Source organism: Canis lupus, chromosome 18 (genome assembly GCF_003254725.2).
Source record: "Canis lupus dingo isolate Sandy chromosome 18, ASM325472v2, whole genome shotgun sequence".
Lineage (NCBI taxonomy): Eukaryota > Metazoa > Chordata > Mammalia > Carnivora > Canidae > Canis > Canis lupus.
This window is the reverse complement of record NC_064260.1, coordinates 26,729,748-26,873,926: the sequence shown is the minus strand read 5'-3', so window position 1 is coordinate 26,873,926 and position 144,179 is coordinate 26,729,748. Positions and strand designations below refer to the sequence as shown.

General features: G+C 42.5%; 1 long non-coding RNA gene across 2 annotated transcripts; it reads right to left on the bottom strand.

Moving 5' to 3' along the window:
• Window positions 1–25,955: 25,955 nt before the first annotated feature.
• LOC112663508 (uncharacterized) lies at window positions 25,956–101,484 on the bottom strand. 2 transcript variants are annotated; one of them, XR_003139301.3, is made up of 5 exons: window positions 101,185–101,484; window positions 100,329–100,417; window positions 32,972–33,135; window positions 32,589–32,771; window positions 25,956–29,221 (listed from the first exon to the last, which is right to left on the bottom strand). It is a non-coding gene; the product is annotated as an uncharacterized LOC112663508 (long non-coding RNA). The 2 variants fall into 2 exon arrangements; XR_003139302.3 differs by having other exon boundaries at window positions 32,976–33,135.
• Between the last annotated feature and the right edge of the window lie 42,695 nt (window positions 101,485–144,179).

Sequence of the window (144,179 nt, the reverse complement as noted above, 5' to 3'; positions counted from 1 at the left end):
AAAAAAAGCTGAACAAAGGAACAGGAATCAAGAGTCAGACGTGTAGAGTGAGAGAAGGTCCAAATTTAAATAAGGTGTTGAGAGTGGATCTCGTTGAGAAGGTGGCATCTGAGGGACGTTCTGAACGAAGTGAATGAATGAGCCATGCAGGTATCTAAGGGGGAGTAGTTCCAGGGAGTATGTGTCCTGAGGTTGGGTTGTCCTTGGAGATTTGACATACAGGGGAATAAATGACCAGAAGAAGAATGATAGGTAAGGTCACAGATGGGCAGAGACCAAGGCCAAGCACCTCATCCTCGGCGCCAGCTGAAATGGAGAGGCAATGCAGGACTTTGGAGCAGAGGAGGGACAAGATTTCACTTAGTTATTGTATTTTTTTATTTTTAATTTTTTAAATTATTTTTTAAAGATTTATTTATTTATTCATGAAAGACACAGAGTGAGAGACAGAGGCAGAGACACAGGCAGAGGGAGAAGCAGGCTCCATGCAGGGAGCCCGGTGTGGGACTCGATCCTGGATCCTGAGATCCCAGGATCACGACCTGAACCAAAGACAGACACCCAACTGCTGAGCCATGCAGGCGTCCCTTCACTTAGGTTTTTTAAAAGAAGATCTCTTTGGCTGTGATGGGAATAGACTGCAGGTGACACAGCAAAGATGTAATGATACTATTTATACGCAACATCGAGAGAATAATCTCAGAGCATGCTGGAAGCAGAGGAGACAGAGACACGGAGAAAGAGACACACGTCTAGACTTTGGAAGACAGCTCTTGGGGAAATACACAAATTTGGGAATCACGAGCGTAGAGTTATTGCTGTCGGCATAAATGAAACCACCAAAAAGAGAGAAAAGGGAGAAAGAAGAAGGAGGAGGATGAGGAGGAAGAGGAAAATAGTGGAAGAAGTGAGGAACAATGTTTCGTTCGGTGCCGGAAGATGAAAATGCACCAAGAAGAGATTTTAGAAATCAAGGCTTTTGCCGATGATAGACAACAATTTCAGAAGGCGGAGGAGAAAGGTTCAGCAGTTAGGGAGGGAGGAGAGAAGAGAACGGAGGATGTGCAGAGCCTTCCGGTGTAAAGAACAGGTAATAGGAGTAACCACGTAGTCTGTGGCTTCTTTTTATTGCTGACATAACAAGGGATACGGTGAATAATGAAATGAGGTGCTGGTCAGCTGAAAGCAGATGGTGGTGGGAAGGTTGAGAACACCAAGAGGGGGATCCCTGGGTGGCGCAGCAGTTTGGCGCCTGCCTTTGGCCCAGGGCGCGATCCTGGAGACCCGGGATCGAGTCCCACGTCGGGCTCCCGGTGCATGGAGCCTGCTTCTCTCTCTGCCTGTGTCTCTGCCTCTCTCTCTATGTCTATAATGAATAAATAAAACCTTTAAAAAAAAAAAAACAAAACAAACAAACAAACAAAAAAAAAGAACACCAAGAGGGTGCAAGTTGTGGTTGTCACAATCCCTTCCATGAGGAAGAGGAGGTCTGGGCTTAGTCTCAGACTGGGCTCCCTCCTCCGTGATCTCTGATGAGAGATCACGGAGGAGGGAGCATGAATCCAGCAAGGACATAATCCGGGAGTGTACGCGTAGAGGAGCTAAAGTACCAAGGTGAAGCAGTATGACTGGATTCGGGCCACCTGACATGTCCTCAAACTGTGCTCCATTAAGAGACTGTACCAGCATTTTATTAGACTCCTTCCGTGGAGATAATGAACACACATCCGTCTGTGTATCAGTTTCCCCATTCGGAAAGCGTTACTTAAGAGGGCACCTACCGATAAGGGCAGCTGGAAGGATTATGGGTCGGTTTTTACAGAGAAAGTAGCACAGGGCCAGAAAACTAAAAGACATAGAGGTCAGTATCATTGATATTGCATATGCCACCAAAATAATTTCAAAAAAAATTAAATCAATAAATCAATAAATCAAAAACAATTCTGTATGTTAGTAAATTGAACACCAATAAAAAATAAATTAAAAAAACAAAACAAAAAAACAACAACAACAAAAAAAACAAAAACAAAATAATTTTCAAATCTGCTACTTTTCCAATTCTACCTATTTGTGTGCGACCCTACTCCCGGCCGCCACTCGCACTCATCTGAGTTGCTCTGTCTCTGAACTGGCTCTCTGTACATGCACTCTTGTCTTTCCAAACATACCCACGAAGCATATAAAGTAGCACTTTTTTAGAAGACCTTTGAGATATAATCCAAATAACATAAAATCCACTGTTTTAGATCACACAATTCACCGACTTTTGGTATATTCACTAAAATGCAACTATCACCATTATATAATTATAGGGCATTTTCGTCACCCCAAAAAAGAAACCCCACACCAGTTAGCAGCCACTCCCACTACTCTTCCAGGCAGCCCCTCGCAACCAATAATCCACTTTTATCTCTACAGGTTTGCTTATTCCAGGCCGAATGGGATCAAACAATATGGGTGCTTTGCTGACCGGCTTCTTAAAATACTATTTTCAAGGTTCATCTATGTCTTCGTGGGTATTAGTACTGCAGTCCTTTTTATTGCTGGAATAATATTCTCTTACAGGGATAAATAACATTTGTTTGTCGATTACTCATCAATTGAGAAATGTGTAGGTTGTTCCTACCTTTTTGGCTCGTATGTGTAATGATGCTACATCATCTCTAGGTTTCTGTGTGGGCATATGTTTTGGTTTGTCTTAGGTATACAGTTAAAAGTAGAATTTCACAATGATACAATTCTGTTTAACATCTTGGGGAACCGTCAAACTGGCTTGCAACGTGGCCCACTATTTTCCAATCCCATCAAAAATATATGACGGTTCCAATTTACCCACATTTTTGTCGATACTGGTAATAACTCACTTTTTGATGTTAGCCATCTCCGTGGGTGTGACGTGGTATTTCACTGTGGATTTGAGTTCTAGTTCCATTATAACTAGTGATATTGGCAACCATCTTTTATCAATTTATTAGCCATATATGTATCTTCTTCAGAGAAATGTCTATATTCAAATCATTGCCCGTTTTTTGTAATTAGGTTAGCTGTCTTCATTGTTGAGTTGTAAATATACTGTATATATTCTAGATCAGTGTTCCTTACCAGATACATTATTTGTAAATATTTTCTACCATTCTATGAGTTGTCTTTTCACCTTCTTAATGGTGACTGGAAAATGTGGGTTATTGATTTGAGATCCTTTTTTTTTCTATCATTATTTACAAGTATATGTTTTCCTCTACGCACTGCGATAGCTGCATCCTGTGAATTTTCGTATGTTGTATCTTCATTTTCACTTATCCTGAGATGCTAATTTTCCTTGCGTGTTCTTCTCTCATTGATTATTTATAGAAGTACATTTTAAAACTTCCACATATGTTGAATTTTCCAAATTTCTGTTTGCATTTGATTTCAACCCTTTGTGGTTTTACAACATACTTTGTATACGTTTTGGTCCTTTTAAATTTACTAATAATTATATTATGTTCGAACATAATGTAATGTACCCTGGGGAATTTTGCTTATGCACTTGAGAAGAATATATATTCTACTGTTCCTGGGTGGAATGCTTTATAATCTGTCAGGCATAGCCAGGTCACAGTGTTTTACAAGTCTATTTCCTTGCTGGTCTTTGACTTATTTGTTATATTGATTATCAAGAGTGTGGTATTTAAGTCTCCAATTATCACATCCTCACTTTTTTCCTGGTCAGTTTAGCTAAAGTTTTGTCAGCTTCATTGATTTTATAAAAACCAACTTTTATCTTTCAATGTTATTTTGCTTAATGTATTTTAGGGCTCTGTTTTTAAAAACATACAAGTTTGTCATATTTATGTTTTTCTTATGGACTGACCCTTTTACCAGTATAAAATGTCCTTCTTTGTCTCTAGTGTAAACATTTGTCTATTTTGTCTAATATGATTACTGCACTTAGCTCTCCTGGTCACTGCAATGATGTGCTTTTTTCATCATTTTATATCCGAACTATGTGTCTTCAAATTAAAAATGTGTCTCTTGTAGAAACCATAGAGCTGGATGATTTCTTCTTTTTTTTTTTTTTAATTTTATTTATATGACAGAGAGGGAGAGCATGAGCTGGGAAGGAGAGGTAGAGGGAGACAGAGAAGCAGATGCCCCACTGTGCAGGGAGCCGGACTCGGGAACTCAGTCCCAGGGCCCTGAGATGATGACCTGAACCAAGAGCAGACGCTTAGCTGACTGAGCCGCTCAGGATCCCCTGATTTCTTTAATCTATCCTTCAATCTCCGGTTTTTGGTTGGAGTATCTACTCTATTTCCATCTAATGTAATTACTGATGATTTAAAACTTATGTCTGCCATTTAGATAATTATTTTCCATACATTGTATGATTTTTTTTATTTTTAAATTTCTTTACTGCCTTCTTCTGTATTTAATCTATATTGTTAGAGTATCAATTATTGCTTTATGATATTATCATTTAAGTTGAATATGAAAAGAATATTTTAACACAAAAATACTTCTACCATCATTTATATTTACCACTATAGTCACCATTATGAGTGCATATTTCTTTATGTGGATTTGAATTATCGCTTAATATCTTTCATTGTGGCCTGAGGATTCTTTTGTATTTCTTCTAAGGCAGAACTGCTGACATCAGATTCTCCCACTTTTTGTTTATCTGGGGCTTTCTTCACCTCTCATCTCACTTTCATTTTGAAGCATACTTTTCCTGGATGTGGAATTTTTGGTTGACCATCTTTTTCTTTCGGCACTTTGAGTATATCATTCTACTGCTTTTTGGCCTTGGTAGTTTCTGATGAGAAGCCAATTATTAATGTTATTGAGGATCCTTTGTACATGACAAGTTATTTTTCTGTTTGCTGCTTCAAGATTCTCTACTTGTCTTTAGCTTTTAACAATTTTTTTAATTTTTAATTTTATTTTATTTTATTTTATTTTTTAAGCTTTTAACGTTTTGAATCTAAAGTGTATAGGTGTGGAACTCTTTGGGTGTATCCTACTTGGAGAGCATTGAATTTCTTGGATGGGCAAATTGAGTTTTTCATCAAATTTAGAAAGTTTTTGCCCATTATTTCTTCAAATATTCTTAGCACCCACCCCTTTGTCTCTCTTCTCTCCTTCCACTACTACTATGTGTGCTTCTTTGTTTGACTGTCTCACAGGTCTCTGAGGTTCTATTTGTCTTTCTCCAATCTTTTTTCTCTCTGATCTTCAGAATACTTAATCTCAATTAACCTTAAGTTAATGATCCTTTTTCCTACCGGGTCAAATCTGCTATTAAAACCATTCAATGATTTTTTTTTTTTCCCCTTCAGTTATTGCACTTTTCAACTCCAGAATTTCTAGTCAATACTTTTTTGTTGTTGTTTTTAATCATTTTATTGATATTCTCTATTTAGAAAGGCATAGTTCTTACACTTTTCTAACTCCTTAGACATGGTTTCCTTTGGTTCTTTGAACATCTATTGATTGTTTTTTTCCTAGGTGTAGCCACATTTTCCTGTTTCCTTGTATGTCTCTTAAGTTTAGTTTTTTAACCTGGACACTATAAATCATATACTGTGGCAACCCTGTAAATCAGAATCCCACCCCACCACAGGGCTTTTGTTGTTCTTGTTGCTCCTGTTGCTGTTTGCTTAGTGAATTTCTTGGTTCTCATTCTGTAGAGTGAGCACTGGGTGTTATATCAGACTGATGAATCACTGACCTCTACCTCTGAAACTAATAATACATCATATGTTAATTAATTGAATTTAAATTAAACACACACACACACAGCTGAACAAAGGCTTTAGTACAAATCTAGAACTTAAATTGCCTTTTTTTTTATTATTAAAGTTGTCTTGCTAACATGTCCCCCTAAAAAAATAATAATAATTCTGGAAAGTCTATATTCTTTGTTATCTCTAACTACTGATTGGAATATCTGCTTGCGTTGCCCAGTGGTCAGCTAACGATTGGACAGGTTTTCTTAAATACCTTAAACTAATGAGTCTCCCATCCTTTCCTGTAGAGCTCTGCGTGTGTAGTAGGGCCCAGCTTCAGCACTCCCAATGTTTACACATGTGCCTTAGCTTTTATTTCCTGCTTGCACAGACCCTGAAGGTCAGCCAGAGATGAAAAAATAGGGCCTTCTTAGGTCTTTTCTGAGTACATGAACAGCTCTGCCCATGTGCAGGGACTTCTAAATCCCCATAGTTCTTCAAAGCCCACTAGATAATATCTTATTCCCCAGATTTTCCTTGACGTTTTTTGGCCCATCTCTTGTTTGAGTCAACTGGTATCAGTGCCTTAGGCAGTTGTGATATTAAACAATTGCCAATGATTGTCAGTAAACACCCCGGGGAAAGGGCTTTTCCCACTGAATGATCTCGGAGTCAGATGAAATAAAAACTAGCTTTGTGGTTCGGGCTTTTCTGGGGAGCTGTCAGGCAGGTCAGAGAGTTACAACTCTCCAGGGGATAGGGCTGTTGAGAGGCTCCAAACTCTGCCTCCTCCATGGCTGGAGGCTTCTGTATTTCATAGCTAGCAAGCTTGCAAAGCCACTAGTTTTTAAGAGAGCTGGAGGGCTAGGAAGTGGAAGACTGGAATAGGGCAAGTTAAAACACGACAAACTCATGGCTCTTTCTGAGCTTTAACCATTTTTCTTAAACAATCCACAAATTTTTGCAAGCCTTTGCTTAATTTCTAGGGTTCTGAAAAGGTCAGTGTTAACAATCCTTGCCACTGTCGTTTTCGTGAAGGAGAAGAGTTTCCGAGGTCCTTTCTTAGCCATTTTTCTAGAAATTCTTCTCCTAAAGAAGTATCTTTAAAAGCACTAGGCTAAGCATTTAAATTCCCCTTCTTAAAATTATGCAAAAGCTTCCCTTTAATTTTCAGATAAAGTCCCCAAAATGACCTACAAAGCTCTACATTAACCGGTCCCTCCCTCTTAGTGTCAAACTCCACATTCTCCCCTTAGGCTTCCTTCCAATACCTACAATAAAGCACCTTCCCACTGGCCTTTTGCACGGATCATTCCTTCCCCTAAGAAGCCTTGTCCTCTCCCCATGACCCCCACCAGGCTAATTCCTCTCAACCCTCAGGTCTCCCTATAAATGTCACTTCCTGGGGGAGCCTTCTCTGACTCACATGCTCCCTTCTGTCTCTCCATCCAATGCTCCCAGGGCACCCTGCATTTTTACTTCATTGTACTTGGTGCAACTGTAATGACATGTCATTTGTGTATTTGTTGAACTTTAAGATCCATGATGGCAGAGATTTAATCCGGCTCAGAGGAAAAGGTTCAAATAGACGTTTGTTTGTTGAAACAAATGAATGAATGAACAGGAGAGAAGAAGTGCATTATGCAAATATCTGGCCTCTAAAGCTGTTCTGTCTTGGGAAAAGGTGATGAGGAAGGAGGGGGACACAGGATGTCACCAAAGCAGCCCTGAACTGTGCACAAGTGGGCGCCTGCACAGGTGCTTCAGCCAGTATGGCACCTCATGATATTTATTTTAGGATTCAAGAGGATGATGTTATTACTAGGAGCATCACTAATCTAAATCCCTCATTTTATAAAGGAGCGTACCCATTGCAGGTGAGCAAGGACCTAAGGCTGCAGCCCTTGTCAATCCAGGCTACAAATCACGAGACAATTTTAAAAAAAACCATGCCCGGCTCAGGGCTCCAGAAATTCAGCAGTGATTTGCCTTTCGGTGGCCTGGGAGCCTGGGTATTTTTGAAAAGCTCTGGAGGTAACAGTCCCATGTGGCCCGGCTTGAGAATCATCACAGGTAAAAGGGTTTGTCTCGGGTTTGCTTCCGTGGACCGTCCACTGGAGGAGCTGGGCCCGTGCAGCAGGGCGGGGTGGCCAGGTCTGCGGCAAGCCTGATAAGGGATGGCCTGGAGGCTCCGGGTCTCCGGAGGAGCAGCTGAAGCCACGGAGCAGCCGAAGAGCTGGTCCCGGGGAGGATGCAGCCTGTTTGCTGCTGACCAACTCCGAGGTGGCTTCTGGGGCTGCCCTGGTTAACTGGGGACAATGACAATGATGGAACCAGGGCTCAGGGACCCAGGGGGCCGCCCAGGGACACAGGCCTGGGGGTAAGTCTGCGGCTGGAGTCCATGGCTGGGGAGGGGGGAGAGGAGCGGAGGGGAGGGAGGAAGGGGGGAGAGGGAAGGAAGAGGAGAGGAGGGGGGAGGGCAGGAGGAGGGGAGGGGAGAGAGGGAGGAGAAGGAGGAAGGGGAGGGGAGGGGAGGGAAGGGAGGGGGGGAGAGAGGAGGGGAGGGAAGGGAGGGGGAGAGGGGAGGAAGGGAAGGTGGAAGGAGAGGAAAGGAGGAGAGGGGAGAAGGGGAGAAGGGAGGTAGGGGGAGGAGAGGAGGGAGAGAAGGAGGAACAGGAGGGGGGAGAAGAGGAGGGGAGGGGAGCAGGGGGAGGGGGGGAGAGGAGGGGAACGGAGGGAGGGAGGGGAGGGGGAGAGGGGAGGAAGGGGAGGCGGAAAGAGGAAAGGAGGGGAGGGGAGGAAGAGAGGGGAGAAGTAGAGGGAGAGGGAGGAGGGGAGCAGGGGTAGGGGAGGGGAGGGAGGAAGGGGAAGAAGGGGGAAGGGGAGGGGGAAGAGAGAGGAGAACGGAAGGGAGGGGAGGGGAGAAGGGGAGGGAGGGAGAGAAGGGGGAAGTGGGAGCGGGGAGAAGGGGAGGGGGGAGAAGAGGAGGAGAGGGGAAGAGAGGAGGGGGAGGGGGGAGGCACTTGCAGGGCCGCCGAGAGCCAGTCGCGGGTGCACCTGCTGTCGGCCCTGCGCTCCCGGAACCGGCGGGCTCCCCCCGGGGCTCGGGGCTCCGGGCTCAGGGCTCGGGGCTCGGGGCTCGGGGTGCAGGGAGCCGGCGCCCGGGGTCGCAGCCGCGGGTCCGCGCGGGGGGAAGGGGGAGGGGGGAGGGGGGAGGGGACTCGGGCTTTGGCGCCAGGAGGCTCCGGGGCTGCAGGCGCCCCCCCTCCCGCCCCGCCGGAGCCGCTCCCGGTGCAACAGCGCCACCGCCCGCCGGCCGCGAGCACTGCCGCCCGCGCCCCAGCCGGAGCCGCCGCGGGACCCGCCCGCAGGTGCAGGCTGGAGGGGGCCGCGCCCAGGACACCCCAGGGCAGCTCCCCGCCTCCCACCCACCCCCGCAGGTCCAAGCTGGAGGGGGCCTCGCCCAGGACACCCCAGGGCAGCCTCCCCGCCCCCCGCAGGTGCAGGCTGGAGGGGGCCGCGCCCAGCCGAGGAGGGAGGACCCCGGGGTTTCCAGGGCACAGGGCCGCCTTCCCGGGTCAGCCCCACAGCACGCACGACTTCCTCCAAAGGGTGACAGTGGTACCCGCGGGGACAGGCCACAGAGGCCGGGCAGGCCCGGGGGAGCAGCCCTTTCCCAGAGGGGACGAAGGCAGCCCTGGGGAGGGAGCAGCGGGGACAGGGCTGCTGCTGTGCGCTGGGCCTCGCTGGCAAAGGGTCCCAAAGAAGGCCCCTGTGAGTTGCCCTGTCACATCCCAGGGAAAGGGAAGCTGTCCTGATGGCCGCGGCCCAGACCCCGAGCTGTCCAGGGGTAACATGTGCGCATAGCGAGCGGCCACCCTGCGTGTGCACAGCCCCAAATCCGACACACGGGAGTGAAAGGGGCTGTGGGGAGCCTCGGGTATTCCTGGCGGCACAGGAATTTACAGGCACCAGCTTAGCACATGCACACCCACCAGTAGGTCCTACTGGTGTCTCATTTATGGGTCAGGGTAATTCAGGCAGAGGCTCTCACCCAGGGCCAGGGTTACCCTGCAGCCTGGGGTCTATGGACCAGAACGGCTGCGTCTTCCAGCCTCTGGCACATCTTTGCCCACCCCTACCGGATCAATGGGGCCAACTTCCTAGCGGAGCACGGTCCCAGCTGTATGTTGGCCGCCTGTCCTTGAACAGGTCACTTGGACTCTCCAAGCCCCCTTTTTTGTTGTCCTTCTCAGTGCACCGATGAGGTTAAGTCCAAGAGTCCAACCTTGGGATATGGGAACAGAAGTCGAAAATCATAAAAAAGACACTGAAGCTTGAGGCCACTGAGGTCACAAATTGGAAGTGATCCGGTTACCGGAAGGGGTTCAAGCCACCACTGGACTATTCTACTCTTTACAACAACACAAGGCCCTGGTCATCCACCGACCCCCCCCCCTTCTGTCCTGTGCTTTGGGCAGTGAGCCAATCGCTGCCAGGTGGGACGGTCCCTCCATCCCTGCCTTCCACCCAGAGAGAAGGATGGAGCCTGGGTTTTGAACTTGATGCACGGGAGTGGAGAGCCCGCGTCCCTCCTTCAGGGTACACGGCCTCCTTCTAGAAGAACCCACATCAGGATCAAGATGTGGAACTCAGAGGCTCTCTGGACATATTTAAGCAAAACCGAAGTATATTCTAGGAATCTTAAATGCAATTTTTTTTTTTTACAATGTCTTTAATAAAGCCACCTCGGACTAGGAGGACGTGGCTGGCAGCGTTTCCCCAGGGTGTCAACAGCGCCCAGGCCACAGAACTGCTTCCTGACTTGCGCTGTGCGGCTCTGCTGTCCCAGCACAGGCCTGGCCTCCTGGCGAACAACCCGAGCGAGTCTCCGTGAGGAAGCAACAGCGCGGACACGGCAAGCCCACGGGCAGGATGAGAGCTCGGGCAGGCCGGAGAGCACCCCGGAGGGGCACGCCCAGCTCCCGGGGGTGGGGTGCTACGGTGGGGGGCACATAGGGACGCCAGCGGGGGCCTCTGCGGTCACTCCCTCTCCAGCTGTGGTGAAACATCATTTTCATCACGACAGGTGACAGCCACCTGCAAGGCCCTCGGGACTACCTGTGCCTAATCATCCTCCTCACTTTGACCCGGTGTGTCCCAGCTCACCAGGCCCCTAGGCCCAGCCCCAATAGACTCTCTCAACCACCCTCTTGAGCAGGTGATGCAGGTACTCACTGCACAGGCTGCGTTTGTTCAGACAGATGCTGTCAGGTGGGCTGGACCTACTGTCCATTCTACCAGCGTGGCGGGGCGGTGGGGGGCAACTCTGTTCTAGGCGCAAGCGGGGTTCCAGGAGCACAGAGAAGGAAGGAGAGTGCAGAGGGGAGCCAAATATGGCCTCTGCATCAGGGTTTGCAAGGAATTAATGAATCTCAAGAGGAGGCAGGTGGGTAAACAGATAACTCTGATTATATCCAGACAGAGCTGAGAAGGAGGGACACGGCCTCCAGAAGAAGTACAGGGGAGCGGTGATGTGACTCAGAAGAGTTGTCTCAATTCTAAAAGGAAATTTTAAGAAAATGCTGATTCTTAGAAAAAAAAAGTTATAGAATAATTAAGAAGCAATATGCACTTGGAGTACAAAGATCAGGGCAGCCCCGGTGGGTGGCTCAGCTGTTTAGCACCTGCCTTCGGCCCAGAGCGTGACCCCGGGGTCCCGGGATCGACTCCCGCGTCGGGCTCCCTGCATGGAGCCTGCTTCTCCCTTTGCCTGTGTCTCTGCCTCCCTCTCTGTGTCTCTCACAAATAAATAAATAAAATCTTTAAAAAATAATCAGTTGACAGGCTTATGAAATATTTTATTATCGATGATGCTTGTGTGAGGCCAACAGGTCAGGGATTCGAATCTGCTAGTGAACTGTCCCGTGCTCAGTTCTAATCTGGATTCTAAACTGGTGCTTCCCAAACATAACGTGTACATCAACCACCCAGGGATCTCGTTCAGTAACCGACTCAGGTTTAGGGAGTCTGGAGTAGGGTCCGAGACTTAGCATTTCTGACAAGCTGCCGCGTCATAGCGTTTCTGCTGCTCCACAGACCTCGTTTTGTGGAGTAAAGATCCCAAGTGAGGACACTGCTCAAAAAGCACATACTAGCAACTAAGGGGGTGGGGTGCAATCAGAGCACAGGAATGCTAGCAACAGGGTGAATTAGTTTAGCAAAAACTAGAAGGAAAAAAAAAAAGTAGAAAGTCAGGGAAATTTAAGGACAGGCCCCGAATTTTGAAGACCAGATATAGCTAAAGAGACGTCAGACAAGACCAGTGGTGCCAAATCTCGAGTCCTCATGTTTCCAGGGATCTAAGAAAGCCTCAGTGGGGATCTCTGAACTCTTTAGATATTCAAAAAAATACCGATTAGAAATGGAATATTTACACAAGACAAGGCTCTACTTGCTTACGAAAACGTGGAGTCGGTAAGATTTATCGTTGCTTTGTTTCTCTTTCGTCTTCTTATTGTTGGTTTACTAGTTATTGTTTATGCTGCACGCTCATATATATATATATATATATATATATATATAAACTTTCGATTAATTAAGATAGGAAAACAAATTAAGAATCAATAAATGCAGTTCAAGTGGTAGACCGCGATTAAGAGAAGGAATACCTGGTAGTGAAAACACTGGGAACTAACTCAAACCCCTTATTTTATGGGGTATTTTTTTATCTGTTGTTCTGTCTTTGGGTTTTTTTTTTTTTTTTTTGTCTTTTCTTTTCTTTTTTTTTTTTTTGCATTGGCTTTGCATTCGACTGGCCACATAAATATTAGGTAACTAAGCAAAGGTTTAAGGGTGAGTTTTCACCTACCAAGTATTCCTTCTCCAGAAGACCTAGCCTCAGAGCCAAATGCTGTGACTCCAAGCTAATAATAACAGTTGCCATTTATGAACAACCTATCATGTGCCAAGTACCTACATTAATCATCACATTAAATCATCAAAATAACCGAGAAGAAAGGAATATCGTATCACCATTCTAGAGGCGAAGAATCGACCGAGTCTCAGAGACCTGCGGTAACCCGCCCAGGGAAACCCGGCAAATGAAACGTTTATCCAGAAATGGGGTCTACCTCCGACCCTAGCACTCATCCTTATACTCTGAATCCTAGTCTCAATTTTCTCAAGCTGCTGTTAGATTCCCGGATCTCCATTCTGTGCATGTGAGCACTGAGTAGAAATCACTGGTTTATCTGAACCTGGACTCTTCCCAAGGACGTTTGTGAGCACAGGAGAGAAGAGACGTTAAGAGAGAGCAGCCTTGGGTTCCATCCGGAGCGATGTCCACGCTCAGCAGCTTACCAGTATGCTGCATTTCTCCTAAAGACTGAGAAATGCAAAACAGATTCTCTACCTTTTGTGCAAAAGGTGCAGTAACATAAGCACAAGTGGAGGGAATCAAATAAATTCGGGTTTAAATCAGACTCCCCAGAGTACTGACTCCTAACTGTTGACAGATCACTGGCCTCTCTGAGCCACTGCCATCATCTGCTAAAAGAATAATAATGCCACGTCTTCAGTGGATGGCAGTGAGGATGACAGAGCCTTGCACAGGTAAAGGCTCAAGTACCAAAACATCCACCGGCAGCTCTCATCAGGTTAGCTGATTACCACCCTGGAAGACACACGTCTGGCTCACCTCTGCCGGATCTCGGGCTGCCCGCGGGAGGCGTCCCCTTGGCTGTAGATAATCCAGAATTAAAAAGCAAAAAACACACAAAAAACCCCCTGAGCATTTGTTTATCCAACCTTATTTCAGGCATATTCCAAAATACTGAAGCTGGGTGGCCCTAGGCTAACGACAGCGTCCGTTCTGGAAATAAACGTCCCTGGGCAAAGCCCCCCAATGTGGACAGAGCAGAATCAGGGTGCCCAGCCAGAGAAGGGGCCCACTTTTCAGAGTCAGTAATACACCGGGACTTCGTCTCTCTAGCGGAGTTGGAGGGAGAGTCTGGCGACGTCATTCTTCCCCACCTCCGGGTCTAATCATGGGTTGCTTACAACTCACTCTGAAAAAGGGGGGGGGGGGGAGAAAAAAGAAAGAAAAAAAAAAAAGAAAAGAAAAGAAAGAAAAGAAAAGAAAAGAAAAGAAAAGAAAAGAAAAGAAAAGAAAAGAAAAGAAAAGAATCCATTTCCTAGCTAGTACTTACTCCAAAGGCAGGAAGCGTGAGCCGAGGAGCCCTGTAATGCCAAACCAGGTTCTCCAACACCTGGGAGGGTAAACGGGTGGATGGTAAGACACAGCAATGCAACCCTGCCTTTCCTGCGTTTAACAACACAGAGCGATGGTTCTGGTCAGGAAACTAAAGACCCTGGGGCAGGGAGAGGGGGGAGAAAACGCAGCTTTTGGTTTTTAAACATTTTAAACATGTTTTTTAAACCACCTGGGGCAGCCAGAGCTCCCGAGCATGCTCTGTACCTCCCGAAACATGGTCCTCTCTGCCCAGAAAGGGATCTAAACCGATAGACCTCAGTAAGAAGATAATCTGGGGTTGAAGAGGATAAAGAGTCGAGAATTTAGGACTCCCTTCCCAGAGCTGTGAAAAAGTCACGAGTCTTGGATACAAAAACCATGACTTGACTGGGCTCACTTCTCCAGCCTCATGACTGCACCCCCTTAGCCTCGAAGCTCCAGCGGGACGGATTTTCCACGGCGGGGGTGGGGGGAGGGATATGTTCCAAGACCCCCAGTGGACGCCGAGAACTGCATTTCGAATAATACGGAGCTCTATATATGTTTTCGTTTCCTCTACATGCACACCTAGGATAAAGTTTAATTGATAAACTAGGCACAGAAAGAGATTAACAACGATACCTGATGATAAAACGAGAGCGACTGTCACCATTGCGAGAGCTGAAATTCACTGCAGCCGCTCACATCACGGGCCTTTAAGATAGAGCTTACCGGCGTCTGTTAAGAAGACGAGCCTGACGCACGTCCTCGCTCTTCCTCGCCAGGCGGAACCATGGACTTTTGAACTGGGCCAAATTGTAAAAATTCCAAGGATTTCGCAAGAACACCTGCAACTTGTTAGAGTCACAGACTTCTGCTTAGTGGCAGCCTTAGCAACCAGCTATGTGTAGCGGAGATGAGCTTCCTCCTGCCAACGCCGATCAAAACGCTTTGTAAACAACCTATACAAGCGTTCCCTTTTGCTTTAAAAATGCATGACTTTTGCTCCCTGGGGGGACCCTATTTGGGTGGCTGCCCAAATCTGTGTACCCTGCGCTGCAAATCCTTGATCCCAAATAGACACTTCTGCTTGACTGTGGCCTTCTGGCAATTTCGGGCTGACACAACAGTTACATGAATGTGGTCTCTCCAACTATTGTACTGTACCCACCCTCCTTCTTCCGGCCATGATCTGAGATGAGGAGATGAAGTGAGGCTTCTGTTGAGCTGATACTCCCTCCGAAGAAGAAGGACCATCTGCTTCCAGACTGCAGGTGACTACAGGCAGCTGGAACCGTAGAAAGCAGAAAGTGAAACGGCAGGTAAAGGGGAAGAGCTGTCCTCACAGTTCTCGGGCTCACCACACCTGCTCGCACACACGTCTACTCAAAATCTGCATCCGCCGAATTACACTCCCTTCGGCCCCTTAATAATAGGCCCTTGCTGATATCTCTGACCGAATGCCAAGTGCATAAATGCAAGAATGAGAAAAGGCGAGGGGCTATTTTTGGCCCCATCGCTAACAGGCCGCTGAAAACACATCGAGCCATACTGTTTAACGAGTTCCCGCTTTGTGCTAGTAACAAGCTAAGTGGTTACGCACAGTGTTCCTTTTCATCTTCACGCTGGCACTGTGAAAGGGTAAGAATTATTAGCCTCATTTCAGCAGTAAAAAAAAAATAATAATAATAATAATTAGAGGCTCAGGAAGTAGAGAAGCTTACATCAGTTCACACATCTAGGAAGTAACAGTCAAGATTTGCATCGCGATGTGCTGCCTCCCTCTGATGCTCAAGATTTGGACAAATGCTGGGGACACTCGGGATGTAGGATATTTAAATCCCTCTAGTAGAGCCATTAATTTCTTTTTTTTTTAACTCATTCATCCATCCATCAATTTTTACATCCATTCAATAATTATTTATTTAATTTATTTATTATTTTTTTAATAATGAATTTATTTTTTATTGGTGTTCAATTTGCCAACATACGGAATTTAGAACCCGTTTTAAACAGGGCTCTGTAAGGCTCCAGAGGATGCAAAAATGAACAACATTCCTTATTTTCAAAGAGCGTTGGTTTATTCGGAAAGATGATAACACAGGGAGCTGTAATAAGTTGAGTCCCTCAAGGGCTATGAGATGTATTAGAAATTAAAGGAGAAAAGAATCTCCCCTCGAGTAGTTTGTAGGCAAACTCTTGCCTTTTTCCATCCCACTCATAGTACCGCACTCCCTCCACCGGCAGGGACACCAGGAAGTAGCTCATCTCTTAATCACTTAAAAATGTGTATTTTCAAAGTTCTGTTTATTTATTTTAGAGAGAAAAAGAGCATGCACGCGGGAGTGACCGGAGGGGCAGAGGGAGAGAGAGAGAGGGAGAGAGAATCTCAAACAGACTCCCTGCTGAGTACGGGGCCCGGCAGGGGGCTCGATCTTGTGACCCTGGGATCATGACCCAGGCCAAAACCAAGAGTCAGGATGCGTAACCAACTGAGGCACCCGGATGTTCCTTAAAAACATATATTTTTTTAAGAACACTATTCACAAGAGACACAGAGAGAGAGGCAGAGACCCAGGCAGAGGGAGAAGCATGCTCCATGCAGGGAGCTCAATGCAGGACTCGATCCCAGGGCCCCAGGGTCACGACGTGAGCAGAAGGCAGATGCCCAACTGCTAAGCCACCAGGTGTCCCTTAAAAACGTATTTTCATCAAGGCATTGCCCGTCCAAAAACACTCAGCGACCTCTCATGATGGAGCAAGAAACCCTGACCTTATTAGTGTCTCCTAACCCGGGCCCGGCCACAACTCCAGGTGTGTCTTCTCACCTGTCAGGATTTCCCGACTGGGCGTCAGCATTTCCTACGTCTCCGTATGGTGCAGCTTCGTCCAGCTACTTGCAACTGGGATTGATCAGGTTCATCCTTTCTGTGTAGGCCTCTCTGCCAACTATACCCCTCTCTTCCCGGGATTCTTCTAAAACAGTTTGCTGCGCCTTCAGGTCTCTCCTTTTTTATATGGCTTCACCAGAAAACGATCCTGGGTTGGAATCAACTGTTTGTGGGTCGGCGTCCTGTTCTGCGCAATGCACATCGTAGTAACCGCAAGGCTTCCTCGTTGGTCTTTACGTCCTCGGCGTCCAAGACACTGTCACGTGCAGGGTGCTCGGGGCACGTCTCTAGGACGAAGGCACTGACTCATCTGGCGTCACATTTACTTGTTCAAACATCCTCGTTCCCATTTAGCGACCCACGCATCTTTGCATCCTCCGCCTTCGCCTCGCCGCAGCTCCCGTTACAGTCCGTGCGGAGCAGGTGCCCGGTCAATACCTGCTGGGGAAGGGGAGACTGTCGGTCTCGTAACAGGAGTGGGCCTGATTCATTCATCACTGCCCTTTGTGTCTGCAGACTTGCTAGGCATCCAGCACCTGGGTGCCACTTCCCATATATCTAGCCGGGGCTGTGCTGGACACGCTGCTTTGCCCGACCTGCTCCTGCGTTTCTGCCGTTGCTCTACCTCCCACATGGCGACTGCAGAAATGACCACCTCACTGGGGTATGTGACCTGCTCCTAACTGGAGCTGACGGGACGTCCGAGGAAAAAGGGACCATAATCAAACTGCTAATCATAGCTCCTTCCTAGGATGTTTGGGCTTGGGACACAGGGTAGCAAGCTGATTAGCTTACAACGGTTTGATGAAGAAAATAAGGTAAAGGGATAGTCACGAGGACCCCGAAGTGCTCGAGCGCAGTCGTCTCTTAGGTTAGGTTGCAAACCTGTCCCTGGCCTTTCTACGATGCATCTTGTGCTGTGGGACATCTGGGTGAAAAACTAACACCTTTTTTGTTTTGTTTTGTTTTGTTTTGCTTAAACTTGTTCCAGATGGGTCTTTGTCACACCCAAAAGAGCCTTGGTGATTGCAGAGACCATCCTGGTAAAAGACACAGGAGATGCTAGAGGCCGGAGGACGAGGAGGTACACGAAACACTAACATAACGGAACCAGAGATAACATAGCAACATACCTGGGGCCTTTCCGAATGCAAGACAGGGGGACTCAAACAAGAGACAGAGCCAGCGAGGGGCGGTCTGGCCAAATAAGATGCTGCATAATCATGTCCTGAGAAGTTAGGAGACCGCAGAGGAAGGGAGCTGGGCCAGGTCCCATCAGTGGTACTCAACGAGCAGAGCACCAGCCCAGCCGGAGCCGGTGCGAGAGAGCGCAGGGGAACGCCGAGACCGCGTAAGGGCAAAGAAATGCTCCTCCTCCCTGACCCCCCCCCCCCCCCCCGCTCCTTCCCTCCCACGTACTTGTGTACAGAATCCTTCCTGTCTCGGCACACGGCTCCAAGCTGGAGTTACGGGGAATGGAAACCCTGTGTGCTTCAGGGATGCTCCCCGTATGAAGGAGGCGGCGGGCTGATGGCAGAGGTGGAGGGCACTGCGCTGTAGGGGAGCAGGGCAGGGGACCGGGCTACTGGGAAGGTCACCCGGGAGCCTCCCTGGAGAGGCAACGCTGCAGGGGCCCTAGGATGAGCGACATTCCCCTGTGCCCAGGAGGGTGCTGCCCGTAGGGGCAAGCGTCCCAGGAAGAAGAAACCGCGTATGCAGGGTCAGGGTGGACGGGACGTGTACAGAAGGGGGGACGACTCCTCCAAGTTCATGGTTCGGTGGGACAGGTAAACAGGTAAATCGGCAACTGCCAGGGTAAGTCCTTCGACAGAAAAGAGCATATGGGGGCAGCGCGGGTGGCTCAAGCGGTTTAGCGCCCGCCTTCAGCCCAGAGCGTGACCCCGGAGTCCCGGGATCGAGTCCCATGTTGGGCTCCCTGCGTGGAGCCTGCTTCTCCCTCTGCCTGTGTCTCTGCCTCTCTCTCTCCCTGTGTGTCTCTCATGAATAAATAAATCTTTAAAAAATTTAAAAAAAAAAAGAAATAAGCATATGATGCTACGTGAAAATATGTAAGGCAAAACCAAGCCAGCCTGGTAAGGTGCTGAGGTCGTGGAAGGCTCCTGGAGGAGGTGACACCAAGGGTGAGTATGAGTGACGAACACCGGACGCTCGAGCGGGAAGGGATGCTGAGGGAGGACCTGCACGCAGAAGGCACGGGCCGGAGCAGTCCCCGGCCCGCTGGGCTCAGGAACCAGCCCGAGGAACATCCTCCCTCGGTGCAGGAGCAACGGGAGGGGACAGTACTGATCCCGGTTCCTCCTGGACTGTCCTCCCGGAGCAGCCGTCTTCTGGGTCCGAGGTAGCATTCGCTGCAGGGAGCGGGAAATCCGGGCACAGGCCACAACTGGGTCAGATGCAGGTGCTCAGCGGGGTGCCCCTTGGCTCCCTGTGTCGCGGGACAGGCCCACCCAGACGCGCGGCACTCTGCTCTTCCCAACAGTCGCCATGCAGACACGTCGCCTCAAAATTTCCAGATCTTTCTGACGGTCAAGCAGACACAGCTGTGAGGGCCGAAGGGGTCCCCTGAGGCCAATTCGACGCTCCTGTGAACGTTGCTTTCTGGATCCAGCAAGACACGCCTGCAAGCCCAGCAGAGTGACCACAGCCCTGCAGCTCGTGACCTTGCAAGTCAACCTTAGATGACAGACATGCTAAAAGCTAAAAGCGTGCCTCCATCGTCTGCTCTTCCCCTCTCAGTCTGAGCCAGACTTGAGACTCAGCTGGCGGAGGGCACAATCAGCTCTTTCCAAAGGAAGAGCCGTAAAACCTTCCGTCCCCCAACTCTATGTCCCCAGGTCGGCTCTGGGCTGAGATCCGCATCAGAGCTGAACATCAAGTAGCACATGTCACGATGATTTTCTATCTTTTCTTTAAAAGAAAACCCACAAAAGCAGATTTTTGCCTCCACCCCCGCCCCCCAGATCCTGAGGCCCGGCCTTCCTTCCCTGAGTATTGTGTAAGCCACCTGACAGATGGCGAGGTCCCCGAGGGTCACTTAGGTCACCACCCCAAGAGGGGAAGAGGTGCCTAATAACGGTGCGGAGGAGCTACTCTGTTGGAGGGGAGAGAGGGGAGGGGAACCCGGGAGGAGAGGGTCTGGGGGCGCTTCTTCCTGCTTCTCCTGCCACTGGTTCCCGAGCTCCCCGCCCTGACGCTTCCTCCCAGTGACGGCCATTCGCGGGGTGGGAATGTCACAGCGCGAGTGTCACCTGCCTTCCCCGGGACACCCCAGTGCTGCCTGTCACTGCGTTTGCCTTAGCGACTACGCACAGTGACTGTCGTGACCCCAAGACCTGGGGGGCATACGGATGACGCCACCTAGCCCACCAGGCACCCCTCTCTAGCTGAACTCACGTGACCCCGGTGACAACATTTTGGGTACACGGGGCGGACGGTCCCGTCCGCATGAGGCAGAGGCACTGACCACTCGAGGCCGGCCGCCACGCTCCGGGATGCCCGCACGCACGGGACTCGGGAGGCTGCCATCCTGAAGGCCACCAGACGGCTGGTGGCGGCCCAGCCTTGTCTCCATGTAAAAGCTCCCCAGGGTCAGCCCTTCCTGCCACCACTATGACGAGGGCTTAGCACCAAGCAGGGCAGCACCGGCCTCGGGGGGTCCACCTGGGAGGGGGCAGGGAGTCGGGAAGGGCTTGGCTCCATGGAGGACGCAGGGCCTTGCCTCAGCCTCTAGGGCTCTGGGGTCCCCGGAAGGAGTCCCCGGCCCCGGCCCCCACATGAGGACAGGATGGACGGGCCCGGAGCTGGCTTTCATGCCGTCCACCCTCATCCCATTAGCCAGGCCCCAGGCACCCGGCTGAGCCAGCGCAAGGAGCTGGGGAGCAGGCCCAGGTGTGGGGCCACCAGGGGGCTTTGTCCAGGCCTCCAGCAGGCAGCAGGGACCGCGGGGGCTGTAAAGTGAGTAGAGTCCTGCCTGCAGGTCCGACCCTCCCTCCCCAACAGCCCGAGGTCCTGCACGGAAGCAGGAAGCAGGAGTCCTGATCTTAGCTCCAGCATCCTGCCTCCCACCTGGCAGGGGGGTGAAGGCACGTCCAAGAGGTACGTGGGGGTGGCTCCTTCCTGCAGGTGCCCCAAGGGCCCGTGCACTTACTAGATTAGAGCCCCAACCTTCCTCTCTTTTGACAACCGAGCCAGCAGCAAATGGTCCTAGCCGGTGACTTCTTCGCTGAAGTGTCCCCTGGGTGACAGATGGAACTGAAGGGTCCCTTCCGTTAGAGGAGAGCAGCTTCGAGCAACAGGTCCTTGCACAGGGAGCGTCTGTGTGCCCGGGTGTGTGCTGCGTGGGTGTGCACTGCGCAGGTGTGCACTGCGCAGGTGTGCACTGCGCAGGAGAGTTGGGCTAGTTTTCAAAGTCAATGGAGCATGACCTCGTTGAGAGGCCCTGGCTGCACCCAGATCCCTCTCTGCTTGCTCTGGGTGTTGCTCTTCTTTCAGCTCTGGATAAGGTCAGGCTCATTCACAGGAGCCCTTCTGGAAACCTCAGCACCCACCTCAGCACCCATCTCAGGCGCTGGCATCCACAGTGGCCAGGTGGACAGGGTCAGGGACAATCAGAGTGCGTCCGGCCTGCAGTGTCACACATGCCCTCACGTGCCTGGGAGACCCAGCTATTACTTTCCAGACACAAAGCCTCTAATTCCGGGCACGTCCCCCGGGGAAGCTGGGGTGCCGGCCTGCAGGCTCAGGGCTGTCCTCGAAGCTTGCACAGTGACAGCCACTCCCGGCAGGACAGGCCTGGGCTCCCTTCTGCCCTCAGAGCCAGTCAGGGAGACAACAGGGGTCAGAGCAAAGGGCAGCCCCGCTCCACCTGCTGTGAGCACATGGGGCCTGCCCCCCTCTGCACCCCGCGCCGCTCGGCTGCAGAGGGAACGGGCCCATTCCTGTCTACACGGGCTCCCGGCGCTGCCGCCAAGCCAGGCATCTTTCTCAGCTGGCCAGGAAGTGTCATGGGCCTTCAGTGTCGTCCCCTCTGGAGTGCAGGTGACCGTGTCCACCAGGAAAGTGCGGTGACGGAGGCCTGGGCAGGGCGTCTGCAGCATCCAGGCTGTGTCCAGGTGGGAAACATCTTCACCAGGCTCGGGTTCCCTTTCCGCTGGTTATTTTGTACCCGGGTGCGTCTGGGTGGCTGCGGTGTGGACGCTCGGGGACACCAAGTCCCACCCCACATGCAAGGGGACAGGGTGAAGGTGCATCGCTGGCCGAGCGTGGCCCAGGCCCAGCCCACGAGGGACACGAAGGACCTTCAGGTCCCGGCAGCTGAGCAGGTGGGAGGCGCCGCCCCTCCCTCGGCCACGCGGCCACGGGGCTCGTCGTTCACCCCCAGGGGACCCGGTCACCAGCTGTCGGCGGCGGAGGCGGGGCAGGGGTCCCCGAACCCCGACCTGCCCCCGGCTCTGCGGTGCAGCTCGGCATCCCGCCCTGGGGGGGGGCCTCACACGCCGGCCCCGACTCCACTCATCCCGGGGCGCTCCGGCCGGGCGGGGGCGGCTCCTGCAGTGCTGGGGGGCAGTGTCCGGGGCAGCGTCGGGGGCAGTCCTGGAACCCCTCCCGTCGGGGTGCTGCGCTGCCCGGACCCCGAGGCCGCAAACCCCCCCCAGGCCGCATCCCCCCCCCAGGCCGCATCCCCACCTCAGGCCGCATCCTCCACTGAGGCCACATGCCCCCAAGGCCGCATCCCCCCCAGGCCGCATCCCCCCCAGGCCGCATCCCCCACCAGGCCGCATCCCCCCCCCAGGCCGCATCCTACCCCGATGCCGCATCCCCCCCAGGCCGCATCCCCCCCCAGGCCTCATCCCCACCCCCCCTCCGAGGCCGCATCCCCCCCAGGCCTCCCCCCAGGCCGCATCCCTCCCCTCAGGCCCCATCCTCCCACTGAGGCCGCATGCCCCCCAGGCCACATCCCCCCCAGGCCGCATCCCGCCCCGAGGCCTCATCGCCCCCAGGCCGCATCCCCCCCAGCCGCATCCCCGCCCAGGCCACATCCCCACCCCCCGAGGCCGCAAAACCCCCCCAGGCCGCATCCCCCCCAGGCCGCATGCCCCCCCCAGGCCGCATCCCCCCCAGGCCGCATCCCCACCCCCCCGAGGCCGCATACCTCCCCTCAGGCCGCATCCTCCCACTGAGGCCGCATGCCCCCCAGGCCACATCCCCCCCAGGCCGCATCCCGCCCCGAGGCCTCATCCCCCACAGGCCGCATCCCCCCCAGCCGCATCCCCCCCAGGCCGCATCCCCCCCAGGCTGCATCCTCCCCCAGGCCGCATCCCCGCCTCAGGCCGCATCCCCCCCAGGCCGCATCCCCACCCCCCCAGGCCGCATCCCCCCCCAGGCCGCATCCCCGCCTCAGGCCGCATCCTCCCACTGAGGCCACATCCCCCCCAGGCCGCATCCCCCCCAGGCCGCATCCCCCCCCAGGCTGCATCCCCACCCCCCCAGGCCGCATCCCCCCCAGGCCGCATCCCCCCCCTCAGGCCGCATCCTCCCACTGAGGCCGCAAGCCCCCCAGGCCGCATCCCCCCCAGCCGCATCCCTCCCCAGGCCACATCCCCACCCCCCCGAGGCCGCATCCCCCCCTAGGCCTCCCCCCCATCCGAGGCCGCCGCCCCCCCCCGGAGCGGCAGCCCTCAGACTGACCCCGTAGGGCCCTGCGCTGGCGGGTCCCAAGACAGGGCCCCGAGGACCCCCGGGGTGAGACCCCCCCCCCGAGGCCACACAACCCCCCCACGTCTCGCGGTGCACGAGTGGAAGGGGAGAGAGCCCGGTGGCTGTGAGAGGCCAGGAGCGGCGGGGGCGCAGCGAGGAGCAGGTGCAGCCTGGGGGGGTGGGTGGCGAACACACGGCTGCAGGAGCTGCTGGCCGCAAAGCACCGACGAGCTCCAGCAACGCGTGTGCCTCCGTGCGTGCACGCACATGCACATGAGCACACAAGTACACACATACACACGCGTGCGCACGCACATGCAGACACACAGGCACAGACACATAAACACAGGCACACACGCACATGCAGACACACACACACATATACACACGCGTGCACACACACATAGACTCACACACACACCCGCGCAGAGACATAAACACAGGCACACCCGCACATGCACGCACAGACACGTACACGCGCACACGCAGACAGGCACACGCACACACATATATGCACACGGACAGACACACACATGCACACACATGCACACAGAGACACATGCATACAGACACACACACTCGCATGCACACACGCATGCACACACAAACGCATACACCCACACACAGACACATGCATACAGACACGCACACACACATGCACACACATATGCACGTGCACACAGACACGCACACATATACACACATGCACACCTACGCACATGCAGACACACCCAGACCCACACAGACACACGCAGACACATAAACACACAGGCATACAACGCAGACACAGGCACACATGCACACCTGCATACACACACATGCACACACATAAACACATGCGCACACACATGCATGCATGCAGAGACACACATATGTACACAGACACACGCACACACATGAACAGACCTAGGCCCAGACACACACACATGCACACGACACACAGACCCAGACACACACGTGCACACACACACGCACACAGAGACATACATACACACACATGCACACACACAGACTCACACGCACACAGAGATACGCTCCTGTGAGCAAGTGGCTGGGGAAAAAGTGACCACCGTAGGTTATGTGAGAGTCCAAGCAGCTGCGTGAAGCAGTGAAGTCACGAAGGAGGCGGGCACGGCGGCCGTTCACCAGGAGCGAGCCCGCGCCGCACACCCCGCCACGCTGCTCCCAGAGCAGAACTCACAGAGCAGCTTTGCCCCTCCAGGCACCTCACCCCCCGGCTCACAGAGCAGACGTGGCACGGAGGGCGAACACCTGTGCAAGACCACACGGCTGCTTACTTGCGAAAGTCACACATCAAATCCAGACACAAAGGTGATGCTCCTGGCTCTAGTGCTCTCCAGTCCAAAGCGACGCTCACCTTCACATCGAGCCCCTGCAGTTTTAAAAGGCAGGGCCGATGTTGGCTTCTGTCTCTACAGAAGAAGAAGCCAACGCTTAGAGAAGCGAAGCGAGTTGCCCAAGTTCACACGTCAGTGAAAAGGGTGATAGGAATCCAGGATGTTCTGACCGGGAGGCAGCTCCTCAGCTACTATTTTATGATGAGACTGGACTCCTCATGTCACACGTCTGTCGAGAGGCCCGCGTCGTATGTGCAAAGGACAGGCTGGGAGATGCGAGGCAGGAAAGGGGAAACCGTCAAGCACAGGGGCACTTGCAGGAAAAGCCCCAGCTCTGGCCTGACCCCGCACGAGAACACTAGACCCAGACGCCCCGGTTCGCCCTGCTCCCCTCCTTCTTTCCAAACACGGGAGCCAGACTGCATCATCCAGGCATTCAGGAAACTGGGGCCCGCGGTGAGGGAAGCTGGGCTGCAAAACTCACAGGACCTTGGGGCTGTCTACACACCCACGGGTAACAAGCTGGAGAACCCTACGTGGCGGGCTGGGGGTGGGCAGGTGGAAGGAGTGACCGCGCCAACAAAGGGAAGGCAATCCCAGGAAGTAGCTGCCCAACTGGCCTTCTACTGCCGGGACGATCTTTCCTGGCGTGGGAATCATGGCCTTCGTCTATGTGCTTCGTGTCCACCTCTACTAGGAAAAACCTATATATTCTTCTGGAGTCCGAGGCAGAAGTCAGGCCAAGGCCAGAAGGGGGGCAACAGGTCACAGGAAGACAGACATTCCAGATTGTGATCGAAACTGGAAGCCCTAGGCTGAAAGCTTTATTAAGCCACCTACAGCATCCATCTCAGGCGCTGATCTCCGCCAAGGGACCAGATCCCAGCCTCTGATTTATTGGCGATGAGAAGCACTGAAACAAGGCAGCAAATAGAGACTGCGAGAGTTGGCTCTTTTATCACAGTAATAAATGCACGTTCCCAGAATTATTGAAACCTTTTTATTTTTAAGTTCTCCACCCCTTACCTAATACAATTAAGGCCGAAATAAATTATACGAGGGATAAACAAAGAGACGTACTGCTTCCCAGAGACTCAAAAGGAAATCTAGATTATCTTCTTGCATTAATGCTACTTAACAAATACATCTCCAGCCCAGGCATAACTTAGTAGTAGGCTTCCCTTGGAAAAAATTAATTTGCCCCCAGATTTTTCTGGTTCCAGCCGATTTCCTTTAATAGTTCTTGTAAAAAAAATTGTTGTTTTTTGCTCATTTGTTTCTGCTTCGCATTTTTCTTTGAGCAGGACATGCTATATCCTAAAGTCATGAGAATAGATCACTGGGTAAAAAGCAAGCAGATGGACACACGCAGATTTCTCCAAAGCAAAAACTCGGAAGGCCTGGTATATCATGGGGAAGACAAATCTTACCTTGTTTCGAGAAAATAAAAGTCCATGCTTTTGATTTTTGGAGTTTTAGTCACGGCACTGGCTTATTTAAATGTGGGAAGCCTAAACTTATGACAAAGATCGCTGGTTCCGAAAGCAAAATTTTAAGATGTGTTTTAAACTGCAACGTCACCAGGAGATACCAGTGGCCAAAACTCTCTCTTGGGAAAGAAACAGTGTGCATCCTAGGCACAAGTCTAGGCTTGAATTCCAGATATGAAGTTGACTAGCTGGGTTATTTTTCACAAGTTCCCTAACTGTGAATCCCCATATCCTTGTCTGTGGAATGGGGGGAAGAGATGTCACCCATGTTTTATTGTACAGGTTAAATGGAATAACCCATGACAGATACTCCAGGAAGCAATGACTATGAAGAGCTCTCAGCAATTACGACGCATTATTAAGGTACCATTTTCCTGGCTGTATGATCCTTGGGTCCGCCTTGAAGACTTGGAGAAACCTAAAAAGGTCCCTAATGTAACAAATCACCAGAGTAGCAGAATAACTGAGTGGTTTTGTAAACCAGCGAGCAAGGATTGGTGGTGGTATGACATTAGCTGAAAACACAATTCTGGAGAAAGTGTGTGACAGATTATTTGGTTGGAATGTATATTAATTTTCTATTGCAGCACGACAAGTGATCACAAATATTGCAACTTGGAACTACATATACATTGACTGACTCACAGTTTTTATGGGTCATAAGTGTGGGCATGACTTAGCTAGGTCCTCTGCTCAGCGTCTGAAGACTGTGATCAAGCACACTTTGGGCTATGTTCTTATCCGAAGGCTTGACTGAGGAAGGATCCATGTGTACGCCCACTGAGGATGCTGGCAGAAACGGTTTCCTTGTGACCCAGGATTCAGGAACTGCCTCCTTGTTGGCTGCGGGCTGGAGGACACCATCAGACCGCAGGGGCTACCTGTGGCTCCCAGAGGCCACCAACAACTCCTTGCCACGTGGACTTCTCCAGTCTGGCCCCTTACTCATCAAGCCTCTAGATGCAACGTGCTAAAATGGCTTCGACATAGTATAATCACAGGAATGATTTTAAAGGAGGTCATCCATTACTTTTCATTCTATTTGTCATATTATTTTGGTTATAAATAAGTCACAAATCCCACCCGCACTCAGGGGGATGAGATTATGCAAGGTTGAGTCTGACTCCGTTTTTTGGCATTTGCTGACAATATTTAATCAAGCCTTCCTCTTTCCATTCTGCCCCATATCTGGGCAGGCTGATAAGAAAGCCTGGGCACCCCCTCATTTGACTCTGGAAGTTCAAACCACAGCAGCCCCAGGCCATACACAGGAGCCTTTACTCCAGGCCTCCCACCCCAAATGCCGTAAAATACCTCAAGCCACTTTGAACTTTCTCAAGATCCACCTTGGCCTCCCCAGAAAGCCTCATTTTGTGAGTAATAAGCATTTTCATACTCTCTTGGACTATGGTGTATGTGTGTCATTGGTCCTGACATCTGAACCAAATTCTGGGTAGAGTTCTTCCAATGGGGAACATTCTAAATTCAGAAATGGCCGAAGTGGTTATTGGTAATATAGACAGGGATCTAAAGCTTTTTCCAGGATGACTATTTGACTGTATCAAGTAAATATTTCAAGCACTGAGTGACCTGAACGTAGTGGTTCTAAGTGCAAAGGGTTTAACGTGAACTTTCTTAACCACTAGAGGGATTAATCTACGTAGTCTGATCACCCAGTCACGATCCCACCTATGCATTCATTCTAAAAGGATGTGTTGAGCATCTGTTGTTAGGTTCAAGGGATACGATAGTACCCATGACATACAATATCCCGACCTGTCTCATCATCTGGGGTATACAGAAAAATGCAGAGAACTGCGCATCAGCAAATGATACACGCTACCACGGGTAAAACGTGTGGAGCGATGGGATCGCCACGGAGAAATATCTGTCCCACTTCAATATGGTAACGTGAAGTGAGGAGTGAGAGATGAGCAGGGATTAGTCAAGCAGAATGTACCAACATAAATGCAGAGAAGAGGGCTATGGAGAAGCAACCAGGAGCACGGAGGTTGGTTCAAAAAGAGAAAAGCATGTGAAAAGGTCTAACAGCAAAGAAGGAATTGGGATAATCAGGAAACTAAAAGTATTTTAATAATTTAGTGCAAGGAGAGAATGTGTCCGTTACTTTAGCCCCTGGAGACCTGCTCTAAAATCACATGAAGAGCGTAAAACATCCAATGTCACGACTAACATAAACTGTGCATTCAGAAAGGTGGAGTTTTTTTTTTTTTTTCCCTACAGTTTTATGGTGTACAACAGCCAGACCTAGAGATACTGAGTTGGAAACATTCTGGAGTCTTCTCACGATCAATCGAGAGTCCTAACACATGCCTCCTGGATCTCTGATGTAACGTGTAAGATGAGCTTAATTCTCCAATCTTCTCTGGAGTCATCATAGCACGACAGGGAACGCCGCCGTGCTGGCCATCACGGCGAAGGCTCGGTCATGCTCAGCTCTGTGGTTTGATCCCACACTTAAGAGCCGTGTGGTCCTGGGCTTCTCATGCCCCAGTTTCTTCCCTTGTGAATAGACAGTCATAATATTTGCAAAGATACCACTTGTGAGAATATGGGATTTCTTTGATTATACCAACTCTCCCCGTGTCCCACACCCCAGAGCTGTCACTGTAACCCTCTGCACGGTTGGAAAGAGACAACAAAGCTCCCCGGAGAGAGAAGAGCCTCTGATCCAAACTTTGGCTTCGCAGCGAAGGTGTCTTCAGTCGGAGTCGAGCGGGGCTGCCATTGTTGATTCATTCTGTGTCGGTGCCTGAGAAACTTAGTGACTTGTGTTGATATTTATGTTGGCATTTGGAGTCTCAGGAGGTGGGATTGAGATATGAAAAAAGACAAGAGAAAAAGAGAACTTTTTAAAAGCCAGAACAAGTGCCAGAGTTTGTCTTTTCACTCTGGGTTGACTTCTAAATAACTTTCCGGGTTTCTTTCTGCATAATCTCATAGGAAGAAGGATCTTGGCTGAGAGAGATGGGGGGGGGGGGTAAGAAAAAATTTAAAGGATGTAAAGTATACTCAGAATTTCAATGAATATTGATAAAATATGTGCAAAGAGTTACTGTTTTAAACTATTATTTTATTTTTCGGAAATAGGTCAGTGCAGAGTAAAATTTATGCAGGGACAAAATTAGACGCAAAAGATTCAGGGTCTCGACACAACTAGGCTTTTATAAGAACCTAAGTGTGTACATGACCCATGTCCTCTGAGAACAGGGAGCAGCACACCAAAGCTAGAGTGATGCGTGATAGAGCCAATCAAAGTGTCATTCTCATCTTTAAAAAAAAAAAAGATTTCTCAATTTCTTGGAGAGAGAAAGGGAGAGAGTGGCAGGTGTGGGGGAGGGCGGAGGGAGGGAGAGCCTTACGCAGACTCCAAGCTAAACACGGAGCCTGGAGCCCGACGTGCGGTTCAATCCCACGACCCTGGTAGCAGGACCTGAGCCAAAACCGAGAGTCAGATGCTCAACTAAACGCACCCCCAGGCCTCTTTCAGTTCGTCTCATCTCTCACTAAAGACTCCAGATATGGCCAGCAGGACCCCCCACCACCCCCTCGCTCCGTCCTCAACCTCCATCAGATGAGCGAGCGTGCATGCCGACACCATCCTGAGCTCATCCAAAAAGGGAAGCTTAACCAATGAAACAACCTATTTGGCACTTCCAGGGCTTCTTCATTCCTGGATCAGCTTGAGGGAGGGGAGAGGGACTGCGTGGATAAGAGGTCTCCTCCGGTGGAGAAGGACCGCGGTGATGGATGCTGCGCTTCCACTTCACTACACAAGCTTCCCGTTTTGGGGGGAAAAAAGAACTATCGCTCCCTTTGTGATCTTTTCCCTTATTCCAGATGTTGCTTCTTGTTGCTCCATACGGTAACTACACACCCCACACCCATTTGCAGAATTGCTCTTGCGCACCCGTGATGGAGCTCTCCCAGAGACGGACACTAACGGCTCCCAGAACGGAGCCCATCCTGCCATTCTATGAGAGCGCAGAGCAGTGATTCCTGAAAGATGACCCAGTAGGCCCCAGAAATCAGTGTAGATGCTTTCCGAAAGTAAGCACTGTCAACAAGGTTCATTTATGGTAATGGAGTTGTAAAATCAACCAATTGTCTAAAAGCAGGGGATCTATTAAACCAAGTATGCTGTAACTTTAAAACGAAGTTCCATATACGCATTCCAGTTGAATAATAAAAGCATATTCGACGGCGCGGGGAACTGCTCCCAGGGTTAAGATGCAGAGCGCCGTGGGCAACAAGACGATCCTATTCTTGCAATATGTTAAGATGTACGTTCCTAGCAATTTCCCCCTCCCCACCTTCTCTCTGTCTCTGTGCGTCTGTAGAAGGTGCTCACTCTTTTCTTACAGATCTCACTCAAAACTCACTTTCTTGGGCATCCCAGGTGGCTCAGCAGCTTAGCGCCGCCTTCAGCCCAGGGCATGACCCTGGAGACCCGGGATTGAGTCCCGCATCGGGCTCCCTGCCTGGAGCCTGCTTCTCCCTCTGCCTGTATCTCTGCCTGTTTCTGTGTGTGTCTCTCATGAATAAATAAATTAAATATTAAAAAAAAAAACTCACTTTCTCATGGAAGCCTTCCCTGCACTCTACACTTAAAATCCCAAGCTCTTCTCAAGTACTTGAGTCCCCATTCCCTTGTTTATTTTTCCTCCTTAGTATTTATAACTCTGCAGCATACTAGGTGTACCTGTCAAGGTCCTAGAAAGAAACAGACGGCACACGGAGTATAGTCACTGCGGGGGGTGGGGGGGGGAAGGGGGATAGTGCAGGGAGTATTTGCAAGGGTGTAAGCAGCATGAAGGAAAATCAGCAAGATACTGCGAAATATCCCAAGATGGGCAACAATTGGGGTAGGGACAATGCCATCCCTGGAAATGAGGGGACACGAGGAGAGTGTAGTTATCAGAACCTGGAGAGAAAGTAGTGACCGCAGAAGAGGGCTACTGGACAGGAGCTGTGGCTGCACAACGGGGCAAAGCCCCTGCGGACCCAGGGCCTCTCTGGCCTTCCATTTCCTGACCTCTTGCCGGTGCCTCCCGTGATATGACGTATATATATAAACATACTGTGCATAAAACATGTATAGTGGAGTTCTGAACGGAGAACAGAACTTTTCCTGAGATCATTCCTTGGCTGCACGGGACCAACTTTATTTCTCAAGGGGAGGCCCGTAGAGTACACATTCTGAAGCCAACCGGAATGCAGACGACCAAAGAGCTGCTGGATGGGGTCCTTAAAGTCCATTCTCCCACAGAGCTGGGTGGAAATGCCCAGGTGGAAAGCAGTCAACAACTGCAAGGTTTACTTAGTTATTTGGATATTGACTCCCCTCATTAAAATTTAATTTCTGAGAGGATAGGGCTTTTTTTTTTTTTTTTTGGTCCGTTTTGGCCACTAATATATTCCCAGCACCTAGAAGACTGCCTGCACACAATATGTTGGCTTAGTAAATATTTGATGAATGAATGAATGGATGCAATAGATATAAAATGTTTGAATTTGGGTAGTAAGTCTATGGGTAGTTTTATTTATTTATTTATTTTCCTATGGGTGGTCTTAATTTCTTCATGTGACTTTTCATGTTTTCTAAGTTTTTTCAATAAACGTACCTGTTTATAATCAAGATATATATATATAGTGATACACACACACACACACACACACACAGACCCACACGCACGTACATACATATACTGGAGTCCAGCAAGAAAGCAGAGAGAAGGAAGCCAATTCCTCTTCTGGAATTCATCAAGTAATAAAACGGGTGCTCTGTTCCCTAGCCCTGAACCATGCAGACTCCGTCATGTCTAGGAAATGCTAATCAATATTGTCTTTCCAGGCTTTACAAACATCCCAGACCGATTGCCTATATATTATTTATGCTGTCAAGATAATATTTAGGTGATACATAATTAAACAACAGCCAACTCCAGAGACACAAGTAGAGCGCTGATCACGAAAGAATCCAGCCTCATTTTGACAAAAGGAAGGAAAGATGTCCTTCGGGGGTTTGACAACTATTTTTTAATAAAACCAGACAAGCAGCTTGGAAGTTCCTCTTCCTGGCGGAGGCCCCCAACCTTTAGCAGTAGGTGTCCCAAATGAGCGCCATTACTTTCACTTTTATCTAGCTACCTGTAAATTAGAGTTACCTGTAGCACGAGCCCAACTCGATCTCTGGTCCCTAAATACCAGGCCGGAAGTAGATTCTGGGAACACGTTCCCCATGGCAGAAATTACCCTTTCAGTAGCAGAAATGTTGATTGGATGATATGAAATTGTATTTTATCAGTCGACTCAAAACATATATGGTAAAATCCTGTTGAGAAGGCCCCCTGGAAAAAAAATTAAAATTAAAAAAAAAAAAGAATGCCCCCCCTGGTACCCAAGTTTCACCTGCCCCGGATACTAGGTGCTGCACCGTACATGTTAGGACAACGCAGAAAGCAGTAGACCAGTTACCTCCTGCATTCGCACCAGTCCTATAACAGGGGCTTCTAGCACTTTTAATGGTATGTAATAGATATTGACTTACACACCCAGGTGTGAATGGTGTGTTTTCCTTTTTCCACTTTCCAGCTTGAAAACAAATGAGCTTCTATTTCTGTTCACCATTACCCCCTTTCTTCACTCTGGATGCTGTTCCCTGCTCTTCTGTACGGTTAATTGCATGTCAAACACTTGAACACTCCCTGAATGCTGAAAATGAAAATACCAGATTGCATGGAAGGGTTCTGTCGATCACAAGAAAATAATCTTAGATGCAGTCTATAAATATTGTTAAATCAATGAAGGTTTTACGTTGACTCGCTTCATCTATGTTATGGAATTTATCAACTACGGGTGTATTTTCTCTGTATTTATCATGAAATTTCACCAAGAGCATCTTTGACTCCAAAAATGATTCCCAATCAGGTAAATGGCAATAAAAATTTAAAGCAAGACATTATGTTAAAAGGAGACGAGTAAGATATAATAGCCATTGCCATCTGATGTTTCACGGCAGAGAGTTTCTGGCTAAAGACCTCCATGAACCGATGTCCCAAGGTTCCACGGAGCCCTGGCCAGGACTTTGCTGGCTCAGGGGCAGTGGCAGTAAGGGCGGCAGCCTCAGCACCTTTGATCGGAGTAATGGACTGATTAATAAATGGTAACCTAGTTTATACAGCGTAAAGATGTCTGATTGGACACACTAATTCATCAGGGTTGTATCTTCACGCTAAATTAGCAGCGGCAGCCCCAGGAAGAGGGAAGGGGCAGTGGCAAGGAGCCTAGACAGCAGCCAAGATGACAGCAGGAAAGGCTCTGCTGCAAGTTGAGACAGAAAAGCAAAGAGGATTTGTTGGTAAATCCTTTGGTCTGTGGTTCAGCATCATTAAAAAACTAATTTTTATGTTCATCTAACTCCGTTTTATGCAATTAGCAAGGGTCACTAAGAGACCCAAAGAAATAGGGAAGAAAAACCTGAGGATGTACCGTGTCCTTTGCCGAAAGTAATGCAAATTTACCGTCTGCTGATTTCGCCACCACAGTGATGCTGGAAACGCGACTGTGTCAGGTGTACGAGGCAAGGCCCTCGCCCGGCAGCCCATCGACGACAGGGGTGGCATTTTCCTAACACCTGTTTTTAAGAGTTTGAAGCTTAAAACTGCTACTTTCCACTGACCGGACTGACGTTGTTACCAAGGTCTCCTTAGCTGAACTGGTACCTTGGCTTATTTAATCCAGAGAGCCCACAGCAAGGTCTTCAAAGTTTCGGGGGACAGTACAGACGGCAACCTCCCACCCTCCCTGGAGAAGAAGTAGGGAGCCGTCCTGCTGCAGGGAAGGCCAATTCTCAGAAGTTGGATCAAGAATTTAGTTTGCAATTTCTTTCTGTGAGTACAGGGTTTATTTAAAAAGAATAGTCTCTCAAAAAAAAATAAAATAAAAATAAAGAATAGTCTCTCTTGCTTAAAATCAGTCATCCCAGTGTTTATTTAAAAAGAAAAAAATAAAAAGTCCCAGGTCCCTCAGTGTATGTGAACAGCATATGGTACCTGGTTGGTTCACGATTAGAAAATAATTGGAACTATTGCTTTGTTCATTGTCGCACTCCTACTGATGGGTACAGAGAAATGCCATAGTACAAAGGCACCGAGCTTTGTGTGAAGCATTTAACAGACACTGTTTCATTATTTTGTTGTGAATGAAGTAGAGAATAATGGAAGCCCAATTAATGAAGCTGGCCCATTTCTAGAAGAAAAGAAGAACTAAAAGCAGGTCTTCAAATAATAAAAGGTTTTCATGTGGAATAATAACAACATTCCAGTATGATTCAGGGGGCTTGAAGAATATCTAAGGAGGTATCAGCTGTCTTCCCGCTGATGAGTTCAAGGCAATTTCAGGGAAATTTCCTCAAGTCCTCCAACAGGAAAGCCATATAGATCCAGGAAGAACCTTGGAAACTGCACTTGGCTACTGTATTAGACCAAACCTCTTTTAGTTGTCTTTTCTTTAGACAAAATGGTCCATGTCGAGGTCCTCTGATGTGTGGACTTGGCTAGGTTACGGCACCGCGTGATTCCGCCCAATAGTCACAGAGGTGTTGCTGTGAAGATACATGGTCTATGTGAGTAAAGCCCATAATCACTTGATTTTAAGCCAGAGAGACTATTACCACAGGGGAGTCTCATTCGGTCACCTGAAAGGCCTTAAGAAGGAGGCTGAACCTTCTTGGATGAAGAAATTTTGTCTCTGGGAGGAGCAGCCACAGCCTGTGCTGGGGGTGCCAGCCTGCCCTTCCTGGTTGCCCGCCCCAGGATTTGGAACCTTCCTAGCCAGGCCCCACAATGACATCAGCCAATTATCGATTGATTGATTGATTGATTGATTTTTGCAGTAAATCTCTTAACTTCTGTCTCCTGTAGCTCCTCTTTCTCTGGGTTGCACTGCCAACTGGTGCACTCAAATTCCGTTACTCTCTTGTGGTTCAATGTGATATAAAGTCAGTTGCCAAAAAAGAAGTATCGTATGTAAGACAAATGTACAGTTGACTGAAAATGAGAAAAATGATTTTAAAATGGGTATGGGAAAGCAGCTACGTTATGATTGAATATATCGTCTCTGTACATTGTGTTAACACTTTGCAGTTCCTTGTTTTTTTGCTATTTTGCTATAGAAGCCTGATCAGATATGTGTAATATAAAAGCATAATTAAAATTTCATTATTTCATTACTTACCATTCGGTGAGACTTAATCTGTCGCTATTTTCTAGTCAATTAATTTTAAGAATGGGGCCAAGGAGACATGAATTTTGACAAGAGGGTTAAGAAAAAGTTTTCAAAATTACAGAACTGCTCAGGAAAGAGAGTCACTGGCAAAGTACTTCTGTGAGAGGGATAAAGGAAACATGTTGCCTTTTTCTGTTGTTGGAGGCAATGTCTGGCTTTACCAAATACGTAGTTTTTTTGGTTTCTTTTTTTAATTATTTTATTTTATTATTATTATTTTTTACGGTGGTTTCTTTTTTTAAAAAAACGATTTACTTATTTTAGAGAGAGAGAGCATGCGGAGAAAATAGGCAGAGGGAGAGGGAAAAAGAATCCCAAACAGACTCCCCGCTGAGCACAGAGCCTGCCCTGGGGCTCCATCTCATGGCCCTGAGATCATGACCTGAGCCAAAATTAAGAGTCTGAGGCTCAACCAACTGAGCCACCCAGGGGCCCCTCCAAACACATAATTTTGATAAAAGGCCCTATTATTACCCCAGTTTCTTTATTTCTTCCCATCAGTGCTTTATCATCATAATGCTAGTGGAAGCCAGAAAATGTTAAGTATCTGCAGATCCAATATTTTTGCCTCCTTGCACAAAACTATGACTCTAGCAGTCACCTCCAAACACTCTGGAGCCAAACACAGCCATGGGGTTGAAGCCAAACGGCCGACCCTGGTTGTAATGGAGAACAGGAAACTGGAGTCATAAACGGTCTCGATGAAAATGATCAGCAGTGTGAGTGGCACAGGTAAGGAAGGCTCTTAAATGGATGTTTCAGAATCCAATGGACTCCCTTTAAATAAGAATTTATGGTTTTACTGACACAGGACAGTTTAAAATGGACCCACATGCAGGGAAGAATAATGAAGAGAAATACTAAAGGTAAGCTGGAAAGACAGCCGTGGCCCCTGCACGATTTCTCTAAAATCTAGCTCCACTGAATCACTGACATGTTCTCTATTTAATAGGAGGCTGCTCTCTGACACCATAAATCCAGCAACAGTATTTTAGTTATTTACTAAGTGATTAAACTGTAGTAATTTATTCCATTCTTACACCCATATTTTCCCCCAGGATCCTAAAAGATTTTACTGCCTTCCATAAAGCATTTTCACTCTAAATATCGATATCGATTTAACTATATCCTATTATTTTTTAGATTTACTTTCTTATTTTGCATGAAGTTCTAATCTCCACACAGTTTATGAAAAGATAAAGTAGCTCACTTCCAGAACCCCTTTCTGAGGGTCCTTCTATGCTTTTATTTTTCCCCCCCTGGCTGCCAGTTCTGGGGAAATTACCTTTGACAATAATCCTAATTGTGACTTGACTTTGGTGCTCCTTATAGACGTTTTTAAAGAGGATTGCCACATTAAAGGTAAAAACTGCATAAAAAGGGTAAAATCTCAGGCCTCTGAGTAAATACTCAAGGCGAGATTGAGCTAACCAGCCAGCACACCCGACGAACAACGTCCCCATTAACTATCCCGCACGCCCCTGGGTAGTGGTGGGGATGAGGCCGGGGAGGAATGTGCAGTAAAAGGAGCAGAAACCCCTGGATCAAGTCAACCCAACATTCTGGATAATCAGTTTTACTCACATTCTTAGAGGAAATACTTTTTAGCAAACCAGTGTGAAATCATTATTTTCAATGTTAATGTGTTATGCATTAACATTGTGATAGAGCGTCAAGTATGAAAATTTTTTTAAAAAGTATGAAACTCATACACTGTATCTTACAGTTTGGCATTTCGTAATGTGGGACAGCATGTTAAACTGCGGCAGGAATTTGTAAGACAAATTGCAACCATTACTAAAAGATCAGCCTTTGGGACTTGCCTTCAGGTGCCTTCAGATATCATCGGCATCGCCTTTTACGTTGGACTCACAATTTCTTCCATTTCCTTCCCTCATCCTACTTAAAAATATGCATTCACTCTCTTCTTTACTGAAGGGTACTTTGGTGAGAAAGTTTGAGGAGCATTATGTTAGGGGCACTGATCTCAGGGAAAGGTGTTTCACGCTGAGACCAGGATAAAGCATGGTTACTTACCATGAGTCAGGCGTGTTCTTAGCAGGTGTGAGCTAACAGCTATGGTTCAAATGCCTTAGCTTTCGTTTATAACACCTACAGAATTCTGAGGGCCGGATGAGTGGTCTGGCCGGAGACAACCTGACTTAGTTCCAGCCCTTTCTTCATCTCCTCTTGGTTGAAAAATATTATTTTCTTTCTTTTTTTTTTCAAAAGAGACAGGCTTTTCCTTCTTCTAGGAACATACTACTCAAAAAGCAATGCTGCTTGGAAACATCCTACAGGAAAAGGTGATGTTGACCGGTGCAATGGAGAGTCACTGAAAGCTGAGGGGCTCTTATCTCCTCAACTCTAAAACACTGCTTTCATCCTTTCTGTGCGCCTGTTTCCCCACTTACAAAAATAGAGGCTATGACTCAACAAAACCCCATTGAGATGAAACGCTTGGTGCCTTCCAAAAGGCTATTTAAAAATAACATTCATAGATTTATTTCATAGACATCTATATATCTCCTCCTCAAAATCAATGAAGTTGTGAATGAAACAAGTAAGGACATTTAACATGGTCACCAGAGTCAAATCAATAGCTTTACCATGCAAGTTAAAATTCTGTTACTTGAATTAATGCTTTTATTTATAAGGAGTGATTTTTAAAGAATATCGACTGAGACCAAATCACCATGTTGTGAAGCAAAATGTAAAGCTTAAGAACACCTTTGGATAGTAATATTTTAAGTTGACTTTGCTTATTGAGCTTTGCACTACTGAAAATAAGACATCTTAATCCAAATAAGCATATGATTATAATCAATTAAAAAAAGACATTCTTGTCCTTTACCTCTGATCTTTACTCTATACCTAAGACTGATGTTCATAAGCCAGACTCTAACTCCACATAAATGGTAGCAGCTCAAAGTATGTGTCATGTGTTTCCCTTTGCACCAAAAAAAAAAAAAAAAAAAAAGACGGTACCTTATGTAAGGACTTTATTGTCCACCTTCCATGGAACATTTTAGCACAGTAAACCATAAAGATATTTATTTATTTATTTATTTATTTATTTATTTATTTATTTATTTTCTTTAGCCTCACTCTAATGTCCCAAACTAAGTAAATCAGATTCTAACCTAGCAATTCTCTCCTTAGCAAGAAAATGTAACTCTTGGAGCTGAATTCCCCAGCAGTGAGATTGGAGCATTTCTTGGATTTTTGCACAATAGGCTATTGAATTCCCTAGCACTGGCACCAAAGAGTACTGTATCTCCCCACCCCAGTACTGTATTCTGAGCTTGGATAATTCACACACATGCACATGTACATGTACACGCACACACACGTGCCTCCTTCGTTGACAGTATCACTCTTAAGTAGCCGTGTGTTTGTTCACAGACAAGCCTCTTTTCTTACCCACGCTAATAATCCTATTTTGTGGGCTAAAAGCCACAAAATAAATTTAGTACTTGCGTCCTTATCTAATCCATATTTACTGCACATATGTCAGGAGTGATCAGATGGAAGAAAAAGGAGATATATTTTTCTGTATTGCAGAAGAAACGATTTAGATTCAGGATTGGATTTTCCATTTATGTATCCTTGCAATACAAATGCAATAATGCTGGCACAAAATGACCTGGCTGCCTTTTTCAATAAACAGCAAGACTGTTAGCCAGACCATTTCATAAGCTTATCTTAAAGGTGAAAAAAGAGGCATTAAAAAACACAACAACAATTATCTTACAGCAGTACTGCACCTTTCCTCTGAGACTCTTAAAACATTCTGGAAATTATGGTCCAAACTCTGCGCTCAGCACATAACCATCCTCCTCTGGTCCTCCCAGTGAGAAATACAGTACATAAGAGTGGATAAAAATGACTCTCCAATAAATACAGTTCATCTTTCTCTCATGAAATACAACTATTTTGGACAGATATACACAATTCGGAAAGCCAACGGTGTATAAAACCTAAGAGGCCCTTCCCAGGAGTTTCAGGCGTACAGGCCCCCCAGGACTGAATCCAATTCACAGATGTTGTTTGCTTGGCCTGCACATGTTTTAAAGATTAAAAAATTTCACATAAAGTCTTGAGTTTCCATCTTCTCTGGAAAGACTTGAGGGATTTGATAACGCTGAGCCCATATTCCTTAGGGCAGTTGTTGGAGCTCTGTCCTCAGGGATACTGGCTTCACCAGTGACTGCTTACCCTACGTTTGCTACACCTGCCCTATTTGCTTTAGCTGCTCACCCTTGGAGGTAATCCACCTTGAAAACTTAGTTTTAATCTGGGTAGACACACTACCTCCCTAACTAGGTTGCTTTTTTCCATGTGCTTCCTAATCACACTTTAACATTTAGTTACTGAGATAACCCTGGGATGACAACTCCTATTGCAACCTGGACTTCATTAATTATTTCAGCAAATGTTTGTTACATATGCCAAGCAGAAGACTGGGATCTGGAGGGTATATAGAAATAAGTCAGACCTGAATCCCATCCTTGGAAAGCCACTGGTCTGATGAGGAAGATGAAACTTGGATAGAAATTTCAAGGTGGAAATATACCAACGCTGTAAGAGGGCTATTTAAAAAGGGTCAAGGATTTCAAAGAAAGGAAAACCCAGGTCCACTGGGAATGGGGGAGGAAAGGCCTTGTGAAGGAGGCTTCCTAGGTCCCCTTCTCTGGGAAGCAGACTCTGAGATGGAGGTTTGCATGCAGGTAGCTTTAATGAGGATGCTCTCAGGATAATCACTTTAGGGGAGTAAAAGAAGCAGGATGGGAAAAAGGTGATGCTGAACCAACATGCAGTCCCAACAACTGGCTTCAGCAGAGCTCATGGGGAGCTTTGGAACTGGGATGGCCTTCCAGGTTGCTCCAAATAGGGCCGAGTGGCCAGGACTTTATAACCTACGCCAGCCAGCCCGTGCATGTGCTCATCAACGGGCAAACTTGCTGGCTCCCGTTAACTCCTTCTTTGTGCTTTCTGGGCTCAGGTATGGCCAACTCTGCTTTATATTCTGTTCCCAGGCAGTGAGCACATAGGGCAGCGCCTACCTTGTAATTTTTTCCGATGATGGCTCTATGGGGAATATGAGGCAGCCCCATGTCCCCGTGCGGTAGGTGGGTAGGCAGACTCAGGCTGCACTGCATGCCCGCACCCATCCGTGCTTCTTTTTCTCAGCCTCATCACCGAGTCTGTCTCACTCCATTCTTGCTCTCACTCTCTTCCTGGGAATGCCTGAATTTGCAGATCCCTAAGTGTAAATTCAAACTGAGAGATAAGCAGCCCCACGTTGGCACTGGGTCCACCATCTTGTTTTAGCCAGCTTTCCCCAGAAAGTCTCATGATGGAGTTAGATTTTTTCCCCCACTATTTTGCTATCTGGCATCCTTGTATGGATGTTCCAAAATGCTAGGGGAGTGGAGGGGTGATTGGCACACCAACCCTAAGGAACAAATGTGTTTGGGCACCATTACTAGTATCACTCCAACCTAGGCAGCCATATTATTTAAGGTATTTTGTAACACTGACTTAGAAAAATCTTCACTGGCCATGGCCAGCTTGATTAACAATAACAAAAAGTCATAGTTACCAATTACTGACCACTTTCTATAATGACAAGTACAGGAATGAGCAATTTGTGCATATTCTCTTAAATTCTTATATCAACTCTTCAAAAAACATATTATTCCCCTTTTATAGATGAGTAAGCAGAGGATATCAAAGACAAAAAAAAAAAACTTGCTCATGGTCACATAGCTGATAAGTCGAAAGCTAATGTTCAAATGGTAGTCATCTGGGTCCTCGACCTTAGTTCTTTCTCCTACATCTGCTGCCTGTAGAAATGGTAAGCGGTTATTCAGCTCCTTCCAAGTATAATGTTCTTTACATATATTACCTAACTGAATGTTTACAGAAACCCCATAACATTTATTATTGCCTGATTTTTCCACATGGAAAATAAGGCTAGGAAAACTTGACAAAAATCAGCGAGCTAAGTAGCCATGCCTAATTCATGGTCTGACTGTTCCCTGAGCCTGTATTGCCTCCACTCTGTCTCATGCTCTGTCTCCTTGGTGAGAAAACAGAAAGCTCAGAGAAGCCACATGGGAATGTTCAAACAACTCCACAATTTGCAGAAGTCATTAGATACTGTCTACGCTATCTGCTATATAGGCAGATTGATGTCAGGAGCCAAGGGCTTCCTGCTATTAGCAATAAACCAGATTTTAATGATCCCCAGCCTTGGGACACCTGGGTGGCTCAGTGGTTGAGCACCTGCCTTTGGCTCAGGTTGTGATCCCAAGTCCTGGGACTGAGTCCTGCATTAGGCTCCCCACAGGGAGCCTGCTTCTCCCTCTACCTGTGTCTCTGCTTCTGTGTCTCTTGTGAATAAATAAATAAAATCTTTAAAAAAGAATGATCCACAGCCTTTCCTCCAGCTTGAAGTCAATGTGGCAGCCTTTACAGAGACCTCTAGGTCCTTAGAAAGACTCTGGGATTCACAAGGAAGATGGTCTTCACTGCTTAGAGCCATTGTGAGACTCATAAGCATCCATGAAAGTTCTGAAGATGGCAAATGGAAGAGGGAAAGTCCAAGGCAATGTTTTTAATACTTACCGAACCTATCACCAGGTTACCAGAGTCTTTGGGACCCAAATATAACTCCTCTGAATGACGCCAAATACATATAAACCTCCACTAGCACCTGAGAAGAGACCTAGGGGAAATAATATTTGTATGTAATAGCCTCTTCCAACATTCACCAGGATGAGGCCTCAGAAAAGCGACCTCAAAAAGCAATTCAAAGTGCTGGTGAACCAAATGGAATGGAAAAATAATCATGATTCCAAGGTTTTCTTTTTTTTTTTTTTCTTTTTTTTTTAATTTTTTTTATTTATGATAGTCACAGAGAGAGAGAGAGAGAGAGAGAGAGGCAGAGACACAGGCAGAGGGAGAAGCAGGCTCCATGCACCGGAAGCCTGACGTGGGATTCGATCCCGGGTCTCCAGGATCGCGCCCTGGGCCAAAGGCAGGCGCCAAACCACTGCGCCACCCAGGGATCCCCAAGGTTTTCCACAATCAGTGTAAAGTTAAGATCTTAATAAATCTGACTTATGATAGGCTATGTAGAAGAATCCAGATACAAAAGACTACATACATATCACCCCATTTATAGGAAATGTCCAGAATAAGCAATCTGTAGATCCAGAAAGTAGATTAATGTTTGCCTAGGGCTTGGTGCAGGGATAAGGGGCACAAGGTTTCTTTTAAGGTGTCAAAATATTCATAAATAAATAGATAAATACAATTAGATTATGGTGATGGCTGCATGACTCCTTAAAAATACTCAAAACATCAAATTGTACATTTTAAATAGGTGGATTTTATGGTATATAAATTATACCCAGATAAAAGCTGGTAAAAAAAAAAGGAAGATGATTTACCCCATATCGATGAAGCATTGATAAAGGATACTTTACATAAAAAGAATAATCAAGAAACATTAAAAATAAAAATAGGTATATACAGGAGAAAAGTCAACCTAAGATTTTATCAAAGATCACCAATTAAAATTTAGGTCTAAAGTTCAGCACACATTTTGTCTAATTTGAATTGGTTTTCCTATTTCAAGTCTTTAGTTAAGGTTACTTGAGAAGAGAATCTGAAATCACAAAAGAAAATCAATACCACAGTTGACCAAGGCCAGGTTCAATAATACTGCCCGCATCTGCGTGCAGTGAGGGAAAACAGCATTCATTAGTCATATAATAACTACACGGCCTCCTGCTTAGCTTAGAAATTCCTCCGAGGAACACAACCATTTCCCACCTATTATTCCCTATTGATTTTTGCCATCTGCTAAGAGGCAGAGAAGGAAGAGGAATTACAACCAGCGAAGGTGAGACCAGAGGGGGCGAAGCTCCGTGGTGTGATCACAGGCGGGCAGGTAAGTCTTCCAGCTCAACTCCTTTTTCTGTGTTCACTTATGTGACACAGCCGTGAAACAGTGGAGGGGAAGCACGAGCCATGGCAGTCTGCTACTTAAGTGCTTGCTCGGAGGCCTCATGCAACTGCCTTCCCAGGAGGGGAAAGCTCTTTCAAAGGAGAACATTTCGTCCCGGGCTCCTATTGTTCACAGACAGCTGAGGTGCAGGAGAGGTGGGGATCCCGGTGGCCGTCATTTCCTAAGTCGTGCGATTTTCATCCCACAAGAGAGGAGATGGGGAGGAAGAAAGAGCAATGAATACTGAGAAAGGAATGGCAAGGTGGCAGAAAGGAATACTTGGTAGGAAGACCAGGATGCCCCAGAACAAACTGCTACTTAAGGAAGTGACAAGTCAAAGTGTTTGGGCAAGATCTTATCACTGAAACAATACTGTCTTGAAAAAACTATCAAATCCCTAATTTGAAAACAGAAATGAGGGTGCCTATTGGCCTGCAACATGTGTCAACCGTTGGTCCCTTAACCTGAATATAAAACACAGCACTTAGCGTCTAGAAGCATTGTGCTAAGTGCATTTTAATCAACAGGCACTCTTTGAGTCCTCTCAACTAGACTCTAAGAAAGTGCTGACTTATTAAGAATAAACATGCATATAGCGAGTCCAGGCCCATTCTAAGCACTTCATGTATTCAGGTTAATTCTCACGATAATACTTTAGGAAAGAAATTGTTCACCTTATTATTGTCATTTTACAGAGAAGGAAACTAAAGCAGTGGAAATTTAAGTAGACTGTCCAAGCTCACACAGTCAGTATGAGGGGAATCCAGGGTTTGGACCAAGCAATCAGACTCTGATCTGGGCCATCTACCACCGACCTGTATTGCTTCTGGATAGCACCCTACTAGTCATTTTCCAAATGCTATTAGTAATTATACTAAGCCGATTTTATAATTGAAGAAAATGAGCCTTGGAAGGGTTAGGATATTTCAGCAAGGTCGCCTGGATAGTGAGGGACAGGTATTTTGAACTCAGATCTCTCAGACACCAGTGCTCTTACTCTTAAATATTCAGCAAGTATCATAACCTACAAGATGCAGAGAGAGAAACCAAAGTTACAAGAAGGCCCAGAACTCAGATCGAAGCTTTCGCTAAAAGACAGCATGATCTTGTTCTCAAAAGCAAATACCAATCCCTCTTTATATCCCCTGTGGGCAAAATCCAGCATGGAACTCAGTTTTCGGCCCCGAACAATGGACACCCACTCTCCTCAGTCCAATTTCCAGCCACCTATTTTAAAGCCTCCTAGTCGTTAGGTGTGGGTCTCCACCATTCTTAGCACCTGCACCCACTTTGTTCTTGGAATGGGCTACCCTCCATTATTTAGTGATTTCCCTTTTGGACCAGTTCGGCTTTGTAATACGATATTCACTTGTAGATCATTTGTTATAAGGTGGTATTTGCTCAATAAATATCTCTTGATTAAGTATTAAATGAATACTAGAGTTGTTGAGTGGATCAAATTAGACAAAGCCTACAAACCACTTAGTTCTATATCTAAAATATAGAGCCTGCTCGATAAATCATAGCTGCTGTGCTACTATGCTCATTGCTACTATGACATTTTTGGTTTCGTTATTGCTATGTATCAGCGGACACAAAAATCATATAGATACATAGCAAAGCCCAAAAAGTAAGATGAGTAACTGGGAGGAATACATACAGGAAAAAAGGGGAATCTATTTTCCTCCCTCCTAATAGGGTGGCCAAGGGAGTTCGGAGGGGATGATCACAATTTAACATGGCGTATCTGCAACTTGGCATCTCTCAAGTGTGATCAAGACTCATTATCAGATTAAGATTGGTTTTATACATGCAAATCAATTGAGAAAAGAATGACTTACTCCAAATAATAGCTTAGTAAACTGTTATCTGACTTACTTCAACTGCATAGTTCTGAAATACCTAGTTATTATTTTAGTTATAATAGATGATTATAGAAACTAAAAAATTCAGATAAAACAAAAAAGATAAAATTAAAATTATGATGTTTTCATATATGGATGCATATAGACACACAGATGGTCCCTGACTTATAATGGTGGAACTCATGATTTTTCACCTTCACAATGGTGTAGAAGCAATATGCAGTCAGCAGAAAGCATATTTCAAATTTGGAATTTTTGATGTTTTCATGGGCTAGCAAGGAATGGTAGGATCTTCTTCTCCCACGACGCCGGGACTGGCAGCAAGTGGCAGCTCCCTGTCAGCTGTGTAATCATGAGGGTAAACAACCAATGCACTTATAACCATTTTGTACCCGACAACCATTCTGCTTTTCACTTTCAGTACAGTATTCAATATATTAAAGGAGATAGGCAGCACTTTATTACAAAATAGGCCCCGTGTTAGATGACTCTGCATGGCCGTAGGCTAATACAAATGCTCTGAGAGCACAGGTAAAGTAGGCTAGGCTAAACTCCCGTGTCTAGTAGGTTAGGTATATTAAACAGATTTTCAACTTACAAATATTTTCAATTTATGATGAATTTTTTGGGATATAATCCCATCTTTAGGTCAAGGAAGATCTGTATACAGTTTGGTATCACTATTTAGCATTTAGTATACTAAACTATTTAGCTGTCAGTTACTATTTAGTATTACTAAACCAGTATTTGAGTCATTAGGGGAAATTATATATATTATATATTATATTATATATAATATATAAATATATAAATTTATATATTATATATATTTAATATATAATATATATTTTACATATAATATTTTTATTTACTTTTTACATTTTTAAAAATATTTTAGTTATTTATTCATGAGAGAAACAGAGAGAGAGAGAGAGAGGCAGAGACATAGGCAGAGAGAGAAGCAGGCAGGGAACACGATGTGGGACTCGATCCCAGAACTCCAGGATCACACCCTGAGCTGAAGGCAGATGCTTAACTGCTGAGCCACCCAGGTATCCCATATAATATTTTTATATATATTATATATATATAAATTATATATATTATATATAATCGTTTAATATATTTATATATAATATATTTTACGTATAATATTTATATATATATTTTATATATTATATATAATTATATAATAATATTTATATATAATCTTTTAATATATTTATATATATTAAATATATAGTGTTAGTTCCTAACACAATGGCAGTTATGATGAGAGATGCTGAAAATCCAAGAACTGATGGTAATTCCTGAGCCCCTGGATCAATATCTGAGCAATTTTGAACTCAATTACATGAGCAAATAAATTCCTGCTCTTAATTTAGCTGATGTGGGCAAGGTTTTGCTTATGGGCAGCAGAAGTCATCTTAACTTCTACAAGCACAAATTGTATAAACCAAACTCAACAAGCAAATGGAAACTAAAATTTTGGTGAACATAAGAAAATCTTACAACTGGATTATAAGGGTTCCCTTGTGAAGTGGCTGCACTTGGAAAAGAGATTTGTGGTTCAACACCATAAAAAATTATTTCCCCACCTGTCCTCATCAAGCTTAATGAATACCTCACACATAAAACACCCCCCTTTTATTACTGCCTTCTTGTACTCATGGGGATCACACTCCCCCCACACATCAAAATGGCACCCCATGCCAGGCAGCATGCAATAGTATCTCCAGGCATCATTGCCATGGGCAAATATGGCAAAGCCTTCCTCAAAAGAAAAAACATCCAATCAAAGGAAGCATACGATGATCTTTGAAAACTAGGGCAAAAAAATAATAATAATAATGTAGTCAGCTATATTCAAGAGGCATACTGAACAAATATACGCTGTTTTACAGTATTTATGTTTTGAAGGGAACGCTTTGTATCTCTTTTTAAAACCTTGTTATGCCCCCTAATCTCCATAGCCTGTCGCATCCATACAATTTATCTGCACCTGTCTTGTGGCATTTATCATTTGCTACGTTTATTATCATTACATGTGTATAAGTCTTATCTTTGCTACAAGAATGCAGACTCCTTGAGGGGAGGGATCTGGTTTATCCTCGTATCTCAGACATGACATAACACAGTAGCTTAGAGATACTGGGCCTTCCATAAATATTACAAACATGAAGAAAGTATGTTTTTTTAAAAGCAGGGTAAACCTGGATGGAAACAGGAAGCTTTTTTCACTTGTTACAGGAGATTGGGTTAGAAGGAACTTGTAAAAGAATATAAGGAGTTGTAGCTAAAACTGTGGTGGAGAAAGTGGTTCTTCATAGAAACTCAATCATTCATTCATTCATTCATTCACTGAACTGTTATCTATATAAGCTACTGATAAAAAATAAGAATACTAGGAAAATTAGAGCAAATTACTTCTATGAAAAGATGGAAAGTTGCTCCATTTTCCCAGATCTCAGTATTTTATGCAGTCAGTGACATCATGGAGTTTATTTTATCACACTTCTTGCTTCATTAGGACATAAGGGAAAGGTAGGATGATAAGGATAGAGAATTTTCGAATGAAAAATGGCTTTTCCTCCAACAAGTTATAAGAAGGAAATTAAAGAGCTTCTCGTTTGTTTGCTTTTTGTGGCAGGAAAACTGAAATAGAAAAAAAAAAAAAGCATAAAAGAGGGAAAGTGGAGAAGAGAGAAAGAAGAAAGAATGATTATGTGAAACCTTCTCTAAATTTCCAAAGAACAAGAGACAGAATTATGAGTGAGTCCTGGAAAGACTTCAGACTTGGGATAAAAAGATACGATGTGGACAAAAGAAGTCTTCCTTTCAAATCTAGTAGCCTCTCCTGGATTAAGAATAGTCAGAATTAATGAGAAATGAGAAGCATGTTGTAACTTGTTCATTGGTTTCATTCAAGCCTAGATCTAAAATACATAAATAGTTTTTAATAAATTGATATCTTCAGAGTCTACACTTTTCCACTAGAAAATGTGCCAGTAGTATTATTTTGCCTTGTTTATGTTCAAAAATAAATTTTTCTATCCAGATATAATGGAATTATTCAAATAAAGTATAAAACGGGAGTCCAGGCCAGGAATGGCACTAGACAAGTCAGAGGTCTTAAAATGTTAGTCAACAAATAGTCAGTTATAAAGAACACTGGTCAATTATACCTCAAAAAAGCTGAAAAAAACAAAAACAAAAACAAAAACAATGTAAAAGTCTTAGAAGTTTCTCTAATATAATTACTTTGTTGAAAAAAAAAAAGAAAACATTTCCTTTGAGTATGCTCCCATTCATAGAAATATTATGAAATCACATATTCTCCGGGAAAATATAAAGAGTAAAGAAAAAGTATATATTGTTAAACAAGTAGAATCCTTAGTTCAATAAATGGCAGGTAAATACATCTATGTTCAAGAAAACAACTGCATTTTAATTCATCCTAATAAAAAAACAAGAAAAAACAAGCAACAAAACCCCTTCTTCCGCTTCTCTGTGGAGGTGGTGTGCCTGGACTGTGGACTGCATATAAAAGAAACCCTGTTTTTTTTCTACTTAACATAATTTATCTTTCAAGATCTGCATATATCTTGAACTCCTCAGCCAACCCAATTAACGTTTCTTCTTTTTTCTCCCTGGGGAAGCTTCCACATCCCAAGCAGGGTGTCTACAGGCCGCACGGGTCCAGGTGGGATCCCGGCCTTGGATGTCATTTCTCCATGCAGGCATTGACTGGTAAACCCATCCCCTTCTTTGTCTTTGGTCCTGGGTCCACAGACAGGCCTCACTTCCATTCACAGGAACCCTACAGGGATAGTCCTCAGGGCTCTGGTGCTTCGTGTCCGAGGAGGAACAATTGGGCTTCTGGTTCACTCTGGGGCACTCTCTGAAGCTTCGGGGAGAAGACCTCACTGGGTTCGACTCAACGAGCAGCCACTTAGGGGCACGCTGCTGCGTCCTAGAGTTCAGCGTGGTTTTTATTCCAGAAAAGTTTCTACTCTAGAAAAGATGGTCAGGGTAGTGGAAGGGATGGAACTGTAGAATGTGCAGAGTCAGCAGGGGAGCTGGAACTTCCTCTGTCTCATTATGTTTCTCCAAACATTTTTTTTCTGGGCTTGGAGCTTTCTCAATTCTCTTAAGTGCTTTAGGATGTAAACCAATGCCAAGGAGAGATTGGTAGGCTATTTTTTTTTTCTTTCTGGGTTGCTACATCCTCCTCCTGAGGCAATGGCCCAGGATGCCCTAGCTGTTTGAAGAAGAAAGTTCACAAGGATGGAATTATCAGAAGCGGTCATAAAAAATAAAAAATTAAAAAAAACACATTGTTTAATATTTCAAACTTTCCCAGGAAATAGGAAAATTTTCCATGAGGTTATAGGGAAGAAAATTAGCATAATGGTGGAGGTTAGGTGTGGGAAATTAGCATAAATTAGAATAAAGCACTCTGATTTTGCTGATCTCTTCGCCTCCAAGCAATCCTATAGAACTGAACTTTGAAACTCTTTCAAATAGAGAAACTTACAACAAAGACATTCTTTCCTATAACATATTCTTCTGCAGGCTTCACAGTACGCCCTGAAACATCTCTAGGGATAAATCTTTGTTTTCTTCAATGGATCTCACTATTCGAAATTGAACTTTTCCCTCTATTAAATATATCCAAGATCACCAACTGGTCATCCTGGCCTTGCCCTTGGATGCCTTTCTAAGTTACACAGATAAAATTCTTTTCAAACTCCTTAATATATCCCTTCTAAACCCATGTCATATATTCAGCTATTTTTCTTCACAGTTTATAAATTCCTTCACAAAGGAAGTGTCACTAAAAGTCAATGTCTACACACATGTCTTGCGTCATGCAATCTCAGAAATTTCTTATTGATTTGGTCATTTTGTCCCACATTCATTACAATAAAAATCCATATCTGCACTCACCTGGGGGGTATAAATAGCTTGATGAAGCTATGACTTATAAATTAGTGAATGTTCCCCTTTATTTGAAAATAGTTCAAACATTTCAACAGCCCAGAAGCCTCCAGTGCGTGTGCAGATCACCTACCTGGACTGCCTCCGTGCTGTGAGCGTGCATCATCTGAGCATCGACAGCATGCCTTACAAACCTTCTTCATATTTTGGTCATTTTATGCTTTTAGGAATCTTGCCATTCCAAGGTAGAGCTAGACAACTTGCATCACCAGACCTCCCTGCTCCCGGGTACATGTACGTGACCTGGGTTCTGCTGCTCACTCACACCTGAACGCACCTGGGTTTGAAGGATGTGACAGATGGATGCTTCCAAGGATGTAGGAATTGATATTCTGGCCATTGTGGTGACAGAGATACCCGGTTCCTTGCAGGGGGCAGTGGCAGAGCTTCTGGCGGCCACTCACAGAGCATCACAGGCCCCGTGGTGATAAGGTTACACTTTTCCCTGCCGGAGGTCCTTTAGTGAGACCAAGACTTGCCCCTGGACAGGCGATTCGGGAATTCAGTTCTCACCCTCCTGGAAAGTCATCAGGTACCAGCAACCTTCTAAAAATTCCTGCTCTGGTTAAACTAGATGCTGTTTGCAGTGCAAAACACTTTTATAATTACTGAACGAATAAATAATCACATCACATAACATGTATGTGTAAAAAAAATAATCTCATTCGTGTTGACATGTTAATACTGTGATTCTGAGTAGGAAAAAAGAGCAAACGCTCAAAACACTAGGCATTTGCTACACAGTCCAGACAACATGGTGACCCAATCTTCCTTGGCTAATAGATTTTTTTCACTTCTTTTTTTCATGTTTATACTTTGGTGCCTCTATTTCTGACCTATTAAAAAGGAAGGAGTTTTTACAGGTATAGTTTTTATTACTGGTGATTCATTTTAGTACAGTTCTGTGGAAGATGAGATGGGACTGCCTAATGTAATTACTCTAAATCCTAAAGGCATACATTCTGTGAGCAATTACTGCCTACTTACCATGTACGGTGGGTAGCAAAAATAAAATGCACAAAATGAATACAATGGAGATAATCCCAGTTATCAAGTAGCTCTCACTATTGAAGTTTCCTTGGGGAAAAAAATGGTATCCAAACTAGAAGTTCTCATTATATTTCCATAATTTCTATTCCATCCCTCAAATCAATTGTTCTTTCCCTGAAATTATTTATGACTGAGACGATCCAAGGAAAATGACTTGTTCTGGCCCTGAAAGCTTCACTGGAAGGATTGACAACTACTGTGTTATATGTAAAAGCACTATTATTCTGCTCTCATGGACCATACGAGTCTAACAAATGTCCTTTGGGAAAATGACCGGATGAATCACTTGTGAATGTGCAACAATGACCACGCGCCTTGTGAGAATCCTAGAGCCAGCCGCCCGTCCTACACTCATCCTAACAGAGCTCTGCTTTGTGGTATCGATAACTCATTACATTACAGCTTTGCCTCACTAACATAGATTGATGGTTTCATTATACCATTTAATTAGAACTGTTTTTAATTTATCAGGAAGAAATGGTGTAATTGGTGAAAGAACAGCTGTTGCAGGTCACATGGAAACACAATGATTGAGTAACAGAGACTGGCAAACTTTGCTGGGAAATTCAAGTAGCATAAACGTCTTCTGGAATGCATTACGTGGCAGGAAAGGGGGTCTGCCGCCTGTCATGTTTCATCTAATCAATACCTCTGGACTGGATCACTTAAGCGGCTGGTGCAGGGTGTGTGGACAACAACAAAACGTGCTTCGCAGAACCAGGGTTTACTCTGGCTCAGTAAACTCTATTTCCCCACAACATGGTACCATCTTAACTTTGAGGGATCTGAAGGAGAATGTTGATCCCTTGATGCAGCTGCTTCTTTGACAGTAAATGCTAATCTTCTTGTGTTGTCCAAACTAGTGGCAGGCATAACCATTTATTTTATTAAAGGAATTGGTATTAGACTTACCATACTCTAGCCTGATTTCCTCCTTAAAGATGGGCCCCGTTGTATTAGTCAGAGTTCTCCGGGGAAACACAACCAACAAGGTTAGGGTTTATCTCTATGTGTGTGTGTATGTAAAAGACAGTAAAAATCATTAAGGAATTGACTCTTGCAACCATGAAAACCACAAATACGGAACCTGTTGGGTAGGCCAGCAGGCTAAAAACTCAAATGAGGAGGAGTTGATGTTGTAAGTCTTGAGTCTGAAATCTTTAGGTCACAATCGTTGTTAGGTCAGGCTAGCAGGTTGGAAATTCAGGCAGGATTTTTATGTTCTGTTTTAATGCCACATTTCTTCTCTGAGAGACCCTAATTTTTGACCTTCAGGTCTTCAATTGATTGAATTAAACCTACTCACATTATTGATAGTAATCTAGTTAAAGTCAACTGATTACAGATGTTAGTGACGTCTACAAGACCACCTTCGCACCAGCATCTGGACAAGGTTTTGACCCAACAACTGGGCAACACAGTCTAGTCAAATTGACATACAATGTAACCATCATATCTATTAACCAAAAAACCTCCCAAGGTTTTTCAGACTTCTACCCTTAGCTCTCTAGGACAAGAATGGCATGTTTCTCCACAAATATTTTCCCTCTGTCTTCATGTTCACAAGGAACACATGGTTAATCAGTTACAGTAATCTTTTCCACTGATACAAAAACATTTCTCAACCCAATGCTCCAAATGCCACTTCCATTTTACTAGAGCTAGCATGCAAAATAAATGTATTGACTCTCCCTTCTTAAGCAATTTACTCACCTTGTGCTTTTAGCTTTTGTTTCTCTGCTGACTGTCACAATAGAGTTGGAAGCTGGATACTAAATATATAAGAATCATTCAAAAAGAGACCGTAGTCAGAGATGAATGCAAGAAAAGAAACAATGGAACTGTAAGACCCAACTCTGGGACAAGGACACTAGAGGATCCAAATGATAACATATCATGAGTCAAATAATGCATAGGTCAGTTAACTAAGTGTGAGCCAGTGGAAGACTCGGGGAGTTGCTCCAGTTAACGTCAAGAGTGAAGATCTAACACTTTAGGGACCACAGAGGACCAGGCTGAGTCAAAACAGGATTTCTATGGCAAATCCAAGAGGATTAGATGGTGAAGATGTTCTGCATTTGTGAAGGATCCATACTGGACTTAAAATTGTGTTATTTCCCAGTGAAGGAGCCACTAATAGCGGTTAATAGAATGGCCGCAGCCAGTGCTTTTTTTACACCATAGCTGGGAAGAATCACCAACCTCATAGAATCAAAATACCAAGTTTATCTTTGCCTCAGCATCTTCTTCATGCTCACTGTCAAAGCACCAAATCCTATAACTTCTCTCCATTCCTTTCCCTCATCCCCTATCCTCTTTGTTCATTCATCCTCTTTTCCTACACCTCTCTGTAAAGATCTCCTTGGAGACCATATTTTTGTTCCTTCTAATAGCTCAAAGGCCCTTAAAACATGATTCTGCTAACGCTTCTTTCACTAAAGGCTTTTGCTAAGCCCTATAACCTTACAGGGTAAAATCCAAATTCCCTAATTTAACATTCAGTGTCTCCCATAAACTAACCCGAGCCATCTTTCCAGGACTGTCTCCAACCAGGCTCCTATTCTGAATTATATAATCCAGAACACTGTGCTATTGGCCATTTCCTGAAAATCTTTGGCATTACTCATTTGTATGCCCTTTCACATGTGTTTTGCCTATTAGCTGGTTTCTACCTCTCTATTAGTCCATTCTTCAAAATCCAGGATAAAACTATTCCCTTTACAAAAAGTTTCCCTGTTCTCTTACTTCAATGAATTCTCTTTCTTTTCAATAAATGACTACATCACTTGTAATATATAGCATTTTATCATAGTTACCTAAAAAGGGACTTTCCTTACCATATAAACTCTTGGATGATAAGAATCATTTTTTTCACTTGCCTTTTTTTCTTTTTTTTCACCAGCAGTGCCTTTCACACATTAAATGTACACTGTATGTTTGTCAGTGGAATAATACACTGAAGAGTGAATCAATCCTTGGAGCAAGCTCATTTTCAGCCATCTCTCATAATCCATGTGAGTGAAAGATTTGTTTAAGCAGAGATGATTAAAATCTCAAAAAATCCCTCAACTTCACAGGATACACGACTCTAGCAAATCTTTTTTTCCTAAAGCAATATACAAGTAGCGAAAAATTCAGTATGAGTTACTCCCTACTCTCTATACACAGTCTCATTTATTCTTATATTCTTTCATTCAGCTAACATTTACTGTGTTTTTAATGTATGCCAGGCCTAATGCTGGATTTCAGAATCGTAGAGAACATAGTTCCTGCCTTCAAGGGCTTTCAGTGGGGATGATTGAATAGGTCAACTGTCATAATTACAGTAGAGTATGACGAGGTGTCCAACAGAGAAATACAGGTAGTCTTGGAAGGCAAAGAGGAGTACCTAAGCCCAATCAAAACTCAATGAGGATTTTGAGACAGCAGTATTCAGCCGAATTGTTAAGGAAAAACAGAAGTTATATAAATGAACAACTTTGGAGGAAGCAGCCCTCTGGAGAGAAGAACTGCATATGTATTCAAGAGCACAGAGGCATGGTGAGCAGGATGGGCTCTAGGATTTGCAAGTAGTTGACTCACAGAAAACAACACGAGAGTAGGTTAGTTTCTTACAGCTTTTGTAACAAACTACTACAAACTTGGTGCCTTAAAACAGCATACATTTATTTTCTCAACAACAATTCTGGAGGTCAGAAGTTGGAAATCAGTTCACTGAACTGAAATCAAGGTGTCAGCAGGACCATGTTCCCTTTTGAGGCTCGAGGGGAGGATCTAATCTGTTCCTTGCCTCTTCCAGATTCTGCTAGTTGTCAGCATTCCCAGTCCTGTGCCTGCATCACTCCAATTTGGCCTTAGTCTTCATATGGTGGCCTAATTTCACTCTGCTTCCTTCTTATGAGGATACATATATGAAGATATTTAAGGCCCCCCTGGATAATCCAGGATGATCTCCTCACCTCAAGATCCTCCACTTAATCACATCTACAAAGACCTTTTTTTCATCTCTAAGTGCTGTAGCATTTACAGATTCAAGAGAATAGACTGTGGACACACCTTGGGAGGCCATTTCCAACCTACTATATAAGTCTTCTGAAATGCCTTGTATGCTAATCTACAAGAATATCCATAGGCACACAAATAGAGAAAAATCATAAGGCCTGGCATGTCCCCCAAATACATGGAACCACAGGTGAAATGCTGAAGTAGAAATATTTAATGCCTATATTCCTCTAAAGAGGGAAATTAATTGAATTCTAGCAATGCTTTGGTATGAGTGTGGAGTAAAAATGGAGTCCCTGGAGGTGTGATACAACAACAACCTCTTTAGGCATAACAAAAAGAAAACATTATATTTGATGCTCCAGGCAAGGAGTGGAAGATGAGAGAGAAGTGACAGATGAGTGAGGTTAGGGGAGAGAGAAAAGCCAAGATTGGAGCAAAAGGTGTGCCTCAGTCAAGATACTCTTAAGAATACAAGAATGAAGACCTAGCACAGAAATTAGATTCTAGACAATTGTGACAGAAGCTGAGAAAGTGATTGGTGAAGTAGCTGAGCAGGAATATCAGAGAAACCTTAACACACTAGTCTGCCTGAAGTCTAGACAGGGATGGATAATGGATAAGTGGGAGCCAGGCTCGTGGGACTCCCTAGGGAGGAGCACAGAGATAGAGCTTATGTAGGGATCTGTGAATACTACCTCTTCTGGGGGAAGCTTCTGGTCCCTCAGTGGGCCCACAGAGACTGGCCTGGTGATGGGCTTGGGGCCACAGTTACCAACTGAGTCAGCAGTTAGGAAGCCAAGTTGGGATGCTCAGGGCACCCATTTATCTACCTGTCCCTGTCTGACCACAACAACCTTCTGAGAGCAATGGTTTCCACTTCCATCTTCTAAATCCCATGGAATTTTTCTTTTGACAAACTCTTACTTCCTGTTACTTTATTTTGTTTCACTGAAAAGCAAAAGAGGTGTTTTGTTTTTTCATTGAGCCAATCATGGCTAGAGTTAGGGATTCCCTGTCTTAGCCCATAGTGGACACAACAGATTCCAGTAGAGCCTACGGAGTAGGCAAAAGCAACTCCAAATCTTTGATGAAGTCCAGGTTCACAAACACTTTCTTTGAGTGAAATAAGACAGCTCAGAGTGGCATATGTGAAAGGGACAGTAGGCAGAGAAAATTCTGAAAACAGAACTCCCCCCTCCAGATTCACCAACGTCTCGAAGAGTGTTGGGCTTCTGCAAACCACGGAAGATTTAAGCTAATCCACCTTGATCTTGACAGACAAAGAGGCTCCTCTCAGACACAGTGCACAATAATTTATCAAACTCTCTAAGTCAGGGCTTTAGGGAGAGATTCAAGATGATTCTAAGCATTTACACTACTAAATCTTGGGAAAGACTCTTTTAATTCTCCCTCAATTCTTCTTTTTTTCTCTATTTTATTTATTTCTTTTAGCTTTACTTGATGCCAAAGATGTTTATTTCTTTTTTTTTTTTATTGAGTCAACCCATTAGTCTGCCTTCAAACTCTCAGAACTTTATACTAGTTCCTTTCTGGAACTCATAGGCCAATCCTGCCCCTGCCTCCTAATGGGGAAGTCTCTTTTGAGCTCAAAAAGAGCAAGGGTAGATCATTAATTCCCAGTGTCTCTCATGAATGAATAGATGGGATCTTTAAATAAAAAGAAAAAGAAAAAGTCAACATCTACCAGTCAACACAAACTCAGTCTATGAGTCTATGAACAGCGACGATCTATCCACCTTATCATTACCAGTAAAGAAAAATATATACATATATGTACTATTTTCTGAGTAACTGAGTTTACCAAGTGCTTTTTGAGACAGTGGTGTGCTCTAACAGTCCCTCAAAATAAAGGACAAAAATTGCTACTCCTTTATTAATGGCAGCTACCCTGGGGAAGGAGAAACCAAGACTCTGCCCTCATACGCATAACCAACGAGCATCAGAACAGACCCTAAAGTTTCTCCACTCTAGGTCTGAATGGACACATCTATCCTTTCAAGGGTTGAAAAAAATTCTCAGAGAATAACCACATTTCATTTTATAATATTATCAAGAGAAAAAAGGGTAAGGGGAGATATTTCTCTTCCACAATAAATAGAAAAATCAAGTCCTATACAGGTTAAGTGCTTGAAGATGCCCAACCAGTCAGATACAGGTGGGACTTCAAGACCTCATACTTGAGCTCTTTCTCAGGCTCTTACTCCTAACCACATCAGAGAAAATAACAGGGAAGTGTGGAAAGCACTAAGACATTCCTCCAAAGCAAGGAGCCCTTACACCCAGCCTCAGGGGAGTAATTCCACCATCTTAGCTTCTAATCTGTACCTTAAAAAGCCTAGTCAGCCAAATGACATTGATTTTATTGCATATTCCAAGATATCATAAGGATAATTAATCTCCTGGAAAACAATACAGTCTGTGGCATATCCAGAGAAGCAAGGGCTAAGTGTGTTCTTGGTGAATTACACCCAACGGGTGCCACTAACCTTCAAATGTGCTACTATATTATTTAACCTTTAGACAGTTTAATACAGTTCCTGATTATTAATATGATTTTAATATCTGATAGTGCAAAAGGGTAATAATGTTGTAGAGCTAAGACAGTACAAAAAGGTAAAATAATCATCACTATTGGTGATTCACTGCTGGTGGTGAGTGATGATAAAAATACACTTTTTCACTTGGTTCTAGGTTAACAATTTAGAAGAAAAAAACCTGCCAATCGGGCAGAGAGCCAGGGGAAAAGCGAGTGGCCCTGTTCTCTTATCCCCCTGCATAAGTCAATAAAATTGAGATTACAAAGGTGTTTCAATCATCCAGAGGAACATGTGTTTATATACCAAATCCCTGCTGAGCACCTACTATGTGCAGCGCCCTGGATTAGACACCCAGGCTCTAAGACTCCCTTTTCTCAAATGCTCACATTTTAACTAGGGAGTTGGATGCTATACGCTACAATGAAGGTATGTACTACGTTACCCTGGGGGTATAGGGGAAGGAACTACTTTTCTTCCTAGATAAGCCCAGGAAACCTCACAGAAAAGGTGCAAGCAGATGAAGGATATGAGTTCCTTCACCCAAGAGAAGTACACGTGTGCACCTGTGTCCCGGCCTATGGTACAACTGGCACAGAAGCAGGGATTTTGTCTACCTTGTTCACTGTCTTATCCACCACCTTGCCATATTTATTATTTCCATCACTCAATAAATATTTATTGGACAGATAGATGAACTCCGGTACAAGGAAAATGGAATGTGAGAAATTTTGTTATCTTGACCCTTATTTAACCATAACTGTCCCTTTCTAATTCAGGTTCGCCATCCATTATTAGCAATGCCAAAACACAAAAACTTCTGAAAACCAGAAGTATTTCCCTAATTCATTTGGTGTCAACATATAGCCTGACTTGACCTCATTTAGTGGAAAAACCTAACCTGGACTGACACAAGGCTATTTTTAATCTTTATTTACTCTAATTATTGTGAATATGTATCTACTCTGCCGAGAAAGTAATAGTGTGTTTGATAATGGGGTGCTGCCCCAGACCTCACTAGGGGCTCTGCATAACATGCACTACAAGTACTGGAGCACTTTTTAAAAATATGAACATTTTTAAATTCCAAAACACAGTTGTCCCCAAGAGTTTAAAATTTAAAAAAAATACAGATTTGTAGAACAATACTATTCTAATAATATAATAGGCCTGATAAAATTCAGAGGTCCTACCAACCTTTGCTTCATTCCCTCATTCTAGACTACTGTTCAAGGTCTGTCTCACGCCGACTTCAGTGCAGGTGGGTGTGTTGTCTCACTGTGACCCCAGATTATTGTCACCTCCTGTATGTGGTCGACGCCAGTCCGACCCCCTACTTGGGGCTGACCTATCCAGGTGCCCCATATTGGCTCAAAATGGACAAAGGAACCTCTCACAGTTGACCGTGATATACAGTCACTGTTTGGGTGATCATGACCTGCATAATACCTCTGTAACAGGAACGGAGGCAGGGCTCACACTCTGTGTGCCAAATGGAAAGAGACAGCAAAGTAAGAAATTACCTTCCCTTTAACCCGAATGGACTACTGCTAGCTGCCCCAAAGACCAGAAAAATTCAATACGCTGGAAGAAAAAGTGCAGGAAAGCAAGGAGATCAAGTCAAAGACAAACATGTCTATTGCAAATCTTGCCAAGGACAGACCCTAATGAGGAAACTATGGACAATCTACTTACGTTGAGCAACTAGTATGTAGTGTGAATCAGACGCCACAGCTGATGATCTGTTGTCACATTTAATCCTCACAATTACCCAGGAGGAGCTAGTTACTTTTTTTTTTTAATTTAAATTCAATGAAGTAACATATACTGTATTCAGTTTCAGACGTAGAGTTCAGGGACTCATCCGTCTTATGTAACACCTAGAGCTCATGGCATCACGTGCCCTCCTGGATAGCTTTATTTTACTGAGAAGGAGGAAAGCTATATTAATATTAGAAAACTTCCCCCCAAGCCAGAATTGGGAAGAGGCGAACCTGGGATTGGAACAGAGACAGGCTCCCCACACCTACTAGGCCACACCCCCTCACACAGCTCCGTGTTTGGGTTCACATGCAAAGGGATGCTGGCCTGAAACCAGGAGGGGCCCCCAGTTGCGCTCCTAGGTGACACATAACGCCCACTTTATCAGTGGTTAGCAGCAGCCAATTATGAAGAGCCCACAGGCCATGCTTGTGCACAGAGGCCATCTGACTTATTCCTGGTGTTATTAGGAGCAGCGGCCTGTTGAGGACCTGGTGAAGCCGGGCCTTGCACCGACACCTCGCTCGCAGTGACCTGTCTTCTCTTGCACCCTGCAAGGCAGGCATGATAACCTCTGAGATCAAGAGAAGCTGAGGGACGTTTCTAGGGTTCGGTTCCTCTGCTGGCAAGCTCTAGATCAGGTATTTAAATGTACAATTATCGGACTCTGAGACACACGCTCTTCCCACACTTTCAGATGCGGAGCTCTCGCTGACACTGGATCAGAAGGGCCATCTCTTATTCCCGGCGTTTTCCCTGGAGGCAGCAGTGATGGAGAGCACAGGACTCGCTGCGTAGCCGCAGTTGCTCGCTCTCGATGAACAGGAGACACGCAAGCACAAATGGGACTCTGGGGCCCAGAGCCATCCCCTGCGGCTCACCTAGATCCGAGGGTGCACTGTCGCTTCAGGAATATGAAACCTGAAGTATGTAAATCAGCACCTCATAATGTGCACATAGGGCGAGAAAGCAGGCCCAGGGCCTGGCAGCACTCCCGTCTGCAACGCGTGGAAGCTCTGCTGCACCAGGCCAGGGCCGGGCCGACGGCCGCGTGACCCCACACCTTGCACACCGACGCCGCGGGAAAAGGGGCGCTCCCCTCCCCCGAGGCAGGCCTGCGGCAGGAGCCCCTCTTCCAGCTGCTATCCACGGGGTGCTGAGAAGGGGAGCGGCCAGGGGCCCCAAGCTCCACACTTGCACTTGCCAGCCTTCCTGCCACAGCCACACTGGCGGTGCCCCCCACTGGGCCTCAGTGGCACCCAGGCCCGGGAATCGGCTGGCCCAGGCCTCGGCCTCGGGGAAGTGCTGCCCGGGGGACTCACACAGGCCTTGGGGGGCGTGTGGCTACTGTGCAGGAGCTGCGGTCTGTCCTTCCCGGGAAGGGACCAGAAATCCAAAGGCCCTTCAAGACCCTGTCCCCAAAGACACCAAGACGTCAGCTCCTTCACTGGCAAACTAATAGTTCTCTCATCGAGATCCATCATGTGGTCGCACACTTGGGGTCACCTCGGGCTCCGGGTTATTTCCTCGTCCCTCAATTCCTCACACCATCACACTCCTCCTCGCACACGAGAGGTGTGACAGGCAGCCGGCACCGCGTCGGGTACAGAAATAAAGCTTAGTTTGGTATTTTCTTAAGACTTAGCCATAAATAATAAATGACGAGGGTAAAGAGTAAATGAGGGAAACACTATGAGAATTCTTCGTCAAAAGTGCAGATGTCACACGTGTGGATGTTAAATATGGCTTTAAAAAAAAAATAAGGGTCAGCCCAGAAAGGAAGATCTCACAAAAAATAATACTGTTCACTATTGTCCGAGAGCTCGTGCTCTTTCTCTCTCCCTTAATTGTGCATCTGACTTCGTCCCCAGATTTAATCCTGAACAGGAACAGACAGGACACCCGCACCTGCCTGTCGGGTTCTGCACCCCCAGGGATTTTTGGCCAAGGATAAGAGCGTGCAACGTATTACAGGGCCACCACATGACGGCCTGCAGGTCACATTCAGCCATTGTTTTCAGTCCTGCTTTTTGTATGATCTGGAAGCCAGGAATGGTTTTTAGATTTTTAAGAGTTTTTTGAGAAGAATGAAGAGGAGGAAGAGGAGGAGAATGTGACAAAGTTCATAGGTGGCCTCATGGAGTCTCAAATGTTTACTATCTGGGTCTTCACAGAAAAAGTTTGCTGACACAAGAAAATGGATGTGTCAGTTATTTGTACCTTAAACATCCTTAGAACAGAGATGGTGACTCCGGTGCTGCTTACAGAGCGCCGATTACTCAGCCCCGTGCCAAACGGCCCTCTACCCCGGATGTAACTTCAGCAGTGAAGCTGGGCAGCTGCTACCCGCCCTCCCTGCGTGTGGGCTAAAAACAGTCATCAAATATGAAGCCTCGTGCTCCTTAGCAAAAGACTAAGTTCTTGCTGAGTATTTGGAAGAACGCCCTCATTCGCCTGAAGGTCATTACCGATTGCCCTCGTCTCCAGGTCTTTATTTCCATGTCAGTGATCCAGGAGCCCAAACAGCTGGCCAGAGCTCACTCTATCACTCCTTCCTCAGTTTCCATTAATTCTTTGCCATCGAGTAGCAATAAATTAGGAAAATACTGCCAAGAAGGGAATTATGAAGATCATAATTAACAAAGAAGACAGTTGGAGGATTTATAGCGAAGGCTGATCCCAGTCTAGTTTCACTGGGAAAGAGCATCATCTCGATCTCATTTGCCAGTAATTAGCTCTGCCTTTATTGCACTGTAAATACTGCTTTAATTACCAGGCTCCTTAGTTCACAAGATAGAACTCGGTATCCTTATTGGATTTCATGTCCTGGCATCCCTCTTCATCACTCCCTGAGCCTTTGCTGTGCACACGGATGTATGCAAATCCAACTGGCACTGGCAGCGGGGAGGATTACGAGGGGCAGCGATGAGCAATATGAGAGCTGCATAGTTCTCAGGAAGCAGTTGCATCCCTCTCTAATCATCATCCTGATCCCTCTTATCCTGGAGTCTCAAGAGGAATTAGCCAACATGGATGAGGCAACCCTGTTGGGACAGCTTCTGAAAAGGATAACTTCAACAAAGCCAGTGGAGACAACCGTACTCAGAACTTCAAGACCACAACAAGGAAGCGGTCATTAGGTATTAATTAGGGTCAGCTAGAAAGGAGGCCAACAGGTACAGTAGCCAGGGTTCACGGGACGTGAACCTGAGGCTCAGTTCATCCACTAACTCAGGGTGGGACTTGAACAAATCATTTCTCTTTCTGGGCCCCAGCTTCCACCACTGAAAAATGGAGTTCAATTAGGCTCTTGTATACGACTCTAGCTAAAAAATTGTATGAATTTGTACACAGTATGGGGGCGTCCGGGTGGCACAGTTGTTTAAGCGTCCGACTGTTGGTTTCAGCTCAGGTCATGATCTCAGGGTTGTGAGACAGAGCCCCTAGCAGGGCTCCACAATGAGTGTGGAGCCTGCCTAGGACTCCCCCTCTCTCTCTTTGCCCCTCCCTCAAAGGTATGTGCACATACTCTCTCTCTTATAGATATATGATAGATAGATGATAGATAGATAGATAGATAGATAGATAGATAGATAGATAGATAATAGATAGATAATAGATAGATGATAGAGATAGATGATAGATTGATAGATATGGATAGATGATGACGATAGATAGATAGATAGATAGATAGATAGATAAATGATAGATGATAGATTGTTAGATAGATATAGATGATAGATGATAGATATAGATAGATGATAGAGAGATAGATATAGATGGATAGATCATAGATAGATGATAGATATAGATGATAAATAGATGAGAGATAAAAATTTTAAAATATATAAATTATATGAGTCTATAAAGACATTTTTTTTTATAAAGACATTTTAAAGAGCATCAGTTCGAATTTTGTGTGGCAGACATCACATCTCCTAAGCCCACCAAGTGATTTTAGCTGCAGCTGTGGTGGACAGTTCTTTGAAAGTTTATGCCTCTTTAGAACTGCCAATTTCCCACCTCAAGCATATGCCCGGCCTTTCCATACCCTGCTCTGGGGTCAAGTCACAGAACATCATGCAAGGAGAGTTCCTGAATGGAGCCCTCAACAAACAGGGGACAGGAGTGGATGGATAAGTGCTCTAGTCTCCCGTCTTTCAGGTGGATGATTCTGGGCCACGTCTGGTATGCTGCTCAGGAGAACTGAATGCTGCTGCCTACACCAGTGACCTCAGTAACGTTCCCTTATGTTACGTTAACTCTTCTTCCTTCCTTGCTCCTTGACATCTGCTTCCTAAGTGCAACTAAAAAAAAAAAAAAAAAAAGTCTTCCATCCAAGTACCTGTCTCAGGTTCTGCTTTCAGGGAACATAAACTAAGATACTCTTTCGGTTGAAAGAAAAAGGAATTGAGGTGAGAAGAAAACGATGTAACTAGACCAAGGGTAGTGTCTTCCCACTGCCTTTTATAGATGGACAGTCCATATGGTTGTTGCCTAACATGCCCAGAAGAGAATGACTATGGTTCTTTCCAGCATCTCATCCAAAAAAATATAATCCAGCAATAGAGAAATATTAGTAATTCTTATTGTACAGAGTAAGAAATATCATAGGTGATGGAAACATCAGCAACAAAAATAAGAACACATGCTCTGATACTAAATACAACTGGATTTTAACCCTAATTCTACCATTTTGTAGCTGTGTGACCTTGTTGTATAAGCTTTTTATACCTTATTTTTCTCATCTTTAAGGTAGTAGGAATAGAGATCCCTGGGTGGCTCGGTGGTTTGGCGCCTGCCTTTGGCCCAGGGCGCGATCCTGGAGTCCCAGGATCGAGTCCTAAATCGGGCTCCCTGCATGGAGCCTGCTTCTCCCTCTGCCTGTGTCTCCGCCTCTCTCTCTCTCTCTGTGTCTATCATGAATAAATAAATAAATCTTAAAAAAAAAAAAAGATAGTAGGAATAATAACTAAAATACCGTAACTTCCCAATGAATTATCATTACCATTATTATCATTGTTATATTTAATAATTTTGTGATTGCCATTCAAACAAAAAAGAAAACGTTCAGTGCTGCAAGTGGTAACCTTACTCAAGACTTAAGGTTTTTTAGCTACTCGGTGCCCTTTCAAAACAACCCCCAGGGAGTGTTTTTTTCTTCTTTTCTGATTATTGTGACACCGAGACAAAGGAAAACACAACTGAAAAGGAGTACAGCAAATCGTACGCCCTCGTCCCTCGGTCTGGAACTCTGACAGAGGCCCACTGATGATCCTTGGCACTAACGCACCTCATTCCTTTGGTTTGTGGACTAACCCACCCAGGCTTGATGAAGACAGACACAGAGCTCCACCCCTCCTGGCTCTCCATTTTTCTAAACCTCTTGTGCCAAGTTGTTAGGGAACACATCCCAGATTCTGCAGAATTAACAGGCAAGCATCCAGCGGCGAATACACAGGAATGCAAAGCCATGTCAGACAATCTTCCAATCTCAAAGACGTTAAATGTCATCATATCCCTGCTGCAGCAACCTTGCCAAGTGGTCACCCTGCTTCTCCTGAACATTGCCACATTACAAGATAGTTTATTCTGTATTTAGACAGCGCTGACTTTTAGAAAGCTTTTCTTTATTTTCACCCAAAATACTTTCCCTGTGGCTTACGTTCGTCATTTGCTCTAATCCTAATCTATTAAGTCATCTACAATAGCAGTGACTCTTCTCCATGTGGCAATCCTTGAAAAAAATTGGAAGCCTCGGTCACATCTTCCCTTGGTTGCCCTTTCGTCTGACTAGACAACTCTATATCATTTCTTGGTTCTTCAGGGATCTCCCACCACTCGGGAAGATCAGAGAAATAACTTGAAAGTATCTAAATAGCTAAATGCCTTTGAAAGTACAAATAATAACAACAGGTATGACTTAATTCTTAAACGGGTAATTCAGAGTTGGCAGTAGGGTCAAATAGGGCCCAGGAACACATTAATTACTAAAAAGGAAGATGGTTGTGCAGGGAGGACATGGGTGCTAGAGCCAGACAAACTTGTTGTGCAGCTCGTTTGCTGAGTGACCCTAGGCAGATCACTTCACCTCTCTCAGCTTCAGTTTCCTTATCTGTAAATTGGTCTTAAAACACCTGTTCCAGAGGGTTATTGTGAGCATTCAATGAGTGAAATTACGTGAAGGTGCTTGATTGTACACAAGGTGCTGTAAAAAGACCATGTGCTTTGAAGCCAGGTGGAGGAGTTAGAACCCAGGCCGTCAGGGCGTGATCCTGGAGACCCGGGATCGAGGCCCACATCAGGCTCTCTGCATGGAGCCTGCTTCTCTCTCTGCCTGTGTCTCTGCCTCTCAATCTCTCTCTCTCTCTGTGTGTGTCCTTATGAATAAATAAATAAATAATCTAAAAAAATTTTTTTAAAAAGTACCCCGGCCATCCCACTGCTGCTCTGTGAGAGTTTGCATGAGCAACTCAGGTGTTCTGAGCCTCACCTTCCTCATTTGTCAAATGCCAAATAACACTGAATTTGATCATCTATTGTAAATATTAGAAGTATTATTTGTGAAGTGCATAGCACAGAACCTATTTCTTGAGTTATCTTTATTTTTACAAACTCAAAAAAAAAAAAAAAGGTTTTCTTTTCACTTCTATGGAATCTCATTAGAAGATGCAAATCTGTATAATCTGCTGGTCTAGGGCTTTTCCCAAGATGGTAGTGAGTGGGATGAGTGTTAGGAAAAGAAGATGCCTAGCATCAATTTATGAAATATTAAAAAAATCCAGAGGATTCCCCAAATTTACCAAAAAAATTGACAAAAATTGACAAATATGCCAAAACAATATTCATTCAGAGTTTTTTTTTTTTTTTCTACATGCTAATGTTCAACAAGAGACCAAAAGAGTTGTAATTACATTAAACAGGATACCGGTGACTTGATGGTTTTTGAGCTTAAAATGCTAACTGAGAAATCCACTGTGTGTGGAACATTGGGAAGAATGTCGAACATTCTGGAAGGTACAAAAAAAGAAAGAGCACATAGATTCTGTCCAAGGGCACACCTTTCAAGAAGTACGGTCTTGCTCAACAGATGTAATAGAAAGATGATTACAGTGGGCTCAGTGCCAATTCATCTCTGCCCCTGCAAAAATATGCTCAAAACACACATCCTTTCGAGAAGGACTGTCTGAGCACATGAAAGACAAATCAGAAATGACAACCTGCAGGATAAAGACACTATGGCTTCCAAGCCCAAATTTAAAAGCAACTCTGAAAACATACAGTGGAAAAAGTATCAGAAGATTTCACTTCTGACCTGTCCTACACTCTACTTTGTACCCTGAGCAAATCACTTCCCCCTCTGTCTCTATGTCTTTATCTGGTAAGATAAAGGAGGGTGCAATGGCTGGTTTCTGAGGTTCCTTTCGGCACCAACAAATGCTGTGTGTCTTTCCCGTATTAAAGGTATTTAAGCCTGATTAGCATCAAGAAGTCAGCAAATTGATGGGATGAGCACTGGGTGTTATTCTATATGTTGGCAAACTGAACACCAATAAAAAATAAATTTATTTAAAAAAAAAAGAAGTCAGCAAATTGCCAAGCAGCTCTTAGCATGGAGCCTAGGACGGTGCAAGTTGAATAAGGAAATACGCCTGGATGTGCACTGTTTCAGAGTTATAATCCATCAGTGAATGTCTAGCTAATGCTCAAAGTGGTTAGTTAACACCCAGTCAATTGAAACAGATCACCTGGAGGCCACTGGCTTTCACTTACGGGAACCAGTTCAGACTGAAACCCAGATCCAGAAACTCAACGCGTCAAAGCGTAACTTCCCCAAGAATATCAGCACCCCTTTCAATTCTTATTTTAAAAGAATTCTCTCTCCTTAAAAAGAATCTAAAGGTGGCAACAAGAGCCACTACCTCCTAAGCCAAGAGGGAAGCCCAGTCTCCTTCACACACGTTCCTACATCCTTCCTCCCCAGTCTCAGCGCCTGGCACTTCTTGATCGTGAGGCGCAGACTCAATACGTTCAAGCGTGTGTCCTGTGCAGAAAGCAGAAGTGGGTCTGAGGGAAGATGATGGTGTCTGAGGGCCCTAAGGACACGAACACAAGGCCACCCACATGCCATCTGCTCATTTGCCATCTAGATACGAGAGAAAAGAAAAATGGGCTGCAGATGCAATCCTCTTAGGCATACGTGCATCCCTTCTCCAGATGCAGCCTAAAAGTTCAATATTAATGACATAATTAGGTAGATATTACACGTAATGAAAATAATCATGTGATTATTCTGACCACCCTCGTCGAACATAAGCACCCTCATTTAGCCACATACACATATGCTGTCATTATGGAAGTTGTGTTGCTTCTTCCTGGGCTACTTCCTCATGGAAATGTAGATGCCCCAATGCTTTGTCCTCCTGCCACTTCTAGGGAAGTTAGCTGCCCCATGAGCTGATAAAGGAAGTAACCTTCAAGCCCCTCCCCCCACAGGGAGCAAAAGCAATACTCATTTTGGACCACCCACTCTCTTACTCTTTATCCCCTTTATTAAATGCCTGTGCCATTCCATCCGAGCAACAGAAGGCTGGGGTGGGCCAGCCGGACGGCGTGCTGCTGAAATCGCTCCCCATAAAAACGTGCCTGCAATGTTACAGCAGCTTTGATGCTGTTGTAATGCACCCATAAAATCAAGGAACATATGTAGAGGCAGCTGCTGGTGGCAGCGAAGGAATGTAAAAAATATGAGGCTGTTGAAAAACTTTGATAGATTTTACTGCCAGCCAAGTATATATACTTTTTATGGTCTGCTATATGAACCTACAAAAAAAAAAAATCATGGCTTTCTTTAGTGTGTTTATTCATTGCATCGTTTACAACAGATTCCCGAGACAAACTAGGAGACCAGGTGATTACTTTTCCAATCAGTGATCTCTCTTGAGCCTTAAGAAACTCAGAGAGAAAGGGGAAAGGTCTTTAATAACTGGTCCTTAGAAGGCAACAGGGAAGCCCTAGGAAGAGGTCAATGTTACTGCCCATGAACCATTTCCCTACATCGTACCCTCTGAACACATCAGGACCCTCAGAGGATGGCCACTCAGCTTCCCTCATGCGGCACTGGCCTTGCTGTAATTGGGGGAAAAATCAGATTACCTAAGCCTGAGAGTAGTATCAGGACACAGATAATATACAGGTGCACACGGTGAGTCAATAGGATGTGGGAAGAAAATACCAGAACTGCCCCTATATTTATTCATATGTAAAAGTAACAGGGACTAAAGTATGCTTTACTAATATTTAATATATGCTCAGTGAGAGTGCTCCTATCACTAGCAGATCAATGCAGCTGAGGACTCGACCCAAGATTCATATGTGGTAGATTCATAGGTTGGGATCAGTGCTCCAAAATTCCTTACTACAAATGTGGGATCAAAAAGTTTAGAGATTGCTGAGTTAATGGTCCAAAACTCTTTACCTGACACTGTTAAGAAAAAGCCTAAATATTTAAGAACTAAATTGCTCTTCTATAATAAAATGCTTTAGAGCATGGAAAAATGGCAAATTTCCAAACCGTTGTATTTGCCTGGTACATGAGTTCTGTGTTTGGTTGGTTGGCTTTTGTTTGCTCTTCCTTTACATGTAACACCTCGGTGACCCTTGTGTTTATACACATATTTTTTTTTCTGATAGTTTTTATTCCACTGGTATTTTAATGGACATCTGGAAGGGTTAAAATGCATACATGCACGATGTCCCCTCATCTTGCTCTTTCCAGTACACGAGGTGATTCTCCTTGCTGTAAGATACAGTGAAGTTCAAAAGATTAATAAAGTACTAACTGTCATGTCCACGGCTAGAGCAATAGTCATGACTATGAATTTTAATAACAGAATTTAACATATTTAAAAAAAAAAAACCTTGGTTTGATCATGGGAACAGGGTTCATATTCTGGACCTGCCATATATATGGTTGTGGGTTAAGTGTGAGAGTCAGTTATTCTTAGACACAATATAATCATCTACAAAAAAAATGGAGATACTTTATGCATATCTTCATAAGCCTAGTGGTACTTGAGAGAGGGAAACTATGGTCACAAATATGATAAGATGATATTTATTTCCTGTAGCATCTGGAAAGCATCCTGAAGAACAAATTACTCAAAAGATTCAGCATTATCATAGTGAAAATAAGGTTAGGGAAGGAGGAAGTAGTAGAGGAAAATAAGAGTAGCCTGAATGAAGAATGAGAAGGAAAGAATTTAAAATACGGCTGAATGCATCTCTAAAGTCCTGCTTAGCACTGCAAGATTAAGGGAGTTGGCACAATCCTGGAAAGAAAGGAATTGCTTTCTTTGGGCAAAGATGCTGCTTGGTTTAAATCTTTCCAATGGACTTCAATGATTTATCTCTTGGCAACACAGGAACCAATGAAACTAGCAAATTCCCATCCCTGACTTGCAGGGCTCAGGTGAAAAATCTATTAATAGGCACGAAAGGCCAGATGGACTGGCCAAGGCCTGGAGCACAAAGGTTAGTTTTCAAGAACCATCTGGGGCTTGTTCTTATGCCTTAGTGAAAAAGCAGTGAGAGCCCAGAACATAACACAGTCAATTAGGAAGGCAGTAGCTGGAGGCCTGCTGGTCCGCCAGCCTTTCATTGCTACAGAAAAATGACGTTTTGGAGAAGGGAAAACTTATCAGTTGTTTCCTTCTTCTTTTTTTTTTTAATTTTCAAGAACACCTGGATACATTTTGGTGGCTAACGAAGTAAGCAGAGATATTAGGACTCGTCCGGGTACGTGCTTCCCAGTTTCACAGAAGTTTCCAGGACACTCTCCTTCTATCTGACAGGTTGTTCCCATGGTAGGAAGGGAGACAGGCCCGGATCTGGGCATGCACTGTATTAAAATCCAAGCTACTCCGCAGAATTTACTCCACACCCTCGCAGTTTGGTGCTTATCGATACTGTCTACCTTCCCCAAGAGTTCACAGTAAACTTTCAGGTATGCCAAGTTTCTGATGTAAACATAAATACCTGCATCATCATAATGGGGCACATTGGTTTTAAATGTCATCTCTTTGCAACCGAGACTCCGGATTTCAAACAGGTTGCTTAACCATTCTGAACTGCAGTTTCTTCATGTTAGATGATGATAATAATGGTTTAGAAATAATGTTTGTAAGAAATTTATGTTTGGGGCAGCCCGGGTGGCTCAGCGGTTTAGAGCCGCCTTCGGCCCAGGGCGTGATCCTGGAGACCCGGGATCCAGTCCCACGTCGGGCTCCCTGCATGGAGCCTGCTTCTCCCTCTGCCTGTGTCTCTGCCTCTCCCTATCTCTGCATCTCTCATGAATAAATCAATAAAATCTTAAAAAAAAAAGAAATTTATGTTTGGCTCAGTGTGTTCACTGTTTGTATCCATCCATTTTTGTCAACATGTATTCACTGGGTGCAATCTCGGTGCCCTATTAATGGCAGGGAAAGATACTATACCAGTTTATAATAGGCAACTAAATTACAGCAGTTATTTTTTAAGAAAGAACTGCAGAAATTTGGGAAATAGAAAAACAGGATGTTTTCTTTAAAACCTATAGCCCTACTGGCAATGTATAACCAATTTTAATATTTTTATATAATTCCTTGCTCTGATTCACTTGAACAATAATGACTTTAGCCTAAGCTTAAAAAAGCATAAATCAACTAAAAATTATGGGGTTTTTTTGAGAATATGTAATAAACAATATTTAGCAAATATTTTTTGCTAATTTTGTATTTTTACATACATATATATATGTGCATGGCCAAATCTTTAGATTATGAGGATATTTTAATTTTGGAGTAAATGAGGCAAAAGTATTATGACTGGAAGCACACGGATCTCATTTTGAATCTAAGCTATGCCTCTAACCAGGTGTGTGATCCTGGGTGAATTTGCTCTTCCCTCTCTAAGATTCAGTTTTCTCATCTTCAAATCTAGTTAAGGGTCTGTATATGATCTAGCCATTACCAGTGTCTAAAAGAATACACATGTTTAGCTATTTTATGAAATTAAAAATGTCTGCCTCTAATTTTATGGTGTGCTTATGACAATTCTGTGGATAGAATTTTAAAGTATATGCTTTGACCTAAAAAGCCAACGAGAAAAATAGATGTATTTTAAATAACTTTGGATTGAAACAAAATGACAGCATAGATCACATGAGATTCAACTAAGGCAGAAGTTTCTCACCCTCTTCTAAAATGTATTTTCAGGTATAACAGAACTGAAACCAACCAATAATGAAGACTTAAAAAAAAAATGAGAACTTGACTATGAATTCTTCATCATGCAAAAGATCCAAGTTATAGGAATAAGAGGCAGAATTTTTATGTTTATTTTTTGTTTGGCTGGTTTTAGTATGAACTTATGTACTTTCCAGGATTTTTCCAACTTCCCTCATAGTCCGAAAATGACACATTCATTTGGTCTAAATAAAATAGAGACAGGGTTGCAGGTAACTGGGGAAGTATGCTGAATGACCCACTGAAGGACAGTGTTCAGCCACCGAGAGCCGCACCCCGTAACTGCGGGTGTCCTGGAGTGAGACTCCTCCCTCTTTTCTCTTCCTCCTGCTTGAGACAGGCATACAGATGGCACACGGAGATAACAGAGATGGGGATAATAATGCCTACCTGCTTCCTCTATCTAAATTTTCTTTTCCTCCCATTGCTGGGAGATCTGCAATTTTTAAACCTCTGACAGAAGATGTCTGCTTGAGGAGATATCAGGATATATTAGACTTCTTCCAATTCTACATTAGTAGGAATTCTAGAATTTTTAAAAGTCTGCATCATTTCCCGTTTAGACCATGAAGCAGCCCTGGAGAAATCTAACCGTGACCTCCGAGAGCCTAACATTTTGCTCCTAGAATATATTCAGTTTGACAACTGATTTTAAATCACTGTGATTTACTGCCCTCTCATCTTCCCATCTAAAGTGTTGACACCTTAAGGGTAGGGACACAACTTTTACTTGTCTTCTGAGTCCCAGAACTGAGCACCTCTGATGAATTGACAAAAGGGTTTGAGACTTCCCAAGGATGGGGAGGCCAGGTGTGCGTGGCACAGGTGCACACAACATAAAGAGAGAAACTGGATCATTCAGTTTCTGATTCTTGCTAAAACACAAAATAAAACTCATATTGACAATTTTAATGTCTTTTGGTAAGGCTGTGCTACAGAACGATAAAGTGACTCTCAAAGCGTTTACTCTTCTCCTGATGAAAGGGCCACCAACTGATCCAAACCCCCATTGCTCGCCTCAGTTCTTATAAGTGAGTATTGCACAGCCTCATAGACTTCCATTAGTCCATTAACTGCATGGCTTTTCCCAGTGAGCATCTGAATAAGGTATTAAAGAGTATGAAAATGGGTTTCAGAAGCTAAAATTAATGTTTACTCAAATTTATTGAAGAATTTAAGTAAATATTCTACAAAACAAAAGAGGAAAAAACTGTCGTCCAACTGGAAAAGCACTTACCATGGCTACACCAAGAGTAAGCAACAAACACTATTGGAATCCTGCTTAAAAATGGGATTCACTGGTCCTGAACCCTCACATGTGTCTAAAGCAGGAGAAAAGTTAAAATGAAGAAATAAAGATGGTAACACTCACGTATATCCCAGTTTATTTTTATTTATTTATTTTTTTAATTTTTATTTATTTGTGATAGTCACAGAGAGAGAGAGAATGAGGCAGAGACACAGGCAGAGGGAGAAGCAGGCTCCATGCACCGGGAGCCCGATGTGGGATTCGATCCCGGGTCTCCAGGATCGCGCCCTGGGCCAAAGGCAGGCGCCAAACCGCTGCGCCACCCAGGGATCCCTATACCCAGTTTAGATCAGAGTCTTTGTAAACATGCTCATCCCATCATTACCCACTGAAATGACTATGAACCAGACAAGGCTGGAGTCAGAATGACACAGAAAAATTGAAACCATTACATAGTGCTGGCAAAAGTGTAAAATGATGCCATCACTTTGGAAAACTGCTTGGCAGTTTCTTAAAAATGCAAATACAGAATAACCATGTGACACAAGAATTCCACTCCTAGGTATCTACCCAGAACAAATAAAAGATATGTCTACATGGAGGTCTATACACACATGTTCTAGTAGTTCACAATAGCCAAAAAGTGGAAATAACCTGAATGTCTATCACCTAGTGAATAAAGAGAATGTCTATCTACTCAATGGCATGCTATTCAGTAATAAAAAGAATGGAAATACTGATACATATTTAAAAAAAAAAAAAAAAGCAAGACCTTAAAAAACACATGCTGTAGGATCCAGGTATATAAAATGTCCAGAAAAGAACATATCTACAGAGACAGAAATGTAGTTGTCTAGGGCTGGGGATGGAAATGGGAACTGACTATAAATGAGCAAGAGGTTTCTCTTAAGTTTGATGGAAATGTTCTAAAACCAGATTTTGGTAATGTTGTAGAACTTTGTAAATTCACTAAAAGCCATTGACTTGTCTGGTTAAACCAGGTGAAGGATATATTTTATGGCATCTAAATTATGTCAGTAAAGTTGTTAAAAAAAAAAAAGAAAAAGAAGAAGAAGAAGAAGAAGAAGAAGAAGCAGCAGCAGCTTCCCAGACTTGATTTTGAGCAAAGAACAAGTAGAACAAGGCACATTCTCTGCCAGACAAGAGCAGGTGAGAAGAGAGGGTCCCGTTGCAGAGGTCTGGAAAGATCATTCAAAGTGGATTAGGCCACTACTAGACAAAACGACCTAAGACTCCTTCCTAGATGAGAAAGCAGATCTCATTTAAAACCGGCCTAAGAAAAAAAAATTTAAAAATTTAAAAATTTAAAAAAATAATAAAGCCGTCCTAAGCAGTTAGGAAAGTTCAAGCAGCTCTGTCTCCCACCTCTCTGAGCTTTCACATCCTCACCCTTTACTCTTGAGGGCTGTGGCCCCTTCGTGGACTATCTCCCCCCACTGTGGATTCTTTTACGGTGACTCTCACGTGTTATCTCATTCAATTCTCAGGACAATAGAAGATGTTGTGATTATCCCCAAACCTGGGTGGGAGAGGATACTTAACTTACTGAAAGTCACGTGGTTGCTGAATGGATGAACTGAATGATACGTCAATCAGGTAGTATGAGCCCAGGGCCTGCGAGCTTTTGCCCTTCACTATGCATGCTGTATTTTTACTACTCTCACCCAGGTGGAAAATCTGGGGAGTATTTCAGGAAAAAGCTTTATTCAAAACAAGAGGTAGCTCACAAGGAACAAGGCTCAGAAGGCAGAGAACACCAGCTTTTGGCCTATTAGAACACTGTGACCTTGACCATGGCCTCTCAGTACGTCACGACCTTGAATCAAATGCCTAATTCTCACACTGTCAACTTTCCTAATATGTAAGATGGAAATAATAACAAAATATATTTCCACGGGTTCTGGTATGAATAGTAATAGCAGTAAAGCATAAAATCTAGTGCTCGGCTTAACCATAAATGTTTATCTTTACTCCTGGCACTGTTACATGAATGTAAAGAATGGTGGCTGGTCAGTAAATGTTAGCTGAATCTAAATCTGAACGTGTTACATGACTTTACATGAGTAACTCTGTCACTCTGGGCCTCAGCTTCAAAGCAAACTCAGAGAACTGAACCACGTGAGCTCTGAGTGCTCTCCTCAGATCTAACAATTAAAGACGACAGTTTATCATTAAATTAACACTTACATTATAAGTTTACTTAGCTAAAAACTCACAAAAACCCCAAAAGACCCTGAGCGCTACCAGTTATCAAGCACCAACTATTTAGGATGTTCTTAGTAATCACCCCAATTTTCCAAGGTAAGTATTCTTATACCTTTACAGACAAGAACACTGGGATCCAGTTGTTTTCACCCTAGAGGGGAGTTAATTAGCCTCTACATTTACCTAGTTGATCGGGGAAGAAAAGGAATTCAGACCCAGGTCTTTCTGGGTCCAAAGTACCCACTACCATCTACTATATCACTTATCTCCTCGGGCTTTAGCTAATAGCCAAGATGATGCTTGTAGTTCGCTCTCTAATAGCCAGAAAAGTCCAGGTGACGGTGACTTGACATCGCTGAGATATTGTTCTCCAAAAGCCATCTCCATCTTCAAATTCCTGATGTGTACGCCTTACCCCACAGCTGGATTTACAAAGGAATAAAATGAAGGTGATGGGATTCATGGTGTCAAAAAATGTGTTAGAAGATGGTTAACTTTAAATTTCTTTCAAAAAACTATTAATACTTCATTAGATTTCTATAAGCTCAATTAGCACAGGATTTCAACGGGCCCACTCATGGTAGCTGGAGAGGCCACCTGCGCCGGCCGAGGCGCTGTTGTTGATTCACCGAGACCTCAGGGACTTGTTTTCTATTAGTTTAATCCCCAATGTGGTTTGATTTCCTGGGTGTGAGCTCAGCCCTGGAGAGGACTAACGGCACTTTTCCTGAAATTTCTACCTCCGAGACAGAGGAGGAGCAGGAAGTTTGAACTGGAGGTCGGGAAATTAAGTGGCTCGGGGCTAAGACCCCTTGGCAGACACCAAGGCCCAGGCTGGCCTAGTCAAGAACCTCACATTCTATGCCAGAACATCTTTTGTAGCAGGGTCAGTAGTCCCTCAAAGAGATGCGTCTGAGGCCAGTTTCTTCTAAGTTCTGGGCTTCTTAGGAGCTAATTCCCAAAGCCAGTTACAGTGAAACAAAGAGCTGTTCCTCTGCCACATGGCACCAACCTCACCTGAGGGTTTCTGCAGCCTGGTGACCTCTGAGTCTGAGCCCTACAACCAGAATTCATCCCTTCCCTCCCCAGTTTGTACAACCTAACCACTAGTCAAGCCTGATTATTTTAAAGTTTTTGTAACAAAATTTTAAATATAATAAAACAGTGAAGATTCACATAATAAATCTCCATGTACCTAACTTCTGGGTTTAACAATTACCCCTACTGACCAATCTTATCCCATCAACACCCCCATCCATTCTCCCTCTCTCCCTGGATGGCTGTGAAATAAATAAATCCAGACATGTGATTACCATAAAGAAATATTTCAGTATGGTATAAACCTGTTAAGGACTTTTTCTTAAAAATTAACTATGATGTCATTATCATGTCTAATACAATTTTAAATTTCTTACTACCATCAAATAGTCCATGTTCAAAGTTACTTGACTGTTTCAGAGAGTAGATCTACAATTATTTTGTTCAAATCAGGAGTCACATGAAGTCTAAATACTTCATATGTCTAAGTCACTTTTAACCTATAGTTTCCCCCAACTTCTATGTCCTTTGTGAAGAGGCTAAGTTATAGGTGCTCTAGAAATTCCATTGTCTGAATGAATCAATGTGATGTCATTTAACATGTTCCTCTTCTCCTCTATTTTCTTTCCAAATTGGCAACTGGATCTAGAGACTCAACCAGAATCAGTTGATATTTTGTCAAAAATATATTATAGACCATGTGTCTTTCTATCAGAAGATAAACACCATAGGCTGTCTTCCTTTTTATGATGTTAGCAGCACTGATGATCATTGCCACATCTATTATTTTATCTCAGATTACAAAATTGTAGTATCCTAAATCTACAATCTCTTCATTTATTAGCTAGAATGTTTTGATAAATAAAAGTAAGTATTCAGTAACTATGTGGTTACTCTCATGTATGGTCCTTAAAGAAAAATGAAGATAAATGCTTAATTCTTTTCTCTAATTTGTTTTCAAAATAGTAATTTGATTCCCTAAAATCCTCCAAGGGTGGTGAATCAGGTTTTCATTTATAGTATCACTATGAATTCATGGATTTAAATATATTTGATTTGTACAGTCTATTTCTGTAATAGTTATTAATGTTCAATCTATCCTAAATTTAGCCAGTGGGAGCTTCTCCAAGTTGATTCTTGAGTTCTTTTGATATTGTCCTAGAAGTCTTCAGTAGCTTTCTTTTTTCTATAAGACAAGATGCATTTCTTAATTTAATATTTTTTGAATTTTTTTACTGAGATATAATTGACATATTGTGAGATATGATTGACATTGTGACATATTGTGTAAGTCTAATCATTGACATATTGTACAAAATGTTGATTTGATATACTTACATACTGCAATATGATTACCACTACAGTATTAACTAACACCTCCACTGCATCGCATAATTACCATTTCTTTTTTATGGTGAGAACATTTAAGACTTAAAAAAAGACAAGAAGTAACAAGTGTTGGCAAAAATGTAGAGAAGAGGGAACCCTTGTACATTGTTAGTGAGAATGTAAATTGGTCCCACCACTATGGAAAAGTACAAAGTTTCCCCCAAAAATTCTAAAAATAGAACTACTTTGTGGTCCAGCAATCCTCTACTTCTGAGTATATATATATATCCAAAGGGAATGAAAACAAGATACTCAAAAGATATCCGCATCTCATGTTATTGCAGTATTATTCACAGCAGCCAAGATATGAAAATAATCTAAATGTCCATCCGTGGATGAATAGATGAGGAAAATGTGGTCTATATGTACAACCAAATACCATTTAGCCATGAAAAAGAAGGAAATCTTGCCATCTGTGACAACATGAATGGATAAACTACACAGAGTAGTACAAACACAGTAGACCATCACTTATTTGTAGAATCTTAAAAAAAAAAAAAAAAAAGGAAAGTCAAACTCATACACATAGAGTAGAAAACTGATTGCTAGGGACTTGGGGGTGGGAAAAATAGAGAAGTTGATGAAATAATGTAAACGTGCAGTTAGAAAATGAGTAAGTGGGGCACCTGGGTGGCTCAGTTAGTTAAGCATCTGCCTTCAGCTCAGGTCATGATACCAGGGTCCTGGGTTCGAGCCCCAAGTCAGGCTCCCTGCTGTTTGCTCACTGCAAAGAATCTGTTTCTCCTTCTTCCTCCCTTCATTCTCTCTCTCTTTCTCTCTCTCTCACTCATTCTGTCTCTCAAATAAATAAATAAATAAATCTTTAAAAAAAAGACAATGAGTAAGTTCTAGGAAGCTATGGTATGGCATTGTGATTATAATTAATAATATTGTATTATATATTTGAAAGATGCTAAGAGACAAAATGCATTTTAACAATTTAAAAATTATTTGCAAATGTTATATGTTCATTTTTGGAAAATTGAAAAACTAAAAAAAAAAAGTACAGAAAAATTAAAATGACACCTAAGTCACCACTGAGAGATTAACCATGTGTTTTTTTTTACTTTATTCTTTTTAAATGTATGCATGTATTTTACAAAATTAAAAACTTTAGTTATAGTAGTAGAAAATTGGAAACAACCTAATAGGATGTGTGATTTTTTTTTAAATTATGATATATCCAAAGAATAGACAATAATGCAACTATTAGAAACAATATTTAGCAAATAAATTGATATATGAATAATCCAACGAAAAGACAGTGAAAATAAGCAACTCTTGATCAATACTGCCAAAGTATGCTCCAAGAAAATATGAATTGATACTTATGTCAGTAAGACATGAGTGTCCATTTCCATGAAAACTCACTGGGTATTTTTTTTTTCCTCACTGGGTATTTTCAAGTATTATTTGAACTTCCAGGTTTCCCCTTGGGAGACAAGTCCTACAATCAGCATAGGTCTTCTGCTCCAAAGGATCACAGCCCTTCCTGCCCGGGCTACCACCACATTTTGTCATTTCTCAGAATCAAATCTGAATGTGGTACTCTGCATCTTGCAGTTCCTGGCTTCAGATCCAGCATAACTTCCATCACACTGTGTGGCCTTCTTTACAATCATTCCTAACTTCACTTAAGTCTTAAAGAGCAAAGTATTACCACAATAGAGTTTTCAAATACCTATTTCAAGTTGTCTTAGAAACACATTCTGTGGCTTCATTTTGGTCATTTTTTATGTTAGATGAGATCGGGAAATGTAAACCCAAGTCACTGCAAATGTAAGCACAGCAACCAATATCAGACTCAGAACATGTGCCAGAAAGACACTCATCTATGGTAAAGTTTCAGATTCTGAAACCTTTGCAGTTCCTTACAGTGAAGGACCATCAGGTGGGAGGACAAATATTAAACTTGAACATGGGAGCATATGGACCTAAGTTCTTAGATTGTGTCTACACCAAACCAAATTATAGAAAATCATCTCCAGTGTTCATATATCAACTCGAAGTTCGCCTTCAGTGATGGATTTTATGAGAGCTCGGATGAGAATTGTTTCCCTCCCCCCACCCAAGCATGACACATGATGGACCAAAACAGGAATATAAGCAAACTCCACTGGAGGATGAAAGAGTGCCATCCAAGAAAGAAGAGACTGATTTACATGTTGGATATTTTTTTTTAAGATTTTATTTATTTATTCATGATAGTCACACAGAGAGAGACAGAGAGGCAGAGACACAGGCAGAGGGAGAAGCAGGCTCCATGCAGGGAACCCGACTGTGGGATTTGATCCCGGGTCTCCAGGATCGCGCCCCGGGCCAAAGGCAGGCACCAAACCGCTGCACCACCCAGGGATCCCTACATGTTGGATATTATAAAGAAGAAACATAAGTACCATCTTCTCCTCTCTGATTGACAGGTTCAAGATGAAATATGGCCTGGTTTGAAAAGACAGATCATCACAATCCTCTCAGCTCTCCACAGTAAAACTGATTTCTTTGACTAATTCAGGTTATATCGGCTTCCCAGGCACAAGGGAGTCAAATATCTGACCTCTGGAGCCAACCGGGGTCAGGTCCCACCTTATTAGGTGGATGATCCTAGGCAAAGTACCTACTATGCTTCCATTTCATCATTTATAAAATTGGGATAATGATATCTCACAAGATATCTCATAATGTTATGAGGGATTAAATAAGATAATGTTAATCAAAACACATGAACCTTACCTACAGTTATGGAAGACAAGAGCATCAAGGGCATTTGGGATGGGTATAAAAGAAATTTTATCTTATGGGAGGAAACAGACTGAGCATGTAACTCTATCATAGGAAAGAAATGATTTATTATACCAGACTTTTACTAAAATTATCAATGTGGCTAATATTTCATTCTGAGGCACAGAAGAGAGTTGCTGATGCCCCTCTGCAACACCAAGGAGTCTAAGACATAACAGTGGGAAAGCTGATCTGAAACAAAACCAAACCTCTACTCTTGGTGCTGCTGCCACTTTATAATGCACCTCCTTATTCCACTCTTTCCCATGTTCCTGTATTGCTGAACCAAATAGGAACTAGACCTTAAAAACTGTAAAGTCCTAAGGAAGTCGGAATCATTTAAGATATTTGCCTATGTGTTTTACTGCATGTCTCTTTTTAAAGGGTTACTTGGACATGAGTTCAGCATTTGCATTCTTCTCTCTGCATCAATTTCTGACTCTTGGAACCAACTCTGCTCACTTATCCACATTACTATGCTCTGGGAGAAGAAAGTGATAATATCACAAAGATACTCTATTTATGATGCAGCCAAGATCATCAAACGGGAATTGAAAAATTATTTTCATCAAATAGAAGAAAAACACCAAGAATGTGTTTTGCTAACAGTATGTGTGTGTACGTACACAGGCATGACCACACTCATTTATCTTCCTTCCTGACAAAAAGATGAAAAATATTGAAAAATGAATATTTTTCTTCCTATTTTTCTCATCTTAAACTTTAAGCAGTCCTCAATAAGATATAAGCAAATTAAGTCTAGAAACTAATAAAAAGGATTATATAAATGACCCAGTGAGATTTATACCTAGAAGGCAAGGTTGTTTTCACATCTGAAAAAAATAAACTGTATCAATAGAATATTGGGCAAAACACACATAATAATCTCAATAAATGCAGAGAAAAGCTTTTGAAAAATCCTACACCCCTTCATGATAAAAACAAAAACAAAGACAAAAAACATTGGTAGCTAGAACTAGAGAACACTCCTACAACTAAATAAAGGTCACCTATGGAAAACTCACAACTAGCATCATATTCAATGTTGAAAAAATTTTTTCCCCTAAACATTAGGATTAAGGCAAGAATGTCTGATCTCACCACTTCTATTCAGCATGGTGCTGGAAGTTCTAGCCAGGGCAATCAAGAAAGACAATGAAAAGACATCCAGATTGGAAAGGAAAAAGTAAAACTATCTTTATTTGCAAATGGCATGATTTAATGGAAAGAGATTCCTAAGAAATCTATTAAAAATCTATTAAAACTAATAAAAAATATTCTGTGACATAGCAGGGGATAGATCAATATATAAAAATCAAAAATTAATTATACATCAGGGCACCTGAGTAGCTCAGTCAGTTGGCATCAGACTCTTGGTTTCAGCTCAGGTCATATCTCAAGGTCGTGAGATTAAGCCCTCAGTCAGGCTTGCCCCACTCAGCCTGAAGTCTGCATGTCCTTCTCCTTCTGCTCCTGCCCACCTATTCTCTCTCTGTCATAAAAAATAATAAAATAAAATAAGATAAAATAAAAAATCAATTATATATCTATGCACTAGAAACCCCAAAATGAAATAAGGAAAAAATTCCACCTAGAAATAAACTTAACAAAATAATTGAAAAACTGGGCAGCCCAGGTGGCTCAGTGGTTTAGCGCCACCTTCAGCCCAGGGCATAATCCTGGAGATCCAGGATCGAGTCCCACGTTGAGCTCCCTGCATGGAGCCTGCTTCTCCCTCTGCCTGTGTCTCTGCCTCTCTCTCTCTCTGTGTGTGTGTCTCTCATGAATACATAAATAAAATATTTTTTAAAAAAGAACTGAAAAACTTACCTTCTGAAAACTACAATACACTGTTGAAAGACATTAATGAAGACTTAAATAAATAGGAAGATGTCGGTTTTCATGAATCCAAGGACTTAATATCATTGTCAGGATTCCCCCATATGGATCTATAGATTCAACATAATCCCTAACAAATCTCAGTTGATTTTTTTTTTTTCAGAAACTGACAAGCTGATCCTAAAATTCATATGGAGATGCAAGAGATCCAGAATAGTCAAAGCAATTTTGGGGGAAAAAAGATGTTTGGGCCATGTACTTCCCAACTTCAAAACTTACTAGAAGTTGATAGTGATAAAGAAGACAAAGTGGTACTAGCATAAGGATAGACATAGATCAACAGAATAGAGTCAAGAGTCCAGATATGGATCTAAAATTATGGCCAATTTTTGACAAGGGTTCCAAGACAATTCAATGGTGCAAGAACAGTCTTTTCAAGAAATGGTGCTGGGACAACTCTGTCTATATATCTCCATATGAAGAAGCAGAGAGTTAGACCTCTACTTCATAGCATACACACAAATTAATTAAAAAATGCATCAAAGAGAACTGAATAATGTATATAATTGTTTTTTAAATAATTGTTGAATCACTATATCACTATACTGTACACCTGAAACTATTATAACACTATGTGTTAATTACACTGGCGTTAAAATCTTAAAAAGTAATAAATTTTTAAAATGCATCAAATATCTAGGTAAGTAAGAGCTTAAACTATAAAGCTCTTAGAAGACATACAGGAATAAATCTGCATGAACTTGGATTAGTCAACTTCTTTGTAGCGATGACATCAAAATCACAAGCAACAAAAGAAATAAATATGTAAATGGACTACAAAAGTAAGAAAATTCGTATGTCAAAAGACACCACCGATAAATACACAAGAGTAAAAAACTAAAAATAAGAAGCTAAAAAAAAAAAAGCTAACCCAAACTATGGGAGAAAATATTTGCAAATCACATATATACAAAAGGAATTTATATCTATAATACATAAGGAACTCTTACAACTCAACAACAAAAGACAACCTAATTTTAAAAGGAGCAAAGGATCTGAAGGGACATTTCTCCAAAGAAGATACCTAAATTGCCAATAAATACATATAAAGACAACTCAGCATTGTTAGCTATCAGGTAATGTAAATAAAAATAATGATGACATAAGCAGTCCCACTGGGGGGATAGGATGGGTATAATCAAAAAGACAAATGTAACAAATGTTGGTGAAGAAACATGAACTGTGTATAGTGGTGATGGTACCATATATAACATGGCACAACCACTTTGTAGAACGATCTAGCGGTTCTTCAAAGGATTACACACAGAGCTTCTGAATGATCCATCAGTTCAACTCCCAAGTATCTAACATAGATGAAAATACATGTCCACAGTAAAACTTGTCCATAGGAGCACTATTCACAATAGCCAAAAATTAGAAATGACCCAGCGTTCATAAACTGATTAACGGATAAATAAAATATGGTATATCCATAGGATAATACATTATTTAGCAATAAAAAGAAGTATTTGTACATACTACAACATGGATACACCTTTAAAACAGTATTAAAAGTGAAATAAGACAGTCATAAAATATCACATATGATTCCACTTATATGAAATGTACAAAACAGTCAAATATATAAAGACAGGAAGGAAGAAACGAGAAGTGGCTCTAATGAGTAAGCATTTTCATTTTAGAGTGATGAAAATATTCTAAAATTGTAGTGATGGTTGCACAATTCTGGGTATATAGTGAGAGCCACTGAACTTTATGGTATGTGAATTATATTTCAATAAAACTGTGAAACAAAAAGAATTCAGGTACGACTCTGATTTATGAACCTCCAGGACAGACAATGAGCCATTTTCCACCTTACAGAATTTCACAATGTTTGTTTCAGACATCTGAAGACACAAGTGCTATTTGCCTACAGGGAAACCTATTGCTTCCAGAAATTGTTCACCTAATATTGAAACAATATCCTTAATTTTCTTATTCTTTAGATAAGACCGAAGCTAAAGAATATGCTGAATCAAACACTTTGCAGGTAGAAAAGGGAGGAAGGATAATACCCAAGAGTTATTTTCTCTGCAGAAGTTTTTTGGTGTTTTCTTTTTTTTTTCTTTTTCCCTGTTGTGGTCACTAAATCATAGTAAACGCAGTAGGATATGAAAGTTTAACCTATTTTCTGACACGAAAATTCCAAGGTCATGCCTGTCGATGATACATTATAGGAAATCATTACATACATTCTGTTGAAGAAGGCCACCTTCTCCAGGATGAGAAGAAAATACTCCCTCTTCTCACAAAACAGAAAAGTAGTGAGGTAGTCATTGTGTTTATTTCAAAACTGACCCTGGGTAAAAAGGAAGCACTTATGCTGTGGCTGATAGTTTCAGTTTGTTGAAGATTTGAATTGAAAAACTTCCTGATTGGCTAAGAGCTACTGTGAGAGGAAAATAATATATAAGAGATTAAGAGAAGGTACAGTGTGGAGGGTTAAAAAAGATGGAATGTAGGAAGCTGAGAAGGTTTGAAGGAGGCAGGCAAGAGAGAAAAATCCCAGGAGATCAGAGCTGGAAAAGTGACCCCGAGGGGAAAATCTGATAAGCCCATGGGTGCCCACAGAAGGTCCACCCAACAGGACTGCACCTGTGTGTAGACATCACGTGGGCACATCCTTTGGGCCACACCAAGCCATCACCATGGGCAGTATGGAAGGTAACTCTGTTACCATTGGGATGTCCCTTACGGATGCCTCCCTGCCATGCTCCGGGGACCATTATAAGGACCAAACAGGATTCTAAGAAAGGGGCTATGAGGCGAGGATGGGGTTAATGGGGAAAACGTCAAGACTCATATTCGAAGGGATTGCAGTCAACAACCTTGTCCTTCAAGTGGATTCTCTACATAAATGAGTGTTACTACGGATTAGGTACTTATGGCACATATGTTGTAATATGATTGATCACTTAGGAAATCCTTTGAAAGAGGATTTTATTTTATTTTAAAGACTTTATTTATTTATTCATGAGAGACAGAGAGGAGAGAGAGAGAGAGAGAGAGAGAGAGAGAGAGAGAGAGGCAGAGACACAGGCAGAGGGAGAAGCAGGCTCCATGCAGGGAGCCCGATGTGGGACTCAATCCCGGGACTCCAGGATCACGCCCTGGGTGGAAGGCAGAGGCTCAACCTGCCCAGCCACCCAGGCATCCCAACGATTTTATTTTAGAGAAAATATTGATTATGATTTACAGTTGAGTCTGATACTTGAACTAGGGTGAAAAATAAATGAATTATTTTATGGGAGACTCCTACCATTGATTAAAACGTCTATTGAGTTCAAGGCACTATTAGTCTACATCATGGGAGGTAAATGTCGTTGTTCCTGTTTCATAAAGTAAACTGAGTGTCTGAGAGAACGAACATCTAACTCGGGGTCACACTGCTGGTAAAAATCTCAGACTTTCATCTCCAACTGGGCTTGTGCAATGTATTGTGACATCATTCTTATTTGGCTAATAAATTGCTTCTGAAGAATAAATGAGCAATAGGGTCATCGGTTTGTTTATTTGGGTTTTTTTAAGTGCATAGTGATGCCTATGTAGACAGTAAGGTAAGAATACTCTACTGTAGAGGCAAAATATGTATTTTTAATTTTTTTATTGAGATGTCATCATATTGGCTGAAGGGAGAAAAAAGGACACGGAGTTGTTTAGAAACTTGTGATGCGCCTGCATGCTATAATCAGAAGCCTTTTGCAGCCCCACTAATACCTTGGAATCCCCATTCCTTTGCTAATAATATGATTACACCCTTCTGCTTTGGTGTCTGATCCCAGCAACACCCCCACAGATAACCCAATTCCGGAGAACACCCAAGGTGAAATTCTATCGCTAGTTCCACTAATAATGAAAGCCATGCATCACAGCTGCAAATTGCCAAGGACCCTGGAGTAGGCTAAGAGGAGATATTTTAATAGCCTTAGGTAATTACTAAGCACAGACATTTGCCATAATAGGAAATGGAAGAAGCTGTATCTCAGGTATAAACTGCATAGCAAGAGGGCTGACCCTTCTTTTCCACAAGCACCTCCCAGCAATTTATTTAGACAGTATCACAGAAAGCATTTTAGGATCAAACCAGCTTTGGTGAGAAATCCCAAATTGCAAGGCTGAACAAACTTGGATATGCAGAATAAACTGAAGTTTAAGACTGCTCCAATGGAAAAAATCAAGAACTATATTTTTTCTCCACTTGCTAATTCACTTAATAAACCTAATAACCAAGATAGCAGTCTAATGCTGAGAGTACTAAGAGGAACTGCTTTGAGAAGACATTAGGGAGATATCTTAAACCCTTAAATGAGACTCAAAGGCATCCTATATAGAATTACACATATAGACCACACCTTTAAATAAAAGAATATGAATAGTTAATGTTAAAAAAAAATCTTTCAGTATCAACCAAGTGGGAAGCGAGCTTATTTTCAGCTGTCACTGCCTCTCCAGGATGTGATCGGGAATGCAATGTGAATGCTGCACTCCTCTTAGCTCTTGTTCATCAGGGAGCTCCCCTGGGCAAATTTCTCATTACTTTACCCAATATGGCTAGGCACTTTTTCTGATGTCATGTCCTGTATCTGTCTGTGGCCAAGCATTTAGCTCAATGTGTCCACCTGGAGTTCTATTACTGAACAGGGGCAAGCTCAGCTTAATTTCAAATCATACCAGCTTTTTATTCATTTAGTGTCAAGATCATCAATGACTTTCAAGTTTTAAAACCAATGGACAGTTTCTGGTCCCTAAAACACATTTTGCACTTGACATCCAAGGTCCCAAACTCTCTTGCTTTTCCTCCTACCACTCTGGCTCTCAGAATTCTTTACTGACCCCTCCTCATCAACCTGCCCTCTAAATTTTGAAATATTTTAGGTCTCTCTGTTAAGCTTCCGATCTTTTCTATAGGCATTAATGATCTCATCTCATCTCATGGTCTTAACTGTCATTTAAATACATTCACAATTGTATTTCTCTAGTTCTGACCTACTATTTCCTGAACTCCAGACTCAGCCTGCTGCCTACTCAACATCTTCATTTGTATGGCATGTGAAATTTATAAACACACACACGTATGTGTGTTAAATATATATATAGACAGTTGACCCTTAAATCACATGGGTTTGTACTGTGTGGGTTCACTTAAATGCAGATTTTTTTCAATAGATATATTAGAAAATTTTAGGAGAGTTTGTGGCAATTTGAAAGAACTCACAGATGAACTACATAGCCTAGAAATACAAAAAAAAAAAAAAAAACCCAAAAACTAAGAAAAAGTCAGGTATTGTAAGAATACAGTGTATGATACATATAACTTACAAAATATGTATTAATCAACTATTTATGTTATTGGTAAGGCTTCTGGTCAACAGCAGGTTATTAGTAGTTAAATCTGGGGGAATTCAGAAGTTACACACAGATTTTCAACTGTGTGGGGGTTGGTGCCGCTTGTTCAAAGGTCAACTGTATATCCATTCCTCTCTCTGTATCTATAAACGCGTTTCATCACTTTCTCTTACACTCCAAACCCAACCCAGCAACAAATCTCAATGGGCGGCCCCTTTAAAGTATATCCAGAAACTTATCACTTTTCGCCACACCTACCTCGGAATCCAAGCAACTAACCTGCTTACCTAGATTAGCCTAACACACCTCCCTATTTTTGGCTTTGTTCCCTTATATTCTACTCTCAGCACAAGTAGTGTGATGTCTTTTAAAAGCAAGTCATGTTAGTCTTCTATTCAACACATACTGATGGTCTTCTATCTCACTCAAAGTAAAAGCCAAAGTCCTTACAATGGCTTAGAAGGCTTTTAACAGTATGTGTCCCTCCCAACCCACCTCTCTTGACCTTATCCCCAGTGATTCTCTCACTGACTCACTCCACTCTGGCACAACGGCTTCTTCTTACTCTTCGCTGAATACAACAGTCAGGCCCCACTTCAAAGCTTTGCACTTGTTCTTCCTTTGCCTAAAATGTTCTTTCCTGTCTCCCTTACCTCCTTCAGTTCTCTGATTAAAATGTCCCCTTCTTTGTGAGACCCTCTCTGACCATCCCATTTTAAATTGTAATGTCCTCTCAGAATTACCTATTCCTCTTCTTTGCTCTTTAATTTTTCTAACACTTGTCATTATTTGGCATAACGTGTATTTTATCCTTGTTGATCTATTGTCTGTATCCTCTCATGTATGCAAGTTGCATGAAGTCAGGGATTTTTTATCTTTTTAAGTCAAGGCTGTGCCCCAGTTCCTCAAACAGTATGTGTCAGATCCAAAACAAGCACCTCATATATATTTTGAATGAATGAATGAATGAATGAATGAATGAGTAAATCCACAGTTATCTGCTTCATATTTAATAGCATGAAATATTTACTTAATGGCTAAGGATCAAAAAACTATAGGGTGCCATGATCTTCAAAATCATCAGTCCAGTGCATCTCCCTCTACAGATAACAAGGTAAAGTCTGAAGTAGACTCATATCCTCTGTTTCTCACCCTGGGTGCTGTCCATGAATGAGCCTACATGGACTGTTGCATAGTCTCCAGTTCCATTAGAGCTACAGGGCCCTTCCATTTTCTTCAAGTCAGCTTTCCTGCTGTTTTGTGTCAATAATGATGACAAAGATGTGATAGCACTAAGTTTATTGTGTTTACTATTCATTACTCATTGTACTAAGATTTTCTTGTGCATTATGTCATTTAATTCTCATAGCTGGTATTATTGACTCTTTCTTACAAATGAACACAAGACTTAGCAAGGTTAAGCAGTGTGAAAGAGCTCATACAGCTAATTAGAAACAAGAATCTGGTTATGAACTGAGATCTGCCTAAGTCCAGAACCCAAGATCTTGGCCTCTAAGGGTTGGCCTTTAAGAGGCCTCTCGCCTCCCTCAGGTCTCTGCCAAGTTGTGCTTGGCCCTATACAGAGGTGTAGACTCCCTTGGTAGTCCTGATGATGGCCACCATGAAGACAAGGCATTTAGAAGCACGCAGGCGATCCCTGTTTCAAAGACCTTTGGGGTGTAAGGGCAAGACTCCTCTCTATAAATGACAAGAACAAAAAAAAATAAAAAAAAAATAAATGACAAGAACAAAAATGACTGCCATAATTCACTTGAGGTCATCCATCTGGGTCTAAGCATAGCAAAAGTAATTGTTATGAAACATTCAACAGCACCCTCTATTTCTGTTTCCGATACTAGCTACAACATTAGAAGGGAAATTTGGATTTAATGAGACTGTTAAAGCAAATGTACATTCTCTCCTGGCTCATAAACAAGAAATAGAAACATGCAATCCTTTAAAAGCTCTTGCCAGCTAGAATTGGCTAAATTAATGATCTTAAAAAGCAATTTTGAAAAATTACATAATGAATTTAATTCTCCTTTCATTAAAAGATTTATCTCACATGGACAAAACATGTGCTCATCCCATGAAGCAAAATCTGGTAGACTGTCCAAATCCTGGTTCCAATACTTATTAGATATTAGATACAGATATTAGGAATGGTTTTTAGCCATGATAGGCCTCAATTTGTCCATTTTTAAGGGAATTAATGCCACCTATCATGTGCTTTAAAGACTGAATAATGTTATATATAAAAGTGCCTTGCACAGTAGCTGACGTATAATAGCTTCTCAATAAAGGTTAGTTTGTAAATCGGGTCCCTAAAAAATGCATTAATTGGCCAAGTGCAATGGCATGTTATCATTTGTTAAAGAAGTTTCAAAAGAATTTCTGAAAGTATTTTGTCAATCTTGTCACTTCAGAGGTAGCAAGCCTTTCCGTGGACTCCTGTAGACCTCACAGATCTGTACATATAAAGCTTAGAAGTAAAATAGTGAAGTCCTGGATAGTCACCCACATGTCATTATGAGAAACTGAAAATGATTCTCTGTGTGCGTGTGTGTGTGACATTAAGCGTGTGTGTGTGCCTGCCAAGCCCAGCAGGTGCTCTTAGAGCAAGTGATAGAGTCAAAATGTCTCACAAAGAAGAACAGTGTGCTCAGAGAAACAGAAGTACCTGTTTCTTCATAATAACAGGTATTATGTCATATTCTTCATAATAAATATATAATTATTTTTTTTAAGTTTTTTTGTTTTTTATTTATTTATGATAGTCACACAGAGAGAGAGAGAGAGAGAGAGAGAGGCAGAGACATAGGCAGAGGGAGAAGCAGGCTCCATGCACCGGGAGCCCGACGTGGGACTCGATCCCGGGTCTCCAGGATCGCGCCCCGGGCCAAAGGCAGGCGCTAAACCGCTGCGCCACCCAGGGATCCCTATATAATTATTTTTAATAGTAAATGAGCCTCTATCATAAGGATTAAGTTCACATGATGATTGAGGCTGAGAAAGCCCAAGATCTTCAGTCAGCAAGCTAGAGACCCAGGAGACCAATGTATATATATTTCTGGTCATGGTTCTGCTTCTCTGATTGAGGCCTAAGTGAGATGTGTTATTATCAACACTGAAGCCTAGACAATGAGAAACCCTGGTGACAGTCTCTTCTGTTTTTTTTCCAGAAAACCAATGAGAAAGCCTGAGGTCATATAAGACCATAAAAACTGATTTATCTGCCAATAGGATAAATCAGCTTAAATATGTCCATACATGTCAAAAGCCATAATGAGACTGAGATGTCATTAAGATGATATGATGATAATATTTCATCAGAGGAACAATGAATATTCAAATCCTACTGTTTGCCTACACACCACCTTTTCTAAGCAAGACAAAGTAACAATTGATGGATTATGGACCTTCACAGCTCTATTGAGATGATGCATAGATGGGTATACGTGTGGTACATGGTAAGAGATGTTGTAAAAGATAATTCAATCTCATCTTCCATAGTGTAAATTCAACAGACCATGCTCAAAATTTAACAAGTGCCAACATACGCACATTAATTAGAAATACAGAAGTAAATACCAAAAGGAGTAGCTATGATAATAGAAAGCAGTTGCCTCCACGGAGAGAAAACAGTGATGAGGGAGAGGGGTACAGTACAGTGTTGCCTTCTAATATGCCGTACGTATAGCTGATTAAAATTTTAAAATTAATGTAAAAAAGTATATACAAAGATTCCAATCATAGAGTTGCTTATAAAAATAAGAAAATTAACACTAAATATCCATACTCACAAAATGAATAAATTACTATATACTGTATAATGGAATGTACTATGAATGAAATAATCTTTAGAAGGAGAGTTTTAGCAGACATATGCTCATGGTTAATACAGAGCAGCAGGCTTCAAAATCGTACAATCAGCATCATCTCAAATAGGATAAAAATGAACTCAAGTAGGAAAAAGTTAACTGAAGGATGGAAATATCTGGATGTGTAAATGGTGAGGTATACACAAGTTTGTCCTCTGCTGCTTTTCACGTGTGGATTCACGTTCTCCAAAATTGTCACAATGAACATCAAAAGGAAGGGGGAGGGACAGGAAGAAGCAGAAGAGAAAGAGGAAGGAGGAAAGGGGGGGGTGGAAGAGCAGAGGGAGAGGGGGAGGTGATGGGAGCTGCAGTGACTCAAGGAGCAGGTGGAGAAGGCTGGTTGGTCCCAGTGGCACCCAACACTCTGTACCTCCTTGCCACGGGGACAGGGATGACAGACGCCTGGTGCCTTTGGAGTTGCTTTAAAGACTATCCCAGGCCATTCTGAAGGAACTGAGTGTTACTTCCTATGAAGGGGCTGCCCTACTCATGGTCTATATATACTCTTCTGCATCCCCTTTTCTAACTTTTAAAAGAAAAATTCAAATGAATTCATTTGGGGAATATGAAAAATAGTGAAAGGGAATAAAGGGGAAAGGAGAAAAATAAGTGGGAAATATCAGAAAGGGAGACAGAACATGAGAAACTCCTAACTCTGGGAAACTGAACTAGGGGTGGTGGAAGGGGAGGAGGGCGGGGGGTGGGTGTGACTGGGTGACGGGCACTGAGGAGGGCACTTGACGGGATGAGCACTGGGTGTTATTCTATATGTTGGCAAATTGAACAACAATAAAAAATAAATTTATTATTAAAAATAAATAAATAATAAATAAATAAATAAATAATAAGTAAATAAATAAATAAATCATGAACAAAGTGCACCCTTAAAAGTTAATGCTTAGATGAGTTTTGACGAGAGCATACACCTGCGTAAACATCACTGCGGTCAGGATATAGAGCATTTCCATCACCCAGGAAGTTCTTTTGTGTTCCTTGCAGGGAATACAACACTCCGCTGGGAAATCACTGCAGGTAACATCGCGTGGTTTATGCTGCTCGTTAAAGACCTTTGTATAAATGTAAGTGCACAGTACGCGTCCTTCCTTGCCTGCATTCTTTTGCTTGGCATATTTTGGGGATGTGCCCATGTTGTTGCATACATTAATAATAGTTTGTTCTTTTTTATTGCTAATTAGTGTTACATTACTCGAACATACCATAATTTGTCCATCTGTTTGGATACTTTCCGGTTTGACCCATTACAAGAAAAAAAACACTGCTATGAAGAATTGTGAACATGTCCTTTTGTGGACATATGTCTTCACTTCTTTTCAGCAAATAACTTAGAAATGAAACTGCTATGCTATAAGGGCAGATGGATGTTGAACTTTTTAAGAAATCACCAAGCTGTTTTCTGAAGAGGTTATACTTTTGTACTCCCACTAGAAATGTAGAATTATTCCAGGTTGCTCTACATTTCTGCATATATTTGGTATTGTCAGTCTTCTTTCTTTTAGCTACTATACTAGATGAAAAGGTGTATCTCATGATATGGAATATGTTTACTTTTTGGTCATTTGTGTGTCATCTTCTGTGAAACGTCCATTCAGGGTTTTTTGGTCTACTTTTAATGGGTTGTCTTTTTATTGAGACATTGTGGGGATTTTTTAATCTTCTAAATACAAACCATTTGTCAGAAATACGCATTGCAAATATTTGCTACAGACAGTGGCTTGACATTTTTTTTTGACTTGACATTTTTTAATGGTGTTTTGTAAGAAACAGTTTTTTTTTAATTTTTATTCTTATGAGATTCAGCATATTATAGTTTCTCTTTTTTAGCTAGTGCTCTTTCAGTTCTAAAATATCTTTGTCTGCCCCATCGTTGCAAATATATTATTCTATGCTTTCCTTTAGATATATTATTCATTTCAAATTAATTTTTGGTATGAGTAAGGATTGAGTCTAATGATTTATTTTGCTTTCCTATATGGGTAGCCAGTGGTGTCAGCAGATTTGTTGAAAATATTTTACTTTCTGCATTGAATTACCTTTGTACTTACAAGAAATAGATTTGCTTTTTATTAGGGTCCTACAGGCACAGCTTTCTCCCACAACAGGGGTGGTCAAGAATGTCTATGCTCACCATTTGCAAGAACAAACAAGAAAGAATAAAGTCAAAATCATTTTGAATTCCTACCCCTTTCCTGAGATGTTCCCTAATGGGTATTAAGTACTTCATCTAAGAAAGGAAGCATTTCAAAGAAGCAGCTACATAATGTACTAGAGAAATCTAAATCTTTGTGCATGTCTCAGATCCTTTCTGGTGCAAATCTTGGTGTTTCTAAAAGTTAAGCAGAGGGAACAAACATTTACGGAGGGTTTAAGTTTTGCCAGGTACTTAAGCAAGCATTTTAAGAACATTATCTCCAGTACCGCTCTTATGGATACTATGAGGTAGCTATCTGAATTCCATTATGTGGATAAGAAAACTAAGAGCTTGGTACAGTCACTTGGCCGGTTGGTGGTAGAAGCAGGATCTGGCTGTGTTTGCTTGCATCCAAATCCACAGTCCTTTAGGATATTTCATGTGACCGTTCACAGAAGAAATCTGAAGGACATCCCATTAGGGGACAAGAAAATAGATGGAGAATGTTTCTAGTATTCTTGAGCTACAGGATCATCAATCCTCTTTCAAAATCCTTAAGTTGTGAGAGGTTTCTTCTCTTTACCAAATTTACCACCTCAATTTTGGGCCTTGAGCTAAGTTTCGAATAATATAATACCCTGAAAGCCACTGGATTGGAGCAGATCCCTGAGTATTCTCAGGGGCATGTGTTGGTAGACTCAATTACAAGAGCAAGGATAGCTTTTATATATTTTCAATGGAATTTTAAAAATAAATATATTTTCCCTAAAGCAAATTTATTGGCTGACAAACTGAGAATTTACTTGTAATTACCGCCTTCCCCACTCATGTACACAGATACCTTAGACACTAATTATTACATGATTCCCTTGACAGTATCTTATTTTCCCATGTACCAAGTAATCATTGTCAGCTGTAAATAACAATAAGAAGACAACATGTGCCAGGGCCATATTGTGTAACAGAGTTTATATGGCTTGCACTCATGTAAAAGAAATAAAAAAGGCAGGCACTGGCCCTGACAATCACAGGAATTTAGGGTTTGCAAGTGAGGTTCTCTTTTGTTAACCTGACAAAATTAGTCATGCTTCCTGTATCTTTCTTGCCACATTTTTGGGCACTGTTAGATTTTATTTGGGGAGTGTTGCATGTAGCCAAACTTATTCAAATGCATTTGTTTTCAAGCAGACTGAAGCATACCACAACAAAGCTATTCGTATTTGTTACCTCCCTCCCCATGATATTTGCTGGAAATGTAAGGCAAACACACACTCTCCTTTTGAAATGATGGCTCTGAAGAAATGTAAGCTGGCTGCTGCCACTACCATGTCACAAGAACTTATCCGTGTGTCAAGTCAATGAAGAGAAAGCAGAGCTGAGAAATGAGAGAATGGATGCTGATCAAATTTAAACTTTGGCTTCGTCCACACCTACGTCAGATTAGGTTTCCATGTCCAACAACGAAACTGTCCCTGAGAAATACTCAAGGTAAGTCCATGGGGACAAAGCGCCAAGCATGTTGCCAACACGCACTGATGCACAAGCATCAGAAATGTCACACAAAGTGGGCATCTAAGAAAAGCAGCCTTGGCTCCCAAGCTGGCTTCTGCTAACAAGATGTTCTCTGAAGATGGTTTTGTTGGGGTTGGACCTAACACCAAAGGGCACACAGAGGAACAGGTTCTATCTGGCTGGCTAGCAGGAGGCATCAGGTGGAGGGGGCACAAGTACATCCTGACGCACCTGTTTGACTTACGTGGCACTTAATCATGCACTGGCTATGATGAGCCTGGTGATGCTGTTTGTAGCAAGTCTTGTATTATGTAGCCTTTTGTGTGAACGTGACTCCAATCCCCTCTTACACTTCAAGCTCCTCAAGAAAGTGCTATGTGTGATGCTTTTCAAAATTCCTCGTGGTGCCTGGCGCAGACCTTGATATACAGCAGATTCTCATAAATACTCACTGAATTAACGGAAGAATCAAACATCAAATGAATGAAATACCGTATCATTGTTAAGGTCACTGTATAAATAAAACTTTATCAAATCCAATTTACCATCTGTTTACTTGATTCTGTTTTTCCCTTCCTTGTCCTTATTTAAAATGACCCTCTCAGGGTATTATGCTGAGCAGAATAAGTCAAACAGAGGAAAACAATTATCATATGATCTCACTCACGGGTGGAATTTAAGAAACGAAACAAAGGAGTACAAAATAAAACAAGACGTAATCAGAGAGGGAGACAAACCACAGGAGACTCTTAATCATAGGAAACACTCAGGGTTTCTGGACGGGAGGGAATGGGGTAACTGGGTGATGGGATGAGCACAAGCTGTTATATCAGACTGATGAATCACTGACCTCTTCCTCTGAAACTAATAATACACTATATGTTAATTAACTGAATTTAAAGAAACCAACAAAAAACTCTAAGCCAAAACATTCAGGAATAAAATATTACACAGGCAAAAAACAAAACTAAACAAAACAAAACAAAACAAAACACCCTCTCCTACTTTTTAAGTCTCTGAACTATATACGAAGTTTGGGTTTAGTCTGAATGTTTAAAACTCAAGCAACCTTCCCCAACTTCTTTGTCTTGGCTCCTACACTTACCTTTTAAGAGTTAGGTGATTTTTCTTCACCAGTAACTTTTTTTTTCATAGGGTGCATCTCCACTATTTTTCAAAACTAGCCCATCACTATGCAGAAAGCTACCCCATTCTAAACCATGAGCCTTGTTCATGGCCAAGACAGAATGAGGACTATATCCTCCAAAATAAATCGTGTACAGGACTTCTGTTAACAGCCCAGACATACAGTCACACCAAAGTCAGATCTCTGGCAGTGGACCTTAGAAATCCCCTCTTTCTCTCTCTCTCTCTCTCCCTCTTTCTCTCCCTTTTTCCAATTATCCCCAAGAGAATTTTATGCTCGCAAAGAATGAGGATCACCGTGAATTACTTTGACTTGAGAAACGGAGGGAGGCAAAGCACCTCCTTACGTTCAAAGGACTCACTATGGTAGCAGGGATGAAGTTAGTTGTTAGTAAGTATCTGCTTCTCCTAGAACAGGAAAACTCTTCAACTCTTCAACGTGAAGAATTATTTTGGACAAGCAACAGCATTACAGAGAAACATTCCATTCTAGAGCTGAAGTTTAGAGGTGAAGCCAGAAGCTGTTTAATGTCCCACCATCAGGCCCAGGAATCTTTTCCAAAATTCTTTTCAGGGTAATAAAAGGATCTCAGTTTCAATTATAAGGCTCAGAACACAGAGGTTATTTTTGGACATCTATCTCCTCTTTGTTTAGGACAGAACCACCAGCATGGGTTTACACTTGATAATTCACTTAAATATCAGTGAGACTATCCTGTCAGAAACCTTCAAACGCTGTGTGATTGGAAACCCTTGGGAAATTTCCCTTTAGGGGGCCTGACAGCCCTGGAAATACAAAATAATGATTTTTTTTCCTTTTTCCAAGAATAGATGTGTTGAATAACTGCAGTTATTTTTTTATGTAACATATGCTATAGTCTCTGAACTCTTTCTAAAATATATGCTACATAGCTACAATACTCAGAAAAATATGTGATCTAAGAAATTCCTCCCTTAAAGTTTCCCTCCATTAAGAAGCCATGTTTGCCTCACTCATTCTCTAAAGACGAGGGAAATTTTTGCCCTATGGTATTGGGAGCCAGGGGGGGGAATATTGGGATTATACTACATAAGACCTATGATTTCTGTTTGAGGAGAGAAAATTAAAAAGGTGAGAAGACCTCCTGGCTCCCTAACAATCCCTCAGTGTGGCCCACAGAGTATCATACAAAGAGCGAGGAATGCTTGAGCCTCTAGAACCTGGGAAAGGCAAGAAAGTAGATTCTTCCCAAGAGCCTCCAAAAGGAAAATAACCCTGCTGACATCTTCATTTTAGCCCCACTGAGACCCATTTCAGACTTTCAACATCTAGAACTGCAAATAAATAAACTTATGGTGTTTAAGTCACTGAGTTTGTAGTAATGTGTTACAGCAACCATAGGAAACCAATGCATTTCATGATAAGTAATTAATTAGCGACAGGCAGAGGTGGGAACAAATTTTCGTAGAAATCAGTTGATAAAAATTACACTGACAGGTAACTTGGAATAAATATACGTGCAACAAGCAAAATGTTCTGTAAACCATAACAAGTACCCTAAAATATATGCCAGTAATTTTGATGCAGCCCATGTAAAGACAAGAATATGAGGGCTTTTTCTGGAAGTGAAAAGTGACTAATAAAACCAGAACTGCACTGAAGATCATTCACAGGTTTCACACATATTCTGAGGCATAAAACCTCATGGTTAAGAGCATGGGTGCTGAGACCAGACTATTTAGCTCTGTCAGTTGTTCATTCCGTTGACCTTGGGCATAAACACTCAAAGCTTGCATTTCCTTAGACATTTAAAAAAAGGGTAATAACATCTACTTTATGGAAGGATGAAAATTAAATGGGTTAACTCAACATAAAACACAGCACAGTGCCCATATATAATGAGTTCAAAAATGTCATCTATTTGTATGATATTTTCATTCTTACATTGATAGAGTTCTCATTCCAAACATTGGCACTTTAAGCAAATTATTTTGTTGTCTTCATTAAGACCCAATTAAACAACTGCTCCCAGGACGCTACAGTGTCAGGACTGGGTGGACCCAATGGAAGAATCACGGTTCACACTCAGGTACCACACAGTAGGAAGAGCCAGGTAAGCATCTCTGCTGGCAGGATTTTGTCTTAATGAGGGGTATTTCTGCCTGGGTGAACTTCACATTATAGCAGCATCTGGAGCTAATCTCTGCACCCAGCGGGTGTCTGTGGACACCAATGACTCCCATTCCTACCATAAGAGAGAGGAGTAAAGAGTTGAAATCAACTGAAAAGGAAGGTAGCAGAAACACCCGTAGTTCTTGGCATTACTGAGCCTAAAGAATGGCTGAATTGCTTCCTTATGAAGCAGCACAGATGCTAGAAACTTGCACCTGTTCTTAGGTGTGAAAAAGGAGAAGAGGAAAAAAAAAAAAAACAGAAGAAACAAGAACATCAAGGGAGAAAGAGACCAGTTTTCAGAAGTCACAAAGACCAAAACTCTACAGTAGGAGAATAAATAACCATTTGGGGACCTATCCTCCTCACCGAACTATGAGTTTTTCACAGAAAATACCTTCCTCACTGTTGTGAGCCACACAGTAGACACCCAACAAATATCTATTCAACTGAGTTCTAAGGGTGAAATACCATAAAATACAAAATTATGAAATGTGTGGCAGGATAATTTAATCATCTGTGAGATATTTTCCTTTCTACAGAAGGTGTGTGTGTGTGTGTGTGTGTGCGCACCATCCAAAGGGAGAAGATTCCAGGCTTTGTATCCTAAAATCCAGAGATCTCCAGCGAATTAAGCTGATTTGTTTTATTTTATTTTTTTATTTTTTATTTTATTTTATTTTTTATTTTTTTAATTTATTTTTTATTGGTGTTCAATTTACTAACATACAGAATAACCCCCAGTGCCCTGTCACCCATTCACTCCCACCCCCCGCCCTTCTCCCCTTCTACCACCCCTAGTTCGTTTTTTTTAAAAGCCAAGGTCTACAGAGACACAGACCCAAAGTCTACGCATAGGGTGCAGGATACAGCCCTGAGCTATGTGAACGGAAGACACAGCTGAAAGGGAGCGTCCTAAGGCAAATTAAGCCAGTTAGGGCTTTGGGGGAGACTTCCAGGGATGCCAGGGAGACAAGGCCTTTGACCAGGTGGCTTGCAGGTGTTGGAACCATCAACACGGAGGGCCACAGGGGTGAGCGCTGGGGTTTTGAGGCCTCAGGTAAAACTTCCTGGTTCCACGGGATAGAAAAAAAGGTTTCAAGGGCAGCCTGGGGGCTCAGCGGTTTAGCACCTGCCTTCAGCCCAGGGCGTGGCCCTGGGGTCCCAGGTTCAAGTCCCATGTTGGGCTCCCTGCATGGAGCCTGCTCCTCCCTCTGTCCTGTGTCTCTGCCTCTGTCTCTGTGTGTTTATCATGAATAAATCTATTTAAAAAATATAAAAAAAGAAAAGGGGGATCAAGATAGCCTCACCAGTGTCAGCTGGGCCTGCGATGGGTTAAAGACTCAGAGCCCTCCATTGCAGGGGGTACCATGTAAATCCTCCGATTCCTTGCAGGACTCTAAGAAAGGAGGACGATGAAAAGGATGCAAAGAGTCATTTAATTTGATTTGGAAAAATAAAAACATGTCATGCTTCTGTCCAGACAGCAGTAAGACAAAATTCATATACCTGTATACAAACGATAAGACTGCCCTGAAGCGTTAAAGCAGCTACCTCTGTTTAGTGCCACTATAATATTCATTTTTCAAACACATACATATACACACACATAAGTACGTTTCTTTTAAAAATTAAAGTATGAAGAATCCACATTCCTACCCTCTACTCTATAGATAATGGTGAAACGATTTTTTTTCCTGGGAGCGACAGATGTCGCCCTTCTTTGGAACAAAGTTAAAGTGGGCGCCTGGCCCTGGCCCCCAAGAAGTGGGGACCCCTTGGGCTTCCCCGTCCCCAGGGCCCGGGCCAGCACCTGCTGCAGCCCACGAGCCAGGCGGCCGAGGCTGGAGGTTGGGGTCTCCCTGGAGAAGACCCCCGCCAACTGCTCCTGCCTCCGCTGGCACCCAGGTCATCCAAGCTCTGACATTAGGAAGTCTCGGTGACTATGGGGGGGCGTCGGTGTGTCCCCAGCCACCTGGGGGGGCTGGGTGAGCCTTGGGGTGCAGCTCCCAGCTGCTGAGGGCCGCGGGGCCAGGGGAGGGTGAGGGCCCAGGCCGCGGGTCAGGATCCTAGGCCGCGGCCCAGGCCTAGGCCTCTCCCCGCGGCCCTGGCACAGGCCCTGGCCTTGGCCGCCCACGGGCCCCTCTGGGTGGGGGAACAGCCCACCTTGTTCCCTTTTGTTTGTGGTGACAATGGGTAGCATCCAAGGCACCGGACCGCAAAGCATCAGGAAGGAGCCCGCCGCTCCCACACCTGGAGTCTCCCTGACAGAGGGGCCGCCTTACTCCCGGTCCCTCGGCCTGACACCCGGGCCTCGCGGGCGGGGACCCAGAGGGTGGATGGCACCGACCCCCACAGGCTGGGAAGGGGCAGCCACCTGGCCCGGCTCCCTGCCCCTGCTCAGGGCCGGGGCACAGGTTAGGCCCAGACCAACTGCCACCCAGCCCAGCAAGGGAAGCCAGTCGCTGGGGCGGGGGGTGGGGGGGCAAGGAAAGGGTAGCAGCTGACATGACTCAGGGGTCAGCGGGTCTCTGACACCCCCCGGGGACAAGCACGTGCGGGGTGGCCTCCCCCTGCTACAGCCACCCGGCCGTAAGCTTCCCACGGGACCTCAGGGCTCCCCGCTGGCCCCAAGGCCAACCTGACCAGCCGGGAGCTCGGCCGTCTGTCCATCCACCCGACCGTTAACCCGAGGCCCTCTGCAGGCCCCTGTGCCTAGGACAGGGTTCGTGCTCCCCGTGAGGCATGAAGGTGTCTCCCCCTCACACGTCGGCCCGGGCTTAACGTTTTGAGCTTCATTTAATTCTGCTGTGACCTCCCAGACCGAGATCTCCTGGTGATGATCAGAGAGCCGGTCACAGTGCTCCCGTAGACTTGTTGCCTTCAGAGCACATTTGATTTTATTGATTTTCTTATAATGTTTGTAATTGTTCCAGTTTGTGGGAACTTTTTTCTTTCCTTCCTTTGTGTCCCCCTAATTGCTTTATCTTTAACAAGAAAGATGTGTTTGTGGCTTGTTGATCTCTGCCTTCATTAAGAATGTATGTGGCAAGACAGGCTTGGTAAAGAAAGGCAAAACTCTATTATCAAAAATTTCAATTATGCCTTCTATAGATGTTCCTCTTTCATTAAAACACTGCAAAATGTCTTTGTCCTTCACGTCATGAATATCATGGAGGGGGGAAATCTGTAACGCTCAGCGCTTTGATTCCAATGCCCTGTTACCAGTGTTTGGAATAAAACAGTTTAACTTGGTTATTTGATCCTCTTCGTCCTTCTTAATGCCTCTGCATTATCCTCTGTGTTTTGACAAAGGGAATGAGTAGCCATCCAAGGTCAACCCAAAAGCCCCGAGGAGGAGCAGTCCTTTCTATGCGCGCAGATACAACAAACATTTACAAACAAAATGCCAAGGAGGTTGTCAATTACTGGGAATAAAGAGAACAAAAGACAAGTTTCCCGATGCTAAAGCTGGGTGAAATTGCACAAGGGGATGAGGCCCATCAAAGCCTCCAGCTGTGAGGGTTCAGGTCATTGAGGTTTCAACCAGGGACTCTAGAATCGCACAAGTTGGAGTTCAAGTCTTGGTTTGGTTACGTGAGCAACCTCAGGCAAGTTACGTGACCTATTTGAGTTTCCCCGACCTATAAATATGGGTACCATGCAGGACCTCTCAAGATTTTTGTGACTGTTAAATTGATACTGCAGGTAAAATGCTCATCAGAGTGTCCAGTACAGAGTACGTACTCAATGAGTTTTAACTCTAAGATGGACTCGGATCCTACCTCACTGCCATTAGCCACTAGACTAAACACAGAAGGTTCCCCATTAACGCTTACTGACTGAAGTCAGTCCGGAAAATTCTACGCCCAATCAGATGATGAGACATCACACGTTAAATTGACGATTTCCACCCTATGTTGGGGAAGTTAAACGGGTATTGGGCTTAAGTGGGTGGGAGCATGAGTGTGCAACTTAGGTTTACTGCAGTCCAAATCTCTCACGTTAACGCCAGCCTCAGGTTATTTCTATTCATTTAAAGTCAAGACGATGGTCAACCAGCAGTCTGCAAATCTGTTTATACTCCACAATTCCAATTTCTGGCTAAAGCAAATATAACAGGAATGCTGAATTGGAGCATACTTCTTGGTGCATCCAATTGCATCTTCCATTAAGTCCAGCTTCGGTCCTTGTCCTTAACAATAAAATGGGCGCACAGGACTCCGTGCTAGATTCAAAGTACACCGCGCTGGTCCACCAGGTGTCGCCTCCATGGCAAAAGTAACTATAAAAATAATAACTCCGGAAGAAAGGAGAATCGTCTAAATCTATATTGAAAAGCTTTGCAAAAATTATAACATCTTAAAAATCATCAGTTGAAAAAAAATAGGCCAACAGCCTTGAGGAAGAAGAATAATAACCAGTTCCAACAAACAATCAATAGCTAATTATTGAGCACTTCCTAAGCATTCAGCATTTTCCAAAAGCTTATCTAAGAATAACCTTCGAAATTCTCTGCCCATGTGGGTAATGACCTGAACTGATATCAGGTATAAGAAATGGAGCAGACTGAACCAATAAAACGAAATCATCAAAAAATGTAGCCCATGTTACACAGCAAGAAGGTTTCAGTATATAGGACACAGAGAAGTGTTGTGGACAAAATCTCTATGGAAGTTTAGAATAAATTTGTTTAAGGCAATGTGCTTAAGGCAGATACTGTCAAAAACAGCACAGAAAAAATTTAGGAACTGACTGTGGTTTATAGAATTCTCCTTTTTTTTGAAGGTTGGTATTTACCATCATCCTGATAAATGCTCCTTTACAGTCTATTCATTCCTTGTCGGCCCATATCCCCCACCTCTAGTATTTATTGCATAAAGGAATGTTTCTCAGGCTATTCAGAGATAAATCTCTTCATTGATGGAAGGTTTTCACACTGCCTATTATGTGCCTATCTAGACTCAGCCAACAATTTATTACCACTTGAAAAAGGAGGCAATGAGGTAAAAGACTGAATTGTTTTTATGTCCGTGTCTATATTTCTTAAAGAGTAAGAAGCTTTATAAAAGAAATTCATCCTGGAACCACATGAACCACCATTCATTTGGAATAAAGTGAGCTTGTTATAAAATATTGAAAACAGAATCAAATTCTAGGAGGCTGTCACTATGTTTTACTACCAGGAGCTATTAAAATCTCCACCCAGTTGCTTTCTGCCTCTTACCAACTAACATAATACTATGAGCCTCCAAATACGAGCTCCTTGCACCACAGATAGAATCCACATATAGCACCGGAACACAGGCCCTCACATCGCTCATTGAGGGAGAGTCCCATCCACTGAATAGGATACGTGCAGTCTTATTAGCCCTGATATATATCGCGTGCTTAGTAGAAAGTACTAGGACGTAGTCCCAGGCTCATCACTAACACACTCTGTTACCTTGGACAAGTCATTTAACTTCTCTTCTCATTTTCCTAATGTAAACGATAAGACTGTAGATGAGATAGCCTCAAAGATCCTTTTTATTTAGGTCCTACATTATCTGAGTCTGTATTTCCCAACCAATGAAAACGCCCGGCCACCACATCCACTACTGACTAATGTACTTTAGTGCTGCCTGCACATGTGCTTTGGTGAGCATTTTCCAAAACAAGACAAACCAACTGAGCAACATCTATTTGAGAACATGAGGTTTTAACTACGACAAAATGTGACTTTACAAAGAGCCATATAAATTCGGTCAAGTGGACCGTTACTACTGGGTTATCCTCCAATCGCGAGATAAAATAACCAGGCCTTCGGCAAAAACAGATTTTTCTCCCTGTCCACAATGTAAGCGTTCAGAGGTAATCACCACCCTGAATCTCAAAGGACAGATTCTAATGCGGTCAGCACTGCCAAACCATGGGTAAGAGTAGTTTAAATATCAATTAGATTTTTGTGCCAAAAAAAAAAAATCATCAGAAACAATCTTATCAATCGATAAATATGCTTATCCTTGACCCAGAGAGAAAAGACAAGGAAGGGCAAGAAAAGAAAATACCTCATTTTTCAACGTATTGTCACTGTCACTATTACAGTTCTGGCCTGCAAGATCCCTGGATCCCTGTCCCTTACCCTTTTCTGAGAGATCTATTTGTAAGCACGAGATGGTTTTGTTTGACCTTAGAACACCAGAGGATTATAGTTCATTTGGATTGTATATTCCTGCCGTGAGACGTATGTGGCCCAAACGCAAGCCTTGAGGAAGAGCCAGGGTGTCCTGATAAACACTCTTTCTGGACAAGAGATGATGTGGGTGCATATATGACCATAGGAATATCTATTACCTTCATTAGGCCTCCTTCCATAGGTCTAAGAATAAAGATACCGTAGCAGCAATATTTCCTGGTACACCGAGATCTATATGAAGGCACACAAAAGATTTTGGATCCTCTGGCCCCGTGGCTGAAAGTAACTTTATCAATTTAAAAATATTATCTAGTTTTATTAAAGTGTAACAGACAAGCCGCAAAACTGGCTGATTATCAATACGCAGCAAATATTAGCAAATGTAAACCATACGGCAGCTACCGACGCAATCAACTTTGGGACATTTCCATTACCTCAAAAATTCCTTTATGTCCCTTTGCAGACAATCTTCACCCTCCAGCCCCAGAAAACCTATGACCCACTGTCACTATGGTTTTGTCCTTCCTAGAACTTCCTACAAATGGAGTCATCATTTAGTATTTAATTTTATATCCATCTTCTTTCATGTAGCATGTTTTTGAGATTGATCCATGTTATGAGTATTAATTTTTTTATCCCTTTTATCCCAACACAATTTCATACTATGACTATGCCAAAACTTATTTATCTATGTGCCAACAGACGGACATTTGCTCTATTTCCAGTTTAGAGCTCTTATCAATAATGCTGCTCTGAACAATACTGTAAAATTCTGTATGCAGACCTATGTTTCCATTTTTCATGGGAAGATATAAAAAAAAAAGAGAGAGGGAGAGAGAGGAAGAGAGAGAGAGTGGCTGGCTCATTTGGTAAGTGTGCATTTAATTTGTAAAAACTGTAAAACTGCTTTCCAAAGTGGCCACAGTGTTCTTCATTCCCACCAGCAGTGAGGATCTGAAAGTTTCACATCCTTGACAACACTCATAATTTTCAGTCTCTTAATTTCAGTTTTTCTAATGGATATCTGGTGGGATTGCGCTGCAGCTTTAGTCTGCATTTCCCTAGGACCAATAATGTCGAGCATCTTTGCATGTGCTTCTTGCTATGTGCGTTCCTTTGGAATGTGTGTGAAGTGCCTGTTCAAATCTTCTGCTCATATTTAAAATGGGCTGTAGGACTTATTATTGAGCAATAGGATTTCTCTATATATACCCTTGATACAATTTCCTGGCAGATATGTTTTCTGCAAATGTCTACTCCAAATGCGTGGCTTGCTTTTCATTTTCTTAACCATAGCTTTCAACAAGCAAGTTTTAATTTTGATGAATCTATTTCATCTTTTTTTTGCTCTTAGGATTCGTGCTCTTTGTGTCCAAACTAGGAAACCTTTGCCTAACTCAGGGTAAAAGATATTTTATCCTGTTTTCTTCTAGAATTTTTGTGGTTTCAACTTTTGTGTTTAATCTATGGCCCATTTTTAATTAATTTTTCTGTAAGGTATAATAAAAGGATGGAGGTTCATTTCTTTCCATGTGGATATATAGTTATTCCGGTTCTATTTATTTAAAAAAATATGATTCTTACAATACTAAATCACCTCTGCACCTGTAATTAAAAGTTTGACTTCATTTCTGAGGTTTAACTGTCAACAGCTGTCAAGCCCCACTTGACTCTTCCATTCTGCCCCACAGCTGGGCAGGTATCAGCAGGAAATTCAGACCTTACAAAGCCCCAGCCAGCACGCGCACACTTTTCTGGAGGGCAACCCTGAGCCGCTGTGAAGTTTCAAGCACCGTCTAGGCCTCACTCAAGCCAGCCTGCACCTGTTCGTGCCTCACCTGCTCTCCCAGGAGTCCCTTGTGTGACTAACACCTTTTCCCTCGAGTCCTCTTAGCCTGCGTGGTATCATCATCCCACCTGTTAATTGAGAGGTGGTCCACTCACCCTCTGCCATGTCAGAAAACATCTTTGTCAGAAATGAATGGACTATATGAATATAGGTCCATCTCTTAATTCTCAACTCTTGTTTCACTGATCGTGTGTCTATTCCTCTGTCAAAACCATATGACCTTGATTAGTATAGCTTTATAATTAGTCTTAAAATCACCTAGCCATTAAGTCTCCCAACTTCCTTTTTATTCAAGGTTGTCCTGTATATTCTAGGTGTTTTGAAATTTCATATAACTTTTAGGATCAACATGTCAAATTACAAAAACAATTACTGGGATTGTGATATAGATTATATTAAATCTAGAGACGAATTTTAGGGAAATTGCTATTAATAACACTGATGTTTTTCTTTTTTTAAAGAATGTTTATTTATTTATTTGACAGAGAGACAGAGAACAAGCAGGAGGAGCAGCAGGCAGAGGAAGCGGGAGAAGCAGGGAGCCCAATGCAGAGCTGGATCCCGGGACCCTGGGATCATGACCAGAGCCGAAGGCAGATGCTTCACCGACTGAGCCACCCAGATGCTCCAACACTGATGTTTTTCTGTGCAAGAACATCATGTAATTCTCCATCTGTTTAGGTTTTTAATTTATCTCAGCAAACTCTTAGTTTGAAGTGATAGGATCTGACACATCAAAATGTATTCCTAAGTACTTTTTGTTTGATGTAATTTTCAAATTTTTAGTTGCCAGAATCTACAAATAATACATTTCTGCATGTTAATTTAGTGCCTTGTGACCTTGCTAAATCCATATATCAGCTCTAATATTTTTAATGTATTTCTGAAGGTTTTCGATAGATTTGACATCGGCATCTTGAACAAAGGCATATTTATTTTTTCCTTTCCAATATGTGTGCCTCTTTTTCCCTTTTCTTTATTTCACGGGCAATGTTTTCCAGGTCAATGCTAAATAAAAGAGGTGAGAGTGAATCTCCTTCTCTTGTTCTTGATATTAGATAGGAAGCATTCAGTCTTATATCCTTAGGCAGAGTAGACTTATTGCATTCTGTGCCCCATTCTTCACCTTTCCCTCGATCTACAACCTTTCCAATATAATCTTATAGTAGCCTATCTAACTCTGGACCTAACCATGTGACTTTTCATGAATCATATTTATTTAAATCCTGTTGGCTAAAGTGAGGTTAGAAAAAGTATTTATACATTGCTACTTACTCTCTTACGCTTTCTCTTATTTCAATAAAAACATGTCTCGGTTAACCTCGTAGAAATGAAAGACATGTGGAACAGAACCAAGTTGACCCGAGCATCCTAGCCAAATCTACTGCACCTCATCATCCAGTGACCTTCAGACCTATGAGCAAGCCCCGCCAAAAACAGCCAAACCATCCAGTCAAGCTCCATTTGGCTTCAAGTTTATGAGCAAGCCCATCTGAGATTACCTGAGCCATGTCAGAGCCACTAAAGCTTGCAAATACATTTATTGTTCTGCCGTTGAAATTTCATAATTGTTTGTTATGCAGCATTACTGTGCCGCTGGTTAACTGACACAGTGGATTAGAATCAGCTTGTGCCAATCCCATTCGATTTAATCTAGGAATACCAATAGTCATCTGAAATTCTTCCATAGTCTCAAAGCATCCAACATAGCCCTGTTCTTTCTGCAAATGTTTCAGAGAAAAGGGCATAAGCTATTAACATCTCAGTTTCAATGAATTTTTCATATTCAGAGGCTTCCTGCAATAATATTTACAGTGTCCCTGAAAATAGCATGTATATGTGTTAGGGCCCAGAGAAGGGAATACATAGCATAGCTGGAGAGAACCAGGATTTGATAATATCAAATAAATTGGGCCATTGTTACATGCCAAGAGTGTTAGTCACCTGCCTACATTTCTTTCTCCAGCTCCAAAAGCAGGCCCTCTTTCTTGCGCTCCATCATGAGAGGAGTTTTGGCAATAGAAATGCAACATTCCTCTTGTGATTTCAATTTCACAGTTGAATAAGGAACAAGCATGAGCAGAGAGTAGCCTAAGAAAGGCATGACAAGCATGGCAGATGGGGGAGCCTAGTCATTTATTCTGCATCCTTCCTCCTTCCCATAACCCTTTTACTTCGTACAACAACAAAAAAATGAAAGTGGGCTTCAAGTCCGTTTGAGGTGCCAGACACAGCCTTTAACTTCCCCAAATGACTAGATTCCAATCAGGCAGAAACATAGGGTTGGTGTCCTTCCATTAATCTCTGATTGTGTTTCTGCTTTAAGGTTTATTTAAAGAATAAGCTTCTTCCCCAGGTCTGTGCCACTGGAGGAGAAGAGAAGAGAGGACAGTGAAAGTGACATCTGTCGGCTAGCAGTAATTAAGCAGAGATGTGTCGAGTTTCAGAGCTCTAAATGGTCCCGTTAAAGTGTTGATGAGCAGTGAAATGTCTGATTAAATTTTAAGCACGGATAAATGGGCCAGCCCCACCATAGGATAAGGCTAATGGAGTAGTAGACTGAACAAATTAAACGAACAATGTGTCAGTGCTAGTGAAGGGACAAGCTGGCACAAATATGCCTCCTCCAGGGTCTAAACATAGCTTCCTCTTCAGGATCACAAAGAACAGATCTTCTGCAAGAACCCCCTCAGCTTCAGAGTATTTCAGTGTAGTGGAAAATGCATCAGTTTAGATATTAATGGATGAGAGTTCCAGTTCCGGCTCTGATGTCATCTAAATGACCTAGGGCAAATTGTACCACTTCTTAGGGGCTCAATTGCTCATGTGTAAAATAGGAGGTTGGTTCATAGATAGTCTTAAAGCTCTAAGAGGGTAGGATCGAATTTCTTAAATGATTTAAGAACCAAAATTTCATTTTTGTGCCAAAGCCAGAAAAATCTGAAGTAGTGATCCACAGCCTTTGTAGTATACGTCAAAGCCTTAAATATCATGGAAATAACTGGAGGGACAAGGTGAACACATGTTTTTTTGTGGCTTCAAAACCTCATTCCATCATTGAACCACAGCAGGTTTTCTCTCTTCTATTTTAAGTTTTGAGTTCCATGCACATTTTTTTTTGTAATAGCTAAAGCTTCTGATGATAAATTAAAAATCACTGTATTATTTTTTCTGATTTTCTGCTCACACATTTTAAGGGGAACAGGCAAATCTGAAAAGGATAGAGGGATGAATATAGAACAACAGATTAGTGAATTGTGCACTGAGAGAATCTTGGAGAGTAATCCATTTCCTTTCTCACTGAGTTGGGAAGACCAAAGGCAGAGTGTCTCGTGACTTCTAATGACAAGACTTCTAATGACAGAATTTGCAAAGTCACATGAGATGTCATCACACACAAGAAATTCTGAAGAGGCTTGTTCTCACTCTTACTGATCAGAAAAGCACTCAGAAGTCCAATGGAGAAGTAAAATCATTACAGAGGCCTAGAACTCAACAGGACCCTGGAGATCACCAAATCTGGATCTTGTATTGGTATTTCTCCCACTCTCTCATTATCTGCAATTATGATCTCACATCTTCTCCTTCTCTTTACATTTTCTACCTCCTTCTATCCTCTCTTTCATATGAATGACTTTACCTTATACTTCATGAGAAAACAGAAATTATTAATCATGAATTTCCACAGGTCTCACTATCAAATCTATAAACACGTCGGCACCTTCACCTTTCTTTCTTTCTTTTTTTTTCTTTTAACAAGAGAAGTACCCAAAACCTCCTATCAGAACCCTTGGGTCCTCTTCTCCCTTGACTCTTCTAGTAATCTCAGTTCTTAAATTATTCTTTCTTAGATTTTGCTGGTCTCCCTACTGAATCATTCCCATCATCAATCAACATGCTTTACTATTTCTTATTATTTAAAAACCTATCCATTGGGTCAGTCCATATTGCCCCCAACTAGGTACTTCTATTTATGTTAATATTCTTTCTTTAAGATTTTATTTATTTATTCATGAGACACACACACACACACACACACACACAGATGCAGAGACACAGGCAGAGGGAGAAGCAAGCCCCATGCAAGGAGCCTGATGTGGGACTCGATCCCGGGTCTCCAGGATCAGGCCCTGTGCTGAAGGTGGCACTAAACTGCTGAGCCACCCGGGCTGCCCTTCTGTTAATATTCTTAAAAATATCTGTGTACATGAGTGTGCGCACACACATACATATACTAGCCACTACTTCAATTACCATTCATACAAAAGTTGGATGGATGGATGGATGGATGGATGGATGGACAGATGTACTTTACAAATTCTCTCTTACATTATGGCATTCCCTTCACTTTTTTAAAGTCAGACTTTGTTTTGGGAAAGATTCCTATAGTTAAAGCAAAAAAACCCAAAAGAAAGAAACTGCTATTTTTATCAATTTTCAAAGCTGACATTTTTAGAATATATAAACATACAATTAGTTTTGAAGGACAGGACTGGCCAAGAAAGAAATTGAATTTTCAAATTCTAGAAACTACCTCTACAGAAAATAAAGCTTATGGTCTGAAAATGAAGTCTTACCAGAAACCATGGATTAGAGAGATGGAGCATATTCTGTGAGCAAGTTTTTATCTCCCAACCTGACAGGAAGTGGAAGATGAAACCCAATCTGGTAGGTTCTAGAGAGGAGAATGATGGGAGAGTGAGGGAGCAGGTGAAATAGTAAACACACATGTTTCGGCCCTCCATTCTGGGTCAAAACCATGGATAAATAATCTTGTTTAAAATAGCCATAAAATTTGGGCACAGAGCAGATTAGCTTGTTTCCATACTTCTCTGGCCACAGACTGGGATAGTTTCAGTTTCCTTTAAAGAAGTACTGTGTTCAATAAGCTGTTATCTAAGTAAAAGGCTAACAGATAGCTGAGGAAGATTCTAGGAGAAAGAATCAAAGAGAGAGACAATAGAGTCTCCCTCTTCATCCATGGGCATGGACGATATCTAGAAATTCCTCTGTACGCTCACTGGAGGAAACCAAAGGTGGCTGAGTCAAGTGTAGCAGCCTACCACAGAACTACCTTAGGAAGTCGTGAAGCACCGGATAGTGGAAGCTGAAAGGTGGTAACTGTGTCCATGCATAAGACAGAAGGTGTTGCCCAAGTCTAGACTATCTGCTATGCCAGCCAGAGATGGGGACAAGGGGAGAAGTATGGGCCCTAACCAAAGACCTGCTGCTTCATCAGTAGCAGGCCTCAACACCAGATGCCATACGGATGCCCAAGGACCAGATGCCCAAGGACATCTCCATGGAATTTACCCAGGATCCCCAGAGCAGCGTAGTAAGTTACACATGATCTGCTGACCCTTTCCCACTTCTGGTCATGGGAATATGTGTCTGCATCTATACTAAACCAGCAATTTATCTAGAAGAAACGTAAATTCATGTTGGAGGGTTAGAAATGCAATAGGCATCTCTATTGTGCGCCATCCTCATAAAGCCAACTGTCAACTTGACATCCTTACTTGTAAATCCCAAAGGCATCTCAAACTTATCATATCCAAATACAAATTCTTGGCTTTCCCTTCCTCTTCTGCTTCTCCCTCAGATTTCATCTTCTCATTAAATGACAAATGGCATGTTGTGAACCCATCTATTCATACATTTGGGAGACATCCTTGAAACTTCTTTTATTCTTATTCTTAGAAATCCCACCAGTGAATCTCCTGCTCTCTGTCTTCTACTACCACCTCTCTGACCCAAGCCAACATCATCTCTCGCCTGGGCTTACTGTCCTCAACAATGAATTCAGGGAATTTTATTCTATTTAAATGTGGGATTTCCAGAAATGCACAGTGGAATTCAACAATATGTCCCTTGCTTCCCTCTGGTCAAGCTCATCTTAACTAAAAAATAAAGATAAAGAAATCACAAACTTCTACATGATGGAAATATGTTGGAAGAGCAAGCAGATCACAAAGGGCCAATTAGTCAGTGCCAGTTGAGAAAAATGCTGATGAGAAACCAATCAACTCAGCAGTTTTTATTATTAATACCCATAAGAAGCTCATGAATAACAAGTATCCGCAGTGACATGCTGGTAAGTATTTAGCAATTGGCTCTCCTGTAAAAACAAGCAAACAAAACCACTGACTTGTACCATTTGCTGATTTCCATGATGGGACACTACCCTGAGACAGTATTTTAATTGCAAACTTTAAGTCAGAACATCCTATTTCCATATACTTACCCCTGTTATGAGAAAAATAAATCAGGTGGCTCCTGAATGTATCCTAGGCCCTGCCCTACTTGTTATAAGTAGAAAGGCTAGAGCTATGGATTTAGTTTTTCACTGTTTTGTTGTTGTTACTGCTGTTACCTGACTTGGTGCTGCCTCTAGACTAGTGCGTCCCACCCTAAGGATTTCAATTCCTCATCTGCAAAGGACAGATAATGAATGGGTGGTTGTCCCTTTCTGCCTCACAAGAACACTGAAAGAAAGAAAGGAGTACCTTACATCAAGCAGCATAAATAGCTACAATTTTCCAAGCATTTGTTAGGAATTCAGCACTGTGCTAAATACTTCATGTATATGATCCTACTTCATTCATTCTTTGCAAAACCCTGTGAAAGAGATACTACTATCTCCAGGTCACAGAGAAGAGAACCAAGGCTCCGAGAGGGTATATAATTTCCTCAGAGACCAGCACTAGGATTCAAGCCAACCCCTCTCTGAATCCAAAAACAACTACGTGGCCCAGATGGTTAAGCGTCTGCCTTTGGCTCTGGGTCCTGGGACTGAGCCCCAAGTGGGTGGCTCCCAGCTCAACAGGGAGTCTGCTTTTCCCTGTCCCTCTGTCTCTCTCCCCTGCTCCTGCTGCTCCTTCACTCTCTCTCTTTCTCTACCTCAAATAAGTAAAATTTTTAAAAATTGACAAAACAAAAACAAAGAAAGCTACACAAATCCCACCCTCCTGGAGTCTGCAGGGGATGGAAACCACATAAACCCATCATTACTATTTTTTATCTTCCAATGTATTAAAAACACTATTCTTCTTCAGGATCTTCTGGTTCTCCTGAATCCCACTCACAAGAAAAATTTGGCCACGGGTATAACCTCTATGAAATGTTAACGTCTGACATAATTGGAAATCTTTAAATCGATTTTTTTAAATGTGTGAGATACTTAACCCCTGAAAGTTTGGAATTTTGAGATAAGAAAAATGTTTACCCAAAGACCGCTATCCTTACACAGTTACTTACGTGGGCTTTCCTTCATATGCATATGTTACACTGTCACCACACACATGTAATAACTGCTGGGTAGTCTCATTACCATTTTTAATGGCTTTATAATACTGCTTTGAACTGCCATGCCAGGGGTTATTTAGCCAACTAACTCCATAATGAAAAGTACTTTATTTCAACTGTTCACTATTATAAATAATTGTCATAAACATTATGCATTTATTCTAAATATAGTTTCAGGTATATGTTTGGCATACTAAGCATTTTCAACTTATTGTGATGCAAACGTGAATTTATAACCTACAAAGTGTTCATTTTCTCACCAATATACACAAATACTCTTTCTTTTTTAATCAGTCAGCACTTGTGTATTAATACCTATTATAGGGATCCCTGGGTGGCGCAGCGGTTTGGCGCCTGCCTTTGGCCCAGGGCGCGATCCTGGAGACGCGGGATCGAATCCCACGTCAGGCTCCTGGTGCATGGAGCCTGCTTCTCCCTCTGCCTGTGTCTCTGCCTCTCTCTCTCTCTCTCTCTCTCTCTCTCTCTCTGTGACTATCATAAATAAATAAAATCTTTAAAAAAAAAAAAAGAAAAAATACCTATTATAATAAGGTCTTGATTATATTTTCATAGTGCCAGATACTATACCATGAGCTTAGCATATATTCAATTTGGCTATAGGAAGAGCCCCATTTCACTAATACCCTATAAGCAAATGTCCTCAGGGTTCCCATAATCATGAATTATCATGAAAATTATACCAAAAAACGGGATATAAAAAGAGAAGCATGACTCTCAGGCCTGTCATCCAATATCCTTTATCTACTTAGAGTTTAATGAGCACTAGGCACAGGGGCTACCCCCAGGAACACTGAAGCATGTGCTATGAATAAACCGGTATCTTGGTCCCATCTTTACTCCTCTGTTTTCAGCTACTTGGTCAGGGATCCTGGGCAAGTATGCTAGAAACTGTGCTACCCCTATGTGATGACAAGCAGTACCCTGAGTAACAAATGAGCCTATTACTGCTTTACAGTAGAGGAGACAGGTTAATCCTTTGTCAAATCCCTGTGCATGGTGTCCTCTTCCTTGTTCCAATTACCCAGGAAGTGATGGCACTTTCTCATCCACAGCCTTTCAACACCTGCTGACATGTATTTAGGACACGTCTGGGTCTGTGAGTCTTAAGCACACTGTGTTCAGAAATTCTCATGGAAAATAAAAGTAACAAAGGCACACAAGAGACTGAGATCCAATACTTTCCAGACTCAGACATGCGACACCCATTTAAAAACCAGAGGAAGAACTAAGATAAGCAGAGATTCCTTTTCAATCAGAATATGCATTTAAATCCAGAAATAAAATAATTACTGAAACAGAACTGGTCATAGAACATGGAATACCACCATTAACCAACATCTTGACTTTACTAATGAGGAAGCTGATTTCCTAGGAATCGTAGCAACTTGCCTAAGCTAGTTTGTGGCACAGTCCCTCTGGAAGATACGCCCTGAAACATCATTTGCCTTTTTTCATTATTAGCAATTCAGATTTCCTCATTTTAAATAGCTTTTTATTCATTCAACAAATAACTTTTGAGTGTCTTCCATAAAATTACTACACTAGGCACTAGAGATTCAGCCAAGGTTGAAATGTAATGATGCTGGGAATGTAAAATCAAAAGTCATGGTTTGGCAAGGAGATAGGCTTACAGACTGGTAATTAAAATGCAGTGTGATGAGCAGAATCAAAACAAATGGAACCCAAAGAAGTGTGCTCCAATGTCTGCCTGGAGACTCAGGGGGATCTTCTCAAAAGAAGTGGCCCTTGAGCTTGACTTGAAGGATGAACAGGACTTAAAAACAAATGAAATAGGGAAAGGCATTGGAGGCAGAGGGAATATTATATAAATGGGATAAAGTATTTGAAAAGCTACATATAGTTTGACCAATTTCATCACCTCTAATAACACACTAGCTTCTTGATACCTCCTTAGCTTTGGTTTCTATGGCACATGTTGGGGTCCTCTCTCTCTCAGCTTAACCGTCAGTGCCCCTAAGTGCTCTGTCCCCAGCCTTCGTCTCTTCTCTATGCTGCCTTGGCTTTCGTTGCCTTGTATGTATCTCCCAGGTCTCTCTCCTGGTCTCCAAGTTGACAAACACAACTGTACGATGGAAGTAGTCACCTAACATAAACGCCTCAAACATTAAATGTCTGAAAATACTTCCAACATTTCTCTACACTTCCAATATTTTTATCTCACTCCTTTGTTACCTCAGGAAATGGCACCAACACCAAGATAATTACCCAAGAAAGAAACCTCAGTATCACTTCTGTTTTCTTCACTCCTCACATTCAATCTGTCACCAAATCAGCCAAAATTCTTTGTGCCATCTATCCCACTGTCCTGTCCAAAGCCAGTAGTAGAACACATATGTACTACAGCAGAAAACTTAATGACTTTTCATGTCTCTAGTTGTATCAGCATCTAAAACTATATCTACATAGTAGCTTAATTTCTGAGAAGTAGAATTAATCATGTCACCCACTCCTAAATACTTAAAACTCTTTGGTAGATTTCCAATTACCTTAGTTCCAATTCCAATTCCTATGATCTGCCCTTTAACTACGTTTCCCACGTCATCTCTTACAATTACCTCTTCAGCTCCTGTGATCCCATTTTATTCTAACCTGCTTAGTCCTTCTACTCCACCATGCCAGATTATAACTCACCTTTCTCCTACTATCTGGGACATATTTCCTTTCCTCTACTTTATATGTTTAACACATTCTTTAACATTAGGTTTCAGATTAAATGTAACTTCCCCAAGAATCCTTTCCTGACAATATCCTAACTCTCCTTCCCATATCATAGCACTCATCAGATTTTGTTAAGGTGTTTCAAATGTCAAGACTGATTTCTGCCCCACTTCCAGTCAATCAATGGCTTGATTTCTGTTGCTATGGGTTAGTTTGCATTTTCTAGAATTTTATACAGATAGAATCAAACAATAGGTACTCTTTTTAGTCTGGCTTCTTTCACGCAGAATGATTACTTTGAGACTTTTCTATGGAGTTTTCTGGCATCCACACTTTCATATCAAGAAGAAAGATCAAGAGAAATACAAACTTTCAGATGATTCCACATTGGAGCTAATCAAAAATTGCTTTTCCATTTTTTATTAATATATTTAAGAAAAGAGTGGAGAATTTTGGCAGAGAAGTGAAAATTACTTTTTAAAAATCAAATGGGTTCACAGAAGTAAAAAGTACTATAATTAAAAGTAGGAGTTCAGAATAGTTTGGCACAGTTGAAGTATGGATTAATTACATTTCTTAAAGGTCTACAGAAAATGTCCAGATTAAAACATAGAGAAAAATGAGCATAAAAGGGAAAAAGAGACATGGATATAGCAAAAAATTTTAACACACATGTAATTATAGTTTGATAAGCAGTAGACTGTAAGAGAGGACAAGAAACAATTTTTGAAGAGATAATGGTCAAGAATTTTGTGAAATCCATTAAAAACATCAGCTCATGAGGCACCTGGTTGGCACAGTCAGTCCAGCATCTGACTCTTGGTTTCAGCACAGGTCATGATCTCAGGGTCCTGGGATCGAGCCCTGAGTCAGGCTCCAGGCTCAGTGTAGAGTCTGCTTCAGATTCTCTCTCTCCCACTTTCTTTGCCCCTCCCTACCACACACCCACTCCTTCTATCTCTCTCAAATAAATAAATAAACCTTTTAAAAAAATCAACTCACAGTTTAAAAGAACCATAATGAAACCCAAACAGAATAAATGTAAATAAAACCACCACTAAGATATATCATAATTGCTGAAAAGTAGTAACAAAAAAGAAAACATTAAAAGCAATCATAGATAAAAATGCATCACTTATACAGAAGCAACACTAAGAATTACAGATGACTCCAGGAGAGAAATGGTTAGATTAAGACAATGGAATGACTTTATGAAAATACTAAAAGTGTCAACTTAGAGTTTTACATCTACTGGGATGCCTGGGTGGCTCAGTGGTTGAGCACCTGCCTTCGGCCCACGGCATCATCCAGGGGTCCTGGGATCGAGTCCCACATCGGGCCTCGCAGGGAGCCTGGTTCTCCCTCTGCCTGTGTCACTGTCTCTCTCTCTCTCTGTGTCTCTCATGAATAAATAAATAAAATATTTAAAATATTAAAGAAAAAAAGAATTCTACGTCCACAGAAAACCTTTGAAAAGTAAGAACAGAGTACAAACATTTCCAGAAAAACAAAGATTGAGTGAATTAGTTACAAGCAGTTCCTTGCTAACAGCAATACTAAGAATACAGTAATTTTTCAGGAAGAAGGAAAATTATCTCAGATATAAGTAAGGGAATACAATAAGAAATTAACATGGCATTAAGTATTAATAGGTAGCTAAACATATGTAATCTTTATAATAAGAAATTAACGTGGCATTAAGTATTAATAGGTAGCTAAACATATGTAATCTTTATAATGCACAACAATAATAGTAACAATGTCATGCTGGATTTATTCTATACATAGAAGTAAAATGCAGGATGACAGCAGCACATAAATAGAATAAATATAATTAAAGATTTGTAAGATCCAATCAGAAGAAATAATAAAAGTACTAATTTATGTTAAATAATAATGAATCAAGAATGCATGTAATAATGTCTCTAAGGCAAACATTAAAAGAAATACAAAAGAATGGATTATTAACAAACCAACAGAAGAGGATATTTAAAACAAAATAATCTATAAGTTTAACGGGAGAAAAGACAGAGCAAAGGGACCATATAAAGCATGAGATAAGTAGAAGACAAATAGTAAAATGATATTTATAAATACAAAGGCATTAATAATTATACGGCATGTAAATGGAGTAATATTCCAATTAAAATACTCATTTAAAACACCATCTGAGGGGCGCCTGGGTGGTGCAGTCAGTTAAATGTCTGCCTTTGGCTCAGATCACGACCTCAGGATCCTGGGATTGAGCCCCACATCGGGCTTCCTGCTTGGCAGAGAGTCTGCTTGTCCCTCTCCCTCTGCCCCATGCTCTCTCTCGTTCTTGCTCTCTCTCTCTGTCATATAAATAAATAAAATCTTTAAAGAAAAACCATTTGATTATAAAGTGAAACAGAAGCCCCTTTATAGAAATGTGAAATAAGGAAAAAGTATTCCGCATATCAATCATCTTATTATAGAAACTTGGAGTAAGAAAGTTCGTGACCACAGCAAACCACGCATTTGTCTATTATAGACCACAACTACTGAATAATGTAATGTGGGCTTCGAGGCTACGCATACCAGGACTAGAACCTTGACTCTTCCTATTACCAGCCATGAGACCTTGAGCCAGTCTGTTATAACATCGTATGAAAGTAGCTCAATGGGTTTAACAGGAGTTAGAGTCTGTTTAGAATAGTCTGATATATCATAGGCCCACATAAAATCACACGGGGATGGTTCAAATGGGGTAGACATTTTCTGTCCATAGTAACTAACATAAAAGCACAGAAAAATGTCGGTGTGAATGAAGAGCAGAGAAAAAAGATTAGATAGATGAGAGAAGCAAGAAAAAGAGGGAGAGATTGTCAGGGTCAGAGAAAATAAGGATTGGTTTCAAATATTAGCTCAAAGTAAAAGATAAATGCTCTAGGTTGCAGGCAGTGACTTGTGATTGAGTTACTTCTCACATACACAACCCTGTGTAGATTACTCCCTGATGAGTAGCAGCAAGAATTGATTTAAAATTATTACATTTACGACTTACTCTACAAGCTTTTATTGGTATACGCTCAGCACTAGGCACTAGGCTACACATACACATGGGTAAGAGATACATCCCTCGTTTTCAAGCATCCAAATCAAAAGACATGACTAGTGCACAGAAAAGAGGCAGAAATTATATCATTTTATGACATAGTTGGGGACAGAGAAAATAATACAAAGGACTTAGGAAAGTCATCTCCTCATCATGCATAAGTTCTACTCCTCAGAAAGTCCTGTGATTGTTCAATATTACCTATTAATTGTGATTACATTTAAATCATGGAAAAGTCATAGAAAGCTTGATTATGGATATATATCTAAGCAACATTTACCAAATTAGCTCTAATCAGTAATAAAGCTGAGATTTCATTCCCCAAAATTGAATAAATTACTATAAGGAGTGAAACACAGAGAAGCTCAGGGAAAATGCTAAGCACAGTCTATACTACAACTATTAAAAGCATCTATCATTTATTGAACACTTATTATATGCCAGACCAGTGCTAAGAATTTTACATGCATGCACACCACTCATACGCACACACACATGCATGCGCATAGTCTTCCAGGAAAGATATTACTAATTGCTAACCCCATTTTCCAGAACATAAAATTGACACTCAGAAATGTCCTCCAAGATGGAATTTCACTCAAGGGCACACAGCTTTCTATGCGATGCCATCATCCAATGGTGTTAGGAGGTTTAATCTTGTCCCAGAGAACTGTTGATGCTGTTGTTGTTGCTGATGCTGTTGATGCTGTCATATCTGAAGGGTCCTGTGTCATGATTATTAGCTGCATAGTAAGTGATTTTGGGGGGTGAGTCATCTCAAAGAAACCTGTAAGGAAAAGAGGTCAACAAGAACACAGCAGAAGCAGTCATTGAAAGACATGGTTTCAGGTGAAATCTGGCCTTAGTCTGATCTTGTAGAGAGATCTGAGTTGTGAATGTTCCCTAGAGTTGTCTCACTTTGAAGGAAGGGGGCCAGGCTATTGTACTGCTGTATTAGTAAGTCCACGGACACAGGACGTTCCCTGGGGCAGAACACAATGGGCACCAGAGCTAGAAAGAGAAATCAAGGGACACAGAGTGCAAAATTTAAGAAGGTCCTTGCTCATGGGAGATCAAGAAAAACCATGAGAGACTCTTATCTGTAGGAAACAAACTACAAGGTGGCAGGATGGGGGGATTGGGTGATGGACATTGAGGAGGGCGCGGGACGTGATGAGCGCTGGGTGTTGTACGCAACTGACGAATTACTGAATGCAAAAAAAAAAAGAGAGAAAGAGAGAGAGAGAGAACTCTCACAAGCTGCTTCTGAACTTATACAACCCCTAGAATGAGTATCCCCTTTAATTTTTGTCTCTAGAGGCCCTGCTGTGTCACTGTAGTCCAGGCCCTATGTACAATTTCCTAGGTATTTGCAGACAAGGTGATTCCTGTTGGCAAGGAGCAGTTCTCAAAAGAAGGATCCCCGTGTCACCCATTAGCAACCAATATTCAACATCTGGGAGATGGACATACCAGTTCAGGAAAGGGGATCCAGGTAGAGTGTCAGGAGTATCCACTACATTCCACCTCCTAGACTGCTCAGAGCCACTTTTACCTTATATTAAGTTTATTCCAACCAGACACAGATTCTCTAGGATCCCGGTTAGTCTTAATTTCTGGAAAAATTTATAAGCAGAAGTTGGTCCTGAGGCAGTAATTTATACCCATCTCTTCTACCACACAGAGATCCCTCTCACCTCTGCAGGTGGAAGACCCAGACTCTCATCTGGGAAGGATCTGAGCATTTGTTTATCATGAGTTTATGAGACAGCAGCTGCTACATTGGCCATTTACAGTTTAAACTTGGCATGGCAGTGCCAAGGGTATGTCAACCATATGCTGCCCCGCTCCCATGGTAGAGCAGCGGCCTTACTTCCTCCTGGTGATCAAGTTAATTTCCTCCTCTAGTTTGGTAACTCCATCTGTTCCTGCTGGAATATTGGCATGAGAAGCCCAAGGCGACCAGACAATAGCCATAACTTTAAGTTTACGGAGACTCTCAATGGGCCCCATGTTGGAAGCATCTCCCTACTAGGAATAAATGCTCTATATCTGTAGATGCGGAGGTTGTTAGGATGGGAAGACCAAATTCCCCCAAGGAAGTCACTGGGAGTGATACAATGGCTGTTGGTTTCAGGGGACATATCACACGTTGAAGGACAGGGCCTCATTCTTGCAAGGTGCTCTCTCCAAGCTGCGCCACAGCTGTAACTTCAAGGGACCATACCAATGCTCTCTGTCAGGTCGATAGTTTCTAACTGGTGTGGCATCCCAGGTCCAGGTGGTCTGAAGCCCTGGTGATGTGCCCAGTGATGCACCTTCATTATCACAACACGGCCCTTTAGTTCAAGGAGAAGTTACAGAGAATCCCATGCTGGACGCGCCCTCAGGCAGTGATGCTGACTGAGTACTGTAGCAAGAAAGGGCAAACCTATCCCTGGAATAGATGCCAGTCCAAATCTGGGGTGAATGTCTACCTCTTCCAGAAAGGCAAGGAGCCTAATGTAATCAACTGTGCACCAAGTGGATAACTGGTCTCCTCCACGGAAGGTACAGTATTAAACCCTCGGTGTCAGTCTCTGTGACTGGGAAGTCGGTATTCGGCAATGCCAGGAGCTAGGTCTGCCTTGGTCAGCGGAAGCCCAGGTTCTGACCTGTGCAAAACCTCCCGCTCTGTCACCATGGCTTTTCCTTTCACTGGTCCACTGTGCCAAACAGGGGGTGACTGAGGACAGAGACCAGCTAACACTTATGGGAAGTCATTCTATATATTCATTTTTAAAATAAAAAATTCTGCAACAGATGTCCTGTGGCCTACAAAGATCCCCATGATTTGTATTTGCTCCCGTAAGTCCAGCCACGTGTCATTCTCCCGGCCTCCGTGTCACTGATCTTCCAATCTTCGCCTTTCAGGTTCCTAACCAACCAGGAAGACGATTCATCACCGCCTGTGAAACTCAGGCCATTTCTTTGTCCATCAGAGGGGATGACCAAGCAGACTAACTAAAGCTCTTCTACTCTTCTCTTTGGAAGGATTTCTACTCACTATGATTTTAGACGCCCACTTACCCATAGAGCTATCATGCAACCACATTCTATTTTGGGTTTACACTAATATATTAGGGCCAACTTCTAGAAAAAGCCAAGCAGTTTGTTTCCTCCTCTAAGGATGATATGGCCTCACTCCAGAGCCCTGAGGGTCTGTGCTGTGGGCACTTGGCAGAGATACTAGAAAGCATCTTTGCTCAGCACAAATACCTCTGGTAACATGGGATCCCAGAGCCATATGGCTCAAGTTGACAAAGCAACAGCCTGGACCTGCTACAAAGGATTTTCCTACTCTGAGCCTCATTCAAAATAATTAGCCTTCAACATCACCTGATAAATGGATGAAAGCAGTATCCACAACCGTGGAACATGCTCTTTCTAAAATCCAAACTCATCACTCAGACTGACCTCCAGGTTTGGGAGAATATATCTCTTTCAAAGGTGTCCAGAAAGGCCATCTGAACTTCCACACGTTGCTTCAAATTGACGATTCACTGATAAGCACTTACAATTTTCGTTCTTCAATGTGTTAGTGGTGATTTGCACCACCACCCAATTCCACAATCCCAGTGATTATTGTTCCAAGGAAATTCCAGCGGGGTTGCAAAAGCTAATGTACTCCCTTCTCTCTGTATCCCATGCCAGTTCCTCACAGGTGAAAACCTAAGCAATTCTGTTACTGCTCACTATGCCAGGGCCCATCAATAATCCACCTATGACCTGGGAGGGGTCCTCATTGCCATTCAGCCAGCAGATGACCCAATTCCAGAAGCCCATTCTTTAAAGTTAGCTTTCTAGGATCACTCTTGGTCTTACGTCAGATTCCCAAGAAGCAGAGTCTGAGATGGGGTTTCTGTGCAACCTATATATGGAGAGAATATTCTCAAAAGAAAACTGTAAAAAAGACAGAAAAGGAGGACAAAGAAGGGCAAGAAGCTCAGCAAAGATGTGGCTTTGCTGAACTCTGAGCATTAGACGAATCTCTTGGTGAGTGGTGAGATCTAGAACATACATACACCTATAAGGTTGTCCCCTTTTGAGATCCTTGCACCCCATACCTGTCAGGAATCGGCTGTGGCCCACCTCAGAAGGATGGGTATAGTCTCCCAAATGTGTTTGAAGAGGCTCGAGTCAGGTAAGGTAAGTTCCCAGGAGGTGAATATAGGTAGGAGCCTTTACCAGCCAACATCTTCAGCAACGGGAAAGGAAGTACACCAGCCTAGTAAAGGATATCTGGATGGGCCCCTAAGCCTCCACCACCCTTCAGTCAAGTAATCAACTCCCTTGCTGGCCACCTGCCTGGGCTGCCACACGGCAGCTTCACCATGCTTCCCAAACATCCACCACTGACAGTTGCTTACTTCCGCCTGCCATCAACTATTTAGATCCTGCCACAATCAGAGAACATGTCTCATCAACAGGCCTGGTGTTGGAGTCAGGGGAGGTCATCACAAAAAAAAAAAAAAAAAAAATTATTTTGTAGCCCTCTCCCCTTGAAATTTGCTCAGTGGGGAGCCCTTTTTCAATGGCTCCTAAATGCAAACTCAGGTGGACTCTGATTTTTCTCACCCTTGGTAAGCAGACTAGAAATTAAAATATCAAACCCAGCAGTCAAAGCTACAAACTTGCTGTATAGTTCGAGACTCTCCCTCTCCTCCATTTGTTTCCCTGAATTTGGGGATGCGATGTGGTTGGTTTCTCTTTATAGGTTGGTGCTGAGGAGGCAGGAGAGGGAAGAGGGTAAGACAGGAATGTTCTTACTTGGCTGGCACTCTAGTGGGTTTCTTTGTACTCTCCGGGCTCACTGTAGATAAAAGCTGCCTCTTTTCTGAGAGGTACTTTCATAGGATTTTCTTTTAATTTTTTTTCTTTTTCTAAAAAAAAAAAAAAAAAACACATGACATTCACCAAAGAAATTTTCTTGACCTTGACAAATCTTATTTCAGCTGGTCACTTACTCCTTTGTTGGTCCCTAGGAATCTGGTGACAATGTCAGTTCCTATTTGCTGGAGAATGTTCAGCTATCCATGGAGCCCTAATGTGAATGGAATCCCAGCTCTCTCCTGCCTCCGGTCCATGGAGAACACACACCCATTCTTTCCCAAAAACCCCAAGAATGTAGGATGTTCCCTATGCTACAGTAATACTTCTTCACTCAATCCCAAAGCAGGTGGCTGGTCACACTCTTGCCTTTTAGATTTCTCAAATAGTTTTTAGAAACAGGCCACTGTGTCCTCCAAACCAAAGAGGGCACCTGTCAGGTACTGGCCACTGAAGCCAGTAGTTAGGTTTGCCATACAAATCAGGGACTTTCTATCTTGCTTGGGGTGAGTGATGGGACTCACAGCACAACTAAAGTTTACTCCAAAGGTCCTCTTTATAAAGTTTCTTTCCATTTTCACTCTTTCTGTCCTGTACTTCATAAGCTCTAATGTGAGTAGCCCTTTACCCTACGAGTTCTTCATAATCAGCTCCTTGGCTAAATCTTTTAAAAGTGCATCTGCAGGGATTCCTGGGTGACTCAGTGGTTTAGTGTCTGCCTTCATCCCAAGGCATGACCCCAGAGTCCTGGGATCAAGTCCCACGTCGGGCTCCCTGCATGGAGCCTGCTTCTCCCTCTGCCTGTGTGTGTCTCTGCCTCTCTCTCTCTGTGTCTCTCATGAATAAATAAATAAAATCGTTTTTAAAAAAATGCATCTGCATCTTGCACTTCACTTTGAGTATGGTGCCCTCTGTATCTCAGAACTCCTGCAGCACTTCACTTTATGGTCACATCTGGCTTTTAGCTCCAGATCTGACTTCTTCAGATATCTTTCAAAGTTGATGTTCTAAAATCATGCTCCTTTCTCCAGTTCTCTACAGGACTTTTCCATCCAGTTATTTTATCTTTCCTAAGGACAATCCTAAACAGACTTATTAAATAGTCAGCTATTGATCTAGGATCAATTTCTTGCTCTCATTTATTGGTTGTGCGATCTTCAATACATTACTTAGCCTCACTAACTCTCATTTGTGAAATGCCTGCCTTGGAGAATAACTGAGGTGATTAATATAAAAATTATAAAATGCCAGGTACCAGGCTCAACAATATTAGGGTCTCTTGCTTTGACCCATATTTTTCCTTCAGGTTAATTAAGATTTTTGCCACATAGAGGACACCTGGGTGGCTCACTGGTTGAGTGTCTGCCTTTGGCTCAGGTCATGACCCTGGGGTCCCGGGATCGAGTCCCACGTCAGGCTCCTCACATGGATCCTGTTTCTCCCTCTGCCTGTGTCTCTGCCTCTCTCTGTGTCTGTCATGAATGAATAAATAAAATCTTTTAAAAATAATAATATTTTTCATAGAATCCAGTCAAATCCCATCTTCCCACACAGCAATTAGAAATTGACTATTTTCTACAAGGATGTCATCATGATGCATGCAGAAGCAGGAGAGCTCAGTTCCCACACCCCCACAAAGACCAACTACTTGACAGCTATCTAGGAGCAAACCAGCTCTGAGAGAGCTCGGGAGTCCATTTAAGAAACTTCAGGGACACAGTAGAACAAAACAACCTGAGAATAACTACCAAAAAAAGGGGGAAAAATAGCTTCACTTTGCCTGCATTACCCCACTCCCCAGATCAGCTCTGCTCAGTGCCAAGAGGGAATTCTCCAGCAAGGAAAAGTTCCCCTCACTGAGAAGGGTGAGAGGCATGAGCAACAAGCTTCCTCAGCTCTATGGAGCACCACACAAGTACCCACCTTGTTTCCATCTCACAGATGCACAGAGATGGCTAAGAATAAGGAAGAAGGGAAAGGACAACCAGTATCAGCTACACAGTGGGAGAAACTGCAGGTCCCAGTGACTTTCCAAGAAAAAGAGAAAGAGAGAGAGAGAGAACTCAAATAAATAAAATGAAAAAGGAGACATTGTGACTGATACCAAAGAAACAGGAAGGTTCACTAGAGGCTACTGTGAACAAGTATACCCAAAATAAATGGAACAATCTAGAAAAAAAAATGGATAAATTCCTAGAAATATAAAATCTACCAAGACTGAATCAAGAATAAACAGAAAATCTGAAGAGATCAATAATAAATAAGGAGATTGAATCAATAATCAAAAACCTCCCAAGGAAGAAAACCCTAGGGCCAAATGGCTTTACTGGTGAATTATACCAAACATTTAAAGAAGAATTAATGCCAATCAGCCTTTTTAAACTCTTCTTTAAAAACTACACAGGAGAGAACACTCCCAAATTTATTTACGAGGTCCCCATTACCCTGACAACAAAGCCAGATAAGGATATTATAACTACAGGCCAATATCTTTGATGACTACACATGCAAAAGTCCTCAACAAACTATTAGCAAACGGAATTCAGCTGCATATTAAAAGGATCATTAACCATGATAAACTGGGATTTTGCCAAAGCCATCTTTAGAAAGAAGCTGCAGGCATCACACTTATTGATTTCAAACTATATTACAAAGCTAAAGGTGTGAAAACAGTCTGGTACTGGCATAAAAACATATAGACCAATGGAACAGAACTGAGAGCTTAGGAATAAATCCATGCATATATGGTCAATTAATTTTTTAAAGATTTATTTATTTATTTTAGTGAGAAAAAAAGAGTACAGAAGTGGGCGGGGGGGCAGAGGGAGAAGGAGAGAGAGACCCCAGTCAACTCCCCACAGAACATGAAACCTGACACTGGACTCCCCATGGGGCTTAATCCCAGGACTCTGAGACCATGACCCAAGCAGAGACCAAGAGTCAGTGGTTTCACAGAGCCACCCGGGAGCTCCTATAGTCAATTAATTTTTAAAAAGGAGCCAAAGACACTCAATGGGAAAAGTATTGTCCCTTCAATAAAGTTAGGAAAATTGGATATTTACATGAAAAAGAAACTATCTTACATAACTCCTCCAAATTAAATGAATGGACTAAAGAATAAATATAAGACCCGGGACTCCTGGCTGGCTCAGCGGTTGAGCGTCTGCCTTTGGCTCAGGGCAGATCCCGGGTCTGGGGACGGAGTCCCACATCAGGGTCCCTGCGAGGAGCCTGCTTCTCTCTCTGCCTATGTCTCTGCCTCTCTCTCTCTCTCTCTCTCTCATGAATAAATAAATAAATCTTTTAAAAAAATATAAGACCCAAAACTTTAAAACTCCTAGAAGAAAACATAGGGGGAAAAGCTCCTTGATATCAGTCTTGGCAATGATATTTTGGGTGTGACACCAAAAACAAAAGTAAACAAGTGGGACTACATCAAATTAAAAACCTTCCACACTCTACAAGAACAGTCAACAAAATGAAAAGGCAACCTACGGAATGGGGGAAAAATACCTGCAAACCATATATGTGATGGGAGATTAATATCCAAAACATATGAGGAAATCATACAACCTTCAATAGCAAAAACAAAAAACAAGAAACAAAAACACAAATAATGTAATTTACAAAATGGGCAAACAACCTGAACAGACATTTTTCCAAAGAAGTGATACAAATGGCCAATAAGTACATGAAAAGGAGTTCAACATCATTAATTACCTGGGAAATAAAACAAACCACAATCACATATCACCTCACACCTGTTAGAATGACTATTATTGAAAACACAAGAGATAACAAACGCTAGCAAGGATTTGAAGACAAGTAAACCCTTGGGCACTGCTTGTGGTAATGTAAATTGGCACAGCCATTATGAAAATAGTATGGGCAGTCCTCAAAAAATTAAAAATAGAGCTACCATATGATCCAGAAATACCACTTCTGGGTATATACCCACAGAAAATAAAATCGGTATCTCAACAAAATATCTGCACTCCCACATTCACTGCAGCATTATTCATAACAGACAAGATCCGGAAATAACCGAAGAGTCCGCTGATGGCTGAATGGATAAAGAAAATGTGGTGTATATATATGTACAACGGAAAACTATTTAGGCGTAAGAAAGTGGGAAATCCTGCCATCTGTGACAACGTGGATGGATCTCCAAGGCTTTACGCTATGTGACCTCACGTTTCCCTTCTTCTTGCTTTTATTCTTTGTCCAACTTCTCCTCATTTCCTCCACTTTCCAGGCCCCTGAAACCACGGTTTTACTCTCTGCTTCTGTGAGTGCTAATCTAATGTACAACACGGTGGTGACAGTTAACAATACTGTATTATATACTTGAAAGTGGCTGTGAAAGTAGACCTTAAGTATGCTCACCATAACAATGACAAAATAACTTCGTGAAGGACGTGTTAACTAATCTTATTGTTATCAGCATGTTGATATGTCATCTTATTGTTGTCAACATGCCACAATGTGCATGTGTATCAAATCATCATATTGTATGCACTTAACTTACACCATTCTACATGTCAATTGGATCTCAATAAAGATAGAAGAAATAAATAACAATCTGATTCCCCATGAGACAATTATGTCCCTAGGATGTGAAACTATAGGCAAACAGTTCTGAACTCAGGGTGACTGAATGAGTCAGGGTTACTGAAACAGGACCCGCTACACAGTTTGTAGAGCCTAATGCCAACTGAAAATGTGGGCCCTTTGTTCAAGTATCATTAACAATTACGAGATACAAGTAGCGGAGTATTAAAGCAAGCACAGGCCCCTAATAGGGCCAGGCCCTGTAAAGCCAGCTCTTCACAGAGGTCTATACTCTGTGATTGAGCCCTGACCTCCTGTTTCCACTCTCCCCGTACTAGCAAAACTTACACAGACAAATGAAATAAACTTGCTCCAACCTCAACACAATTGAAGCTCATCACGCAAAACCTTAATAAGCGAGAGAATGGCCCTCCCCGACTCTCCTTTGCAGAAATAGGGAGTTTTAATGGTTTCCTGCTAGGCCCTATTCAGCTGACAGGCAGTATCAAGAGGCAAATTCTGTGGAAACCTTGCTACTATTTAAAATCTCTATCTATTCTAGGAAGTATGCAGCTAGAGCAACTTGAGGTCTCTTTTGTGAGAGGGGAAAAAAAAAATGAAAGAGAAGGAGGAGAGAGAAACAAGGAGGAAGCAGCAGCAGGACAAGGAGGCAGAGAGTGGTGGGCCTCACCAAACCTCAAGGAATCCCTAAATGATTCATTTCCTAACCTACAAAAAAGAAAATTTTGACTTGTATCAGCTGGGTGTCAAAACATCAGAAGATTCCAGATCCTCCCAACTTGACCACTGCCCAGAGTCATGTAGACATCAACTTAAGATGATTTCATTTGTTCTGTCTGGATAAGATGTGACAAACGCTGTGAACCCATGCTTTTAATTTGTACCTAGATCTGAACAGTTTTATTAAAAGTGTGGTGTAGTACATATCAAAGATGGCAATCATGCCACAGAAAGAAAAACAGGTCACCAGATTTTGTATTTCTCCACTAGACAAGACCGTTCAGGTTCTCTAGTAAATGAGGTTACCCTTTTGGGCATCATGAACAATACACACATTATTTTGCAGAGTTCCCAAAAGTTGTATAGAGTCTACAGAAATCACGGAGTTCCAAAACATCCTCACAGGACACGGGCTACAGACAGAGTCCCTCACGGTGTGACCTCCCTAAGTCCTTTCATTACCAAAATAGAGACAATAATGGTAAAACACTGAGTGAAACTTGAAGAAATCTCCGGTGCTAAATAAGTCAGTCACAGAAAGACAAATGCCGCATGATTCCACTTCTATGAGGCATGTAAAACAGTCAGATTTGTAGAATTAAAGAGTGGAATGATGGCTGCCTGGGCTTGGGGGCATGGCTGAGGGGTCATTAACCAATGGGCATAAAGTTTTAGTTAAGCAAATTGAATAGTTTTACGTGATATAAAACATGGTACCTATAAGTCACGTATTAACATGGCACACTTAAAAATGTGGTAAGAGAACAGATCTCATGTGCTCTTGCCCCAATAAAATAATAATTATTATGATGATGATGGTAACATCTACTTTACAGGGTCATCATAAGTACTGAGTAAGGGAACCTAAGAAAAGTGCTTAGAATGCACTCGATGGGCCTCCCTCATCTTTATCTCTGACCGCACGCTACACTGCGTGGCGCAGACCCTGTGCACTCCCTTCTAGAGCTAGAGCTCTCTTTGGGGACTCATTTCCCCTCCCAACAGGCAGCAAGCAGAGGAGGCTCTCACTGTAGGAGGTCTCACCCTCAGATCATACTCCTCCCTGCCAAAGCTGCAGTCCAGTGAACCCGCAGAAAGGCCTGGTTCTCTTGCCTCCTTTCAATGCGACTCTAAAAAGCAGTCCTAGACTCAGTGTTGCCATAGCCTCAGCTGAGGCCTTCGTTGCAAAGGGAACACGCGTCAACTCTAACCCTGCTTCCTTCATGCCCCTGGAAGGACTCCTCCAAGGAACTGACTGCATGCACATCTCCAGGTGTGAGTTTGCTCTGGAAAACCTCACCTGTGACTGTGTCGTCTCCAGAGCCACACAAAGCCAAGATATGTGAGTCCACGGTCAAGAGGTGACTTCCTCAGAAGACAGTGGCATCCCAACAGGGAGAAATGGCAGGTTCATGAGTGGCCTCAGGTCCGGCAGATTAACAGCGAATGAGACTAAGGACTGTGAGAGTTCCACCCCTAGGACAAGTGAGGAGAGTGATGATCTCAGCAATGGACGGTCTGGACTCATAAGCAAGGCCACTCATGGACTCGGGTGCAGAACAGGGAAGAGAAAGGAAAGAACAAGTAGCTTCCTGAGTAAGAGAAATGGTGAGAAGCTGGGCCGAGGGGCTCTGGACCCTCTGTCCATCCTGCTGGGGCCGGCTCCCAGGTGCAAGCGGAACCCACAGCAGCGACCGGCCAGGTTCACCGACAAGGGGCCAAGCTGACCTTGAGGCCCCGGGACAGAGCAATTCATGGCAGCATCTGGGCCTCAGGCTTCAATAGGCCCCGACACTGATGAGGACAGACGCCCCAAAGGTGTAAGATACGGTTGCCCTCTGTGCACGTTACCCCTTTGGCTGCAATAGGCCTTACCAAAGGCCTTGTCGTTCTTCAGACCAGAACCAAAACTACCACCATTGCGGTGTTGGTGTGAAGTCTCCCCTCTCTGTAACTCCCTCTCTACGGCTCTTTGATGGGCTAATGTAACTTAGCCCACGCGTAATACTTCACTGACTTAACATGACTTAATATATATGACTGAAGTCGCCGCACTACATTTCAGATGTGTACTATACTGCAGACAGACCACCGAGGGCAGAGATGTTAGCTCAGAAAGCTGTTATTTTGTTAAGGCTACTCAAGGGGACTGTAAGCCCTTGATAACCATGTGTTTCTCGCTTGGCCATCTCCAATCTGATCATTAGCACGTACTAAATTTATCATATTATCTTCATTTTATAAAGAACAGACTGTGCTCTGGGATTTGGATAAGGGCTGGGAACTTTCAAAAAGAAAGCATTGTAGCTACTTTGAATTTTTAAGATTCCACCAGGTTTTAAAAACCACGTTGTACAATCAGACAATATATCCTGACCTGGAGTTCAGGGGTTATCTAATGTGCCTGGGAGGGAGAGGAGGGTGTGCAGAAGGATAATTACTCCTCAGTCTTTCAGTTTCCATGATTTTTCTTAAATGCTCTTGGCTTCTTTTCAGATTCCTTTGCTCCTCCTTTAGAGATAGAGACATACCTGGTCATATTTCGAGAGTAGGGATTTAATATTAGAAAGATCAGTGTTGCCTCACACACCTTATTCTTTAATATCAAATTTATTGATGATAAAATTTTGTTTTGTTCTGTTTTTTTATTGATGATAAAATTGATAGTGGTTTCCATTTACCTCTTCTTTAGTCTCATCTCTCATTTAGCTTAAAATTCAGAAAAGTATTATTTTTCCAGCCCCCTCAAACTCTACCATTAAATAGAGGATACTGGCTTAGGGGAGGTGGAAAGATGAAAGATAATGTTTGGAACAGTTTGCAACTATAGCCAAAGAGCGACACCTCAACAGAGTCCGTATAGGGTATTTCTTAAAAAATAAACAAACAACAACAACAAAAAAAACCCTCTAAGAACTAGAAAACCTGAGTTGTAAACTCAGTATTACCTTTGTCAATTTTGCCTCTACTCAGAATAAATGAGAATAAATGAAGTAAAATTTAACTCAATCTCTGAACTAGATGATCTCCAGGTGTCTGTTGAGCTTGTAGTCCCAGAAGACTTTGATACCATTAGGGGACAAGCATTAAGCTAGGCACATGCACACACTTTGCTTCATTTAATTTAATTAAGATCCAAACCAGAATTTAGCATTCAAATTTCCAGCATCATATTTACATTTCATAACCAATATTTCAAATAGCCCATTAACACACTTCATCAGCTACTGGATTTCTGATTTTCCATTTGAAATGATGCCTCCTAAAGTATGGGGCTGATACGTCCTCTAAGAGAAGACCCACATATTCAGAGCAGTTAAATTTAGCTTTACCACCTCATTGCATTCTCTTTCAAGTGCTCATCCCGTCTTCTCAGTTAGTTGAAGCAAAACGGAGCTGGTCTGGTAACAAAGACGCATTGTTCCACAGTCCCAGAAGTAGTTCCTAATGGCCTCATGACTTTTGTCTAATTCATATCTGATGGAGGAAGAGAGAGGGATGGAGGAGAGTGAGACGCGGCCCTACAGATGACCTTGGAGCAGCGTGAATGATGTCTAATGCTCAGCAGTTATAGGCTATCAGACACTAATATACTCTCTGGGCTGAACCGAATAGGCCCATTACTCTCAACTGCAATTCGCCATCTGTGAAGTGAGCTGGTGGCTTCAGACAAGACTACAAATTGCACCTGATACTGAAAAAGACAGGGAGGGGATTATGATGTAAAACCAAGGGAAGAGGAGACAGAGACCTAGACTGGCCAGAGGCCACATGAGGATCCGAAGAAACAAAACTTAGCCTTCAGAACAGCTCCCAAATAGCCCTGAGCATTCACAAGATTGGATCCATGGATCCTAACAGACTCTACGGAAGTTTCTGGGATCAAAGGTTTAGTGTCATTAGGAGAGATGTGCACAGCTGGGGCTGACAAAACCCTCCCACTATCCGGCAGCTCCTCTCTGTTGTCACAATTCACTAGCTCCTTCTGACATTCATTTGACATCATTTCAGGAAAGAGATCTAATCATGGCCCAAAGAAAGGAAGAGACTTTGAAAAATATGATGGCTGTGGAGACAGAGCAGTTTATCGTTTTGAATAACAATGATGAGGATGATAATGACAATCCATGATGCTGGCCAATGACACGTTTTCATTCCCATGATGGGCAATGCCACTGGGCAGATGTAGCTGTAAAACTGTACGCGAAAATATGTTTCAACCCTGACTCTACCACTTGTGAGCTATTACTGACTGAACTGTATTCCCCCCAAAATTGGTATGTTGAAGACCTAACCCCCAATGTGACTATATTTAGAAACAGGGCCTCTTAAGAGCTATTTAAGGTTAAGTGAGGTCCTAAGAATAGGGCTCTTGTCTGATGTAACTGGTGTCATTATAAGAAAAGGGAAGATGCACTGGAGATCTTTCTCTCTTTACGTGGACACAGAAGAAAGGTCAGGTGAGGACATGGAGAGGTGATGGCCATCTGCAACCCAGGAAGAAAAGCCTCTTCAGAACTCAACCCTCTGGTACATTGATCTTGGACTTCCGGCCTCCAGAATGGTTAAGAAAATCAACGTCTATTTTCTAAGCCACCCTATCTGTAGTTTCTCATTAGGGCAGCCTGAGCGGACTCATACGGGAGCAATGCTAGCTCGACAATCGATACCTCAGGCAATTTGGGAGCACATCCAATATGTATTGAATGTTGGGGGCTGAGCATAGTGGCTGGGACACAGCAACTGGTATCTCTCAGCACCTTCTCGGGGACATTCCAAAGAAAGGGACTATGTTGAGAATGCACAAGCTCTGATCTCTGCCTAAACTGTAGTCACCAGGTACCAGAAATCTATTAAAGCTGGGCACCCCCAAAAAATAAATAAAAATAAATAAAATAAAAAAAAGCTGGCCCACCCTGCAACACCGAAGAGGCCTTTACCGTCGAATTTAAGGAGTGTGAAAAAGGACCTGCATTCATTGAGCACCTCTGTGTACCAGATACTGTAATAGGAACCTCCATGCTCATGGTCTTATTTTTATAAAAACTCTGTGAAAGAGACAATTACTGCTCTGGAGAGTTAAGGGGTTTGCCTGAGAACGCACAATGAAGGAGTGGAGATGAGAACTCCAAGGTCACAGACTGCAGAGTCATCTAGTGTAACACACACAGGCCTAGCAGCGAGAACACAGTAGGAAAGTAGGCTCCGTCCAGTACTATGGAGAACGAATGGCCACCTCGTCCACGTCCACAGGAAGAGTAGTAAGTGAAAAGCAGGATAGACAACTTTTAAAAAGAATGATCCAAAAAATAAAATTAAAATAAAATAAAATTAAAACAAATAAAAATAAAATAAAATAAAATAATAAAATAAAATAAATAAATAAAATAAAATAAAATAAAATAATAAAAAGAATGAAATAAAGAATAAAATAAAACATATAAAAAGAATGCACATATTAGGGATCCCTGGGTGGCGCCGCGGTTTGGCGCCTGCCTTTGGCCCAGGGCGCGATCCTGGAGACCCCGGATCGAATCCCATGTCGGGCTCTCGGTGCATGGAGCCTGCTTCTCCCTCTGCCTGTGTCTCTGCCTCTCTCTCTCTCTCCCTCTGTTACTATCATAAATAAATAAAAATTAAAAAAAAAAAGAATCTAATTCTTCAAAAAAAAAAAAAAGAATGCACATATTATGTATGTGTGTACACACATATGTATGTTGTACATAAACATGTGTATATCCATTAAATCCGTCTGACATGCATCAGACATTATCTCAGAAAAAGACACATCCTTATGGCATGAGTTTAGATAGGCATGTATTCATACATGTAAAAAACATACCAAAATGTTTATTTTGTAGGAAAAAAAAAACTGGTCCTCTTCAAACTTCCAATGTTTTCTATACATTTTTTTTAATTTTTTTTTTATTTATTTATGATAGTCACAGAGAGAGAGAGAGGCAGAGACATAGGCAGAGGGAGAAGCAGGCTCCATGCACCAGGAGCCCGACATGGGATTCGAACCCCAGTCTCCAGGATCGCGCCCTGGGCCAAAGGCAGGCGCTAAACCACTGCGCCACCCAGGGATCCCTGTTTTCTATAAATTTAAATAATTTTGTATTATCCCTTTTTATTCACTGAAGTTCATATGTTAATCAGATTTCTTCAGTTTTAACCTAATTTTTTTTTTTTCTATCCAGCATCCTATCTAGACTATCATATTACATTTAGTGGTCATACGTCCTAAGGCTCCTCTCAGCTGTGACAGTTTCTCAGACTTTTCTGGTTTGGGATGAGCTTAATGGTTTTGAGCACTGTTCAAGTATTTTGTAGGATGCCCCCTAATGTAGATGTGTCTGATGTTTTCTCATGAGAGACCAAGGATATGTGTTTTGGGAAGGAAGACCCCTGAAGAAAAGTACAATTTTTATCACATCTTATCAAGGGAACATACTACCAACGTAACTTATTACTGCTGATTTTGAGGTAGTGTTGGTCAGATTTCTCCATTCTCAAGTTATTCTTCCTTTCCCTTCTCCATGCAGGTCTCTTTGGAAAGAAGTCACCCTGGGCAGCCTGCACTTACTGAGTGGGGAGTTATGTTCCACTTCCCTCAGGGCAGAGTATCTACATAAACTATTTGGAATTCTGTATGAGAAATTTATCTATTTTCCATTATTCATTCTTTTATTTGATCATTTATTTGTATAAGTATGTGCTCATGGATTCACTCATGGATATGTAATCCAATACTACTGAATTTTGAAGTGGTTCCAGCTTGGGCACTGGGAGCTCTTTGCGGGGCTCCTGTGTACCTGACATACTACAGAAATGTGGGCATTTCATTTTGTTTTTTTAGAGCAGTTCTGGGCCTACTTTCTGGTACTAAAAGATGCTCCAGATTCATCTCATGTATTTTCTGTGTCAGTCTTATAATCAGCCATTTTATCCACTCTAACAGTCTCTATCTTTTAATTGGAATATTTAGGCCATTCGTATTACAGTGATTATTGATATAGTTGGTTTAATATCCACCATATTTTTAACTGTTTTCTATTTATTGTATTTATTCTCTCTTTCCCCATGCCCTCTTCTTTCACCCTCTCTGATTTTAATAAAGCACTTTATGTGATCCCATTTTATCTCTTCTTCTACAATATCACTTACACTTGTCAAAGCTTTTACTGGTTACTACAGTTTCCGATGTACTTTTTAAACTAATCTGATTCCGCATTAAAATAACACTGTGCCACTTCATGTATAGTACAAGTATTTTAAAATAGAATATTTCTAATTCCTCTTTCTCACTCTCTACAACACTGCTGTCAATTATTCATGTACTCATAGGCTGTAATCACCTAGTTGTTACTATTACATTAAACAATTATCTTTTAGATCAATTAAGACTAAGAAAAATAAAACATTTCATTTTACCCTTATTTATTACTTCTCTGATACTTTTAATTTCTTTATGTAGGTGCATGATTCTGACCTATATAAATTTCTTTCCCCCTGAAGAGCAATAATTAACATTTTTTACAGGGCAGGTCTGCTACTGATGACTCTCTCACTCTCATCTGTCTGTGAAATTCCTTGTTCCTCCTTCACTTTCAATGGATCATTCACTGGGTACAGAATTCTAGGTTTGTGGGGTTTACTTTCAACACTTTAAATCAATTCTCTTCTTGCTTGCATGTTTTCTGATATGAAGTCCACTACAATTCTTATCTTTATTTTCTATAGGTATTTTTTCCCTCCAGCTTCTTTCAAGATATTCTCTTTCTCTTTCTCTTTGGTTTTCTCAAGTTTGAATATGACATATTGGGTGTTGGTTTGTGACTGCTGATACAGTGGGGAGGTGCTGCAGAAAAGAAGCATTCTATAATTTTATGATTAAATCTTGTCTTTGGTAAACCTGTGTTTCTGGGTTGTGACCATCACAAGTGTTGATCTAGTGGTATAGTTTCCTGTTCCCCACCACCACCACCTCAGTTGGGTCATCAAGTAGAAGGAATACTCTTCCCTCAGCTGGGATAAGACTGACTGTAAAGTCCTTTCCTTGGAAACAGTCTTTCGTTATGGTGAAGACATTTCACAGGTATTACCTTATCCCTTCTCCTGCCAAAGCCATGGAAGGATCTTTCTCAGATCTAACTAAGAGAACTTGAGAGAGTTTCTGGAGGTACAGCCCACCAGAAGTGTGCCTCTCACTGGAGGCAGCTTATCAAAATTATCACTGAAGTGTTCCTACCAGCTAAGGCTCTAGTGCCTTCTGCTTCAGGTAAGCAGATCTCAGCTATTACTCTCTGCATTTACATGTCTCTCTAGATTACAGGGGGATGGTGTGCCCTACTATCTCGATTCTCTGATAAGTCCAATAAGTGTCATTGAGTTTTCTGTTTGTTAAGCTTTTTTTTGTTGTAAAGATAAGAGTGATGACTTCCAAGCCCTTTACATATAAGAGCTGAAGTCAGATATCGTATATTGCTTTTGTGAAAACAAATACCCACACACACAAACATGTTAAAGGAAAGAAAAGGAAAAAAAAACTTTCACTGCAACCATTGGTTGCAAAAAGCACTAGGCCCAGTTTTAACTACTCTTCAGGGGAGAAAATTAACTACTTTTATTTTGTAAGTAAATTCCTACCTTCTATGGCTTATGTAGCAGCCTAGGTCAGACCCTATATAAATGTTCAGTGTAGCCCTATTGTTAGAGCATGATGTTTGCCTAAAAATACATTCATATTTCTGCCACCTACTAGCTGAGCCAAACACGTAACCTTTCAGCTTCAGCCTCTTCATTTGCTAACTTAGGGTAATATTTATATCGTAGGGATGTTATGATAGCCAAATTATATAATCTACATGGAAAGCACTGCATAAACTTCAGACCTTTTCTATTTCTATACAAGTAATGACTGATCAGAAGACTTTTACAAGTATGGATTCACACACACACACACACACACACACACACACTTCCTGGAGCTGTGAAGATTCATCTCACTGGAAATGAAAATGCTATTCACCCTTCCAACAAATCATCCTAAGATGATAACTTACCACCCTTTACAGACTACTTTTTGGCCCTTCTTTGGATAGAATTTTCTTTCATGACTCCAAAGACAACCATTTGTCAGGTTCCCAACTGTCATGTCCATGGGCACAGAATAGAGAAGAAGGGGGGAAAAGAAGTGTGACCTGAAAATAAGTCACTAGGATATCCACCTAATCTCATAACAGGCACAGCACAAAGGTGAATGATCATAGACCTAAAGGATTTTGTAGCCCATCTTTTCTGGCACATTCCTTAACATCAGACACCCCTCCTGCCATCTCTCCAAATGTTTTCCTTAAGGCCGCCAAAGAAGCAGTGTCTGGGAGTCTCTGATTCCAATTCTTCATGTAGCACAGGCTAAGCCTTCCAAATAAATAAGAAGCTACGAAGTTCCAAGCTCATTAGGAAGGCATCAGTGCATTGGTAATTGTGTGAAAGTGTCAGTGTGCAGAAGCAATTCCACATGTAATGCATTTGGTCTCTTCTCTTAGAAATGGGCGCACAGGTTTTTTGAGGTATGATCCAGTGGCTGAGGAAGGGAACGATATGAAGAAACAGCTCCCCTCTTACTGGCTGCGTATACCTCTTGTTACAGACACACTGTCATTGTTGTGTTGGATAAAGAAAGAGAAATATAGAAGCAATGGAATTAAATGGAATTATTAAGAGGGAAGGCCATGACCTTGTAGTCAGGGTTTGGGTCAACTGGAATATTGATCATCTGGAAATGAGGAGTATCTCCTAGACAAAAGTTCTTAGTCATCATAATGAGCTGTTTCCCTAATGTTTCACTCTCAAATTGGCTGCCCATGATTTGGAGAGTTTCATACAATCCTCCTTCTAGAGGCTGAGGAGTTAGTGAACAAGTCCCTGTTTTTACCGTATCCTAATCTACATTATAAGTGATACTCTAAGTTTCACATACTTTAGTCCTGCTCCTCCTATGAACTCGGCACATAAAAAAAAAATCTCAGTACACAATAGTGTCTATTTGGTTCACTCTGCTACACACCAGTTCCCCAGGGTTTGGAAACAGAAGACTTGCTCCTTACTCTTCTTTGATTCTCTAATTAATCTGCAATAAATGAAGGCTCCAAGTGTTTTACGGCACTTCAATTTCCCATTCCCCTCTGACATTTGGAGGGAAAATGGAACACACAGCAAGACCTTTGAGCAAGAAGTAATAGCCGTTAAATTGAAACACGATGCAAGCTTTTCCTAACCATGAGTTCATAATATGTGTATTCGTGGGAAGTGATGTGCTTGTTGCCTGCAGCAAAACCAGATGCTCTCTGTTTTCAGCTGATCCGCGTTGCTACAGGGCTATAGTTCAACGTCTGAATTCACAAAAGAGAATGAAAGTGGTGGTGTGCTAAGTCCACCTTCAGAGCCCACACACTATTCCTGATGAGTGAAACTGCAGTGAGTTTTGGATTCCATTCAGTGGAATCTAGCATAGAATAATGGAAAAATAAGTATACTGGTAAACTGAAACTTGGGATTGGATTCCATCTTCACTGCCTCCCGGATATTTGACCTTAGGCAAGAAGGAGAAGAATCACATAGCAAAACTGTGCCATTAGATAGAATAATACTTCTACGGGCCCACCCAGTGCCTGCTCAGCAGAGGCTGTTGGCTGAAGAAACCGGTGAAATGGACAGTGTTACATGGTTAACTACCAGGGTTAGGTGTTGCATCTAGAGATTGTATTAGTCCGCGGGGGCTCCCACTACAAAATACCGCAGACCAGTGACTTAACAGAGACTCGTTTCTCACAGTTCTGGAGGCTGGACATTCAAGATGAAGCTGCCGGGAGTTTGGTTTCCCCTGAGGCCTCTACTGGGCTGGCAGGTGCTCACAGCCTTCCCTCCCTGCATACACGTCCCTGGTGTCTTCCTCTTCCTGTAAGACTCCTCAGTCTTAGTGGATTAGGGTCCCATCCTTAGGACCTCACCTACCCTTAATCATCTCTTTCAAGGCCCCACCCCCAAATAAATTTATGTTGGGGTTAGAGCTTCCACATATGAATTTGTAAGTCACAGCTGAGCCCACAAGAGAGGTATTAGAAATACTGCTTGATATGATATTCCAAATACCACTTCAAAATTAAAGATCAAATCTAGCTTGTCTCTGAAAAATAGCAAAGCATTTTCTGTATTTTCTGTTCACATCTGATCTCTATTTCTGCAAAGTAAGCATCGTTTTTGGTTTCTGAGACACCTGGATGTCAGCTTCTCTGACCAACTCTGACTGGAAGCTCTCTAGGAAAAAGGTAAGCTGACCAGGCCTTCTCTTACTGCAGTCAGGGTCCTCATCACTCCCTTTTGTAATGCCCTGTAAAACTAAAATTTGAAGGATAGGAGAGAGTCTCAGTAATAAGCTCAGATGTTGGGAACATATGAACAAGACTATCACAACTAGCTTCCATGGTGACCTGCTGGGTGACCTGGTGGTTCCTCTAGGTCTCCTTCACCCTATATTTCCTCTCTTATACTCCAAGGATGGGGAATAATCTTATTCCTTAGAGGACAGATGTATACATATATGGCTATTCATTTATAAATATAAATATTTAACCCCATCCTTTCCCTTACTAGCCAATTGCACTTACTGCTGCTAAAGTAACCATTTTCCAATGATATTTAAATCATTCTACTTCTTCCTACAAGAAAGAAAGAAAGAAAGAAAGAAGAAAGAGAAAGAAAGACAAAGAAAGAAAGAAAGAAAGAAGAAAGAAAGAAAGAAAGAAAGAAGAAAAGAAGAAAGAAAGAAAAGAAAAGAAAAGAAAAGAAAAGAAAAGAAAAGAAAAGAAAAGAAAAGAAAAAGAAAAGAAAAGAAAAGAAAAGAAAAGAAATCAAGAACCTACTAGGGCCCTCTCATTTTTTTCTACTAAATTTTTCTCAAATTTCTCTGGATGTCCTCTGAGATCTTTCTCCAAATGCTTCCACCCAGATCACCAGATGACTTCTTATTCCCACATTCAAAGCCCCCCTACCAGAGGAGAGTCAGTTTTCAGACATCCCTACAGGGCACGAAGCCTAGCACAAGTATGCATCAGGCCAGAGCTCTGCTCAGGGACTCTGTCTTTTCTCCATCAATCGCCTCACTGCACCTAGCATAGAGCCTAGCACACAAAAGGTCAATAAAAGGTAAGTGATAAAAGAAGGGAAAACCTCCAAGTTCCTTTTTACCTAGTTAAAATCCAACTAGTCCATCTAACTCATTACCTTTTGACTGTTAGGCCCTCATTTTCTTTTTTGTTTGTTTCTCTTCTTTCTTTCTTTCTTTCTTTCTTTCTTTCTTTCTTTCTTTTTTTTTTTTTTTTTCTGGAGGTAAAATGTAGTCAGTTTTATTCTTCTTACACCACAAAATAAGTCTGGTTGTACAAACATCACTAAAGTCTTGCCGACAGGTCCCAGCTGGGGAGGGGGTGGTAGTTAGCAGACAAAACTCCTGAGGCTTCTCTTTGAAATGCTAACACAGTTGAGCTTCCAATTCTTGGTTTCAGCTCCAGGTCCTGAGATGGAAATCCCAGCCAGGCTCTCTGCTTAGCTCAGTGGGGAGACTGCTTCTGGATTCTCTCTCTCCTCCCTTTGCCCTTCCTCCTAATCATGCTTGCTCGCTCTCTCTCTCAAATAAATAAATATTTTTTTTTAAATTTAAATTTTTAAAAAAATGAAATGCTAACATTCACTTTAAAAGATTCTGAGCAAGGTTGGTGGCGCAGCTGGCAGGGCTCCTACCCCAAGTTGGGTGTGGTCCCCCATTTTCATACTTTGCAAAGTTAGACCCTGGTGACAAGCACTTAGACAAGTTGCAATGAGAATGTCATTTCATTAGGAAGCCACTTATTAGGAATGTACCAAAAGGAAGAATGAGCCTTTGTGCATGGTGCACTCAAAAGTTATATTTAATCAATAATTTAAATTAATATCTCACTCATTGTCATAGCCCATACCACCGCTTATTTCTGAATATTTAAACCAAGGCAGTAGACACAGAAATTTATTACCAACCGATGTTTTGAAGTGTTTACTTTGTCCTGGAATTGGACTGAGGACTACACATATATTATTTCCATGCTTCCCAAAAAAATCTTTGAGGGAAGCTGAACTGAAACCAGTTTACTCACTAACTCAAGGCCAGAAAGTAGGCCATGGAATCACAGGATTCAAAAGCAAACCATGTGACTCCAGAACCTTACATGTATCCTTTTATGTTTTGGCATCTTTAAAATTAGATTGTCTATGTATTCCTGTGCCAAAGAAAGATCTTGCAAGATGTTTCTCCTTCACACATTCTACATGGAAAGAAATCAATAGGTTGAGATAGACTTACATCCTTTCTCCCTAAACACAGATAACTTTGAAAGAGAAAGAGAATCCTATTTAATGAAGTCAACTTGGTTTGGTCTAATTTGGAAAGGATGCAAGGAGGTCATCTAGGTGAGTCCCCGGCCACCAAATAAAAACATACCTTAAACATCCAATATTAATTATTGATCATCTTTAGACTATTTTAACTCAATAACCTGTGTCAGGAGAGCCAGTAAAATACAGACACACAGGCCTCTGTATCTCTCATATGGGTTAATTGAGCACTGCCTCAGTACTTTAGCAATTTCTGCAGAATTCTCTAGCATTTCTTCAATTAAAGGAGACAAGTAGTTATGTGGAGCTTTTTCACTATTTGGGTCTCTTTCTTTAAATCCAGCTTAATATTTTTCAAGTCATTAATTACAGATCTTTTCAATCTTTGCCCTGGTGAGAGGAAAAGATTAAAAACCACATGGGCACACCAGAGGAGGTGCTTTCAAAAAAAAATGCAAAGT